Here is a 144,179-nt window from a genome sequence, read left to right as displayed (position 1 = left end):
CCAAAGCAAAAACAATACCCAGCTGTGGATGTGACTGGTGATAAAAGCAAGATCCAATGCTATAAAGAGCAATATTGAATAGGAACCTGGAATGTCAGGTCCATGAATCAAGGCAAATTGGAAGTGGTCAAACAAGGGATGGCAAGGGTGAACATTGACATTCTAGGAATCAGCGAACTAAAATGGACTGGAGTAGGTGAATTTAACTCAGATGACCATTATATCTACTACTGCAGGCCGGAATCCCTCAGAAGAAATGGAGTAGCCATCATGGGCAACAAAAGAGTCCGAAATGCAGTACTTGGATGCAATCTCAAAAACGACAGAATGATCTCTGTTCACCTCCAAGGCAAACCATTCAATATCATAGTAATCCAAGTCTATGCCCCAACCAGTAATTCTGAAAAAACTGAAGTTGAACTGTTTTATGAAGACCTACAAGACCTTTTAGAACTAACACTCAAAAAAGATGTCCTTTTCATTCTAGGCGACTGGAATGCAAAAGTCGGAAGTCAAGAAATACCTGGAGTGACAGGCAAATTTGGCCTAGGAATGCAGAATGAAGCAGGGCAAAGACTAATAGAGTTTTGCCAAGAAAATGCACTGGTCATAGCAAACACCCTCTTCCAACAACACAAGAGAAGACTCTCTACACATGGACCTCACCAGATGGTCAACACCGAAATCATATTGATTATATTCTTTGCAGCCAAAGATGGAGAAGCTCTATACAGTTAACAAAAACAAGACCAGGAGCTGACTGTGGCTCAGATCGTGAACTCCTTATTACCAAATTCAGACTCAAATTGAAGAAAGTAGGGAAAACCGCTAGACCATTCAGGTATGACCTAAATCAAATCCCTTATGATTATACAGTGGAAGTGAGAAATAGATTTAAGGGCCTAGATCTGATAGATAGAGTGCCTGATGAACTATGGAATGAGGTTTGTGACATTGTACGGGAGACAGGGATCAAGACCATCGCCATGGAAAAGAAATGCAAAAAAGCAAAATGGCTGTCTGGGGAGGCCTTACAAATAGCTGTGAAAAGAAGAGAAGCAAAAAACAAAGGAGAACAGGAAAGATATAAGCATCTGAATGCAGAGTTCCAAAGAATAGCAAGAAGAGATAAGAAAGCCTTCCTCAGCGATCAATGCAAAGAAATAGAGGAAAACAACGGAATGGGAAAGACTAGAAATCTCTTCAAGAAAACTAGAGATACCAAGGGAACATTTCATGCACAGATGGGCTTGATAAAGGACAGAAATGGTCTGGACCTAACAGAAGCAGAAGATATTAAGAAGAGGTGGCAAGAATACATGGAAGAACTGTACAAAAAAGATCTTCATGACCCAGATGATCATGATGATGTGATTACTAATCTAGAGCCAGACATCTTGGAATGTGAAGTCAAGTGGGCCTTAGAAAGCATCACTATGAACAAAGCTAGTGGAGGTGATGGAATTCCAGTTGAGCTGTTTCAAATCTTGAAAGATGATGCTGTGAAAGTGCTGCACTCAATATGCCAGCAAGTTTGGAAAACTCAGCAGTGGCCACAGGACTGGAAAAGGTCAGTTTTCATTCCAATTCCAAAGAAAAGCAATGCTAAAGAATGCTCAGACTACCACACAATTGCACTCATCTCACATGATAGTAAAGTAATGCTCAAAATTCTCCAAGCCAGACTTCAGCAATACGTGAACCGTGAACTCCCTGATGTTCAAGCTGGTTTTTGAAAAGGCAGAGGAACCAGAGATCAAATTGCCAACATCCGCTGGATCATCGAAAAAGCAAGAGAGTTCCAGAAAAACATCTATTTCTGCTTTCTTGACTATGCCAAAGCCTTTGACTGTGTGGATCACAATAAACTGTGGAAAATTCTGAAAGAGATGGGAAGACCAGACCACCTAACCTGCCTCTTGAGAAATCTGTATGCAGGTCAGGAAGCAACAGTTAGAACTGGACATGGAACAACAGACTAGTTCCAAATAGGAAAAGGAGTACGTCAAGGCTGTATATTGTCATCCTGCTTATTTAACTTATATGCAGAGTCCATCATGAGAAACGCTGGACTGGAAGAAGCACAAGCTGGAATCAAGATTGCCAGGAGAAATATCAATCACCTCAGGTATGCAGATGACACCACCCTTATGGCAGAAAGTGAAGAGGAGCTAAAAAGCCTCTTGATGAAAGTGAAAGAGGAGAGTGAAAAAGTTGGCTTAAAGCTCAACATTCAGAAAACGAAGATCATGGCATCCGGTCCCATCACTTCATGGGAAATAGATGGGGAAACAGTAGAAACAGTGTCAGACTTTATTGTTTTGGGCTCCAAAATCAGTGCAGATGGTGACTTCAGCCATGAAATTAAAAGACACTTACTCCTTGAAAGAAAAGTTGTGACCAACCTAGATAGCATATTCAAAAGCAGGGACATTATTTTGCTGACTAAGGTCCGTCTAGTCAAGGCTATGGTTTTTCCAGTGGTCATGTATGGATGTGAGAGTTGGACTGTGAAGAAGGCTGAGCACCGAAGAATTGATGCTTTTGAACTGTGGTGTTGGAGAAGACTCTTGCGAGTCCCTTGGACTGCAACGAGATCCAATCAGGCCATTCTGAAGGAGATCAGCCCTGAGATTTCTTTGGAAGGAATGATGCTAAAGCTGAAACTCCAGTCCTTTGGCCACCTCATGCGAAGAGTTGACTCATTGGAAAAGACTCTGATGCTGGGAAGGATTGGGGGCAAGAGGAGAAGGGGACGACCGAGGATGAGATGGCTGGATGGCATCATGGACTCGATGGACATGAGTCTGAGTGAACTCCGGGAGTTGGTGATGGACAGGGAGGCCTGGCGTGCTGGGATTCATGGGGTCTCAAAGAGTCGGACACGACTGAGTGACTGAACTGACTGAAGGATGAGTCACTTCATTGTACAATAGAAACTAACACAAAATTGTAAAGCAAATATGTTCTAATTACATATATATATGATATATATATATATATGTTTAAAAACCTGGATAGGATTTGTTTTCTCTTCAATTGCCACATTTTTCTGATCACTCCTATCCTCTGAAGTCAAATTTCATGAATACAGAATACCTGAATATAGGATGGGTTGTCCCTAATTTGATGTCTTCGAAAGGCATTTCCTGAACATCTAACCTATTATAGGAGAAAGAAATGGCAACCCACTCCAGTATTCTTGCCTGGAGAATCCCAGGGACAGAGGAGCCTGGTGGGCTTCCATCTATGGGGTTGCACAGAGTCAGACATGACTGAAGCGATTTAGCAGCAGCAGCAACCTATTATAAACCAGGCAATGACAAAAAACAAATGGATACAAATCAAAAATAATTTTGTAATTTCAGGGTTTCTAAATATTAAAATATAAATAATTAGAACTGGCATATATATGTGTACATACGAACACACGTGTGCTATACACATGTGTTTCCAGCATGTGTATGTGTATTCTCATTAAATCACTGATGATGCACCAAGAAGTATCCAGAGAAGTATATTTGCCTGGAGATCTGTCTGCCTCCCAGAGCGGCAGATTAACCAGCATATTTACTTTTGTAAATTCTTTTAAGTTTTTTGAAAGGTCAATTATGAGGACACGTACATGAAATTTTAAAAACCAGAACTGAATTTTTGAATAACAAATGTAGATAATGAGAATAGAGAAATTCCTTTCAGTTTAAGGATGAAGCTCAAGTATTGGTTGTTACATTCAACCCTTAACCAGCTGGATTTTATAGACTGATCCCTGGAACAGAAAGTGTAGCTTCTCAGGTGGGCTGTGCGCAAGTAAAGGAAGTATCTCCACTCTTATTTCTTAAATAAGCAGAAGATGAACAATGCCTTGAGCTCAATTAATCATTATAAACATAAACATGATAGAAATCATTTGAAGTAGTTTCCAAGGTAAATTTCAAAAGTATAAATGCCAGTTTAAAAGTGTTTTCTATATAAGAAAGAAGAATGAGGAAAACTCAAAGCCAAGTAGATTTAAACGTTTTTTAATTAAAAAAATTTTTATTTTAAATTGGAGTATAGTTGATTTACAATGTTATGTTAATTTCAGATGTACAGCAAAGTGATTCAGCCATACAAATACACATATTAATTCCTTTTCAGATTATTTTCCCATGTAGGTTAATTCAGAATATTAAGTAGAGCTTTATGTACTATATAGTTCCTTGTTGATGATCTATTTTATATATAATTGTGAGTATATCCTAACCCCAGACTCCTAATTTATCTCTTTCCTCTTAAGTTTCTTTTCTAAGTCTGTGGGTCTGATTCTGTTTAATAAATAAGTTTATTTATATATCATTTATATATATTTCTCAGATCCCACATATAAGTGTATCATATATGTCTTTGTCTGATTTATTTCCGTTAGTATGATAATATCTAGATCCATCCATGTAACTGCAAATGGCATTGCTTTATTCCTTTTATGGCTGAGTAATATTCATTTTGTATACTTATACCACATCTTCTTTATCCATTCCTCTGTTGATGGACATTTAGGTTGCTCCCTTGTCTTGGCTATTGCAGATAGTGCTTCTGTGAGCATTGGGGTGCATATATATTTCTGAATTAAGACTTTCTCTGGGTATATAACTAGGAGTGGGATTGCTGGATAACACGGTAGCTCTATTTTTAGTTTTTCAAGGAACTTTCCTACTGTTCTCCATAGTGGATGTACCAATTTACATTGCCACCTACAGTATAGGAGGGTTCACTTTTATCAATATCCACACTAAGATTTATTGTTGGTAGACATTTTGATGACAGACATTCTGCCAGTGTGAAGTGATACCTCATTTGCAATTGTGATTTGCATTTCTCTTTTAATTAGCAATGGTGAACATATTTTCATGTGCCTTTAGGTCCTTTGTATGTCTTCATTTGAGAAATATCTATTTACATCTGCCCATTTTTTGATCAGGCTTTTTTTTTCTTTTTTTTTTTTTTTTTTTTTGCTTTTTGTTTGTTTGTTTTTGATATTGAGCTGCATGAGCTCTTTCAATATTTTAGAGATAAATCCCTTATCCAGTGTATCATTTGCAAATATTCTGTACCATTCTGTGGGGTGTGCTTTTGTTTTATGGTTTTCTTTGCTGTGCAAAAGTTTTTAATTAAGTTCCATTTCTTTATTCTTGTTTTCATTTTAATTACTCTAAGTTGTTGTCATTGTTCAGTCACTAAGTCATGTATGACATTTTACAACTCCATAGACTGCTGCATACCAGGCTCCTCTGTCCTTCACTATCTCCCAGAGTTTGCTCAAATTCATGTCTATTGAGTTGGTGATATTATCTAATCATCTTATCCTCTGCTGCCCCTTCTCTTTTTATCTTTCCCAGTATCAGAATCTTTTCCAATGAGTTGAATCTTTGCCTCCGGTTGCAAAAATATTGGAGCTTCAATGTGAGTCCTTCCAATGCATATTCAGGGTTGATTTCCTTTGGGACTGACTAGATTGATCTCCTTGCAGTCCAAGGGACTATTAAGAGTATTCTTCAGCATCACAATTCAAAAACATCAGTTCTTCAACACTTCTGCGTGTGCTTGCCACTTCTTAATCTATTCTGCATCTGTTAGATCCTTACTGCTCCTGTCATTTATTGTGACCATTCTTGCATGAAATTTTCCCTTGATAGCTACAATTTTCTTGACACTTCAAGAAAGTGTCAAGAAAAAATTATCCTGCCTTTCCCATTCTATTGTTATCCTGTATTTATTTGCATTGTTCATTTAAGAAAGCCTTCCTAGCTCTCCTTACTATTCCCTAGAACTCTGCATACAGTTGAGTATATCTTTTACTTTCTCCCTTGATATTTGCTTGTCCTCTTTCCTCAGCTATTTGTAAAGCCTCCTCAGACGACCATTTTGCCTTCTTGAATTTCTTTTTCTTTGAGATAGTTTTGGTCAGTTTTTCCTCTACAGTGTTATGAACCTCAATCCATAGTTTTCCAGGAACTCTCTATACAAGATCTAATCCCTTGAATCTATCTGTCACTTTCACTGTATAATTGTAAGGGATTTGATATAAGTCATACCTGAATGGCCCAGTGATGTTCCCTACTTTCTTCAATATAAGCCTGAATTTTGTAACAAGGAGCTCAAAATCTAAGCCGCAGTGCGTCCCAGGTGTTATTTTTGCTGACTATATAGAGCTACTCCACCATCAGCTGCAAGGAATATAATCAATCTGATTTCAGTATTGACCCTCTGGTGATGTCCATGTGTAGAATCATCACTTTTGTTGTTGGAAAATGGTGTTTGCTATGATCAACATGTTCTCTTGGCAAGACTCTGTTAGCCTTTGCCCTGTTTCATTTTGTATTCCAAGGCCAAACTTACCTGTTACTCCAGGTATCTCTTGACTTCCTACTTTTGCAGTCTAATCCCTTATGTTGAAATAGACATCTTTTTTTGGTGTTAGTTCTAGAAGGCCTTGTAGGTCTTCACAGAACCAGTCAACTTCAGCTTCTTCAGTATTTTTGGTTGGGGCATAGACTTAGATTACTGTGATGTTGAATGCTTTGCCTTGGAAACCAGTCAAAATTGTGTCATTTTTTTTAGGTTGCACCCAAATACAGCATTTCAAACTCTTTTGTTGACTATGAGGGCTACCCCACTTCTTCTAAGGGATTATTCCCCACAGTCCAGTTCAGTTCAGTTCAGTCACTCAGTTGTGTCTGACTCTTTGCAACCCCATGAATAGCAGCACGCCAGGCCTCCCTGTCCATCACCAACTCCCGGAGTTCACTCAGACTCACGTCCAGTGAGTCAGTGATGCCATCCAGCCATCTCATCCTCTGTCATCCCCTCCTCCTCCTGCCCCCAGTCCCTCCCAGAATCAGAGTCTTTCCAATGAGTCAACTCTTCGCCATCTTGTCCTGGCATTCTGTTTGGTTGGGGGCCTTTGGTACTGGCTCAATCACATCATTTCAATAGCTTCTTTTCTGTCTGGTATGAGAGGATGTTGCAGAATCTTCTTGTACATTTTCTAAAACAAACTTTCAGTCAGTCATCCCCTAAGTTATATTTGGAGACACCACCATTTTTCAAAGGGATGTTCATTGAAACTTAAATGGCATTTTCAGGTGATATAGCTAGTCATATGCTTTAACACACAATATAACATGATTAAACTCAGGATCAGAGTGTGTTACTTATCATTTTCTATTATAATCTTAATTTCCCTTTTCTCATTCCTTAACCTGACTCCAAGAAAAACTACGGATAAGAGATACATGAGATAACAGAGTTTCTGGTTTGTTTTATTGTATATTACATATACAATAACCTGAGAATAAAAATATTAAAGTTACAACAATATGATTAATGATAAGCATTTCCTTTGCATGTGTATTCAGTTAGAAATATGAGATTAAATAATCTTTGGAATGACTTGTAAATTTTATGTGATATACATATATATGATATGTTTATGTTTATATACGATATGCTGCTACTGCTACTGCTAAGTCACTTCAGTCATGTCCGACTCTGTGCAACCCCATAGACAGCAGCCCACCAGGCTTCACCATCCCTGGGACTCTCCAGGCAAGAACACCGGAGTGGGTTGCCATTTCCTTCTCCAATGCATGACACTGAAAAGTGAAAGTGAAGTCACTGAGTCGTGTCCAACTCTCAGCGACCCCATGGACTGAAGCCCACCAGGCTCCTCCATCTATGGGATTTTCCAGGCAAGAGTACTGGAGTGGGGTGCCATTGCCTTCTCTGATATATGATATATATGATATGATATATATATATGATATTATATGGATACATATGTATATCTGTCAACTTTTATTTTTACTTAAAATATGTAACTAGAGATCTGTATCTGTTAAGAGCAGAGCAAGTTAGTTCATATTTAACTGACTCTCTCAAAAGTGAAAACTATAAATGTTCAATAAATGAATAAAATTATCTGAAAGAAATAAAAGGTAAATAAATGAAGCCATTCTATAACGGAAAACTGATTATTGATAGACAAGAACGGTGAGTTTGGTTTTCTAAGTGTTTTGGCCTTTAGTCTGAGAATGGGTTACATTTGGCACTTTGGCTAGAGACAGATATTATTTCTCATGTGAAGGAAAGAAGGTATATTTACAGATAACCTCAACACTGAACAATAAGAGGGTACTTTTGTAAAGGAATAAGCTAAGATAAATTGTCCCAAATTCTACTTATAAATTATTTCAAAATTTTCCTTTAGGAGAAAAAAGAAAACTGCTATATTGGTGTCATCCCCCAAATGTCAGCAATATTCACAATGTTCAGAATAAAAACCAGCATTTCTTGACAAACAAATATACAGAAAAACATAACACACTGTGAAAAGAAAAAATAATCAAGGGAGAACACATCTGAGATGAGGCAAATTAAGCACTGCTTAATTAGTTATTATAGCACTGCTTAGTGATAACATGGAAAAACTGCTAATAACAAATGAAAATATAAGAAATAAGCCTAGAAACATAAACTATAGAAGGAACCAAATGGAAATTACAATATTAAAGAAAAAATATATTTTAAGAATAATGGAATTAATTAACTGTCTAATTGTGATAAAAAGGAAAATCAATAAACTTGGAGAGATATATCAATAGATATTATACAATATAAACAGTGAAAATGCTTTAAAAGAAATAAATAAAAATTAGGAACTGGTGGGAAAATCTTAGAACATTTAGTGCATATATGATGAGGGTCACAAAAGCGAATTCAGAAAAAATATTTGAAAAAATAATGACATAATTTTTCAAATTTGTTGACAGGTATAAAAGTACTGATTCAAGAAGTACTAAAAAAGAAAAAGAAAAAAGAAGTACTTGCTTCATGAACAGCAAGAAAGAATATGAAGAAAAGGCTAAGGCACATTAGTGTCAAACAGTTGAAAATCAACATATAACTATCTTATAAGAAACCACTGAAAAAGCATATTTTGCATACAGTCAAAAACTATTCAAATGATCACTCACCCACTCACCATGCTAACGGGAATTATGAAACTCAGAAATGCAGTGGAACAACATCTTTAAATGCTGGAAACAGAAAGGCAAGTGAGAATTCTAAACTGAACAAAAATATCTTTCAAAATGCTGAAGGCAAAATACATTTTCAGATAATAAAATCTAAGATAATTGGGTGACAGAAATGCTGAAGAAAGTTATGATCATTTTACTTGTAGTTATATTACTGTGATTTTATTTTCACAGTTGCTGTTTTCTGTGAAAAATTGTTTATCTTTTATTACTTATTTTTATTATTTATTATATTATTATTCTCTTTATCTGTTATTTATCTTTTATTATTTTTAGATATTTTTCTTGGGTAAAACATTCTATGATTGGTGGAATTCTTAGCAATCTCTGAGCAATATGAATGCTATGGCATGTAAGGCAATTTGTATATTACATCTAATACCAATGGTGAAGTGCTCAGCCCACTCAGCCCCTGAGTGTTAACTCAATAATCTCACCTCAGAGTATGGATCCCTGAACCACACTTGGTAATAAAATAAGATTAGATTTCTTATAAGCAGTACATTTATTTTGTGAGTGCTCTCAGAAGACCAGTGAGGGAAATAAAGAAAGGTGAGAGGAGAAAAGCAAGGCAAAAAATGGGATTTCAGTTGGAGACTTTGTTTCCACTTCAAGACTCTGGGGCACAAAATGCACCACTTATTCAGTCTCACCTTGAGGCAAGGGAGTTGGCTTACTACACCATGCCAGTTATTCATTGACTGAGGTTAAAGATGTGATGTTGCGTCTGGTGTGAATACGATGGGGAAGAACCTCTAGGGAGGATTAGTCAACTATGGATGAAGCATCTGGCTCTTGTATAAAAAAATACAAGCACAATTTTTTAAGCCTGACTATAAGAAATTATACAGCCTTTCCCTTACAGGCCTCATGGGAGAAAATTGCCCTCCAAATACCACTTTCATATTATCGTGGTAAAAGATTAAGTTGACTGTTATTCCATTCTGGTTTATCAGTTTAATGGCCTATTCTGACAGTTGTCAGCTCAGTGCTTTCTACAGTTCAGCTGAGTTTCTGCCAATGAGTACATCCACCAGCTAAATGGAATCTGGGTGAGATGTCTAGAGTGTCTACATAGCCATTTTCTGCTGTGTTTATTCACTCTGGTTAATGCATCACTTTTGAAATGACTGTTTCTTTTGTCTTCTTAAGTTCTACCACCTCAAATTTACCTGTTAAATAAAGCTAACGTATGTGATTTTCTTTTCTGAAATCATTATTTCTGTGCTACTCCAGGTGAATTCTGCTCTCCACTCTTTCTACCCGGCAGGAGTTTCCCCCAGGAAAAGACCTTCGATGGTTTGTTACAAAAGGTTATGTGATGAAAGGGCTTCCCAGATGGCTCAAGGAGATGTGGTTGAACCCCTGGGTTGGGAAGATCCCTTGGAGCAGGAAATGGCAACCCATTCCAGTATTCTTGCCTGGGTAATCCCACGGACAGAGGGGACTGGCAGTCTACAGTCCATGGGGTCACAAAGAGTCGGACATGACTTAGCATGTGGTGAAGGCTTCTCAACACTCTTCAAAACATTATCAGAACCTCCTACCGACCTGTGAATTCATGTGTGCAAACTCCTCCCGCTTTTACAGTCTATAGACAGATTGTCTTCCCACAATTCCAGTGAAAGCTTGTTGGCTATTTTTTAGCTTTACTGTTTTCAGATTCCCTGTTCCTTATTTCAGCTTCCAAATGAATTTTTACATTATGCAAATTTTGTAGCTGTCAGTAATTTGTCTTCACTTTGGAGCTTCTGTGAAACCATATCACTTATCTTTACTGTACATGTCCATAAAGTTTTAGCTTCACTACCTTAGTAATTCCATCAGCTTTAAAGGAGAGATTTTAAAACATTGTATTTTCCCCCAGAATTTCCCTTGTCTTCTGTTTTGGTCCCTGAGGTTTAAAAAAAATTTTTTTATTATTTTGGAGGCCAGTGTTCATAAGCGAATTATCTAAAATTAAAAATCAGTATTTACCACCGACATAATCCTGGGATTGTATGAATATAATAAGTGCAAATACTCCTAAATAAGATTAATATATGGACTTGAATTATCTGTACCTATTCAGTGGAATATATTCTTTATGAAAATGCAATTATTATCTAGTTTTTAATCCCAATTCTAGTCCTTGCCCATACACCTAATTTTTAAGAACTAATAATTTTCTTTCTATTCTCCAAACGTTATCCCAATATCTCTTATCTTCAGACCTCAGCTAAAGGAGAATTAGATTCTCCCTCTGTCTGAAAAATCCTATCCTAGTCTCCCTTTTCCTAAGCTTTCCAATCTTAGTAGGATCTCAGTTACATTTGAATTTCAAACAAATAAATATATTTTAGTATAAAAATGTTCCATGCGATATTTCACATAAATACATTCTAAAATTTTATTTGTATTTTTTCTGAAATTCTAATTTAATAGGGCATCTGGTATTGTTACTTGCTGAATCTGGCAAGCTTTACCTTTTTTTTAACCATTGAAAATGCATTAAAGACTCAGCTTAGAAGTCACCCACTCAAAAAGACCTGGTCTGAATTTCAAAGTTGAGTTACAGGTCTCTTTTGTGTGTAACTCTAAATATATATGCAAATATTCAGACAGTGTCTACTGGATGAATCACCAATACATGTTTACACATAATTTTTTTAAAACTTAAGATTCTGAATATATGGCCATAATTTAATAAAAAGATAGTACAGTGAGGTTACATATAATATTTTATAAACATGGGATTTAATCTAAATTCAGAGTTTTAAAAATAACCATATTTATTCTTTTATTAAATTAAAAGCATAATATTTTCTTGTCCTACAGTTGAACATACTCAAAAAAAGGCAATTCTCCTCAGTAAGAAAACCAGGATTTTCCAGCCACTGACACATTTTAATATATCCAATACTGATACCACCCATACTGTGTTTTCACGAGTATAAATTCTCATTCACAAGCAGAAAATAGTCATAAACTTCATAACAAGTGGTCTAGGAGCTAAAGCAATGAGAACAGAGGAGTACCACAAATAATCGTTATTGGCAATCTAATTCAATTCCATATTTCTTTAAGTCATCACTGATTTAAGTTTGTTTTCATTTGAATTGGACAACATTTTTCTACCACAGGAGAAAATTTTCAAGGTTCAATGATTCCTTGAAAAGCAAAACATAGCCAATTTTCCCTGAAACCTGATTTTCCACAAGCATACTTTCAGTTGTGCACCTTTTATTGTCAATATATTTATACACAGATGAAGACAAATGAAGTCATATGTATTTTATGTTAAAAAAAAAAACAAACAAACAAACAAAAATCAAGCTCCTTCATATATTGAGAAGAAAAGCAATGATTACTGCAATGTCACTTTTAAATTTTGTTTTCCAATCACCTTTTCTGAGTGAATAAAGCCCTGAGCTGAGTAGTGTTATAAGTTGTTATATTATATTGTCTGTGGGATTGCCATTGTTCAGTCCCTCAGTCCTCTCAGACACTTTGCAATGCTATGGACTGAAGCGTGCCAAACTTCCATGTCCTTCACCATCTCCAGGAACTTGCTCAAACTCATGTCCATTGAGTAGGTGATGCCATCCAACCATCTTGACCTCCTCTCCTCCTGCCTTCAATCTTTCCCAGAATCAGGGTCTTTTCAAATGAGTCAGTTCTTTTTATCAGGTGGCCAAAGTATTGGAGCTTCAGCTTCAGCATCAGTCCTTCCAGTGAATATTCAGGGTTGATTTCCTTTAGGACTGACTGGTGGGATAAAGTTTCTTAATTGTATTGAAGCTACAATGATATGCTTAGGGGGAAAACAGTAATTTAAATTCTGCTAAAGTGTTTCTGAGTTTGATTTCCACTTAATCTTGAATACTGAAAAAGTATTTCTTGGATTAAGGGGAAGGTGGATCTAAAAGGAATTCCAGAATAAGGTATGTTACCATACATCCCGCCATGGGAAAAATGATACTGTCAAATGCTGAGGAAACCACCACCAAGAGACAAGTGCAATGAACAGGAACATCCTCTCTCAGAGAACAAGCTGCTGCCTTTAGGTAGGAATTTTTGGAAGCATGGGAGGTCAAAGATTGATGGCCTTTCAAAAACTTGAGTGAGACAACATTAGGTGTCAAATTTTGATAAGATTGCTGCTGGGTTGGAACTTTGAAGGTGTGTTATGGGACTGGGCCCATTTCTAATTACTCTACTGTTTAAAGTAAAAGGTTGTCACTGATTGGTTTGCTTGTAAAAAAAAAAAAAAAACTTGTCATCAATTGGATTAAAATCCAATATGGGTGACTGCATGATAAATAGTTATAGAATAATTAGTCTTTCCTTAGGGCTGTGGTAATATTTTATTCTCAGTTTCTTTTTTCAGTTTTGCACAGCCAAAGTCAAAGGAGTCAAGGATTGCCCATGACTTCACTACTATTGTTAAAAGGAGGTTTCAACAACTGCTGACAAATAGTTTTCAGTTTGAGCATTAGTCAGCATGATTTCATTCCAATTTTTTCTTTAGATCACTTTTTAAATTTTATTTTTATTTTGGACTATAATTGATTTACAATGTTGTGTTAGTTTTAGGTGTACAACAAAGTGTTTCAGTTATATATATATATTCAGATTCTGTTCCCATATGGGTTACTTTTTGAATTATCTATTGAGAAAATACCCAGAAGCATTTAAGATTCTGGACAACAAATTTCAAAGCTCTAAGGCAACCATAATAGAATTATAAGAATATACCATGTTCATGGATTGGAAGAATCAATATAGTGAAAATGAGTATACTACCCAAAGCAATTTACAAATTCAATGCAATCCCTATCAAGCTACCAGCCACATTTTTCACAGAACTAGAACAAATAATTTCAAGATTTGTATGGAAATACAAAAAACCTCGAATAGCCAAAGCAATCTTGAGAAAGAAGAATGGAACTGGAGGAATCAACTTGCCTGACTTCAGGCTCTACTACAAAGCCACAGTCATCAAGACAGTATGGTACTGGCACAAAGACAGACATATAGATCAATGGAACAAAATAGAAAGCCCAGAGATAAATCCACATACATATGGACACCTTATCTTTGACAAAGGAGGCAAGAATATACAATGGAGTAAAGACAATCTCTTTAACAAGTGGTGCTGGGAAAACTGGTCAACCACTTGTAAAAGAATGAAACTAGATCACTTTCTAACACCGCACACAAAAATAAACTCAAAATGGATTAAAGATCTAAATGTAAGATCAGAAACTATAAAACTCCTAGAGGAGAACATAGGCAAAACACTCTCAGACATAAATCACAGCAGGATCCTCTATGATCCACCTCCCAGAATGCTGGAAATAAAAGCAAAAATAAACAAATGGGATCTAATTAAAATTAAAAGCTTCTGCACAACAAAGGAAAATATAAGCAAGGTGAAAAGACAGCCTTCTGAATGGGAGAAAATAATAGCAAATGAAGCAACTGACAAACAACTAATCTCAAAAATATACAAGCAACTTATGCAGCTCAACTCCAGAAAAATAAACGACCCAATCAAAAAATGGGCCAAAGAACTAAATAGACATTTCTCCAAAGAAGACATCCGGATGGCTAACAAACACATGAAAAGATGCTCAACATCACTCATTATTAGAGAAATGCAAATCAAAACCACAATGAGGTACCACTTCACACCAGTCAGAATGGCTGCGATCCAAAAATCTGCAAGCAATAAATGCTGGAGAGGGTGTGGAGAAAAGGGAACCCTCCTACACTGTTGGTGGGAATGCAAACTAGTACAGCCACTATGGAGAACAGTGTGGAGATTCCTTAAAAAATTGCAAATAGAACTACCTTATGACCCAGCAATCCCACTGCTGGGCATACACACCGAGGAAACCAGAATTGAAAGAGACACATGTACCCCAATGTTCATCGCAGCACTGTTTATAATAGCCAGGACATGGAAACAACCTAGATGTCCATCAGCAGATGAATGGATAAGAAAGCTGTGGTACATATACACAATGGAGTATTACTCAGCCGTTAAAAAGAATTCATTTGAATCAGTTCTGTTGAGATGGATGAAACTGGAGCCGATTATACAGAGTGAAGTAAGCCAGAAAGAAAAACACCAATACAGTATACTAACACATATATATGGAATTTAGGAAGATGGCAATGACGACCCTGTACGCAAGACAGGGAAAGAGACACAGATGTGTATAACGGACTTTTGGACTCAGAGGGAGAGGGAGAGGGTGGGATGATTTGGGAGAATGACATTCTAACATGTATACTATCATGTGAATTGAATCGCCAGTCTATGTCTGACGCAGGATGCAGCATGCTTGGGGCTGGTGCATGGGGATGACCCAGAAAGATGTTATGGGGAGGGAGGTGGGAGGGGGGTTCATGTTTGAGAATGCATGTAAGAATTAAAGATTTTAAAATTTAAAATAAATAAATAAATAAATAAATAAAAGGGAAAAAAATAAATTAAAAAAAAAAAAGCAATGAAAACTCTAAAAAAAAAAAAAAAAAGAAAATAATAAAAGATTCTGGGACTATGACCCAAGACTTTGTTTGCCTGACAGAAAGCGAGACCCAAAGGCATCCTGTCTAATATAACTGGGTTTCCATTTCTCTAAATTGACATGTAGACTATTTCACATTACTGGTTCACATGAATTATTACCAATAGAATAGACTCTCCTTTGAACAAAAGAATGAAAATCCAAGAAGAATCTATTGTTCATAGGAACTTTAATGAATAAATTCAAATGGTTTGTGCTGCCCTAAAACTTGGGCTGGGCTGTTTGTTCACTATGTCAGCCAAGAGATGGACACATTCTAAATGACCACTCTCATTAACAAAATTAATACCATTAAATGTTTGTTCCACTAGTGGTAACTTGTATCCCTAGAAAGAGTGATATTAATTTAGATTCTTAATGAAGCATCATCTTCTTAGGGTACTGGAACGACATTCACTTTAAACTGTCTATTTGCCAGACCAGTATACAATCAGTCATGAGTCTAAGTTTGTCACTGAAAAGTCTGATTTCTGTACAGAGAAGAGAATCCAAAAGGTGGAATGGTTATCTTTTCAGCCACAGTGATCTTATTCCTAGTTGTTGACATGACAAGCATTATTATATCTTTCTTCATTAGTATATCAACTACCACAAATATTATTATCACTAATGTTAGTATAACTTTCTGACAATTTAGAGAAACACCCACAGATTTCAAAAGGCTAAGTCTTTGGGGGGAATTCGTCTACTTTAACAAAGACATCATACTGCTGCTGCTGCTGCTGCTAAGTCACTTCAGTCGTGTGACTCTGTGCAACCCCATAGATGGCAGCCCACCAGGCTCCCCCGTCCCTGGGATTCTCCAGGCAAGAACACTGGAGTGAGTTTCCATTTCCTTCTCCAAGGCATGAAAGTGAAAAGTGACAGTGAAGTCACTCAGTCATGTCCAACTCTTCGCGACCGCATGGACTGTAGCCCACTAGGCTCCTCCATCCATGGGATTTTCCAGGCAAGAGTACTGGAGAGGGGTGCTATCGCCTTCTCCGAAGACATCATGGACAACATTAATAAAGGCATCTATTTATTATTCATTAGTATATTTATTATTTAAATTTTCTGGGGTTTATATTATTGAATAAAATCTTGCAAACTCCATTTTCTAAAGAAAAAATGGGAGTTATAAATCTGGATCCAACCAGGTTATACAGCCACTGAGTAGTTTAAACATAGAATAGTGAGAGTGAAGTCACTCAGTCGAGTCTGACTCTTTGCGACCCCATGGACTGTAGCCTACCAGGCTCCTCCCACCGTGGGATTCTCCAGGCAAGAGTACTGGAGTGGGTTGCCATTTCCTTCTCCAGGGGATCTTCCCGACCCAGGGATCGAACTCAGGTATCCCACATTCCAGGCAGACGCTTTAACCTCTGAGCCACCAGGGAAGCAAAGTTTAATATAAATAATTATTCATCTGTAGAATAGAAGAGTAACTGAAAAGACAGACAGATGTTACAAAATATGGTAGGGCTGAAGGAGATTATCAGAATACTGTAACACAGGCCTGTATTACAAGGCATCTGAACTGGAAGTGGTCATTATAATTGACAAGTAATTGTAACTGGCAGTGTTGTTGGAAACATGGTCATTGTAATTAGGCAGAAATGTAACATCACCAAGTGCCTGCACACACACCACCACTGTGTCCCACAGGTGCACTGCTCATGGACTTGTGCGGCAGGACCAAGGTAAACAAAACAGGAATTGAGGCCAGAAACACTTTCACCTGTAATGTCCTTTCAGCGCCCTCTACTGGACGCAGCCTAACATCAGGCTCACTCTATGGAGGAAATGCCTAGCCAAGTCCATTTTCATAGAGCAGATGATGAAGGGAGAATTGGAGCTGAGAGACAATAAACAGATGGCTACCAGGGAAAAACATATAAAATCTATTCATGTAAATTAGAGTTAAAGACATTGTCAGTTAACGGAGAAAATCATTTTAGAAACCACCTTTCTAGTGAAATACAATAACTAGTTGATCAAAAAGTTTTAAGAATTTCAAATACATAAAAGAAAACTAAATTTTAAAAATAGAAAAACTACGCATGGTTTTATAGTTATAAAAATGGAGAATGCAAGAAAATTATTACAATTAGAGAGAGTACAGCAAGTTGTCTAAATTTAAGGTCAATATACACAAAATCTATTGTCTTTCAAAACGTCAGCAAAGAGCATCTAGAATTTTACAAAATACAATTTTAAAAAGCAATCAAAAATGTCCCATGTAAACATCGCTCTGAAATAGCTGTGAAATTCTTCTATAACAAAAATCATACAACATAAGGAAGTGTAATTAAATGGAAACCTATATCACAGTCACACAGAAACATTCTGTATCACTGAAAAGCAGGACTCCTTTCAAATATTTCATAATTTAAATTCATTTCCAATAAACATTACCAAGTGTTTTTCAGAGATCCAGATTCTAAAATATGTGCATATATACATGCACACATTTATGGATGTGCTCTGCTGTGCTGTGCTTCGTCACTCAGTTGTGTCCAGCTCTTTGTGACCCCATGGAAACTGTAACACACCAGGCTCTTCTGCTGCGGGAATTGTCCAGCAAGAATGCTGGAGTGGGTTTCCATGCCCTCCTCCACAGGATCTTCCCAACCCAGGGATTGACCCCAGGTCTTCTGCATTGCAGGCGGATTCTTGACTGTCTATCATCTGAGCCACCAGGAAAGCCCATGGATACTGGAGTAGGTAGCCTATCCCTGCTACCAGGGAAGTTCTATATGTGTGTGTGTGTGTGTGTGTGTGTGTGTGTGTGTGTGTGTGTATAATTGCTTAGGATAGCCAAGGGAATTATAAAGAGAAACAAGGTAGAAAACTGATGAATCAAATATCAAAACACGAAAATTATTATAACTTAGACACTGTGAGGAATTCACAGAGTTATTTGTACAATGATTTTAAAAAATAGGCCATTGAAACATAGCAATTAGCCCAGATCAGAACTCACACGCACATTTGCAGTGTGGTATTTGGCATGTGCAGCATTACTTGTCAATTAGAAAAGTGAATGTCTTCAATGCATGGTCCATATGGGACAAAAAAAATGAAACTTAATGGTTCATTGCCCTCTACCATGTTATGCTGCTAACAAAAAGTCTGATACTTCTTCATTGATGGCTGCATTCTTCTGTCAATATTTATTTTCAGTTTTTTCCTTTAGATACTTCCTTTGGATACTTTCTAAGGCTTACATTGGTGAAAACTCACAAGTATACCTGTAATTGTGATTATTCTAGTTTATCACTGGTTGAGGCTTTTTCTGACAAGTTATAGTTTCCTTGGCTCTGACAATTTGACAGCACTGTGACTTTGATTCTTTTTCCCACTCCATTTTTTCTGTTGCCCTCTTTGGGACCTTTACTAGATAATCATTAAACTTTCCTTTAAGATTAGTCTTCCACTTTTTGATATGTCCTCTTTCTTGTTCTTTTATTTATGTTTTGTAGATCCCTTAAAATGTCATATACAGCCTTTCCACTGATGGTCTCTTTAAAATTATTTCAATTTCTTCCTTGTTCTCTAGATATTCAATTCTCTATCATTTTGGGATGAATAATCATTTAAACCTCTGATAAAAATATGGAATTTAATTTTCTATTCTACTGTCTTTATTCATTAAGCAAATATCTATGTAGTGACTGCAATTGTCCAGACATTTTTCTGGGACCTCAGGATATGTTAGTACAATATGACATGGTCATTCTCTTCATAAAAGTTAAAAATCTAAACTCCTTAATAATACTGCTACCTCCAGGTTTAATTCCTCAACTTTTTAACTTTGTCTTTCTCTTCTATTCTTTTTGGTTTATTCAGTTTTAAACTTGTTACCAAACCAAACTTGAGTCATTTGCCAGATGCACAGCAAAGCCAGTCTACTGACACCAGCCTGCTGTGCAGAGAAGTGCAGCATTCACTGCGGCGTTTATTGACAAGCAAGGAGAATAGGCAGCTCACGCTCAAAAGACCCGAACTCCAAAATGGCTTCCAGGGAAGGGGTTTTAATGTGAGGGAGAGTGCGGTGGAGTGCATGATCAGCTACTGCTCAGTTCTCTGGTTGATGTTGAGGGTGATGTTTCAGAAATCTCAATCATCAACCTTCTGATTCTAACTAGTCTAGGGTCTACATGCTGGTGGGAAGCATGCAGTTAGCTTCTTCCATCTTGTGGGAGCTGGGCCTTTTTCAAATAACTCAAAGATATGGCTCAGGACATTATCTGTAGCCCTGAAAGAGGGACTGAAAGTTCTTCACTGTTTTATGGTTTAACTATTATTATTTTGTCTTGCTTGACTGTTTTTCATTGTTTCTGTGGTTGCTCACTTCTCTGACTAAATTTTTTTTCTTTGAAACTTAGGGAAGGTCTAGGAAGCTAAAACTTTTCTATTAATACAAACAAGATGGGGGAGGGGAGGGCAAAAGGCAGGGTTCTGTCTCTGCGAATATCATTCAGGGTCCTGCTCAGTTTCAAACTAAACATTGGATTTTTGTCATATTTAAGATGAAAGAAATTGACTGATTTCCTAGGTGTTGAGTAGATCCATTTCCTGAATCTAACTCATTTTAAAGAAAGAATACAAAATAAGACTCCATGTATGCAGGTAGTAGGAGAGGGCAGTGGCACCCCACTCCAGCACTCTTGCCTGGAAAATCCCATGGATGGAGGAGCCTGGTAGGCTGCAGTCCATAGGGTCACGAAGAGTCAGACACGACTGAGCGACTTCACTTTCACTTTTCACTTTCATAAATTGGAGAAGGAAATGGCAACCCACTCCAGTGGTCTTGCCTGGAGAATCCCAGGGACGGGGGAGCCTGGTGGGCTGCCGTCTATGGGGTCGCATGGAGTCGGACACGACTGAAGCGACTTAGCAGCAGCAGCAGCATGCAGGTAGTGCACATCACCTGGTGGGCTTACATTTAGGATTCAAAGACAGAAAATGAAAAGGTAGACTATGTACAGTTTGTAATATCAAGTATGGAGGTCTTATTCTGGGTCACCAAAACCAGCACTAAAATCTATCATTTCCCTCCAAACAACTGGTTTCATGTTTTAGATAGGACATGCAGGAAGATTATGCAACTATAAAATGAAATATTGCCATTTGCATCAATATGGATAGACATAGAGAATATCATACTAAGTGAAGTGACAGAGAATGACAAATATCATGATATTACTTATATGTGAATCTAAACAGTAATGCAAATGAATTTATCTACAAAACAGAAACATATTCTCGGGTATAGAAAACATAGCTGTGAGTTTATCATGAATGACTATTATGTTGAGGTATATTTCCTCTATCACCTCTTTGTTGAGAATTACGATGAGGGTATGCTCATAAGATGCTTCTTCTGCATCTATTAAGATGATCCTATGATTTTTATCCTTCATTTTGTCAATGTGGAGTATCACATTGATTGATTTTCTGATGTTGATCCTTGCATTTCTGGAAAAAATTCTATTGACCAGGGAATATGATCCTTCTAATGCATTATTGAGTTCAGTTTGCTAAAATTTTGTTGAGAATTTTGCATCCATGTTCATCAGGGATATTAACCAGTAAGTTTCTTCTTTGTAGTATCTTTGTCTAGTTTTTGTATCAGGGTGATGGTGGTCTCATAGAATGAGTTTGAAGTGCTCCCTCTTCATTTTGGGGGGAATCACTTAGGAAGTAAAATGGCAACCCACTCCAGTACCCTTGCCTGGAAAATCCCATGGATGGAGGAGCCTGGTAGGCTATAATGCATGGGATCACAAAGAGTTGGACACGACTGAGTGACTTCACTTTCAGGAAGTAAAAATGTTAGCTCTTCTTTAAATGTTCTGCATACTTCACCTATGAAGCCATTTAGTTGTGAACTTTGATGCTGGTCATAGCAAACACCCTTTTCCAACAAACAGAGATGGCTCTACACATGGCTATCAACAGGTAGTCATGACAAAAAATAATCATAATAATAATTTTGTTCTTTGCAGCCAGAGCAGGAGAAGCACTATACAGCCAGTAAAAACAAGACCCAGAGTTGCCTGTGGCTCAGATCATGAGCTCCTTATTATAAATTTAGGCTTAAATTGAAGAAAGTAGGAGAAACCACTGGGCCATTCAAGTATGACCTAAAAAAAAAAAAAAATCCCTTATGATAATTCAGTGGAGGTGATGAATACATTCAAGGGATTAGATCTGATGGACAGATTGCCTGAAGAGCTATGGATGGATGTTCATAACATTGTACAGGAGGCAATGACCAAAATTGTCTCAAAGAAAAAGAAATACAAGAAGGGGAAGTGGTTATCTGAGGAGGCTTTACAAATAGCTGAGGAAAGAAGATAAGTGAAACGTAAGGGAGATATACCAAATTGAACCCAGGGATCCAGAGATCAAAAAGAGATAAGAAGCCCTTCTAAACAATGTAAAGAAATGGAAGAAAATAATAGAATGAGAAAGACTAGGGATCTCTTCAAGAAAATTGGAGATGTCACGGCAACACTTCAGGCAAGAATAAGCATCATCAAGGACAGAAAAGAACTAAAAGAAGCATAAAGGATTAAGGTGGCAAGAATATTCAGAAGAACTATACAATAATGATCTTAACAACCAAGATAATCACAATGGTGTGGTCACTCACCAAGAGCTGGACATCCTGGAGGGTGAAGTCAAGCGGATCATAGGAAGCATCAGCATCAACAAAGGTAGTGAAGGTGACAGAATTCTAGCTGAGCTACTTAAAATCCTAAAGGATGATGCTGTTAAAGTGCTGCACTCAATATGCCAGCAAATTTGAGAAACTCAGTAGTGGCCATAAGACTAGAGAAGGTCAGTTTTCATTTCAACCCAAAAGAAGAGCAATGCCAAATGATGTTCAAACTACCATATGACTGCACTCATTTCACATGTTAGCAAAGTTATGCTCAAAATTCTTCAAGCTAAACTTCAGCAGTATATGAACCAAGAACTTCCAGATGTACATGCTAGGTTTCACAGAGCCAGAGGAACAAAAGTTTAGTTGCCAACATTCGTTGCATCAGGGAGAAAGCACAGGAATTCCAGGAAATCATCTATTTCTACTTCATTGACTATGCTAAAGCTTTTGACTGTGTGGATCACAACAAACTGTGGGAAAATTTTCAAGGTACCAGACCACCTGACCTGCCTCCTGAGAAACCTGTTCGCAGGTCAAGAAGCAACAGTCAGGACCGGACGTGGAACAATTGACTGGTCAAAACTGAGAAAGGAGTACAACAAGGCTTCATATAGTCACCCTGCTTATTTAACTTATATGCAGAGTAGCATATGAAAAATGATGGGCTGGATGAATCATAAGCTGGAAACAAGATTGCTGGGAGAAATATCAACAACCTCAGATATGCAGATGATACCACTCTAATGACAGAAAGTGAAGCGGAACCAAAGAGCATCTTGATGAAGGAGAAAGAGGAGAGTGGAAAAACTGGCTTGAAAGTCAACATTAAAAAAAAAAAAAAAACTGAAAGAAAAACACCAATACAGTATACTAACACATATACGTGGAATTTAGAAAGATGGCAATGACGACCCTGTATGCAAGACAGCAAAAAAGACACAGATGTGTATAACGGACTTTTGGACTCAGAGGGAGAGGGAGAGGGTGGGATGATTTGGGAGAATGGCATTCTAACATGTATACTATCATGTAAGAATCGAATCGCCAGTCTATGTCTGACGCAGGATACAGCATGCTTGGGGCTGGTGCATGGGGATGACCCAGAGAGATGTTATGGGGAGGGAGGTGGGAGGGGGGTTCATGTTTGGGAAAGCATGTAAGAGTTAAAGATTTTAAAATTAAAAAAATAAATTAATTAATTTAAAAAAATAATAAAAAATAAAAAAAATTTTTAAATAAATAAATAAATAAATAAACTGAGATTTTGGTGTCCGGTCCCATCACTTCATGGTAAATAGAAGGGGGAAAAGTGGAGACAGTGATAGATTTATTTTCTTGCGCTCTGAAATCACTGTGGATGATGACTGCAGCCATGAAATGAAAAGAAGCTTGCTCCTTAGAAAGAAAGCTATGATCAACCTATGCAGCATATTAAAAAGCAGAGATATCACTTTGCTGACAAAAGTCTGTACAGTCAAAACTCTGGTTTTTCCTTTAGTCATGCACTACTGATGTGAGAATCGGTCCATAAAGAAGGCTGAATGCGAAAGAATCAATGCTTCCAAATTCTTGCGCTGGAGAAGTCTCTTGAGAGTCCCTGAGACTGCAAGAAGATAAAATCAGTCAACCCTAAAGCAAATAAACTCAGAATATTCATTGGAAGGACCATTGCTGAAGCTGAAGCTTTAATGTTTTGGCCTCCTGATGCAAAGAGCTGATTCACTGGAAAAGATCCTGATCCTGGGAAATATTGAAGGCAAAAGGAGAAGGGGGTAGCAGATGATGGGATGACTAGACAGCATCACTGAATCAATGGGCATGGATTTGAGCAAATTCCAAGAGATAGTGGAGGACAAAGGAGCTTTGTGTTCTACAGTTCATGAGTCACAAATAGTTGGACATGACTTAACAATGAAACAACAACAAACATTTCAGCTATGAAGCCATCTGGGTTTGAACTTTAATTTTGGGGGGAGTTTGTTTTATATTTTTCTGATTCTATTTCATTCCTATTAATTGGTTTGTCAAGATTTTCTATTTCTCACTCATTCAGTCATGGGAGAGTGTATGTTTCTAAGAATTCATCCATTTCTTTTGTATTTTCCAATTTGTTGGTTTATAACTCTTTATAGCAGTTTTTTATTACACTTATGTGGTTTCAGCTGTAACTTCTATTTTATTTCTAATTTTATTTATTTGGGTCCTCTCTTTTCCTTATGAGTCTTGTCAAAGGTTCATCAGTTTTGTTTCCTTTTTGAAAAAAAGCTCTTAGTTTTGTTGATCTTTTTGATTGTGTTTTTAGTCTCTATATCACAAAATCTATGGCACACAGAAAAAGCTATTCTAAAAGAAGCTATTCTAAGGGAAGCTATTCTGTTCTAATTAAGTTTATAGAAATACAGGATTACACCAAGAAATGAGGAACATCTCAAGTAAACAGCCTGACTTTCCATCTAAAGGAGTTAGAAAATAAAAGCAAACTAAGTGGCTTACAAAACAGAAAGTTATTTTCCGACAAGATCTCACAGGCTAGGAGAACAAAATCAAGGTTTCAGCAGGGAGCCGAAGCAGTCCTTGGAGCATGTCTCCGTGGAGCAGCACACTGGTGCCTTCCCCATGTCATCACGCAGTCTTCCCTCTGTGTTCTTCTCTGTTCCAATCTCCTCCTCCAATAAGGACACCAGTCATGAAGGATAAAGACTCAACCTAGTGACCTAATTTTAACTTAATTATCTCTTTAAAGGTCCTTTCTCCAAAAAGAGTCACATTCTGAAGTACTAGGGGTTAGAACTTCAACAGATGGATCTGGAGATAAGGAGGGGGCATGCACAATTCATCCCATAACAGAAAGAAATCTGTCTCATCTTAAAAGGAATAGAATGTCCCCCAGCCTGCAGGGGGTAGTCTGTGGGAGGTCAATGGCGGCCTCTTGGAGGACATGTGGGAGAAGGGGGTGGGAGGGGGAAGCAGGGGCTTGGTGGTTGGAGGGCAACCACCAGATGTCGAAGAAAAAAACATTATAATAACAACAACAACAAAAGGAATAGAAGAAGGCACAAAGGAGAAAACAGATATAAAAAAAAAAGATTAGACATTTCAGCATGTCACAAAATTTTGAAATACAAAAAAAATGGGATAAATGTGTGAAGCTGGTATCCTTATAAACTATTCATACAAATATTTTAAAAAGAAATACAATATTTCTAGTAAGAAAAACATGGACAATTCACAAAGAAGGTGGCAGCTGAACAACCATGTAAAAATTTGTTACCTTCACTCGTAATCAATAATATTAAAGATACTTTTTTTTGGCCTTTCAAATGAGAAAAACATTTAAATGATACCACTATATGCTGCAGAGAGAGCATGAGCTCAACTATGATGCTTTAAACTAGTTATAAAACTATTTTCAAAAGCAGCTTAGTAGTATGTATCCAAATCTATAAATTATGAAGCTATATTTTTAACTCATAACCCCAATTTTGGATATTTAGTCTATGAAAACCACAAAAAATAGGTTAGAAGCCATACTCAACGCATTATTTAAAACAAAGTCTTCAGTTCAGTTCAGTCGCTCAGTTGTGTCCGACTCTTTGCAACCCCATGAATCACAGCACGCCAGGCCTCCCTGTCCATCACCATCTCCTGGAGTTCACTTAGACTCACGTTCATCGAGTCAGTGATGCCATCCAGCCATCTCATCCTCGGTTGTCCCCTTCTCCTCCTGCCCCCAATCCCTCCCAGCATCAGAGTCTTTTCCAATGAGTCAACTCTTCGCATGAGGTGGCCAAAGTACTGGAGTTTCAGCTTTAGCATCATTCCTTCCAAAGAAATCCCAGGGCTGATCTCCTTCAGAATGGACTGGTTGGATCTCCCTGCAGTCCAAGGGACTCTCAAGAGTCTTCTCCAACACCACAGTTCAAAAGCATCAATTCTTCGACGCTCAGCCTTCTTTACAGTCCAACTCTCACATCCATACATGACCACAGGAAAAACCATAGCCTTGACTAGACGGACCTTAGTGGGCAAAGGAATGTCTCTGCTTTTGAATATACTATCTAGGTTGGTCATAACTTTTCTTCCAAGGAGTAAGCATCTTTTAATTTCATGGCTTAACTATCCACTAATAGGGAAATAGAGCATCTGCTTTGTAGGCCATTATGCAACCATTGAAAGTGATAACAGGGAAGAAGCAGGACAGAAAATGGTAACAGGGAAGAACGTAAACAAAGATTTGGTCTCAGCTGGAGTCTGTGCGGTGCTGAGTGCTGTTCTCTTTGTGACTCCATGGACTGGAGCCCACCAGACACCTCTGTCCATGCAGATTCTCCAGGCAATAAAACTGGAGTGGGTTGCCATGCCCTCCTCCAGGGGATCTTCCCAACCCAGGGATCAAACCCAGGTCTCCCACGTCGCAGGTGGATTCTTTACTCTCTGAGCCACCAGGGAAGCCCTGCTGGAATCTAGCTGTAGCCTAATGCTTTCCAGAGTTCTGAAGTACAACTCACACCAAAAGAGTTGGCCCCACCTTGACACAAGAAAACAGCTTTTCATGTCTTCACAGAAGCTGGTTGGCTACTACCAGACCAGGACAAGGCTGCTTTCTTTCAGCCAATGGCAATTCCCTGGGGAACAGGATAGTTGGGCAGTATTAAGGAGCTGACACTCAGGATCTCAGAGACACATGCACTGGTCCATGAAAAGGGACATGGGCAGGGCATCCATGGTACCAATAGCTAGCATCTACCATGCCTTGGCATCACATCCTTCGCTTAACTCTCACCAAGGAAGTATAAAGAGAGGGCAAATGTGAAATATCAATAACATACTAATCTTACACACAATGTGGGGACCAGAGCCCCTGGGAAGATGACCCAAGAAGAGACCCAAAGGTAACAGACCACCAACATGGACACTTTTGCTTCCGTGTGACATAAATGTTTGTTACATATTATTTTCATGTTAGACTGTGATTATAATATAAGCTCCAGGAGGATGGGGATTTTTGTCTGCTATTTACACTTTCTCCCCCTTAAACATTATTATAACACCTATTAACAATCAATAAATACTGATTGAATAAATTAATTCTTAAACACTGAAAAAAATGCTAGTTTTACAGAAACACAGTAAATAAAGGAAAAACAACCTATGTTGAGAGTTCTAGAATTGTAAAACGCATGTATTAAAATATTAGATGTATGGACTCACGTGGCATAGATGACATGAGTTTTATCCTCACTCAAGACTCTAAGAATCCTAAACTAGCTGAATTTGACACTTTTACATTCAACATCTTTCCACCCTCAGTAAAAAACATTACTTAATATTCCACTCTGTAACTGTAGTCAAAAATATTCACAGTTGGAATTCTAAACAATTCTATATGTAAGACTGAAAGTGTTGCCTACAATGGAAACTTGATATCTTTACTGTTTTCATATAAAGTATAGTAACATATAGCAATGAAAAAATTCAGTATTTTATTCAGTTGAGGCATAACATAAAATACATAAAGTTTTTAAAATGTTTAAGACAAAATACTATTATCATAGCACAAAAGTTAATGAAATATCCTGCAATGGTAGCAAAAATGTATAAAGTTCTTTTCTTAATTTAATTAAGTCTCCAAAAGCAGAAATTAAAAAATAATCTTTAAAGAGCTTTATGTAGTTCCGTATAATGTTCATTTTTGTCTTCACATCTAGAAAGCCTTCCTGTGTGATGAGGTGACTGTTAAAATATTATATATTTATTTGGCTTTTAGAACCTATAAAACAATCTTTGAGCTATGACCATAATTTGTATTCTGGTATGATTTGATAGGAACAGATGGAAGAGAATCAGGACAGTAATGAGAGATTTAAACCTAGCTGGTAAAAAAAAAAAAAATACTTTGAGTATTTTATTGTCTATGAAGAGATGAGGGAGCTTACCAGCCTGTATCCCCTTTCCTAGTAGTCAAGAGGCCTCAATATTACCAGTGTTCAGCCCACTTATAAGTAAGTCAGATACCGATATATCACAATCTATTCAGTGTAGCAAGTGAATTGAAATGCCTTGATTAAAACAAAACAAAACAAAATGTCAATCAGCATAAGCAATAATGGCAAGAGATGTCTCAAAGGGAAATGAAACACACCTCGTGATTCTCGGCCATGCCTTTCCAGGTACACGACCATTGCTCCATTTCTTCCCATAGCATATCCTCCAAAACTCAGAGTGGAGCTATCAGGCAAGATATGAAGTCAGTTGTTTAGCATTAAATCATCAGAGCCAGGAATTAGGAGGTTATAACTAACAGCCCTGTATAACCCCCAACTTTAAAAAAAATTCACCTCTGCTGACTAAATTCACATTACTGAAAAACAACAAATGAAAATCTAAGACAGTAAGCAAACAGTATAGTAGATAACTTTAGAAAAACCTTTAATGTGTTGCTTTGAACAATTCTATGAAACAAATATGTACTGCAATTATATTTTCTATTAACCCATTATTTCATTATGAAATTCTTCATTCAGGGTTCAAAGGTTCTAGGAGTATCAGTGATGCCAAAAATCTAAGAAAATCTGACCAAGTCATAGCTGCTTGCAAAATTTTTTCAGTTTTTTTCAAAAAAAAAAAAAAAAGAATCTCTTCAGCATTTGGACAAGGGAAGGTATGCTACATAGTGATGGCCTTTTAATTTTTATTTTTATTTTATTGGCAGTTCAGTTGGTTTTGACAACATTTATTGAGCACCTACTATGTACCAGGCACAGTACTAGATGCTGGAAACATGAAGATGAATAAGACATGGTCCCTGTCCCCAAGGAGCCTACAGTCTCTTGGAGGCAAACCAGTAGTGCAAAGACAGAGTTTATTCTAAAACAGACCAAAAAAATGTCAGTAATGTAGTTCATTTGGGACCTTTAAATACAAGGGCATATCATCGTTTGTAATGTCAAGGCAAACAATTAAAATGATGACCATTTTCATGTGATAAAACAGTAAAATCATTAAGACCTAACTCTGAAAGATTCACATGATAAAGGTAGTTAATACTTAAAATTTACACCATAGGTTTTCAAGTATTTCATACTAAGAAATATTATTGCCCACAGTTGTGCTATAGTCAAAGCCATAATTCCAGGTTGCTGACTCATTCACATCTCAGCATGCTGGGGCTCAGTTTCTCACTGAGCTTATGAATTAGAATGGCTAATTCTTCAGTTGCTTGGCTCTTGTCCTCCAAAAGTTCATAACGAAGGCTGGAGATATCTTGCTTGATTTCCTTTAATTCACCTATAGTGTTTGTATTAAAAAGCATATGATTGGTCATTTGCTCTTTGGATTTAGGAAGAAAAAAAAAAAGGAGTGAAATTCATACAACATGAATACATTCATCTCATAATGTCTCCAACATAGTTATTTTGGATTTTTTTTCCTTTAAAATGTTTAAGAAATGCTTTGCCTTTAAAAATGCACTGACTTTGGAAAAAGCTATAACAGTAGTCCAACTGTGTTTTAAAAGTTTTTTGTCCTGGTTCAACCAATTTTTAACACAAGGTGATTTATCTGTTGGGGCTTCCCAGGTAGCAGATTTATCTGTTAACTAGTAATCTATAATCAGGATATAATCTATAATCAGGGTATCCCCTTTCTGTCTTCAGGGAGTTCCTTTGGTTCCCTGAGTGTTAAGAGTTGACACTTTTATAGATCATCTCCCATTGCTAGGCTCGAATGGAATCCTATTAAATTGAAACTTTACTAAAAATGAATCAATCTATTTATTAGGCAAATACTCACATGGAAGCAGTATATTTGAGGTCAAGTTTGAAGTAAGGGAAAGGAAGGAAAAAGAGTAAGTGTTTTTCTTAGGGAAGCCGATGGTAATGACTATGGAGTCAAGGACACAGTTTGTGTGGTACAAGCAATGGTGAAATTAAGAAGCTTAGATGTGATACCACTGGCAAGGTTTACACACACAGAAGACTATAGGAAACTTCTGGCTATTAAAACACAACTTTCCCCATAATTTAGCTTGGCAATATTTTGAGAATGTGTAGATTACAATTAAAAACTGGATTCTCTTGCAAAGAACTGAAATGTAGATAAGTCATTGACCTTGAAAAGTAACCTTTGGGGCATGAACTTATCTTGAATCCCAGAAATGATTCTTCAAATCATTGGCACTTTAACAGCATTTTATAATAGAATCACATGTAAAATATACCTTTCATGATATTTCCTGGTATCTTTATGATGCTTTAAAGTGTAATCCATACTCTTTGATTATATTTAAAAGACAGAACTTTTTAAGTAATCCTAACTCTTCTTCAAGAATACACACAAAATTTATTGATTCTTTTCATGGCAAAAAAAAAAAAGTGGAGGTGCTTTTCCTTTCACATATGGCAACAGAGAGGAAATAAACTGATCAAATTTGAAACCAAAAGTCTTCCGTGAAAGAAATGGATTCTCACACCATTTACTATCATAATTGGACCATAAGCTAGTGAGCTTCCTCTTGCCTTCCTACTACCATATCCTTCTTCCTTGTTTTTGAGTTATGGGAAGCCTACACACCAAGTGCTATATTTACCAATACAGGAAACATATTTATTAAATAAGGAGGTTACGTTATATGACACACTCTTTTAGTTAGAACTTCGCCCAAAACTCTAAATTCCCTTTAATTCATTAATTCTCATTAATTCATTTTCCTCTTTTGTGTAAAAGGACTTAGAAGATGAGTGCTTTTTTCTGAAGTTGTCATGGTGTTCCAATTCCCCACTTCACTTAATTTTTTTGTTGTTGTTGTTTTCAGGGAGGTTATGGCACAACTGATAAGGTTTCTGCTTTCTAAACTAAAACTCAATTTCAGTTCTGTCTCTGAGACTGTTTCTGGTGACCATGATTGGATTTTTTGCTGATTCCCAAACATACATTCTTAGATTTCTGTGCTACAAACACATATGGTATTGACTCAGATTTGCAAGGGATTTCTTGCATTAATCAAGTAATGGCTTCAGAGTTCATCAACAGTTTAGTTTAGCCCTTTCTTAAAAGTATAAATAGATCTAACAGCATCTCATTGGTGTTGAAAGTTGTAGCTTTCATTACTTTTTTTTTTTTTTAATTTTTGGCTGTGCTGGAAGGCATGCAGGATCTTAGTTCCTCAGCTATGATTGGAACACTTGCCCCCTTCAGGGAAGCAAGAAGTCCCAACCACAGAACCACCAGGGAATTCCCTGTAGTTTCCATTTTTAGGGTAACTTATTTTTCCCTGACTGATTTCTTTCCAACCATGGCCCTGTGGTTTGGCTTACATCCTAGCACTTGATGAAAGGTTTTATAGTCCAGACAGATGCGAAGCCTAGGATATACCTGGAAAATAGGTACGTTTAAGTAAGATGCCAAGAAGAAAAGTGAAAAGCAAAAGAGAAACACCATATGACAAAAATGGGTTACAGATTTCTTTCTGGACAACAAGTGAAAATTTTTCTGCAAAAATGTTTGAGCTAACTCTTATTTTACCTGCATCACTGGAAAAATGGTAACACTCAGCTCACTGAAACAGAACTGAAACTACAGACTACTCATGTTACAGGGAATAAAAACTCCCAGCAAGATGATACACTTTACACTCTAAGAATCAGTTAGAGCACTCTGTAGTGACAAATTGTCTCTGACTGACATTTTAAATAACTGTTTATTTTAAAAGATAGAACTTTAGAAATGAAACATAAGATTTTCCTATCAATCCTGGAAGAACTCAGTTAACCGAGACTGGATTTTTAAAAGTATCCTTCAATATGAAGTTTTCCACTGTTCATTAAATTAGTTGTAAAACGATGTTTTTTAAGTTTAAGATGCTTACCTTCATTAACTTCATCATTTTCTTTGTCTACTTGTGCTTTCAAAACATATCGCTTTATAAGTCTTTTCATTATTTGCTGTTGGGCCAAAAAAAAATTATATCACCAATGACACATATAAGTAATCTGAAATCTTATTTTCCAAAGAGCTTTACATACCAGTAAAGAATTCAGGGAAGAGAAACTGTACTAATGAAAGACTCACCCAGATTTCAGAACTTAATCCCTTTTCACCTGTACTGAGTTTTTCTGCATAATCCACAACACTCCCTTGTCCCACCCTTCACCTCCACCCCCTCACCACCAGCCACCCTACTGCAGGAATGCAAGAAGCTTTACAAGAAAAGCTGAGTTGAAAGACTTCAATTCATGATTTTCTTTCATCTAATGATTTGTCTATACAATATTATCATCTATAGACACTACCGTATTGTTTTAAAAATCTATAAACATATGCTCAATACAGAGAATTTGGAGAGTAAAGAGAACAAAAAATAAACAAAACTCATCAATTATTCCACCATCCAAAGATAATCACTGTTGTTATTTTAGTGCATGTTTTTCCAACATCTTTTTTTAATTTTGTATATAAACTAATTACTATATGTATTATGTTTTCTAAATACCACATATTGTTATGTTTTCCTTTCACAGCAATATATACTGCGAATATATTTCAAATTCAATAAATGCTCTTACAAGATAATTTCTTATGCATATGGAAAAAATTAAATTGGAGCCCTACTTCACAGAAGCACACAAAAGTGAATCCCATGTGCATCTTAAATATGAAAAGCAAAGCTTTTAAATCATTTAAAAGAAAGCACAGAAGAACATATTTATAAATTCAGTGCACAACTGGATGTTTCCAAACAAGATTAAAAATTCTAATGGAGTAGAAAAGATTGATAAACTCAACTTCATTACAATGAAAACTTCAGTTTATAAAGATACCAGAAAGAAAGAAAGCTACACACTGGGAGAAAATATTGATAATACTTACAACCTGTAAAGAATTTGGATCCAAGTTATACGAAGAGCTTTAATAAGAAAAACTCAAATAATCCAACAGGGAAATGGGCAAAAAACAAACAGGCACTTCACTGAAATGGAATTGTGAATGGTCAACAAGCACATGAAAACAATCTCAAAATGTCTTCTTTAGGGAAATACAAATTACAATTAAAAGAGATACAGGGGCGTGGGGGAAAGGAGAGTTGGATGAAGCAGTCAAATGGCACAAACTTCCAGTTATAACGTAAGTAAGTACTAGGTATGTATGCACATCACAATAATTAATGCTGCAGTACATTATATATGAAAGTTGGTAAGGGAGTAAATCTGAAGAGTTCTCATCCCAAGAAAAGACACTTTTTTTCTATTTCTTTAATTTTATATCTATCTGAGATCGTGGATGTTCACTGAACTTACTATGATAATCATTTGATTATGTACATAAGCCAAATCATTATGCTGCATACCTTAACCTTATACAGTGCTGTATGTCAATTATATCTCAATAAAGCCAGAAAAAGGAAAAACATGATACAATTTTATATCTAAAAAGGGAAAAATTAATAGATCTTACAATGCCAAGTGTTGGAAAGGATGTGGATCAATGGAACTTTTGTACTTTACTGGTATGAGTATAAGTAGGTCATTTTGAAAAAAAATTCAGCATTCTTTTTTTTGAAATACAGTTGATGTACAATATGCTACTAGCTTCAGGTGTACAATAAAGTGATTTAATATTGGTTATTAAAAAATGGTTCTCTTTCCCTGTGCCATACAACATATCTTGGCAGCTTATTTTATACATGATAGTTTGTACCTCTTAATCCCCTACCGATTTGTTATTATCTTTAAAAACTGAACACTTGCATATCCTTTTACCCAGAAAGTCCACTTCTTGGTACAGGGCCTAGAGAAACTCTGCACATGTGGACCAAGAGACAGACATAGACAAGGTTTATAGAAACCTTATCTGAGACACAGAAACCTGGAAACAATCCAAACAAATACCCAATAGACAAATCATGGTATATTACACAATGTAATGCCATTGTGCTCACCAATGAAATTAGTTAGTGAGATTAATGAACCAGAGCCACACACAACAGTACAGATGAATCTTAGAAGCATAAATGCTGAATACAAAATTTAAGTTACAGACTTCATTAAGTATGAAATTATTCTCATAAAGTTTACTCAATAACAAATCCACATAACGCATTTTTCACATAATAGGGCTTCCCTGGCGGCTCAGTGGCAAAGAGTTAAAGAATCCACCTGCTAATGCAGAGACTCGAGTTCGATCACTGGGTCACGAAGATTCCCCTGGAGAAGGAAATGGCAACTGACTCCAGTATTCTTACCTGGAAAATCCCATGGACAGAGGAGCCTGGCGGGCTACAGTCCATGGGGTCGCAAAGAATCAGACACAACTTAGCAACTAAACAACATATATGCAGTAAGCCTATATTTGAAAAGAAAACCAAAGCAAGAGGGTGAGAAACCCAAATTTCAGGATACTGATTACACCTTAGGTAGAGGCAAGGGTGTGGCCTCGGGAGGAGCAGCCGAGCCGATTCGGTTCTCTCTCTCTGGGAGGTGGTGGCTTCCTAGGTAAATGTATAGTTATACGTCATAACTGACTCTGTGTTGCACACGTTCTTGTGCATATCTCATAAATCACATTAAAAAGGTAATAAAGGAAAAATGTCTGAACTGAAATGCAGATATAGTGAGGGTGGCAAATATACCTCAGTTTTAAGACAGTAAAAATCATAAACTGATGTGCCCACTAGATGCCAAGGTCATGTTAAAAGGAGACATGCCGGATAATTCAAAATGTCTGTCTCAAACTGAGAAGGAATCCACGCTATCAAGAAGGAAAAGCCCATTTCATCAGTCATAAAATATACATAAAATGAGTTGAGTTGTGTGGAATCGGAACCTCAGGACAGACTCACGGCTGGGTGGATCTCAGCCAGGACTCATTCATTCACTCACCAAATATTTAGCTCTGTGCCAGGTACCAGGTGGCAAGAATACACAGAAGAACTATACAAAAAAGATCATCATGACCACATAACTACGATGGTGTGATCACACTCACCGAGAGCCAGACAGCTCATCCTGGAGTATGAAGTCAATTGGGCCTTTGTTCATCACTACAAACAAAGCTAGTGGAGATGATGGAATTCCAGTTGAGACATTTCAAATCCTAAAAGATGATGCTGTGAAACTGTTGCACTCAATATGCCAGCAAATTTGGAAAACTCAGCAGTGGCCACAGGACTGCAAAATGTCAGTTTTCATTCCAATCCCAAAGAAAGGCAATGCCAAAGAATGTCCAAACTACTGCACAACTGCACTCACCTCACACACTAGCAAAGTAATGCTCAAAATTTTCCAAGCCAGGCTTCAACAGTACGTGAACCATGAACTTCCAGATTTCAAGCAGGATTTAGAAAAGGCAGAGGAATCAGAGATTAAATTGCCAACATCCATTGCATCATCAAAAAAGCAAGAGAGTTACAGAAAAAACATCTACTTCTGCTTTATTGACTATGCCAAAGCCTTTCACTGTGTATCACAAAAAACTGTAGAAAATTCTTAAAGAAATGGGAATACCAGACCACCTGACCTGCCTCCTGAGAAATCTGTACTCAGGTCAAGAAGAAACAATGAGAACTGGACATGGAACAAGAGACTGGTTCCAAATTGGGAAAGGAGTACGTCAAGGCTGTATGTTGTCACCCTACTTATTTAACTTATATGCAGGATATATCATGCAAAATGCCAGGCTGGATGGAGCACAAGCTGAAATCAAGATTGCCAGGAAAAGTATCAATAACCTCAGGTACACAGATGACCCCATCCTTATGGCAGAAAGTGAAGAAGCACTAAAAAGTCTCTTGATGAAAGTGAAAGAGGAGAGTGAAAAAGTTGGCTTAAACTCAACATTCAGAAAACTAAGATCAAGGCATCCGGTCCCATCACTTCATGGCAAATAGATGGGGAAACAATGAAAACAGTGACAGACTTTATTTTGGGGGGCTCCAAAACTGCTGCAGATTGTGACTGCAGCCATGAAATGAAAAGACACTTGCTCCTTGGAAGAAAAGCTATGACCTACCTAGACAGCATATTAATAAACAGAGACATTACTTTGCCAACAAAGGTCCATCTAATCGAAGATACAGTTTTTACAGTAGTCATGTACAGATGTGAGAGTTGGACTATAAAGAAAGCTGAGTGCCGAAGAATTGATGCTTTTGAACTGTGGTGTTGGAGAAGATTCTTGAGAGTCCCTTGGACTGTAAGGAGACCCAATCAGTCCATTCTAAAGGAGGTCAGTCCTGAATATTCATTGGAAGGATTGATGTTGAAGCTGAAACTACAATATTTTGGCCACCTGATGCAAAGAACTGGCTCATTTGAAAAGACCCTGATGTTGGGAAAGACTGAAGGCAGGAGAAGGGGACAACAGAGGATGAGATGGTTGGATGGCATCACTGACTCAATGGAGGTGAGTTTGATTAAGCTCCAGGAGTTTGTGATGGCCAGGGAAGCCTGGCATGCTGCATTCCATGGGGTTGCAAAGAGTTGGACATGACTGTGCAAATGAACTGAACTGTGTTTGGTGCCATACTAGACACTGCAGCTGCAACAGGGAACATAATCACTGCTCCAATGAAACTTCACCAGAATTCACTATGATGCCTCAACGTATCAGGGATGTGATTCAGTTTAGGGGACAATGTAGGCATAGACTTATAAAAAGAAAAAACAAATGTTTATCAGTTCAAAGCAGCTTCAAAGGCAGTAATACAAATCAGTGGGAAAGAAAAGACTACTCAGCAAATAGCTCTGGGACAATAGATCATCCTTACAGGGAAGTTAAAAAGATAAGCCATAAGGAAAAGGTTGATAAATCTAACCATATCAAGACAGTTTATAATTTTCATACAAGGAAGGATACCAGATAACATGTCATCTTATGTCAAATGGGATTTTTCCTGTTGTTCTAGAATTGCTGATAAACCCAAAACTGATGACAAAGGATGATAAGTACCCCACGGTCTAAGACCATGTTGCCACCTGCAGTTGGAGCCAGCTACCTCCCCTCAGAGAATCTCTAGACCAGTTCCAAACCTACCAACTTGCCTGGACTTGAATGTGTTTGAATTATTTACAAGCTACGGAATCTTGGTGACAATCTGTGTAGTGGAAATGTTAGAATATCTTATAAAAGGCAATAAAAGTAAATTACATAGAAGGTGCTCAATTAATATAACTATTATTCCTTATTAGCATTTATGCTTCTTTTACAAAGTCTTTATTAACCAATAAATAATGCTGGGACTGCAGGCAAGGATCATGAAACTTCTGAGCAATATGTAAAAGTATCATTTAAAATATTATCTCTACTAGATTTCCAATGGAGCCTTTAATCAAAGCTAGTATCAAAAATTAAATTGGTCATTAACTGAATCATCTTCTTTCCCTTTTGGTTAAATTGCTAACTAATGCAAGGGAAGTCTATAAATTAACTTCCATATTCCACAGGCCTCCTGGAATTACCCATATATCGCTGTATGAGGCTGTGAGTCACTCTTTAAGGGAGACATTGTAACTTTATTCAGTGGACCATGGATATTCTCTGTCCAGGGTATGGAAAGTTTGGTGGTAGTTACCTCAAACATTATCTCCTGCAAACAAATTTAAGTTCATTTCTCAGACCTCCATTAAGACTGGAAGAAGGAATGAGATTTGGATGGTTGGATATTTGCTATGCCTTGCCTTTCCAAAAGGCATCAAAGCTTTTCCTTTTATTTGCTTATTTTTTTACTAATTCAAGTTCAATTACAATTGGTGGGACTTTCCTGGTGCTCCTGTGGTTTGGAATTCACCTTCCAATACTGGGACATGGGTCTGATCCCTGGTTGGGGAACTAAGATCCCACACACCTTGGAGCAACTGAGTCCACGTGCCGCAACTACTGAGCCTGTGTGCCACAACTAGAGAGTCTGTGTGCCACAACGAAAGATCCCATATGCTGAAACTAAGACCTGATGCAGCCAAATAAATATTTAAAAAGTCAACTAACAATTGTTAAGTACTCTATCAGACATCTTTACGTTCATCTTCTCATTTACTCCTAGAGAGAAGCCAAAATTGATTGGTATCAGCCAAAACTGATTGACATCCATGCATGTGTCTGTATGCATAGATCCATACATGTATAAAGTATGAATATAAAGTAACAAGACAGGTTTGGACAAACACAAAGAACCTGGAAGTAGAGAGCAGCATTTAGGGGAGGGAAGTGAAGTGAAGTCACTCAGTTGTGTTCAACTCTTTGCGACCCCATAGACTGTCGCCTACCAGGTTCCTCTGTCCATGGGATTTTCCAGGCAAGAGTACTGGAGTGGGTTGCCATTTCCTTCTCCAGAGGATCTTCCCGACCCAGGGATCGAACCCGGGTCTCCCACATTGTAGGCAGACGCTTTACCGTCTGAGCCACCAGGGAAGGGGGAGGGAAAGGACCTTGTAAATCATGTGTTTTTCATTTGTCATACCACTTATTGTGACATACCCTGACATACCATTGTGCAGCCTCTGAATAAATCACAGCGTCTGTGATTCAGACCCTGCTACTTTTTCCAGACAGCTGGTTTAGTCTATTTTGGGACAACTGTAGCTGTTAAAAAATTCCTTTGTATTGAGCCAAAAATCTGCTTCACTGTACTTTCTTAACTACTGGTCCAAGTTTTGTTCTTTGGAGAAACGGAGAGCAGATCTGCGTCTTCTTCTACTTAATCAACTGTCACTTCCTCTGCATTTCCCTGGGTCCCCATACCATTTTATTTATGTCTCACCTATACCATGTGGCCATATCCCAGGGCTGTGTGAAGGTCCATCTACTTTTTTCTTTCCTTCCCTTCCTCTCCATCTCTGTGCTGCCCTTCCATTCCAGTGGAGAGATCGCTGAAGCCATGGTTCATATATCTCTATAGTCTTAAAACTTAGGACCATGCATAACAGAGGATATCTTGAATGTGCCATGAAGCTTAAAATGAGTGCCCCTTTGTGCCATGTGCTTCCAGTAAAAATCAAGCCCTCATGGATCAGACCGTAGACAAGCATGCAGAGTAAAAACAGCCTAACACTCTCTGGGCCAAGGCTGTTCCCAAGCCAAAGAGGGCTGGGAAAGCAGAACTGCCACAGAAGAGAGTGGAGAGAAGTCACAAGAGCCTACAGCCCAGCTCTTGCGGCAGAGTCTTAAAATATACTCCCATTTCTCAAAGTCAAATTAGAATAGCTAAGTACTTTTAACTTGAATAGCACAGGTATTCATGAGAAGAATTTAATTATAGCTCTCTCTCTAAATCTTTATGTTCTGGAGCTGGAGCTGAAGCTAAAGCTCCAATACTTGGGCCACCTGATGTGAAGAGCCAACTCATTGGAAAAGACCCTGACGCTAGGAAAGATTGAAGGCAGGAGGAGAGGGGGGCAACAGAGGATGAGATGGTTGGATGGTACCACTGACTCACTGGACATGAGTTTGAGCAAGCTCAAGGAGATGGTGAAGGACAGGGAAGCCTGGTGTGGCGCAGTCCATGGGGGTCACAAGGAGTTGGACATGACTTAGTGACTGAACAACAACAAGCCCTCCAAGTCTCTATGCTCTCCAGAAAAATCATTCCCAGTTTCACAAAAAATTGCTTTATATACATAAAAAATTCCAGCAGGCTATTAATAATTAATGTTAATATAAATAATACTGTCCTTGATCAGGGCATTTTTAAACATTTCCTTTGCTGCCCCTTGAGACACATCTGAATGTGAATGCGTTTTTGTAGTAATTGTCTTGGAGAAGAAACATTCATTCGAATGTAAAACATGTAAGGTGATGACCTGACTGGTGATGGTCACATGTTTTTTTGAGGGTGGCTGTGACTATTTTTATTTGTTTATTCTTGGTTACACTGTCTTTGCTGCTGCCTGCAGGCTTTCTCTCCTTCTGGTGAGTGGGCTTCTCATTGCAGTGGCTTCTCGTTATGAAGCACGGCCTTAGGGGCATGGGTCTCAGAAGTTGTGGCACACAGGCTAAGCTGCTCCATGGAATCTTCCCGGACCTGGGGTTGAACCCACGTCCCCTTCATTGGCAGGCGGATTCTTATCTGGCTGTGACTATTTTTTAAAAAATGTGAAGTCAGATGGCACTGAGCTTTGTTAATACGGTGCGATTAGCTGAGTTCCGTAATGAGAAAGTAACAAAGCATTTCTGTGTATCTTATAAACTAATTATAAAAATAAATTTTAGAGGTATTTCAAAAATATTCTAATCTGTGATAGAATGACTAGAATTCAGTTCAGTTCAGTCACTCAGTCGTGTCCGACTCTTTGAGACCCCATGAATCACAGCACGCCAGGCCTCCCTGTCCCTCACCAACTCCCAGAGTTCACCCAAACCCAAGTCCATCGAGTTGGTGATGCCATCCAGCCATCTCATCCTCGGTTGTCCCCTTCTCCTCCTGCCCCCAATCCCTCCCAGCATCAGAGTCTTTTCCAATGAGTCAACTCTTCGCATGAGGTGGCCAAAGTACTGGAGTTTCAGCTTTAGCATCATTCCTTCCAAAGAAATCCCAGGACTGATCTCCTTTAGAATGGACTGGTTGGATCTCCTTGCAGTCCAAGGGACTCTCAAGAGTCTTCTCCAACACCACAGTTCAAAAGCATCAATTGTTTGGCACTCAGCCTTGAACAATATGACTAGAATTAGTGTATTCTAAAAGTCACCCTTTTGAAGGAAAACTCCCCATTTAGCAGATTAAGATCTGGAATTTCCTTAAGGTGAGTCGTATAATCACACTACATGAAACAAAAATTCCTGGTGAAACAAATACACTAGTTATTATCACTCAAGGAGTTCTTAACAGGTAGACTTTATTCTAAATATAGTCAAGACATTTATATGAAGCTTGGTATGTATATAGCTAAGTGAGATCTCTTCCCTTAGTTTCTCTTTTTTCTACTATCACTTTTGGGGAGCTACAGAAGATTATACCACAGGCAGAGGGAATTCACCTCCGTAGAAAATACAAAAGGTACAGGATTCTGGAGTCTCCAGGGATTTAGCAAGAATCATTTCCCATAAAAGCACAGCAATTTTCAATGTGACAATAAACTCAGACATTTCTCCACTTATAATCACTCAAAAGCTATAAGCAAAACAGGAAACAGAAACACTAACTCCTTCATTAATGAGACTCAGAGGAACCCATTTTTTTTTAGAAAGGTTATGTAAAGGTCAAATGGGGATGTGGAGGCATGCCAAGAGCAGACATTCGTGGCTGAAGACTTCCCCTGACCTTTGATACCAAGTCTTCCAGAAGCTTAGAATATAGGGCTAAAAGGAAAACTGTAAAGAAAAGTTGTATTTGCTAGAAGTACTTTGTCAGTGAGGTGGAGAGTCTGCCATGTGAACAATCATTCAGTGCTATTCTCGACAAGGGAAAATAAAGAATAAATTGAACTCACATACACAACCGTGTGTGTCCATGTGTGCTAAGTTGCATCTGACTCTTTGCAACCACATGAACTGTAAGCCCATCAGGCTCCTCTGTTCATGGGATTCACCAGGCAAGAATAATGGAGTGGGTTGCCATGCTCTTCTCCAGAGGATCCTCCTGACCCAGGGATCAAACCCGCGTCTCTTATGTCTACCTGCATTGGCAGGTGGGTTCTTCACCATCAGCACCACCTGGGAAGCCCCACACGATCCTGTACCTAAAGGCAAATGCCTATTAGCTTGGGATGGGGTCCTGGAATTCTCTGACCCCACTCCAACTTCCTGAAAGCAGTTGGTCTGGGAGGAACTTACTTCATTCAAGACTGAGTAATAGTAAGAAATCTACAGAATCTCTGTACTAAGACAGTCCAAGAAAAAGGATAAAACAAACAGCAAATAAAGAACACACACTAGAAAGTGTGAAAGAAGAGATGAAAACATATAATGTCCTTACTAACATATAATCTTTTAAAACTAGGAGCTGATCCTGTCTTGAACCAAGAGCACAAGGAAAATACAGTCAGCCAAAGGAGGAAATGATATTTTTAAGTTTGAAAATCTCAGGAAGAAGAGGAAGAAAACATTAAAATCATCACAGAAATAAAAGACATATTTGAAGCAGTGCATATGAAGATAGACAGGAATAAAAGACAGGATGAGAAAAAAGGAGCCAAAGGGAGAAATGGATAAAAAAAATTTCAAAAGGCATAGAGGAAAAGAGATGCTGCAGGCTTCTGATTGGTCTCTTTGAAGAGACTCAAATAATGGAATGTAAAAAATATTTCAAAATATAGTTCAAGGAAATTATTTAGAAATAAAAGGCATGTACTTGAATGTACAGACTAAAAAGACATACTCCATGCCAGAAAAAATGCATACAGATCCAATCTACGGAACAATCAAGTTGTTGGATTTAAAAGGTAAAGAAAATGTGGGCATTCATATCAAAATCTCAGGTCAAAGGAAGAAGCATATGAGAAAAACCATCAGGTTGCCTTCAGATTTTCCATACCAACATTCCATTCTCAGAGCAGCAGAGCAACGTAGATAAATACATAGAGAAAATAAAGTCATTATCAAAGAACTTCACAGCTGGTCAATACGAATATACAGAAAGTAGAAAATAGTTTAGGACATGAAATAACTCGGAGAACATAGTTCCCATGAGTTCTTTTTGAAGAAACTGGTGGAAGACAAATGACCTGACAAAGAGATGAACGGAAAATTAAGGCTAAAAGACAACTGGGGAGTACTGACTCTGTTTAACTAAAGGACTAAAACTTAGGCAAATGGGGATTACAATCCTACAAGGTAGTGGAAAGGATCAGAAAATATCCACCTCCCCCCTCCAGGTATATCACTGGAACATAAGAACTTTTTGAGCTGAAGGCAATTAAGAAGCAAAAACACAGAAAGAGCTCTCTGCCTTCCTCCCATCTGCTCAAGCTGCTGCTGCTGCTAAGTCGATTCAGTCGTGTCCGATTCTGTGCGACCCCATAGACAGCAGCCCACCAGGCTCCTCTGTCCCTGGGATTCTCCAGGCAAGAATACTGGAGTGGGCTGCCAAAGAGCAGGACATAAATTTCCCTTCATGAAGGTCTTCCCCATCCCGCCTCTTTCCCATACCAAGAGGAAGAGAACAACCATCATCACTAGCAACAGACAGGTAGCTCAGAGATGGGTCTGCACAAACACAAACCTCACTCTTCCGTTAATCTCCCCACATATTTACCTTCCCATAATTTACCACCCCTGGGAGCACAAATCTCTCTTCGTCTCGTCACCTCTCCACAAATTCATTGCCCCTTTTAGGATGGTATCTAAGTCCCAAATTCTAACTACCCCTTTGAGTTATTCAAAACTGAGTTCTCCCATGTGTTGGCATTTTGAACACATAAATAAAACTATCTTTTTTTCTCCTGTAAACCTGCCTTTTGTCAGTTTAATTCACAGGCCCCAACTACTGAATCTAATGGGGAGAGGAAAGATTTTATGCCCTACCCGTGCAATTCTAATATTTAAGTAGCAAAAGCTGGGAGGAGGAGGGGGGAAATGGTGAAAGATAAACACACTGATTTTTTTCATATTTTACCTTGAAATTTATAAACCAAGCAAACAGATACAGGTATGTGCACAGCACCAAGACAAATAATATAATTCATTTCAGCAGAGACTGCCAATTCTCTTCCCTTGATTTTTAGCTCAGTACATGGAGACTAGGAATTAAGACTCATTTCCCAGCTTCTACTGCAGATATGTTGTTTGAGTAACTTTACTGAATCTCCTTAGAGGATCGAGGCATCTTTCTTCTCTATCATTGTCTGACTATATTTTGAAATGCAGAAATAATAGTCAGAGCTCTGGTAGCTTTCTTGGACCACAGATCATGTTCAACTGAAAGCCAATCATGACAGGGTAACATGACAGAAACAGCCTGGGTCTGTGACAGTGGCAGACAGATAGCAGCCCTGGAAGGGCCACCTCCGGAGTTCTTGAATAGAAGAGGGAAACACATTTCTATGTTCTTTTAGCTTATGCAGTGGTCGGTATTTGGTGGTTTTCTGTGATTTGCACCAGCTAAAATTGCACTCATCTCACATGCTAGCAAAGTAATACTCAAAATAGGCTTCAGCAATACGTGAACCGTGAACTTCCTGATGTTCAAGCTGGTTTTCGAAAAGGCAGAGGAACCAGAGATCAAATTGCCAACATCCACTGGATCGTGGAAAAAGCAAGAGAGTTCCAGGAAAACATCTATGTCTGCTTTATCGACTATGCCAAAGCCTTTGACTGTGTGGATCACAATCAACTGCGGAAAATTCTGAAAGAGATGGCAATACCAGACCACCTAACCTGCCTCTTGAGAAATCTGTATGCAGGTCAGGAAGCAACAGTTAGAACTGGACATGGAACAACAGACTGGTTCCAAATAGGAAAAGGAGTACATCAAGGCTGTATATTGTCACCCTGCTTATTTAACTTACATGCAGAGTACATCATGAGAAACGCTGGACTGGAAGAAACACAAGCTGGAATCAAGATTGCCGGGAGAAATATCAATAACCTCAGGTATGCAGATGACACCACACTTATGGCAGAAAGTGAAGAGGAGCTAAAAAGCCTCTTGATGAAAGTGAAAGAGGAGAGTGAAAAAGTTGGCTTAAAGCTCAACATTCAGAAAACGAAGATCATGGCATCCGGTCCCATCACTCCATGGGAAATAGATGGGGAAACAGTGGAAACAGTGTCAGACTTTATTTTGGGGGGCTCCAAAATCACTGCAGATGGTGACTGCAGCCATGAAATTAAAAGACGCTCACTCCTTGGAAGAAAAGTTATGACCAACCTAGATAGTATATTCCAAAGCAGAGACATTACTTTCCGACTAAGGTCCATCTAGTCAAGGCTATGTTTTTTCCAGCAGTCACGTATGGATGTGAGAGTTGGACTGTGAAGAAGGCTGAGCGCTGAAGAATTGATGCTTTTGAACTGTGGTGTTGGAGAAGACTCTTGAGAGTCTCTTGGACTGCAAGGAGATCCAACCAGTCCATTCTGAAGGAAATCAACCCTGGGATTTCTTTGGAAGGAATGATGCTAAAGCTGAAACTCCAGTACTTTGGCCACCTCATGCGAAGAGTTGACTCATTGGAAAAGACTTTGATGCTGGGAGGGATTGGGGGCAGAAGAAGGGGATGACAGAGGATGAGATGGCTGGATGGCATCACTGACTCGACGGACGTGAATCTGAGTGAACTCTGGGAGTTGGTGATGGACAGGGAGGCCTGGTGTGCTGCAATTCATGGGGTTGCAAACAGTCGGACAGACTGAGCGACTGAACTGACTGAACTGAATCGTAATTAATATAACACTCTGAGGAGTACTTTAAAATGATACTGGGCACAGGAATGAAAATCTGAACAAATGGAAAGGTAAAAATATTCTTAAAAAGTAAGACACAACATTATAAAGGAGTCAATTCTTCCTAAGTGAACACCATCCCAATAAAAATATCGATGAATATTTTGCAAACTAGACAATCTGACTCTAAAGTTTAAATAGAAAAATAAGAATAATCAGGAAAATTATGTAAAATAAAAATCTTAAAGTAAGGATATATGTATGTGTTTCTCTATATTCTGTTTTATTCTGTTTTAAACTATAATAATTAAAACAATGTGGTCCTATAGAATACTGAAGTCTGAGAAATAAATCTAAGTATACAAAGGAATTTAGTAAATTATTAAAGTGATATTTCAAATCAATAGAAAATATAGATTATTCAACACACCCAGCTGTATGATCATCTGGGAAAAAAATATATCGGGGTCCCCACCCACACACTGCATAAAAATGTATTCTACACAGGTTAAATGTTATGATTTAAAAACTGAAACAGGAGAGTACCAAGGAAAATGTAGGTAAAAATATCCCCATATGGGAGCAGAGCATTTGAAACAGGACACAAAATCTGAAGCCATAAAAATTTTGTAAAGTTGACCACACATAATTTTCAAAATCTGGGGGGGAAAAAAATATATATGTGTGTGTGTGTGTGTGTGTGTGTGTGTGTGTATGTGTGTGTGTGTGTGTGTAGTAAAAAGACACACACAAAAAAAACTGGGGAGGTTACTTACTACAGTATTGCTTGTAATGGTTACATTATATTCCATTAAGTGATGTATTTATCAGTCTTCTACTGATAGAATTAGAGCAAATACTGGCAATATGATACAAAGAGAGCAAACATTTCTATCAATAGAAGGCTGATAAATTAAATACATCCATATAATGGAATATATTGTAACATTACAAAAGGCTTCCCTCATAGCTCAGTCAGTAAAATCTGCCTGCAATGCAGGAGACCCAGGTTCAATTCCTGGGTGGGGAAGATCCCCTGGAGAAGGAAATGGCAACTCACTTCAGTGTTTTTGCCTGGAGAATCCCACCGACAGAGGAACCTGGCGGGCTACAGTCCATAGTGTCACAAGAGTCAGAGACAATTTAGCGACTAAACCACCACCATTTACCCAAGTGAGGCTTTGGCAGTCAGTGTGCTAAGCAATTCTGTAGAATATGCCGCTTCCAAGAAAATCTTATGAAGAGGACCATACCCTTTAACTGATATTATCATTTATTATAAACTCTTTGATCCTCATTCTTGTGATCTTGTACTCAGCAGCAATCTAAGGCTTTGGTAGTCAAAATGTCAACCAGATGAGAAGGACTATACCCTCTTCTGAGTTAGAAACCAGTGCTGAAATGTCACATTCAATATCACAGTGCAATAAATATTTGGTTAAGTAGTACTGATGCAACAGTGTAGCCTAAGATTCCATTTGAAAAACAGATTACGTGCAGAAATCTACCAGGTTTTTGCACTGTGAGAACATTATTTTCCTAATATGCCGAATCTCCCACTGCTTTCTCCAGCTCAAGGTACATGAAAGTGACCTTTGGAAAATTGTGGCAACACTTTGCTTTCAATATCACAAACGTAGTCTTCTTCTAAAGAAAAGAAAGAAGAAGAACTTGGACTCTGATTTCTAAAGTGCTCTCCAAATAGCATACCATTTTCTCTGTTCCATTTTGACCTCATAGTACATAGGAAGTGTACACAATTCTACTCACTATTCACACACACACAAGTACATGCAAGCACACACACAGATAACCAGCACAGAGACATGTGTGGAACTATGTTCAGATAAAGATAAATGTCGGTGAATGCTTACCTGATAACGTGTTGGCTGATTGAGAATGCTGTTAAAACTGTGTGATTCAAAAACTCTTGAGTTAGACTGAGTGAAGAGGTTTAACTAGGAAAAAATACAATTAACCTAGTAAATTAGAATACATTTATTTGGAAATCATAAATACAATCTACTTTATTCTCCTTGATAACATTTCTGCAGTCAACATTTCCGAGGGACATTTTGTGGAAGCTGAGTTGATTTCCAAAGGCAAAAATTAATGTGAATAACGTGCTCACATTTATCAAAATACTGGCAGAATGTCCTGTAAGAAAACTATTGAAAAAATATATTATTTAAAATTTTTTCTTGAAAAAACTTTTTTTTTTTTAAGTTGGCTGGTGTTAAACAATAGTTCCTGGGGTCCTTGTATACTTTGTCAAAACGCCTTCATGGATTTGGGAACAAGGTACATGAACCAACTCTGTCTGCTTGAGCCTGATTCCTCTTCCACATCTGAACAGAAACACACTACATGTTCAGATGGTATCATCTGGCAAAACAGGACCAGAACAACATGTCTCGCTAAGTGTCTTGGTCTTAGGCTGTGTCAGTTTCACCACTTTGAACAGAACTGGACTCAAGTATTTGGTTTTCCTTTCTAAGGTTTAACTTTTGAGTGGGTAGAAACAGCAAGCAAGAAGAGAAGCTCCTTACTGTCTACCCTTCATGTACGTGAACAGGGCCTGCATTTTATTTGCAGATATGCTACTACCTATAAGGTGTGATTCAAAGGCAGGTCCCTTTATCCAAAAATACGTACTCACTCAGGAAGAGGCGGGATACTAGAAGGGTAGGAAATGGCACTAATAGGCAATGATTCTCTTGATTTTGTCCTCTTTTCAATAGTGGCAGGAAAAAAACTTCGGGGAACAAAGTTAATTCTATTTTGCCGCTAAAGGTCAGTCTGTCGACTAGCAGGGCTTCCCTGGTGTTAATTCTCCTACTTTGCCACTAGAGGGCAGTCTCTGTTGACACGTAGAGCTTCCCTGGTATTAATTCTCCTATTTTGCCACTAGAGGTCAGTCTCTGATTGTTGACTGCGGTTAGCTATAAAAGATTGATTTCTTGAGTCTCTTCCCTGTCTTCTAAAAAAGAAAAACAGAAACATAATTTCTCCAATTTTTTTTTTAACTAAACTCAGGACACAGAGATTATCTATGATGATTAATAAGATTAAAGAGATAAAGGCAGCTCCATGTACAACTTAAAAAATATAATCAAAATGGCAGTTTTTAACCCGCTATGGGGAAATGGGGAGGCTAAGCAGCATGGCTCCTGAGAAATCTGTGCTCAACCTTCCTTCTGTCTCCAGCAACTGCCCTGAGGAAAGCTATTCTTCCTGCCAGTGGTACCATGCAGGCAGGAGAGGACACTCTGAACAGAGAATATCACCTGTTCCCCTCACATCCCTGCAAGCAAGCTGCTTTAAAGCAAACAAACAAACAGGGGTCTAGGTGGCCACATGCCATCTGAATGTGCTCTCTTCAGCCTCTTCGTGTTTCTCCCCTTCTGCATTATGACAATATGAGGAATGAAGTCAGTGAAAGTCAGAAGTTAGTGAAATCAGTTGCCTACAGAAAGAAAACTTGAAGGTGTGACATGCTAGAGCTGAGTTCCCATGCTTGAACAACTTCCTTTTCAAATAATAAAGCCTCAGAGAATAACAGTCAAATCCCCAGAGTAACAAAATCCATTTCAGCAGTAGCAAGAGTCACCCAGGATGGCAATTAGAGCCCAACTCCTTTAAGAGACCAGCTAAGCTGCAGCCAAAGGCGTGGCCTGTGGGGAGGAAGAAGGGCAGAAACCAAGCCAGAGCCTCAGCTTCTGAGCAGGAGGTAGCCAGGTCCAGCAGAAAGAGCTAGACTTTGATGCTGGAAAACAGGAACTGCACAACTGCCCTACACTGGCAAGCCCCTGTGACCTTGCATGAGTGAGTTATAATGACTTCAGCTGTCTTATCTATAAAATGGGAGTAATAATAATACCTACCTTACAGCGTTGCATGAGGTTCAAATGTACGGCAAAGCACTTTGTAAACTGTGAATGAGGAAGGGCACTGATATTTGTTGAGGATGAAATTCTGTACATCTCATAGCATCGTCACAGTAATGCTATGAAGTTTTCTCTTTCAGGTGAGACTATTACGGTTCAGAGTGATGAAATGAGTTGTCCATGTTACTTTCTAATAAGCCAGAATTCAAACCCAGGTCTAATGCCAAGGCTCTCTTCCTTACATTATGCTGCTTTTCACTGTATATAACGAGGTATTATTTGAAGTCACAGCCAATCACTGTCATGCAACTTAATATCCTTAAGAGCCCATATTCAGGTCAAACAAAGAGGGTTTAAAAGGCTACATTCTTAAAGAGTAAGATGAAGGGTATTACAAACCTCGGAAATGCACATCGCTTTTAAAAAGTAAGACATTAAATTGTGCTAATCCCATCTTTACCCTCAGCATCAACTGAAAAAATATATATACACTTTATGGAGGTAACACTGCTATCTTGAGGGCTCCCAGGCTATTATAGCTACAGACCATTTTCACAACTTTCAGGCGAAATTGTTCTGTAACCCCATACATTTGGTCTTATCTGTTTCACCACCTATTATTTGAGGTTCTGCCCATATCCTTCTGTCTCCTATGCCAATTCTATCTCTGAAAATAAAGTTCATGATAATAAAGTGCTAGTGTGAAACTCATCTTTGTTAAAATTAAAGTATGACTCAACCAGGACAACTCAAATACAAGCCATTCTTGATTATTTATAAAAGGGAGTTTTAATGGTTAATACATGAGGGTGTTCTAAGCCTGCATCAACTTTATGATATTAAAGGAAAAAAAGATTATTTAGCTCAATAATGGATTTCTACAAATAAGAAGAATATGGTGGTGGTGAACTATATATACAACCAACAGAAAAATTTAAGACTAGAAATATGTAACTTAGAATAACAGTTGAGAAGCATGGAAAACACACAGAAACAAATATTTTCTGACAGTAACTTTTAACAAGTTAAAGAAGTTTTTTGTTTGTTTTTATTTTGGTAGTTTACATGAAACTCTGACTGAAAACAGAGCATAGACTAAGTGACTTCTTGGAACGTTATGAATATTTTAAGTATTAGTCTATGAAGGACTATGGAATGGACAGTTACTTTCAACATCTTCTAAGTTCATGCACCAGACAAACATCAAAAGACAAGGAGCATTTATCTTCAGGTCTCAGTAAGCTTTTGATACCTACCCTGGACTTTGAGTTACCAATTCCCATTTCTATATCCTTCTGTAGTCTTCTCCTTCTGCATTTGGAAAAGTTAATGATCCGCATGATGAAATAAACAAATGACTTTGGACTAGGAACCAGACTGAAGGGTGGAGGTAATGTTTTCCCATCATCAAAGTAAGATAACCAAAGTTTCGAGCGAGCAAACTTCCATTCTACATCACTGTCATCCTGTGTCACAAAAATAGAAAAAATATGACAACTGATTTTAAAAACTAAAGATTCTAGTGATTTATTCCAGTAGGGCCTTACAATGAACCTACATTATGCTTTGAAACAGAAAAAGTGGTATATGTACATTTATCTGCATATAATCTCTATTGGGCTATATAATATTCCAAGCATCGCTCTCACGATACTTTTTTTTAAATTTTTCTCTTCCATATTCCTGTCTGTACCCACTGAAATTTAACCAGAATTTTCTGTCTCCCATTCAAAAATAAAAATAAAACAAAGCAAAAAGCACAAGAAAAATTCAGGGTCAAGGAAGGATGAAAAGATTAATTTTTCTCCCCCCACCCAATTCTGCATATTCAACAATATTTCCCCACTTTCCCTCCTCATCCACACCCATCCAAGCCAGACTGTAGATATATCATACTACACTCCAAGAGCAAAGAAGATAAATGGCAGTATTCAAATGAACTGCACTTTGGAGTTATGTGTCTTCAAAGGTCACATAAGGCCCTCAGTGGCCTATTCCTGTCTTACAGGGCCTTTCGTTCTCAGTGCTGCCCCCTGGTGGTGGGCATAACCATTCTAACCGGTAGACAGGTGGAGAGAAGAAATAAAGAGCTGGTCCATGGGTGGAAGAAGTTGGCTCAGCCATTTCATCCTGCCCAGTCTACCATTACCACACTGAAGCAGGTGTTCAGAGCACCACAGTTTTCATCTCTGGAGGATCTAACTTCTTCTTTGAGAACACTAACTTACATATTTCTGAAACACAGAGGCTCAGTGGACTTAACAAACAGCAAAGTACTAAAAAGATACAGTACGCTAAACTGGAGGAGATCAGAAAACATACACAGTGATGAAGAAAGGTACCAAATCAAGCGCAATCCAAAGCAAAAATAGATTTCTAGAATACTAAAAAGTCTGACTGCACCAAGACCATCATTAACGTTTGACAGACATCTACTAAGTCCTCTACCATGATCTTTCAGATGGTTCTGAGAGAAGGCAGCATAAGGGTAAACTCCGCTGTGCTCCTAGAAGACACTGGAAGGTGCATTACCACCTATCCAGACGGAAACCACAGAGAAGGGTCCTGCTTGGTGTTAAGCCTCTTTGTAGACAAGGGCAGGATGTCCACCACAGGACACAAAAGCAGACGCGGTGTGCTAGTAGAATGAATTGGTAAGGACAGACACTGTGGGTAGAAAGCAGGCTTACCTCAATCTCTTGATATGAGCTATTAATCATAGCAATGAGCATGTTGAGTAAAACAACGACCATAGTTACATTATATATTCCATATAGAACATATCCTATATTCTCTATGAATTTGTGATCATACTTGAGCACAACAGAAGTGACTTCAGACAATCCAAATATTGACCAAAACAAAGTCTTGAAACTTTCTTCTACACTGTTGAAAGAATAAGGTACACGGTAAATAAATGAACAGTTTTCAGTGTGAAAAAGTCAAAAGTAAAAATAAGTTATGGTCTGAATATTGAACAGATATAAAATGCTATTGTAAATATTATCATAATATCCCAAGTATAATTATTTGGGGTTTCCCTGGTGGCTCAGTGATAAAGAATCCGCCTGCCAATGCATAAGACATGAGTTTGATCCCTGGGTCAGGAAGATCCTCTGGAGGCAGAAATGGCAACCCACTCTGGTATTCTTGCCTGGAAAATCCCACAGACAGAGGAACTTGGTGGGCTACAGTCCATGGGGTCACAAAAGAGTCAAAAATGACTTAGTGACTGAACAATAACACAGTTATTTTATTATGATACTTAATAGAAATTTTTCTCACAACTTTTTAGAAACTGGTGATTAAATGATGCTGATATCTAGTTTTTCCAGGAGTTATTATCAAGAGAAAATTTTCTGAGCTTGGCAGGTGAAAACAGAAGTAATGCCCTGATACCCATTCCTTTCTCCTAAAAGGATGGAAGTTTGGGGTTTGATTTTGCAGGTGATTTGGAATTTCAAATCAGGTTTTCTGGAACAGACCAAAACAGGGATTAAAATTATATATCCACTTCAAAAAAATTATGTACAAACGTATTCCTTGCAACATGGCAGTAGGGAAGAATGAAAACTACCAAAATATCCATCAACAGGAAAGTGGATAAAGAATTCTGGTACATCCACAAACAGCTATGCAGCCACTGGGGGAAAAACAGATCTAGCTTCATGTGTTTATACAAAATGATATCCAAGATATATTATTAGTGAAAAAATGACATTCAGCAAGTCTGAAATAGTTCACCATTTAAATAAAAAGAAGGGTATACAAATACTTATATTCTTGTTTATATAAAAAATACCTCTGAAAGCATTCGAAAGAAATCATTGCCTCTGGACCTAAAGTGAAAGTGTTAGTTGCTCAGTTGTGTCCGATTCTTTGCAACCCCATGGACTGTAGCCCATCAGGCTCCTCTGTCCATGGATTTCTCTAGGCAAGAATACTGGAGTGGGTTGCCATTTCCTTCTCCAGTGGATCTTCCTGACTCAGGGATGAAACCTGGGTCTCCTGCTTTGCAGGTAGATTCTTTACCATCTGAGCCACCAATTACTCCTCTGGACCTAAGGAGAACTAAGAAACCAGGATCCAAGGCTGAGGAAGGGAACAGGCTGTAGATACTGCTCTACATAGATTTTTCACCACAAGAATATATCATCTACCTAAAAACTATACTTCAGTAGAAGTGAAGAGATGGCAACAAAATTAAGGGTTCTGATTCTTTTCTCTTAATTTATATAATCTACTTCCTGATTCTTCCAACACAGCAATTAGCAAGTAAGCCCTCACAGACTAATTTGCATGCTTGGATCCCTTAAATGAACCTTGCCTGAATTTGGTTGGTTTTGTCATATACCCAAGCAGTAATCACTGATCTGTGAACTATAAGAATCATCCTTAAACAGCTATACATGTAGAATTTCATTAAAAAGGAGAGTTCAAAAGTAAGTCCCCCTTTTTTTGAAGAAATATGTATGGAAATAAATTTTAAAATTTACAAATTTTAAAATTTGTTAGATTCTAAATAACAATTTTATAGTTTTGTGGGTTTTAATGCTACCTTATTGATTCATTCATTCAACAAACATTGATGGAGCGTCTGATATGTTTCAGTAATCGTATTAGACCCTGGGGGCAGAGGGTTGAGCAGAAAGTTTTCTATTCCTGTAGAGTTACTCTCGATTATGAAACATTTGATGGTGAAAACTAAGAAAAGCTATAGTCTCTTTTTCCCTGCCATGAACTTAACAACATCACAACATGCCCCCACCCCTTCTCTTGGTCCTTTGCAAACCTTCTCGCCTCTGACACTGGGAATATAGATTCCCAAGAATCCATACATGTGCGGAGAGGGGTAGCGTGAAAAGGAGAGGACACAGGCAGCTCCTGGCTCCTACTATGGGCAAGAGCCTTTGTACAAATCATCTTCCATGTCCTCCCAAAGGCCTGACTCAAACCTTATTGTGCTCATTTTAAAAACAAGGAAACTAACACCGAGAAACGTGAAGATAATTAATCAAAAGACCACAGCTAGAAAAGAGCAGGCGCTGCATTCGCATCCAGGTCTGCCTGATTTCCAGCCCGTTCCTTCCACTCTACCGTGCGGCCAGGCCCTCACACGGAGCGGTGACGCCAAGTGTTGTGTATAGAGTGAGTCCTCCCACAGGCCCAAGGGGTGCCACTTGTGCGGGACCTCTCTGGTCCTTTCCCGTATGGGTTCAAACGGAACTTGTTTTTCATTACAATAAAGTGAGTGTCAGTTCTCTTTCACCCCTATTATCAGCTCTATAATAACTACTTGGAAAAATTAATTCCAAAACCATTTAGATGCCTGGAAGGGCTTGATACTCTCTCTTAGTTTACAGGAAAGTCAATGAAGGTCTAGTTCATTTCCCGCTGTGGCACTCCAGGGGACGGAGGGTACAAAGGCAGGCAGGGGAGATTTCTGGTCTCCTCACCTGGAAGGACCACAGTGCAGACAGACGGCCTGCCTTCCTGACCACTGCACAGCAACAGGTGAGGCAGGGTCTGGCAATGTGGACGTCTCCATGCTGAGGGAACTTACAGGGACAATACCTAAGAGGAGTGAGTGCAGGGTGACTTCATGGAAAAGGGGAGCCTGCAGTGCGGCCGCTGCAGGACCAAAGGAAGGAGGCGGTGCTACTCTACAGCGGGCTGCACAGCATCAGCTGTAACTTCCTCTTCTTCCTCAACTCCCTGCACTGATTAATGACACATGAAAATAAAAGCCAACGCTCCTTGTTTTTGAAATAACAGGAATGGGTACAAAATGATGAAACTAAATTTAATGTCATAAATAATGTAAGAAATATCCAGTATTAAACATTTGCTACCCAATTCTCTTAAAATAGAGAGTTTCATCTAGGATTTTACCAAATTTTGATCTAGTCTGTGATCAAACATTCTCTAAACTCAAAGAAATGTAATCTCACACAAGCACTGTTTCTGCTTTTGTTTTGTTTTTTTCTCCCCATCCCCCTTTTTTTTTTTTTTTTTTGAGGTAGAGTTGATGTACAACATTATATAAGTTTCAGGTGTACAGCACAGTGATTCATGATTTTTAAAGGATATGTTCCATTTATAGTTATGATGGAATATTGGCTATGTTCTCTGTGTTGGTCAGTACATCCTTAAGCCTATCTTACTCCCAGCAGTTAGGCCTTCCTACTCTCGCGCCCCTACACTGCCCCCTAACCGGTTTGTTGTTATATTCACTAGTTTGCTCTATTTTTTAGATTCCACATATAAGTGCTATCATACAGTTTGTCTTTCTCTGTCTGACTTATTTTACTTAATGACTCCAAGTCCACCCACATTGTTGCAAATGACAAAATTTCATTCTTTCTTACGCCTGAGTAGTATTTTTTAATATAAATTTATTTATTTTAATTGGAGGTTAATTACTTTATACTATTGTATTGGTTTTGCCACACATCAACATGAATCCGCCACAGGTAGACACGTGTTCCCCATCCTGAACCCCCCTCCCTCCTCCCTCCCCGTACCATCCCTCTGGGTCGTCTCAGTGCACCAGCCACACACACACACCCCACCTCTCTATCCATTCATCTGTGGATGGAGACTTAGGTTGCTTCTGTATCTTGGAAATTGTAAATAATGACTCTATGAACACTGGGATGCACGTATCTTTCTGAATTAGTGTTTTTGTTTTTTTCAGCAATATACCCAGGAGTGGCACTGCTGAGTCATACGGCAATTCCACTTTTTTAAAGAAACCTCTATATTGTTTTCCATAGTGGCTGCACCAATTTACGTTCCCACCAACAGTGCATGAGGGTTCCCCTTATTCCATATACTGGCCAGCATTTGCTATTTGAGGCACTAACTGTTTTTAATGGATTTGTCATACTCTTAAAAGCATCTTCATTACAATTATTGAAAACAATTTTTTTTACTTCATCTAAACTTGTTAGCATTTCTGTTAATCATACTTTTTTTAGTAAAATGTTTTACTTACGTGGTAAAAGCAGCATTGACTTTAGCCCCAAGGTAGTAAGAATACAATATGAACATGCCAATCATAAAGGCAAGAAACACCATAATAAAGAGGACCATGAACTTGAATATGTCCTTTACAGTCCTTCCCAGAGAGATCTGCAAGGGGCCGAAGCTCTCATTCGCCGGGAGGATATAGGCGATTCGAGAAAAGCTGAGCACAACAGCTATGGCATAGAGGCCTTCAGATATGATCTGAGGGTCAGAAGGGAGCCATTTATCTCTGGCTACAAGAAGAAAGAGAGAGATTAAAAATGGAACTTTCTATTCACGGCTAACTACACAAAATACCTTAAACAGGATCTGACTTGTAGGTAGGTGGTTATTATCTCAGTTGAAACTGCTCCACGTTTAATTAACTGTCCAGACACTATTTTTCATATTAAACTAGAAACACATGAATTGTACATTCATGTGGTTTCTTTTAATGGAAGAAACACTATTAGAAAGATACAAAACAGACTTCACATTGAGCAGAAACAGAATGAAGTACAAAAGAAAAAAAGAGCTGAAAATGCTTCATTAAGTTCACATTGTGTCCATGATGACAAAACAACTGATTTGATTGGTTTGTCCCCCCAGTTACCAGGTTTATCGACCAGGCATTTTATCATGCTATAGGCTCAGTTGGCACACATGTTCTTTTCCACATTTCATGGGGAAACTAGTTCATCTAACAGCTTATGCAAGTAAAATGTCATATTACAAAAAGTGAGAATGTCACTGAATCACAATAGTGCTGTCAGCATCATGTCTAAGCAACATAGCTGGTCCCTGGAAAGTATAAAATGCTACTGAAGTGCAAAAATCTTGGAGACAGATTCTAAATGAGGACCCCCAACATGCTTTTCAAGGTCACTTCCATAAGTTCACAGCAGACAACTGGATACTCATTTCTCTGGAAGATCACCTAAACACTGTGTGGTTAATTCTGTGCAAACTGGGTCACTCCCAGAAGGAAGGTGCATTGCACAAACTTCTGACAACAACAAAAATGAACACTTATTGGATGTTTAATACGTAGCAGACACTATGCTTTCAATGACCTTATGGATTTGAGGTAGTCACTCTCTTCTTAAAGATACAGAAATCAAGGTTTAGGTTAAAAACTTGATGAAAATCATCATAAGGAGTGAAGCCTAATTCACAGATTCCCCTTCACAGTCATAAACACACATGAGTAAATTTAAATAAAGAGGTACTGAACTAGTCATGATATCTGTTACGCACAAATGCAATCCAAACTAATTCCTTAATTATAAATGGTATTCATTTATTCATTTGATCTGGCTTCACTGGTATATAAAAACCTTTGCTTGGTGACAATAAGAGATAATGTGTTTACATTTCACAGTCTGTAAAACATTAATATCTTCATTTATTTATTTATGTATTTAAAACCTTTTAATTTTATACTGGAGTATAAAAATCAAGTGTTGTGACAGTTCCAGGAGTTCAGCAAAGGGATGCAGTCATACATCTACATGCATCCATTCTCCCCACAACTCCCCTCCCCTCTAGGCTGCCACATAACATTGAACAGAGTTCCCTGTGCTATACAGAATGTCCTTGGTGGTCATGCATACACCTTCATCTTAGAGCAGGCACCCAGTCTTCTTCAACAATGTTAACATGCTGCTGGTATGCATCACGATGTACTTATAAAGAGTCATTCCTCACAGTCAGAATGCATTTAAACTCTACGCCTAACTTTCCTTATCTGTAAAATGAGGCTTATATACTAACTGCTAAAGTCTTTTCCAGGTTTAAGATTTTGCAGCTATATGAAAATTAGCTCATCGCAGCTCCCGTTAGGCCTTAAGGGAAGGGAGGCTAACACTGTTTTACATCGGTGTGCAGTGGGCAGGGATGGCATCAGTGTCTGTGCAAACTGAAGGTCCCTGGTATCTCCCTGCTCTCATAACCTAGAGAAGGCTGGCAGGAACTCCACCCCATGGTGTCCTGAGAAGCACAACATCCTCCCCAGCAATTCTGCTGGTTCTGTGAAGCTTACATGCTCATCATCACTTTAGCTCCTATTTCCTGCCTCTGCTGAATTTTTGCGCATTTCTGTTACAGCAGTTTTTAGCACTTTTTATTATTTTATCTCCTCTAACCCAAGCTCTCAGGGACTCATCTTTCACATTAAGCAGTTTATCAAGCTATTTTCTCCCCCTCATTACGACAATTCCATGTCCTAAGAATATTTAAGAGTAACTATGTTCTTTGCTTTAAAGGTGATTTTCTTCCACCTTGAAATACCTCCTTTTTCTAGATGTGAAAACTGAGGCACAGAGAAGTAAATTAATTTGAACAAGGTCACACAGCAAGGGAGGGTCAGTGTCTTGATATGAATCCAGTTTTATACAGCTCTAAAGTTCATGCTGTCTCCACTCTCTATATACTTTCAACATGCATTTCATATTAAACATACCCTTCAGGGGCATTTCCTTCCAAGATGTGGTTCCAATACCTTCTCCTGAGACATAAGAGGACTCTGCGCCTGATAACTTACCGTAAGTGAAATACTGTATCTCTGGTGGTAGTGTAACTTCACTGAGGTCACTCTCTTGAACATAACTGTCCACATACTGTTGTGCCTTTGTTGCCTGAAGGAAAGCCAGGAATCTGGCCGTGAAAGCAGCAATGAAGATGGAGAGCATGCCAAAGTCCAGGACGTTCCACAACTGCAAAATGTACTCCCTGGGTCCTTCCAGCCAGAGCTCCTTGCACTCAGACCACATCATTCCTGCCAGAACACACACATGTTACAGACAAGAGTTTATATCTTGGACTGAGAAGCTAAGAGTCCCCACCTATAAAATGCCCCGTGTGTAAAGCACGCCATTAAGTACCATAACGCACTGACCTGACTATAGCCCATAGAAGTGCTGGGCAGAGTTACATGAAAGAAGCTTTGACTAAAGCAATGATTCACTCCACCAAGTTAGATTTTGGTGAAATATAGTTATAAATGTGGCACCAGAAACGGTGCTACGCTTATGGGGGTAGGGAAGGAGGGAGGGAGGGAAATAAGAAAGGCTCTTCAAGTCAAATGATTTTGCCCCATGAAACACATGGAGGAAAGGAGAAAATTCATCTTTATAAAATGGTTAATTATCAAATAATGGTGATTACTGGAGAAATAAGCCCTTAATTGAGAAACCTACTATACACTTTTAACAAGAACAGTTTTCCAGTCATCCAGGAACACTTCCCTCATTCCTCTACCCTCTTGTCTCATCTCAGCTTCATGATGAAAAGGTGAGGAATTCTTGGAAAATTAAGCAGGAGGCCCTATGGCATTATGAAGACACTGAAAGCAGAAAATATTCTGGGGAAAGAGGACAAAATATTTCAATTTAACAACTGTTTCCAGATGGTGCCAGTGGTAAAGAACCTGCCTACCAATGCAGGAGGCGTAAGAGATGAGGGTTTGATCCTTGGGTCGGGAAGATCCCCTGGAGAAAGGTATTATCCTTGCCTGGAGAATCCCATGGACAGAGGAGCCTACCAGTCCACAGGGTGGCACAGAGTCGGACAGGACTGAAGCAACTTAGCACACACACATGCCTGGCTACGTAAGGGGAAAATACTATAGAGTTTTCAAAAGAAATGTAGTGGCTCAAAATAAAATTCATAAAACAATTACTTGACCCAGGTGAAGACCATAGGAGTTAATGAGAGGAGAAGCAACCTGTTAATTCAGGAATTGAGATGATACCAAGAAGCATGCTGGGTGAAATAATACACAAAACTGACTTTGGATTCGTGATCAATCAATAATATGGTTTCAATCTCCATTTTTTTAATCATATTGCTTAAAATGTTTACTTTAACATAGCTGCTGTTCAAAATGAGCTATTGTGGGACTTTTCTGGAGGTACAGTGGTTAAGATTCTGTTCTTCCAATGCTGGAGGCACAGCTTTGATCTCTGGTCAGGAAAGTAAGATCCCACATGCCTCACAGTTCAGCCAACAAAAAACAAAGAAAAAAAAAATCCCCAAATGGGCTATTGTGAGGTGAAGTAACAAACATTCCTAAAATGGAAACTCTCCTTAAAAAAACCTCTGAAACTAAAGCAATAAATGTTCTTTAATCATGAGTTAATGGCCACTAAGTTATTGCAGAACTACTTCAATTAAATGCTTGATTATCACAGTGAGTCACATTTTAAAAATTGCATTTTATTCAATAATTGAAGTTGGATTTCTGAAACATGATATTAATATTAATGCATTTATAATTAAGCTCATGTTACTCATAAAATTTGTGTTTAGTGGTAAGGGATATCCGTCAGCATCATCAAGCTGCCAAATTATTCCATTACTTGCTATTCTCTTTATCGTACAATGGTGATGTTGTCACCATATAACATACCATAGAATTTTAAATAGAAAATGGCAATCATGATATAGATGCTATTTTTGGTAGAAATTAGAATACTCAAAATAAAAGGCTTACCAAGAACCCAGACCATAATGAGCATTTCAGTCCAAGTGAACTGTGTGGTTTTCACCCTGAAGATCTGTTTGGGATAGTCAATAACAGTGATGTTTGGCAATGTGGTGATTCCTTCAAATCTGTCTGAGGCGTTGAAAACAAGCAGGCCCAGGAAGATGATGAAAGAAGCAGCGTGTGCTACAAACTTCATAAAAGGACTTCGCAGAACCTTCCCCAGCTGTAATGAGGCCAAAAACAAAACAATCCAAAACCTTTAACTTTAGAAAATCTGGCTTCCACTTATGAAAGCTACCATATACATAGGATTTTTTTTTAAAAAGTGAAGTGAGAACACTCAAAATTCTGCTTTTGTTCTGAAGAGCTAGCTAAACATTGTGAAGATTACTCCTTTTAGGGGATGTTTCCTTTAAGAATAATTTAAGAAGTCTTCAAACTGCATTGTTTCTAAATATCCAATTTGTCTTAGGATGTACTTCAGTCACAGATGCATTTCTGGAAATTACAAGGCATATACTTGTTATTCTTATTTTTATGTGAAAGACTATGCAGTGTCAAGGTTTTTAGAATCTAGGAAAAGAAACTGCAAATTTGTAATGTGTGTATTTTTTTATAACTGAAATGTTATGAAGAGTTTGTAGACTCATTCATTTATAATTGAAATGCCATGATGTGTTTGTAGCACATTACAAACCCTTTGAAGATAAAAAATACTTATTACCATGAAAGTAAACTTTTGTTCTCACTTCTAAATATTCCAAAATCAATTTGTACTCTGTACAATATAAAAAGGCAAAAAATATTATAACCAACATAAACACTTTATCTGTTACTATCCAATAAAACAGAGAGATACCCAGTAATTAAAACCTCTAAGTAGGTTAACTTAATTAAAAGTCATCCCTGGTTTCGGAAAATCATATAACCAGTGAAATAGCATTTTTAAAACTCACTTTATAATGATTTTAAGGTAACTCTTTTAAAATCCCCTGTGACATAATGTCCTTAAGAGCTCCGTGTTCTAGTGGAAGTAAAAAACAATTCCTCTGTTCCAAGGGTTTCTGCAGTCTAAGGATTAGGCACATTTGGTAGATTCATCAAATAAGTTCTCTATTCTCAGACCCTACTTTCCAACTCAGTGTGTGACCTTAAAAAGCACCAAGGTTCACACTTAAAAGGCTGTAACTTCAAACAAATGTTTTTGTATATCCAGAACCTTAATTTGATGTCAACAAATAACCAAAGAATGTCAAGCATTTCTGGGGTTGGACATGAATGCACACAGACAAATGTCACATTTTCCATATTAGACATAAAAAAATAAACCGCACATTTACATATCACTGTGCTGTTCCACAGCTGCAGAGAGGGCATGTCCGGGTAGTTTATCCACAGCACAAAGTGATTTGCAGGGAGCTGCCAAGTCTCTTTTCCTCTAAAGGCTGATCTTTGAAAATGTTAAGTAACATGGAAAAAAAAAGCAGTCTGCCTATCTTAAAAATGGGATACATGTGGAGAATTCTTACTATACCATCTTTTCACCACAGGATAAGTGGTGTATGGCAGGTATAAATGCGGGCTCCAGGAACAACTCAATTCCCTCCTTTCCTTTCTCTGTTGGGCAGAGTCCACACATCCTTAGCTGTGCTAAGAGAAAAAAGAATGGACTTCAAGATACCTACATCAAACCCAGTACGTTTTAACTGAGTGAGTGGCCCTAAGAGACACATACAAATAAACCCGACCTTTCCAATTCATTTCCCCCAGAAAGGGGACGTTATTTGAATGGGATACGATTTTTGCTTTAAATGCACGCTCTCTCCTTATCTATAAAGTTTTTAGTCTTTCATGATTTTGTATTATCAGAATCATGATTCAAAACAAAGGAACTTAGTTGAGTGATCAAAACTGATCAAAATTACAACCTTTCTGCCTTAAACTACATGGGCAGCTCAATGATGAAGTGAGATGGATGAATATTCTCACATATATGGGCCTGAAGCAGGACTCTGTGGGGGAAGACCGTTAGAGAGATGACGGATTTCCAGGGTCACTCTTAAGTGGCCTTGATTCATTTGGCCTGAAACTGCCTCCATTTAAACAAAACCAGATTTGGGAATATAAAAACAGGATTAAAGGATCTCAGAACTGCTGCCTCTCCCTGGCAGTGCCCTTCATTAACGGAACACGAATTCTGTTAGCGTGACTCCTATTCCTGTCCACATCTTATTTAAGAGATCTCTTAGGCACAATTAAATGGACTGTATACTGGCCAAGTTGAGAGGGGGATAAAGGTCGTGAACAAAAATGATTCAAACAAAACTAAGAAGATAAAGAATCTAAAAAAATCCCAAAGCCCCCAGACCCCAATTCTACATTTTTGTTTTTAATCTCCTAGAGGAACAAAGGGCTTGGGGAACCTGGCATGCACTCTCTTGAAGACTTTAGATGATACCACTGTTCACAACCATGTTTCACACACTCAGTCTCAGATCTTTTTCACAGGTTCAACCAAGCAGCCTTTTCAGTTTTCAAGTTAACTGTCTCTTGGAACCACCGCAGTAGGGCTGTTCCTCTTCCATAGGCCAGCCTGGTGGACTATTTATTAAGCCGGCAAATAGGACACGATTGCTCCTTCACAGAAGCAGCTTTTCCTCCTCCCTATCATTGTGGTCGGAGATTTTTATCTTAAAAGCCTAAGTATTATATGCCTGTGAATAGGACCTATCCCACCAGGACCAAATCCTTTTTCATCCCTTATTAGAACTAATCCAGTCATTAAAAAGCAGAATTGATGCTCTTGAGTCAATTAACATTCAGCTGCAAAACTGATAAGAGCCTTAAGCAGGAAGCTTTTTCCTTTTTCATCCTCAAAGGACATGGTACACCAACCACAGAGGAAACAGGGGTGGAAAAGCCGGTACCCTGCTGCAAGGTGCGATCCAGTAGCCGATGGCAAGAAACGGAAGGCCCAAGGCCACAACCAGCACCACCAGACACTTGATAGCTACCGTCTGTTCCCGCAGGCCTGAGAGGTTCTCGTACCAGATTGTCAAGAGCTGCTGCTGGCAGTTGGGGTGAGCCACGAACTGTTGGTCGGGACAGGGAGAGAGGAAGAGAGAGAGGTAGGTTACCATGTCATTGTCAACAGTCCAGCTACTCTAAAGCAGGTGCATCCTAGAGATATTAGTGCATATCTTTCCAGAATATAGGCATTGGAAGGTTCTGGCAATATTCTTTACCTTCCCTCTGTTTTTCAAACTTGCTTCAGAACTATTACATGAACTAGAGTGGAAACACAAATGATGTTGTTCTTCATCATAATTCTTTCTGATAGAAACTCTCCATATTCACTGGAATATGGGTGACATGTGCTTTTCTTTGGGGAAACATGTCCCATCTTGCTGTCTGCCAGCTTACTTGTATTCAGCTCAAAATGGAAAAGAAATCGTTATTTGGTTTATTGGACCCTATGGCTAAACGAGAAACGTGTTTTTGTTTTGTGCGTGCACACGTGCGTGCTCAGTCCTGTCTGACTCTTTGCGACCCCATGGATCATAGCCTGCCAGGCTCCTCTGTCCATGTGATTTTCCAGGCAAGAATACTGAAGTGGGCTGCCATTTCCTCCTGCAGGGGGTCTTCCCACCCAGAGATGGAACTTTTGTCTCCTGCATCCCCTGCATTGGCAGGCAGGTCCTTTACCACTGTGCCACCTGGGAAGCTGGATTTATTGTTTCATGAGCAACTCCTCAACTGCTACATCTATGAAAAATGTAGACATGATGTGTCCTATGTGTATGTATGTTCCACCATAGCAAATATGCAAAAGATCTGCAAAAAGCCAATGAATTTCTGAATATTATGCTTAATCCACATTTGCTGTGCTTTATTCAAGGAGCAGAATGTATCTGTAAAAAGGTCCCTATGTCAAAAGGTGCCCATTTGTTGGATATGCCTTTCTTTGAAAGGCCAGGTGTACTCTGCCCAAGCTTCAGGGTCACTCACAATCCAACTATGAGTGTTGATATATTTTTTAAAAAGAGTGCTTAGCAACAAAAAATGAAGGAATCACTATCTTCTATATAAATGCAATAAATAACAAAGAACCTGTTAGGAAGTACTCGTGAAATGTGAAATGTTTTTTCAAATTCTGAGATGCAAAGAAAGCAGCTGCAGTTCCTCCTAGGCATAGCATTCAACTCTAATCAAGTTCCAGGAAATTATCTGAATGCTTTTTACTGACTCTAGGCAATTCTTCTAGTTACTTGGGTATTTTTCAATAGCATACCTACAAGGAAATAAACAGGTCTTCACTCAGCGGTGTATAGTTTCCAATCAGCTGTTCTAATTTTAAAACAAGAAGAGAAAAAAAATAATAAAACCTCTTCCCCTAGGGTGGGCGGTAAAGGTACAATTTTCCCCAAATCCCCACTCTTTCTCCCAGTGTGCACCCGCCCTCTGGGAGATCCACTGACTTTGCTATGACAGCTGCCAACACTGTGCAGAGGTGGTGAGGATGAATTTACAAGTATCAGGTTTGACATTCATAACTGAATTTTTTCCCCAATAACACAAACTAGTAGGACTGGGGAGATTGAAACTACTAAGAATAAGGTCCAGTTTTTTCCTTTATTGTTTGATGAGTTCAATGCAAAGGGGCATATTTTATCTTGTAAGTTCCTTTCAATTCAGTTATAGAAATCCCAGATCCAGAGGCTCACAGGTTATTGCCAGCTTCTAAGCATATATTAGATCTTCTTCCCAAATTCAAGATTCAAGAATTCTCAAAGTTCTAATTTTTGAAAACAGTATTTCAAGACCAGTGCAGCCATTATTTAAACTCATGATGAAATATAATCAAAGTTGAAAGCTTCCTGGGGGTCTATGTAACAATTTCCTGGGATTCTTGCTGAGAATTTCTCCAGATTTCTACCTGTGCTCTGTACTCTACTGGACCATTATATTCCTGCTTTACCCTCTCCTTCTCTGTTAAAAATCCTCATCTCCTCCATGGTTCTTAAATGCCTGTCTCATTCATTAATTCATTTTATTCTTTACAATGTCATAAATCCTTCATAGGTGCCAGGCGGGTGTTCAGTATTTGGTACAAGATGAAAAGGGAACATCTGTGTTTCAGTAAGTCATAAATGGTCCCTGCTCTAGGGTACACAGTAAGCTCTACATAAATGTGAAAAAGTTATTAGAACAGAGACTTGGAGTCCATGTACTTGCCAAGATAAACAATCAGCATTTAAAACAGTCTTAATTTTGAATGTTGGTCCAAATGTCTTGGGGTCTGGATGATCCCAAGCGGGATAGATGTAAATAAAAGGCAGTCCCGTGACTCCAGCCAGGCAGCTTAGAAATGGGATGGTATGTTCAGAGAAATCTACAGGTGGAGAATACAATGTCATCAAACCAGATTAACACTTGGGAAGTCAACATGCATTTTTTTTCTTTTTTTAATAGGTCAAGGTTTCTATAAAACAGAAAATCCACATGAAGTTAAAAGACACTTGCACATGTGTTCGTATGAAACTGATGGACACATTTCCCTTTTGTGATTTTCCAGCTTTTCTTTCTTAGCTTTCAAACTCCTGAGTACAGAAATATTAATGTTATAGCATGGCTCCCTCTTCTTGCTCTCCATCCTTGAGCTAATCTTTTACATTTAAATCTGTAAATGCTTTATGGCATTAATTATACTGTACAAGGTTTACAAAGCTCTAAAGACTTGTTGGAAATCAATCGTTTACACATGGCCTTATGGAAAGATCAATCTTTGACCTGGTGTGACTTGTACATTACAATGCAAACACTTAATATATGTTAAATACTAGCAAAAATCATGGTGTTTGTACTTCATTTATTATACTTTAAAATTCAGCTTAAAATTAACCTTTAAAATTCAGCTTAATTCAGGTGTATCTCATAGTACTAACTCTACCTTTTTATTTCTTTTTAAAAAATTTTATTGGAGTATAGTTGACTTACAATGCTGCATACATTTCAGGTGTACAGCAAAGTTAATCAGTTATACACATACCAATTTTTTCTTTTAGAGTCTTTTAAAAAATAATCTTATTTAGTTATTTATTTTTTGGCTGTGCTGGGTCTTTGTCGCTATGTGGGCCTTTCATTAATTGTGGTGAGTAGGGGTACTCTTTAGTTGCAATGCATGGGTTACTCATTGCATGTGGCTTCTCTTGTTGCGGAGCACAGGCTCCAGGACTTCAGGCCGGCCCATTAGTTGTGGCTCCTGGGCTCCAGAACACAGACTCGTTAGTTGTGGCACACAGACTTAGTTGCTCCGCATCATGTGGGATTTTCCAGACCAGGAATCAAACCCATGTCTCCTGCATTGGCAGGCAGATTCTTTACCACTGAGGCACCAGGGAAGCCTTTTCTTAGGTTCATTTCCCATATAGGCCATTACAGAGTACTGAGTAGAGTTCCCTGTGCAGCAGTTTCTTATTAGTTATTAATATCTATTTAATATATAGTAGTATGTATATGTCAGTCCCAGTCTCCCGATTTATCCCTTCCCCCTCTTATCCCTGTTAACCATAATCTTGTTTTCTACACTGGTGATTGAGATCATAATACAGCACCATATGGCATCTGTTGTTTCCTTTTAATCCACGGAAAGAAGTCACAGTTTCCTTCGATGATTTAAAATCCTAATACAAGCACACAAGGAACAGTTTTTAAAAGAAAATAAAACCAATATAATAGTAGTAAGTGAGGGCAAAGAAGCTAATCCCCTTAGGAGATGAGTTTTGCTGTTTTCAATGACTTCAAAATAGAGCAGCAACCTTTATCTCTTAAAACTGTTTTACCTCCTAAAAAACCTCTTTGTGCTGCCACACCAGTCATAGCAAGCTGAATAAAATTTGTATGCAGTTTCCTAACTTCAGTGGACCAATAAATTGAAACCATTACAGAAATAATACCTTTATTTGAGGTTTTCTGATTTAAAGGGAAAATGCCTGACATACAAGAAAAATCTGTCTTTCAGTGGAATAAAACTACTGGAGCATAGAGAACAAACTTTATTCCCTGCCAAATAACTGATAGATTATAAACTGAGCCACCAATAGGGGCAGCTGATAAATTTCAACTTAAATAAAATTCACATTACACTGTCTTCTTTATCAAATTAGCTTTTCCAAGAACTATATTCACGGGAATACTGTTGTACAGAAACATGGTAGGAACACTCTGTTTTTGTTTTTATTGCTGAAGCCACAGTTTATAATATTTAAAAGCAAATATTCTTGTGAACAGAAACTAGGTCATTCAGCTTTTTAAAGTTCTTTGAATTGTGAAGAACTCTGCTGTACAGTAGAGACTGGCACAACATTGCAAATCAACCATGCTTCAAAAATATAAAAATTTTAAAAATCCTGAAAACTTATACTGTACATGTTTTCTATATTTCAAACCTACTAAGTGCAAAATGCTGCTACCAGAAGCTAACCGCTGTTACCTCTCCGTGCCTGGGCACACACCTGGCAGAGGTCTTACATGCAGAACCCATTCCCGCTCTGGCCAGCACATTCAGCCCAAAGTCTCTGCAGCGGGTTTACCACTCTTTCATTGCATTGCTCAATTTCTGGACTTTCTTTGCACATTTTCTGCAAATACAGTGGATAATTGTAGGTGTCTATATTGCTGCATATCTCTTTTCTAGATGATCTTGCCATAGTTAAACCTAACCTCACTGTTGGAGGAAATAGAGGAAGGAGGAAGAACTCAGGAAAGTTCTCCTCTTCCTCAAGAGCTTGATTTTCCAGATTCAATGATCCATCAAGTTCTGGTATCCTTTATCTTTGTCACAGGCTTCCTTACAGTAGACAAGGCTCACCTGAGGTAGGTAGGACTCCTGTTATTTCTATGGGTGGGTATGGATTGATATTAATCCACAAGTCAGAGGACAGAGGTACAGTCATAATTAGAGTTTGGGACTTCTGGGGGGCAAACAATCCATTACTCTAACTGGAAAACAACGAATGCTTTTGCTTAAAAGTTACTTTTCTTGTACTTATTTTCAAAAGAGCAAATTTCACCCGCCACTCTGTTCCATTCTCTTTTGTAGAATAATGTGTGTAACTACAAACAGTAACAACATTTACTATCTTTTAGTTGTATGATTTACCTTAGAGACCCCTCAGAAGTAACTCAGAGATGAATAATCTCCAACATCTACTCCCTCATAGAGAATGTCTTATTGTTTGTCCCCCATCAGTACTATAATTGCTCATTTCATTAAAAGCACTGAGAATTGCAATTTTTTATAATTTTTAATTTTTTAATAATGTTTGTGAGGGCAGATGGTATTTATATGATAATATGCATCTCATATTACTAGAGGGTTTGAAATTTTTAAATACATTTGTTAGCCATTTGAATTTTCATTTCTGTGAATTACCTACCTATACAAGCTTTTGCTTATTTTTCTACAGACCTCTGGAAACTTTCCCTATAAATTTGTTTGTGCACTTTGGTTATTAAGAGTATCATTCCCGGGATTTCCCTGCTGGTCCACTGGTTAAGAATCTGCCTGCCAATGCAGGGGACATGAGCTCAATCCCTGATCTGGGAAGATCCCCCATGCCTCAGAGCAACTAAGCCCCCATGTTACAGCTACTGAACTCATGCCTTCCAGGGCTGATGCTCTGCAAAAAGGGAGGCCTGAGCACCACAACTAGAGAGTAGCCCCTGCTTGTGGCAATTAGAAAAAGCCTACATGCAGCAATGAAGACCCAGTGTGGCCAAAAATAAATAAACGATTTTTTTAAAGGGAAAGGAATGACCTGTTTAAAAAAAAAAAAAAAAGAATATCAATCCTGTCTCTCTAAGTTATAGTATAGGAAAAAATTTTCCTAGTTTGCCCTTTACCTTTTTTAATGATCTTTTTGATGTACAGAGGTTTTAAGTTACATATGGTCAAATAATTTATATTTTTGTTTTCTATTTTTTCTACTGCTTTTATACTGAAAAAAATCTTTTCTCACATAAACGTTAAACTCATGTTCAGACTTCAATTCAGATCTTTTGTGTTTTCATTTTCTTGATTAACTGTCATTGAGTCTCTAAGGCCTGGGTGAACTCATAGTGATTCCTAGGGAAGACCTAAGCCCTGGGAACTCTGAGCTTAGAAAGAACTCAATAGACCTAGAATCACAATTAGAAGCAGATATTGAAAGATGGTAGAAGAGACATCTTGAGTTTCTTGCTGCTGCTGCTGCTAAGTTGCTCCAGTCGTGTCCGACTCTGTGCAACCCCATAGACGGCAGCCCACCAGGCTCCGCCGTCCCCGGGATTCTCCAGGCAAGAACACTGGAGTGGGTTGCCATTTCCTTCTCCAATGCATGGAAGTGAAAAGTGAAAGTGAAGTCACTCAATCGTGCCCGACTCTTAGCGACCCCATGGCCTGCAGCCTACCAGGCTCCTCCATCCATGGGATTTTCCAGGCAAGAGTACTGGAGTGGGTTGTCATTGCCTTCTCTGTGAGTTTCTTAGGGGAATCTAAATAATTTAGCATTATATAAAACTGGTTTTGTTGATGAAATTATGGACTGATTTGAATAATTTGAATAATTATGGACTGATGTTTATTAAATTACAAGGGGAAAAAATTCACAACAAAGTATTTTGAAATCCCAATGCCATGCATGTAGCTATGCTCTATTTCAGTGCCATAATCTGTAGGGTTCATGAATATTACAACCCAAGAGGTTATTTCACTAGGGGACTAGAAAGGAGATGATGGGAAAAGGAAGTAGCCAAAGTGGATGGAAGTATTTTTGTTCCTTGCTAAATGGAGATGGGTGAGTGTTGAGTGAAGAATGAAGGAAGCTTCAGGGAGAAAGAAAGAGGATCTAGGGCTTTGGGGGGCATTCCAGAATAAAGTTCTTATATACATTTATTGGGTGAAGATTCCAAATAAAAGATTTTAACTAATACTCATTTTATAGCATAAAATAGACAAAACCAGAAGTACGTGCAAAGTCCTAAATCTCCTTTCAGTTCCAGATACATTTTGCTGTTGTTTTCTGGTGGTTAACTGACAGGAAATTTATTATTAACTGACACCTCATACATTGTAACCCTACACATCAATTCATTTAAAATTAACATGCAAGAAGACATTCACTCTGGAAGACAGCTTGGTTAACAGAAGCACATCTGTAGATGAGCTGTCTCTGCTAATATGACACTTTGAAAGCAATGACAAAGAACCAGTGACAACTGAAATCAATTCTCTCCTCTCAGGAGCTAAAGGCAAGAGATGCCTGTTGCAACGTCTGCGAATAAATGTCTAGTTTTCTAAAAACAGTTTAATATCATCTTATTCAAAGCTATCTTTTTCTTCCAGTACAGCAAAATGTCAACTAGCATGCTTGCTCTGAGAGGGGCCAGTTAAGCCAATTCAATTACCTTGTTACTGACAATTTCTTGAAGTTATTTTACACCAACATTTAATGAGAATCTTCACATTTCACTTCTTATTTAGTAGAGGGGAGATCTGTCATTAATCGATGACTATAATTTTGTGAACACAATGTGGAAGTTCTCTACATTATGGTAGAACTGTGTACACACACACACACACACACACACACAGATTCCCCCATGCTCACCTGCTGCTAGGGTGCAAACACTGCCCTAGGTCCCCCTGGTCAGAGGCGTATGTACATACCTTTGATTTGGAAGGAGCCTTTTACAACAGGCAGGACTCAGGAAGTCATTTCTGTTGGTAGGGAGCTGACCCTCTGCAGCAGAGGCAGAATTGTTCTGTTTGGGTCATAGAAACCTCCTTACCAAGTCAGTTCTGGGCCTGGCTCTGAGCAAGGTTTCTGCAAACACAGCTTAGATAATCTTGCTCTTCCACCTCTCAAAGATTCTGTGAGCTTGCTAATATTTCTTACTCAATTCTTTTCTGTTTAAATTGGCTATAACCTACCACTAAGGACCAAACCAGCACAATAAACATGAAATGTCTTTGGTAACTAAGAACTGAACTTAAGCATCATCATTCTTATTTATTTATTTTGACTGCGACAGGTTTTAGTTGTGGATCTAGTTCCAAAACCACGGATTGAACTTGAGTCCCCTGAATTGGGAGCACAAAGTTTTAGCCGCTGCACCATCAGGGAAGTCTCAAGAGTCATCATTCTGAGAATGAATTTTCAAATGCAGAAATGTGATTAGCTAATAATTCCTGAGCAATCACCAGGTATTAACACTATGTCTGTGCTAATTACTTGACTTGCATTAGCTCACGTAATCCTTAAAACAACTGAAATAGTAGTTGTCTCCACTACCAATAAGCAGAATGAGGTTTAGATTGATCAAGAGGTTTGTCCTGTCACACAGAGAAGACAAGTCAAGACTTGAACTCTTGCAAGTTAGCTCCAGGGTCTGCCCTCTTAAACAGCACCCTACACTGCAGGAACAAGAGAAGATTCCACTATACACAGATTGACCAGTTCATGAAACTAGATCTGCTCCTGACAATAACTTACTTTTTCATGATTTAAAGTACAAAAATTAAGTTATGTAAAATATGCATAAATGATTAGATTCTGAATGGCTGAGATTTTTATTATAAGTAGAACAACATAACTATAATTGATATGAATTATTTAAAGCCCCACACAACTAGCAAATACACATATGTAACAGTTCTATCTGAAATACCCAGAATAAAAAAAGTAAGTATAATTTTTATTTTTTTGGCAACTGCGTAAAATTCCATGTATGATCTTAGACATGTCATTTAAGTCTGATGAACCTCAGTGTCCTTATAGAATAGAAGTCTCATCATCAAACACCTATTTTATAGATGAGATGGATAATCACAAAGGCTTGTCACAAGGTTAGCATTAGAACCCATGTAACAGTGCCTTACAAAAATGTATACAAGTAACAGATTTTATTATCATTAACCACATTGCTATGAGCAGTTTACAAAGTTCTTTTGCATATTTTAATCCACTGAAATCCCACCAAAACCCTGATATAGGTAAGTGGTATTATTCTCCTTTTATATGAGGAAAATGAAATTTAAAGAAGTTTTATGATTTATCCAAGATCCGACAATGGATAAAAAGTGGAAAAGACTGGAGCTAGGTACTTGACTCACAAGTTCACGATGATACCATTTAATCTATTTCATAAAGGAAAACAATCTTTTTGTCAATAACATCTATTTTTATTATTTACAAACCTCTCCTAGGATTATGGCATAGTTTTGGGTCGCAAAGAGTCAGACACGACTGAGCGACTGAACTGAACTGAACGGAACTGATATTACATGTTTATTCCAGTATGGAGCTGGATGAAAGTAGGCCACTCACCTTTTTGACTTCATACTTAATGGCAAGTTTGACCCGACTCAGTGAAGCTTTATGCCTGTGCATCTCCAGAGGATCTGCCGATTCCAGGTCTCCATTCAGAATGGCTTCTACCTCTTCTGAGTCTCTGCAAAGATCCAGCACACCCACCACAAAGTCTTTGCATTGCATGGAGAGCTTCCGATAGTCATTCTAAGAACAAGATGGTTAGAGTTTAATGCAGAGAATGTGCTTTAGTTCAGTGGAAAGTGTTCAGGGGTTTTGTAAATTAGAAAAAGTCTACCTAACTCTGGGCAGGAAGTTTTAGCCCCCAGGTAGACGCAAGGTTTGTTGAGTTAGATACCAGCTGGATTTGCTTCCACCTCCCTGCTTAGCGAGGACCTAATACACATAAGACAGTTCTGAAAATGGTGTGCAAGTAAGTGACTGGTTTTCATTAGGAAATAGTGGCTAAATGCTTAATGCTGAAAGGCCAAAGTATCAAAGAGAGTTGTGTCTCTCTTGTAGAAACAAACAGTAGTTTTCTTAAAGCCAAAACAAAGCCATTTCTATGATGAAAATTCCTTAAGTGGCAATCTGACACAGAAAATTGACTATACATCAAAATAACCCGTCTGGTTTACTATCCATTGCCTTTTTGGAGACAGCACTTTTCAAACTGTAGTCCTCAGGCAAGCAGCCTCAGTGGCACCTGGACATGTGCTGCTGCTGCTGCTAAGTCGCTTCAGTCGTGTCCGACTCTGTGCGACCCCATAGATGGCAGCCCACCAGGCTCCCCCGTCCCTGGGATTCTCCAGGCAAGAACACTGGAGTGGGTGGCCATTTCCTTTAGAAACATAAATTCTCAGACCCCACCAAAGACATCCTGATTAGAAACTGACATTGAGGGGCAGCAATGTGTTAACACACTCTGCCAGTGTTTCTGACACACATTGGTGTTTGAGAATGACAGTTTACAGTGAAAGCAAAGAGGAGGGTAGGTGCCAACACAGAGGGTATTTTTTTCTTGTTTGTCTGAAGGGCACATTATCATGTCCTGTAGAACTAGAAGGAGAGAAATGTCTGATTATATATAATTGAATTCTCAAGGGTTGCAGAATATCAATACCTGAGAGAAAATTTTTCAGGCCACTGGAACTAACACCTTGCTAAAAATAATCTGTGAATCTTTAATTTCATTAGCATATTTATATAGTGCCATGGACTGGTAGAAGGCATTTGTCAGAATTCCTTGCTACCTTCTGAATGGAGCTCTATTTCCAGTCCACTGGTTCCAATCCAGGCATTAATGACCATCTCTCAGGAAAATACCTAACTTCTGCAACCTCCAGCTCCACTTCTACAACTTTCACTAAAATCAGGGAAATGAATCAGATGATCTAGTTTGGTACACTTGAGGAAAATAGAATTCCTCATTTCAACATGTCCTGAGATACTGTACATGTCTGATAACTGGGTAACATTTAGGATGGCAGAATTTCTAGGTTTCCAAATATCATACTTTAAATATTTAAATCATCTTCATACAACCTGAAAAATTTCCATTTTTCCCCTTAAGTAATTAACTTGATTTGATGTGCAAAAATCACTGCACCAATTAAAATAAACAAGAAGAGGAAAGACTGTTTAAAGGCTACACAGACTAGAATAGTTTCCATTTCAGATATCAGAAATTCAGATAAAGAAGAGTTGCAGTTAATCCTTTTCCCCTCTAAAGGGAACAAATAAAATGAATAAAAACTTCAGTCTTTGGTTTCCATTCAAGTTTGGTACCATGCAACTGATAAAATTAATAAAATGTTCAATCTCTGGTTTCTATGCAGAGTGTCAGTTAAATATCCATCTGCCTTCCATTCCTGGAAGACTAATGAAATATTTTATTATAGCACCCAGAAGTATTAAATCCATGTCTGTTTCCATATAAAGCTCCCCTTTTAGTACATTTTTTAAATGAAATTTCCTTCTGTTACTCGTCAGTTCAGACTGTTCTATAAGATTTGATACGACACAGGATGGCCAATTCTCCATTGATCAGAAGTAAAAAAAGACTTTTTTCTCTTCTCGAATAAAACATAGAAACAACTTCTGCAGTAATACCCAAATAATAACTCATTATCTTTAAAATTATAACCTGTAAATTTTCTGATATTAAAGAAAGCTTTGTGTTTTTTTCACATCCACTAAAAGATCAGTCAGGAAGCAAAAAACAAGTAAGCAAGTTGCAACGACAACACTTTATTTTCATAACAATTTAATCATTTCCTCCTGGAAGAAGTCTGCTATCCAAGTACAGAAAATAATCAGAGCTGGAGGTAATGGCGATTTCTTCTATTGGGCCTAAGGAATACCATTTCGCCATATGCAGGGCTCTCAGGGAACTCTGGCAGCTGACTCCGTCAGTTCTTCCATGAGGTCCTGTCTCTCACTACTTCACAACTCAGACCTTTTGTCTGGTTCAAATTTTCTAATGATTTTCTCTAAAATTAGTTTTGCTTGATTATCTTTATTGTGTGACTTTTCCATTACCACGGTCCTCCTCAAATTTACCAGATGGGTCTGCAGCCCACTTTACAGAGCAGGAGGCCTGCTCTAGCCAGAGGAAGAACAATGAAGCCTGGGCCTCGTCACAACCTGTCTACAGGTCTCAGCAGGTTTTTAACGTTCATGGTTTAATCCCTTTTTATTCTTAACAGGAAAACTGAAATTCAACTCTCAGCAGGTTTGCTCCTGTCAGATCCTTTCCCTAATAATAAAAGAGGCAGAACAGTGTAGTGGTTTAAAGGATAAATCTAAAACCAGACTTCCTGGATTTGAATACTGGTTCTGTCACTTCCCGAGTTCCCTGGTGGCTCAGACGGTAAAGCATCTGCCTATGATGCGGGAGACCCGGGTTCAATCCCTGGGTCGGAAAGATCTCCTGGAGAAAGAAATGGCAACCCACTCTGGTATTCTTGCCTGGAGAATCCCATGGACGGAGAAGCTTGGTAGGCTACAGTCCATGGGGTCGCAAAGAGTTGGACACAGCTGAGCGACTTCACTTCACTTCCTTCACTTCACTTCTACCACTTCCTAGCTGTGTGACCTTACAGAAGGTGAGAACTCTCTGATGAGAATAAGCCTATCTATTATTGCTGTTGGGCTTCCCTACTGGCTCAGGTAAAGACTCTGCCTGCAGTGTGGGAGACATAGGTTCAATCCCTGGGTTGGGAAAATCCACTAGAGCAGGGCACAGCAACCCACTCCAGTATTCTTGCCTAGAAAATCCCATGAACAGAGGAGCCTGGAGGGCTACAGTCAATGGGGTCGCAAAGAGTCAGACATGACTGAGCAACTTAGCACAGCACAGCAAATTATTGCTGCTATGAGGATTAAATGCTTTGAGTGTGCTTGGTACACATCAACTACAGAATTGCTTCCATGTACAGCATGTTACATAGAAGAGCTAGAACTGGGACTCAAGGCACCCAAATCTAGGCTTAGCAGATGGTATGTTGGCTATTGTCTTTGTTTTCTCCCTTGTAAAATGAGAGGTCTGTATAGGTGGATGATTCCTAGAGTATTTTCCTGCTATCAAATGCTACCTTGCTTTTGGACTACATCCATTTTCCTCTTCCTTACTGTCCTACTGTGATATAACTTGAAATTGTTTTTCTACTTTACAAAAGGAAAATCTGAGGCACAGGGAAAGCACAATGCCTTTTTTTTTTAAGTGCATCATTGATTCAGAATTAGGAAATTTCAGCTTAATAAATGGCTAGCTTCCTAGCCACTGACATTTGGAAGATGAGACATGGAGCTCAGCCTCTCCAATACTCTGTTTCTCAGAATAGCTTCAGACAGCATTTGCACATTGAAAATACTTCTTTAATAACCTGTCACCAAGCTGTCCTCCATTCATCTATCTAAATCTATATCCTAGAATGTCCAAACTTGGGATAATGACCTTCATATGTTTTTGGCATCATGCTGCCTGTACTCTTCCAGGACCTTTGAGGACTGCACGATAGCTGAGAACCTTTTCTGAAGCACCTAAGTGACGGCAGTCTGAGGGATGAGATACTGGGTCTTAGAGGCCACTGATAAGATGAATACTCATATGCATTTGAAATGGAAACAAAAAATCATGTCTTTCTCACTAGGGAATGTATTTTTTTTTTCAGGGCTAGTACTTTAAGCTCAAAGTCTTTACGGAAAGAATATAATGAACACCATGGAATAGGGCAGATTAAGTGACCCTGACTTAGAAGCTTCACTTTCTGCACTTTCAAGGGAGGCAGTCTCTGGGTCAGTGCTGTGAAAGCACTATTTTTTCTATCTAAAGTCCTGACAGATGGACATGAGTGTGGGATGAGATGGCAAAGTGATGAAAAGCAGACAGATAAGAAAAGTAAAGCATAAAATATAAGAGAAGGATAACAAGGACAAGTGAATATGTGAATGAAAAGGAACATTTAGTCAGGGGAGAGAGACTTGTAGTACTTTGAGATCATAACTTACAAAGACCTGGCTGTATTTTGCCTCTGAAATGGTTACACTACACAAACACCTTCCATATAATTCAGTAAAAAGGAACCATGAGATTTTGATGAGTTTTGCATATCCTTAGATAGCTGGCAGCTTTATAGATGCTTTCCTGAACTCAGTTGTGCTTTCTCCTCTTTTTGCCTCTTCATTTGTAATCATTTCCCACCTTTGAAAGGTTATCAGAGGTGACTTTTTATGTTAGGGTAAAGGAGATTTCATGTATTATTAATATGGGTTTTAGCTGGTATCAAGGGGAGAACTATGAATAACAAATTTTCTTAATATTATTTCACTGAGGCTACTTCTCTGGGCAGAATTACATATGTCACCATCTTCTGTTAATTATTGAAACATAATCTAGGAAAATATTTTCAGAATTTCTTATACAGACTTTCAGTACATACCAAGCAAAATGCATAAAAACAAGGTTTGAGTGACCCTTGGAATAGTAAAATAATAAATTTAGAATTACACTTTTTATGATAAGAAAGTGTTAATCACTTAGTCCTGTCTGACTGTTTGCAACCCCATGGGCTGTAGCCCACCAGCCTCCTCTAATCATGGGATTCTCCAGGCAAGAATACTGGAGTGGGTAGCCATTCCCTTCTCCAGGGGATCTTCCCCACTCAGGGATCAAAGTCGGGTCTTCTGCATTTCAAGCGAATTCTTTACCATCTGAGCCACCAGGGAAGCCCATATTTTTTATTACTATGATGAAATAAAGTGACATTTAGACTTTTATCTGAATGTGCTTCTATTCTTTTCAAACAGAATTGGAAGTTAGGAATTTGCTCTACCTGAGTTCTGTGAAAAATAAAAATAAAAATTCATTTTAGGTATAAGGAAATAAATCTTTTCAAATACCACATAAGGAATCTTTTCAAAGGGAGTAGATAGATACTGGTGATACTTATTTTCTTCTTTGTATTTTCCCACATTTTCCAAATTTTTACAATAAATATGCACAGCCTTCATATTAGAAACAATTTAATGGAATAACAAATAAAATTATACTAAGGCCAGATCTCCACCAGCACAAGATTAGTGTTAATGGATGTCGAGGAAATCTGGTATATATGGAAGGGAAAATCCCCACAAAACTTTCCTACCATTTTCTTTCAACTAGTTAACTTGAATTATATTGCTAGTTGCATTTGCGTGACTCTCAATAAGTATGAAAAACTTCAGTAAAACCTAAGAAACAGAATAGTCACTTTTTCTGTGATCTGACACCACAACATTAAAAAAAAAAAAAAGATTAACTCAGCATCAAAAAAATAATTCAAGGAAGTGATGCCGAGAATCATCCTCTTTGGTGGATAAGAGGAATCGAGAGCCTGCTAGAAGACAGTCTTACTTTCACCAGATCTACAAAGTCTCCTCCTGCCCTAGATTTAATAGGCAGAACCATCTGAAATGCATAGGAAAATGTAACAATTAAAAAACGTTCCACTATTAATATATAGTTTTTAATAAAAATAAATAATACTGTTGACTGGAGATGATGTCCAGAAAACAGTTCACTCATAAAAAAAATCTACTAAAGCAAACCACTTATCTGTCTTTACATTTCTGGGTTGACCTAATGGCCACAGCTCACCATTCTGAATATTGTGGATTTCATTTGTGGATTTCAGTTGCAGCCACTTTTGTCATAAATAAAATGACTTTAGTCATTCATTTAAAATTTTATATTAGTCATTTGACTTTTAACTAAAGGGATATACAAATGTTTCTGCCAATAAACAGTGCATACAAAACTATTTCTATATTGGGTGACACCATACAACTAACTACAAAAGAGGAAAAACTGGAAAGGAAGATCATAACCAAATCCCTCCTTCAACAAAAGAGAAGTCTCGTGTACTATTTAACACCTATCCAGAACGCAGAGCAGCACAATCATTTCAGCTCTCTGATCCAGTATATACCCACTTCGAAAACAAATGTATCACAGCACTGGGCTGAGAAGACAAAAATGATCAGATCATTTCTGAACGACGCTCCCAATCCCTTGAGATTTTAGATCCACTGGACAAAACTAATTTGGGAGCAGACTGCAGAAGGCACCTCGCCGCCGGGAAGTGAAAGAGCTCGCGGAGCAGCCGCGGTGGAGAGCACAGCTTACCTTGAACTCCTTCTCTATGTTGGCCAGTTTGGCCAGCTCGTTGCTGAGCTCCAGGGCAGTGAGCACAGGGTCCTCGCTAGACAAGGACAGATAAGCTGGACTGGCCAGCCCCTTGTAGGCATTGATCCTTGAGCGCGAGTGGCTGAAAGAGTCGTGCCTCTGCTTCTCCGTGCAGTCCCCGCACTTGCAGAAATAGTCATGCGGCCGCTCGATCCTGGCGCCCTTCATCAGCAGCATATGCACCACCTCGTACTTTTGGCAATGCGCCGCCAGGATGATGGGGGTGATGTCCGGGGAGAAGCGTGTGCCGTCCTCGTCGTAAGCGTAAAAGTCGTCGTCCTGCAGCTCCTGCTCGCAGGGGCTCAGGGTTAGGCGCTTGCTGGCCGCGAACCCAGGGTGGTTGAGGATGGCCTCCACGATGCGCACGTAGCCCTTGCTGATGGCGAGCAGCAGGGCGTCGCCGATGCGTGCCAAGTTCTCCTTCTTGAGCAGCAGCTCGGTCACCTCCAGGTGCTCATTGCCCACAGCCAGCTGCAGCGCGTTCTGGCCCATGTAGTCCACGCAGTTGACGTTCAGCGTCTTGGACTCCTCCAGCATCTTGCGCACCACCGGGATGTTGCCATACTCGGCGGCGTCGAGGAAGCGCTCCTCCTCCGCAGTGAGGCTGGTACCCCGGTCGTTGAACATGAAGGCCGGTCCCCGGACGGCTTGGCGCCGGCCCTTCTCCCGCATCACCGTCTTGCGCCTCAGGGATGGGCTTTCCTCCATTGACCTAATCAGCAGCAGCAACAACAAAACCCCAGCTGTTGAATATTAGGGCATATTGCTTCTTCCCACATATCGCGCCATTTCTGGAGTACAGGTCACACACACGGCAGATCTGTGGCCTGAGGACAGCCAGGTCAGATGCTAAGCCTGAAGTTTACACCTGAACCTAATAAGGGCTGCTAGAACCCAGAAAGCAGAAACCCTTCAGAACAAGAGCTCTTGTTCCGCAGAGCAGCCATCACCAACCTCTTTGGCACCAGGGACCCGTTTTGTGGAAGGCAATTTTTCCACCAGGGTGGAGGGGATGGTTTCTGGATGATTCAAGCACATTACATCTATTGTGCACTTTACGGCTCACCTAATGCCCTGGCTGATCTGACCCGAGGTTGGGGACCCCTGCCACAGAGAATGACATTCATAAGGAATAATAGCATAAACGATTTCCAGGTCTCCCTTTGTGACCCTGGTAAAGACAGGACTCATCATACCTGTGGGAATAAAGTTAACTGCTGCTTTAAAAAGTCTTGAAAATAGGGGCAAACAGGTACTTGGCACCAAAGCACTAAGCTTGAAGGCTAAAGATATTAAATTTTTCAAGAATTAGGCCAGAACAATCCTCTCAAGTCATTGCATATTTTTAACTAAATAAGATCATTGACACACACGCACAAAGTCCAGTATTTAGGCCAAGTACTATCTTTCAGGATCTTAAGATTTTCTATCTTTTCTATTACGGGTATCCCAACCTACTCCCCCACCCTCCAAAAAACTTAACAAAATTCTTTTTTTTTTTTTTTTAATGACACAGACAAGATGTAGCAATTATAAAATGAGAATTCAGTCGATTTATTTTTTGAAAATTATTGTGCCTTTGTAACAGGAGTTGTTTAATGACCTATATTATGTAGGTCTCTTTGAACTAAAAGGATATATAGTATGATTTATGGTTTAAAAAATCACAAGTAGTACTTTATGAATAAGGCAGTGTTAGTCACTCAGTTGTATCCAACTCTTCGCTACCCCATGGACGTAGCCCACCAGGCTCCTCTGTCCATGAAATTCTCCAGGCAAGAATACCGGAGTGGGTAGCCATCCCTTTCTCCAGGGGATCTTCCCCAATCCAGGGACTGAACCCCAGTCTTCTGCATTGCAGGCAGATTCTTTACCATCTGAGCCACCAGGAATAAAGCAACAGGGCACCAACTGTGTATCCAGAACAACGTGCACTGAGATCCTAACACCTACCATGTTAGTTAAGATTCAGCTGCATTATAAAAGCCATGTCATTAATTGATGTGTACAGCAATTTGAGTTCATTTTTTAATTTCTGTGATGCTGGGTAAATAATTTCATTTCCTTGTGCTCCCTTACCCCAGATGTAAAATGGAAATTTATAAAAGGCTCCCAATTTTCATCAAGAGCTCATGAATACAAAGCATATGGGGAAGTTTTGACTCTCTAAAAATGATGCTAAACAAGCAATATAATTTTTAACATTGTGATTATTTTTAATATTTCAACGGCTATTGTTATAAGTACACATCTGCACCTTAATCCAGTTCTAACATTCTTACTGTTTGAAATGACTAAGGTAACTTCATTTAAAAAAATCTGTGATTTTTGTCTTTTGTATGAATTAACGGTACCAGTTAAATTCTTTTCACATTACTGACCTTTGAATAAGAATAAATAAGAGTTACAAGTTAAAAGTGAACAGCTGGGGGGAAAATGCTTTCCTTGTGTAATGCATATTCCAGAAATACCTTCTGCCCATTAGCATTCACATAGTCAGGGGTTGAAGACTAATTGGAGAAGACATTGGCCTCCCTAGGGGTCTGGAAATGGACGTTAAGGAGCATCTCTAGCTGGTGAATTCAGAGGTGGGTTCTAGCATTCACTCAGTTCTTAGCTCTGTGGGCCTCAAACTAAGAAACGAGCACTGGAGCTGCTGGCAGAGACTTCCCAGATAGAGACCAAAGAAATGTGGCCAGGCAAACCTACAGAAGTAAGGAAACCAAAGATGTTCCTGGATAAGCTTGTAAACTTGTCCAAGGGCAGGGGTGCTGTGACTGACCCCTCGTTCTAACTGCTCAACTAGTGTCAGGTGGTTAACTTTAGAAAACTAAATATATACACAATCATATATATACACATACACATGCACCCATACACACACCTGTTTGTGGGAGTTTCTAGAAAGCAATACAAGAAGCCTTTCATTGTATTTATACCTGGGGCTCTGGGGAGTAGAACTAAGGAGACACAGGAGAAGGGGGAGTTTACTTTTAACTTATACCCTTTTACACATTTTGAATAGTTTTAACCATAGTTGAATATTTTTATTAAAAATAAAATTTATGTTTAAATTTAAAAATATCGTCATCCCTTACTCGACAAAAGTTTAAAAAATATAAGTACATACCAGCAATCATTATATTATAATGCTTCGGAAGCTAAATAAATGCCATAAGTTTTTGTTGTTCAGTCCCTAAGTCGACAGTGTCTTGACTCTTTGTGACCCCTTGGGCTGCAGCACACCAGGCTCCTCTGTCCGTGGGATTTCCCAGGCAATAATACTGGAGTGGGTTGACATTTCCTTCTCCAGGAGATCCTCCAGACCTAGGGACCGAACCCTCATCTCCTGCATTGGCAGGTGGGCTTTTTACCACTGAGCCACGAGGGTAGCCGAAATGCTATATGTTTGACCACTATTAATAGGTGTGATGTATAAGCATAGTGGAGTGAGGTATGTAAACTATTCGGTGTGTGTGGGAAATCAATATTTTACTATTAAACTGGCACTCTTCAAATGGCTAGAATTTCCATCTTGTATAAATGATGAGTTTTGTGCTTACCATTGATAATATATTGACATTATTCATGACTACAGAATACATGTGTAGAATATGTTAAGTCTGTGGAATTCCAATCTGTCCCAGATGGGTTATCTTTGGGGAAATAAACTCATTATTCAAGTGTCACATCTGACTAGAATGGGGTTTTTTACCTAATGATTGCTACCCACAAAAAGAATCACTCATAAAACCCTACCTTTTCTCCCCAAAGACAGTGATCTGAAAATACCAGAAAATTGTCTTTCAAAATTTTTTTATTTGCATTTCTTAGCGAAGTTTTTTTCCTAGTATCTCTTCTTCTTTTGGAACCTAAACCTCCGTTTTGTGCATTTAAGCCAAAATGTGGGGTTTTAATACTATACAACACAAGTCACATGAGTCATTTTGATTTTGTCTTTAAAAGATTCTAACACTGAGTTAAGTGTGAAGTAAAATTTTTCAGCTGGAACAAATTATACTGCTATTTCAAAATAAAAGTACTGACAATGCTACTTGTTTTCATTTGTGAATCCACCTAAGAAGTGTCTTTTTAAAACCTTTCCTTACAGTATTAAGATATGCTTCATTAATCCGGACTAATAAAACGATATGAGTCACAATCAATTCCCCCACAATGTATAAACGTGGCCCAAATCTCAGATGGTCTTGACAAAGCATCTCCTCCAGGATGAGAAGTAAAGAAGGGGTAAGAGTGAATGGGAGAGGATGTCTAATTTTAGTAATGCTAACAATAAAATCATTTTGCCAGACATATTTTTACCTTTAAATCCCCATGCAATGGATCGATTCATCTAGCACTGCAAGGGTACATCAGATAGGGCCTTCCTTCTGGTAAGAGCTTTGGAGAACCACTGACCTAAATCAATTGCCCTACAAGCACCAGGTGCAATTTCCTTCATAGCTGATACAGATGGCTGGTAACATTAGATTGCTATGGACTGAACTGTGTGCCCCTACACATCCACATGTTGAAGATGTAACCCCCAGTGCAGGCTTCCCTGGTGGCTCAGTGTCTGAACCTTCCTGCCAATACAGGAGATGATTCCTGAGGTGAGAAGATCCCCTGAAGAAGGAAATGTCAACCCACTCCAGTATTCTTGCCTGGGAAATCCCATGGACAGAGGGGCCTGGCAGGCTACTGTCCATGGAGTTGCAAAGAGTTGGACACAACTTAGCGACTGCTGCTGCTAAGTCGCTTCAGTCTTGTCTGACTCTGTGCAACCCCATAGATAGCAGCCTACCAGGCTCCGTCGTCCCTGGGATTCTCCAGGCAAGAACACTGGAGTGGGTTGCCATTTCTTTCTCCAAAGCATGAAAGTGAAAAGTGAAAGTGAAGGCATTCAGTCATGTCCGACTCTTCGCGACCCCATGGACTGCAGCCTACCAGGCTCCTCCGTCCATGGGATTTTCCAGGCAAGAGTACTGGAGTGGGGTGCCACTGCCTTCTCCGCAACTTAGCGACTAAACAACAAAACCCCCAATATGGTATCTGGAGATTAGGTCTTTGGGAGGTGATCTGGGATAAGGCTTTGAACATAGAACCCTCACGATGGAATCAGTGCCCTAAGGAATTAGAGAGTTTGTTTCCGGCTTCACCCTCTCCTTGTGAGGACATGTGAGATGGCAGCCATCTGCAAGAACCTGACCATACTGGTACCATGATCTCAGACTTCTGGCTTCCAGAACTGTGAGAAAATACGTTTGTGCTGTTTAAGCCGCCCACTCTGTGGTACTTAGTTATGACAGCCTAAGCTGAGTAAGACACTGACCATGTATCTTAAGGCAAAAAGATTTTTTTTCATGGTTTATGAAACAAACTTTGGGTCCTTAGTAATTGTCCAAACACTCAAGCAGATAAAAAGTTCTTCCTAAGAAGTATTTTTCCACACCCAAAGACAATCTTTTGCTCCATTCTATTTAGCGGCAAAAATACAGGCAACACTCAGTTTTCATAACTTTGTCATCCACTCCTCTGATTTATAATGGCACGACATGAAGCCCACCTGCCTAAGATTACTTGGAGAACCTATTAAAATGCAGATTTCTGGATCCCATTCAAGATGAACTAAATCAGAATCTCTCAGGGGTGGGGCCCGGCAATATGGGTGGAGGCTGGAATATGTATATTAAATGAGCATCCTTTGCAATTCCTATACACACTGAAGGTTGGAAACTTCCAGTATGAAAACAACATAGCTATCCTGGATCAGTGATCCCAGATGAGGAGGCCTGTAAACACTTGTCACACTAGTCCTGCCAAAAGCTAAGTTGGAATAACATGTTTGAGCAGTGCCAGGTAAGGGACAACAGCCTTACATTCATTTAGATTCTCTGTCCTTTATTACCACTTAAAACCTGATCTCCTGTACCAGATCCTTCCTTCCAGTTCTCACTGACAACACTATCCTCCAGATCTTAAATGCATCATGGCTGGATAATTACAACAGCTTTCCAGCAGAGATGGCATGAGAGAAGGCGACTAAACTTGACTGAGTACCTGGTGTATGTGCTTGTCTGTCATGCACTATCATCTTTACTTCTCCTAACGTTGCTATGAAGCAGCTATTATTTTTCCCCATTTCATAAATAAGAAAACTTATTAAAGAGTTCAAAAGAAATTGGGCTCAAAAAAAAAAAAAAAAAGAAAGAAAGAAAGAAATTGGGCTCAAAAGAAATTGGCCAAGATAATACAGAGAGTAACACCCAAGACTGGGATCCAACCTAGGGCCCAGTCTGACTCCTGTTCTCTCCTGCTGCTTTTGATTTCCTCTTTGTACCCCACAGTCACACCCAGTAGCTGGTGCTGCTTCAATTCTGCTTTTACCATCACACTTCTCTTAAAAACAAAACATAAAAACAAATGAGGTCCTCCACCTGGTTTTCCAGGATGTTGACAGCCTGCCTCACTCTCCCTAACCGACCTTCTTTTCCTTGCTCCTCAGAGTCATTCTTCACTGTTCTACAAACATATTATATTGCTTATTTCTGTACTATCAAAGGTAGTAAGTGTATTATTCTGCTTATTTTGGTTCTATCAATGGTATTTCTATACCATCAAGGATATTCTTTGAAAAATTAGCAAAGTGTTTTTCTCTTTTGTAAGATCTTTTTACAAGATCTTGGCCCTGGTTAACTCGGGACATCTTGCTTCAGCCTTGGAGGTAAAATGTGGAGTATAGAGTTGGGTGGGTTTAGGGGAAAATAAGATAAACATAGGAGGAGTGCACAGAGAGAAAGGTTATTATTTTTTTTTTTCAAGAAAAATGGGATTTTGCAAGCAGAATCTGGGAAAAAGGAAATTGTCTTGAGTAAGGATTTGCTTAGTTCCTTTATGTCTCTAATTAATTCTGACAGAACCTGATCCCTGACGGCTCTCATCACGTAGACAGGATAGTTCTCCCACTTTTATCAGTAAAGCCACGATGCTTACTGTCCTGGGAGAAGAAAGAAATAACAGAAAGGAAGTCAGAGCCAAGATGTGGTCCAATAAAGTGAGGAACCACTGAGGTGGCGGGGCGAGGGGTGATTCGTGACCCGCTTGTTTGATCTGGAGATCAGAACAGTCCTGCCTGGTTACGTAGGGCATGGTTTGGGCTTTCTCAAGCCACCCTCAGCTCCCATGTAGTCTGGACCCTGCACTGCGGGCCAGGGAGCCTGCACCAAGACTAGAGATGACCGCTGGTGCTGTAAGACAATGTTGCAGCTGTTATGAGAGCTCTGTACCCCCAGGAGCTGAGCTGAAACCACATACGCCAGAGAGAGCACGTTCAGGTGGCAAAGGTGAGTCAGCCAAGATCAAGTCACTGCCACTGATAAAGCAGCACCCAAACAGATAATGAACACTGCCTAGAAACCAAAAGAGTCAGAGAATCCCACCCTTTCGCCCCTCCAAGGGACACATAAACTCCCCTCTGCCAAAGGCCAGATGCTCCTGAGAAGAGCAGGGGAAGGAGTGGCTTTCCAAGAACATGAGCAATCTTACCCAAGTAAACAAACTTACTTTATAGAATCAAACTAAGATGAATGAAACTGGCCTCACAGCATCTCTCCTGAGTGCCCTGAACCAGGGATGGTCATGCTGACCAGAAAAAGACTGCAAGGAGACTGCAGGGAGGAATCCATAGGCAAAGGTCCCTTAGAAACCAGCTCACAGCCAGGAAGACACTGTCCTAGTTGACTACATCCCTGTGATAATGTAGGGCATGCCCTCCCTTTTTATTAACTTACATAATTGCTTAATTAACTGCTTAATTTATTGATTGCTTAATTTACTTGTTGAATGAGAATACATGTCTGTTTAGCAAGCAAAAAACAAAATAGAATTTGAAAAACTAATTTAACCCATAGAGTGAACATTTGGTCACCTTTCTCCCCTCGTCAGCAGGTGGGACGCTCGGGAAAGGCCTGTTCGGCGAGCTACGTGTTGCTGCCCATCCAAGTTGTTCTGCTGTCTTGTTCCTGCTACACTTGCCTCTGGGATGGTCCTTTTCTTTCCATCCTGGGCATACTCTTATTTTGGCCCTTCACCAGTTCAAATCTCTCCTATCTTCTGTGGTCCAGCTTGCATCACACCTCTGAAAACAGAGGGTAAAACTTCACAGGATTAATAACTAGAAGACCTGCAAGGTTCTGTCCACTTTGGAACCTTCCTGAAACTATTCTGGACCATTTTAGCCTGACCATTTGTACTACGGCTAATCTGCCCATAAACCTATACATTTTTTCCCCCTCTCCTTGATTTTGTCTCCTGTGATATTCATGTCCCCTAAGTTTGATTGAGAATAAATACCCTATACTTCCTAATTTTTCACACTTCTTAGCTACCTCTATAGTGCCTGATATAGCACATTATATGTTCAAAAATACTTGTCAGCAGATGCTAATTCTACAGATAAAATGACTCACTCAGAATGTTAGCTTCCTTAAGGTCACTGAAAGAAAGACAAATGAGAGTTCAGAGGTTCTCTCAGTAGTGTTTCTCTACTTTACCATGGTATCTCTAGGGAACAAGAAAAATGAATAACAAGTTGCAAATCAAAATAGCTCTATTAAAACACATGCTTAGGATCTTCCCTGGTGGTCCAGTGGTTAAGACTTTGCCTTCCAAAGCAAGGGGTGTGGGTTTGATCCCTGGTTATGGAGTTAAGATCCCATGTGCATTGTGGCCTAACCCTCTGCACCCCGCAAACCCATAAAAACCAGAAACAATATTGTAACAAATTCAATAAAGATTTAAAAAACGGTCTACATCCCCCCCAAAAAATTCTTAGAAAAGTATGTGCTTAGCTTATGTGTTGGAAAACTTTGGTTCTATGAAAACAGTTTCTAAAATGGCTCTTCAGATTTAATCACAAATTCTTTAGCACTCAGCAACAAATGACTACCAGTAAAGACGTCACTTCAAACCTTTTCTTTAAATGATGTTAAGAATTCACCAGCTACTCAATCCATCTAGCAAAGTAAACACCATCACCAATGTGAGCTAAAGCAGTAAGAGTAACGGTCAAATTGCTTTAACTATTTAGTTCACCACAATGAAGAAGCAGAAGGTGCCCACAGGCTAGGTTCCAGTCTGTCCTTCTGTGAAGGGCAAAAAAAAAAAAAAAAAGGGGGGGGGGCAGAAGGAGCCTTGGAAGATAAGTAATGAGAAAAGCACAGAGGAGGGGGGACAAGTGTTAGAGAGCAAGCACCATGTTAGTTCTCGTATTGGGGATGGTGATAATTGCCAGTAGTAATGAAGGTGGGAAGCAGCAGGCACTGACAAAGGACAAGACAGTCAGGGATGAAAAGTCAAAAAATAGACAAACCCCACAGTCCCCCTGGCACACGGCACCTGTCAGTCAACGCAGCTGCCCCTGGAGACACCTGACAGCTACACTCTATGCCTACATGTGAGTGTGTCTGGAAAAAGGAAAGGGCATCTGACAGCCTCGATAATGTCATCAAAAACAAAGCGTTTTGAAAATCTCTTACTCTGTGTATTGAGGAGGCAAAGAAGTAGAGGAGGGGACGCTCTGAACTTGAGTCGCCCCAAGGGCACCAGCATGCAAGGCTGGAGGAAAGGGGCCCAATCAGCTCGACTGTCTCGTGCAGGGGGACAGCGCTGTGGGTGCTGCCATGCTTGCACCACCTCCTGCTCAGCCTGCATCTACCGGCACCAAGTGCGGCTCAACAGCTCGTTGTCCCGGAAGCAACCAAACCAGCAAGATGAGGCACTCCACTTCAGAAACAGGAAAGCATCACTTCCATGTCTAAAGGTTCCCACCCCAGAGAACAGTTAACATGTAGAGATTCCAGCACTTACAAGTCGGGAGAGATATTTGAGTCTCCACAGTAATTAATCCCTGAGAGTTTCTGTTGGCCAATGTTATCTTCAGAATTCTCCATGTATCATTTTAATAAATCTATTAGACATCTGACTAATTTTGGTACATGTCCTAGGGATTAAGTCAGAGACAAGAAGCTTTGTTGCAGGGAAGCTCCCATCTCTGCTCTTTATCACTTTCCCTGTCCTCTCAGGAAAGCTCCCTGTCCTCTCAAGGGCCACTGACCCTTGAGCAGCCGAGACCAGAAAAGAGAAAAACCATTTAAGAGTGTGCTCCTCCCTCTAATGGTCCACTGGGAGCAGGGGTAAGGACCCCTAACCACTACCTGCAGGAGTTCTTGGTGATTCTTCTTAAACATATGTGCCCCCCAAAACATTCAAATAAATGCCTTCTAGAAATTAGATGTTTCTATTTCCGGGAACCACATTTTGTGTGTAACTCCACTGACTATTGAGTTGCTTTATGACTGTCTGCTTTCATGCCGGTCTCCTCAACAATAACTGTAACATATTAATGATCCAGGAGAAAAACTGTCTCTGTATTCCTGTAGGCCTGACTGTTAGTACATGATTGATGAATATCTATCTGTTGGAGACATAGATAGAGACTATGACAATATAGAGACATATTTAAGACTGAAGGCTTTGAAAGCGGACATTCTTCAGATTAAAGGATACCCTTGGTCACATGAGATAATGTGTGGAAGCAGTGGTGGAAGGGAATTTGGAGTAATTCTTCTATAAAAAAGAACACTGTGAAAACTTTAACATAAATTAATTATCAGGAATTAAAGTAATATAAACAATCATTCTTCTTTAAAAGCAGATTTCTGCTTAATCACACTTAATTCTTAATTACACTGCAAAAAGTAACTGATGAATCTTATAGTTCTTAATTTTAATCTTACATAAAGTTATGTTTTGTCAGGATAATCTGAGGGCAAACAGAGGATGCATCTTAGAATTAATGAGCTCTTATAGTTAATAATTAAGCTTATCTTCAAAACCAAACTCATTAATTAAACTCAATATTTTCTAAGACAAATTTTTATTATTTCAGGAAGATTAGTGACAATGAAATTAGACGTGAAATACAAATTCAGTCTATAACTGAACAAGAATTGAGACAATAATGAACTCAATAATAAAATAAAAAACCTCTACTGACCCGAGAAGTTTATATTTGTCTATTTATATTAGTCACTATCAGTTATATATATATAAACCTCTAATGTTATTATAAACAAAAAGATCTTGTTTTCTACCATTATCATCCATATCTGAAGTCAAAAGTCTGAGGGTTTTAGATTTCGCTCCCATCTCATCACCCTGAGATCTAGTTTTCAACAGAGAATCCATATACATCACTCCTATTTGACAAAATATATGCAGAAATGCAAAACTGGTGTAAAATATTTTGTACTGTCATGCACTTTCCTCAACAGGTCATGTACCTGTGGACATTTAATTCTCATTTTTTAAAAAAGGTTTATCCTAGGGCTAAATTCATACTGTCACCTATTATTTGAATAGTGCAAAGAAAAGGGAGTTTTCTTTTGAACAGGGACATTTTTTTTGACTAGAAAAGTATAGACAAATATCCCCAACATAGATGTTAATTTTTTTTTAATGCTATAACAATCCTAATTAATCTCACAAAGTCACTTCTGAGCCCTTATGCATAAGTGTGAAGCTGGCAGCCATAATTCCCAACTCCGGACCTTCTGTCTCGGGCCAGATTCCTCTGTGTACACCCTCCACAGGCCACTCATCTGGCTCCCCTGCCAGGCTGACTCTGTAGTGTTGACTGCCTGATGAGGGCAATCTCAACCCTGAGCCAGGAAGTTGAAAGCATACCTTCCTATCTAGAGCAGAGAGCTCTGCAAAAACAAGCGTTTTCCTCCCATTACATTTCCTATGAAGTTTTATAAGGATAAAACATGAACAGACAGACATTTGCTACCCTAGCACAGTAATGAACAATTCCTAAAGTTCTAACCTAGTGTTCAGATGATGTCCAGGATCCTTTCACCTCCTTGATATTAAGAAAAGAGAACACTATCAGTGATATTTGGCAGGGGGTCAACTGTTCCCCGAGATATTCTTACCTCCTCTCTCCCTGCCCCTGCCCCATTCTAAATTCTCCTACTCAGCTTACAAACTTTCTCCAGTTGATCTGCCATCAGTAGTCAAATTGGAATGATGAATTAATTGAATCTCATAAATGAGTTAATACTTAATTTCCTGTGTCGCTCCTCCTAGGAGTAAATGCATCTCAAATTTCTCTGAGGAAGAGAAAAATGCTTAACCCAAACAAGCCCACAGTGTCAACAATACAGGAAAGGGAACTGGGGATTTCAAAAGGCCGGGGACTGCTGGAATTCAATGTTAACCTTCAGTTTCAGTTTTTTAACTTGTTTAAGAAGATGCCGGACTAGATGAAATCCTTTTTGACTCAGACACTCTTTTCTTCTTCAAAACACTGTACACCCAGTTAAATTTGGGGAAGTGTGGTTCTAAGATGATTTCAGGTAGAGCGCTTCAGATGATTGACAAATCACACTATAAAGGTTACTGTCTACTCCATTTGTCTAACAAGATCAGTCATAATTAGTCTTAAAAATTAATTAATCTTCCTTCTTCCATCTTGGTCCTGTTAATAATTTTGTCTTCACTTAGGCTTAAAATGAACACCTGAAACACAATTGTAGGGATATTTGCTTTCAAGATGATGGAATAAAGGCCTTTCTCATCCCTTCACCTCTTGAAAATTACCCCCCTAAACAACACAGATAACAAAAAACACAAATTTCATCTTCCATGAGATCAGAAGTACTACAATATATGAAAAAGATATAAGTCAGAAAAATGGTGAGTGATTTGACAGAGAGAAGGAAGGTCCAACCAGAGTGCTTGTAACAAAAAGCAAGCTGGTCCACCCAATACCAGAAAAGTATTGGGAATTAAAGGCAAAAGAAATCTCACAAGAGACAAGGCAGGAGCCTAAAATGGAGGAATGAGTTAAAATTTTGTATAAGTGGTACATAGTAACCCTGCCCCTAGATTGCTGACCTCCAACTGATATGATTAAGTGACAATCCTCCCACATCCCCATAAGAAATATAAGATATCAAATCTCTGGAGAAATAGTAACAGAGATTCTCTAAATGTGGAGATACCAGGCCCACGGGAGGCTAGGACCCAAGAACAGGGGGATCCCTGGCCAGTTCAAGAATACTAACAGCCAGGTTTATTATCTCCTAATCAATAACCTCAGATATGTACTCTTGCCTGGAAAATCCCATGGACGGAGGAGCCTGGTAGGCTGCAGACCACGGGGTCGCTAAGAGTCAGACATGACTGAGCGATTTCACTTTCACTTTCATGCATTGGAGAAGGAAATGGCAACCCACTCCAGTACTCTTACCTAGAGAATTCCAGGGATGGGAGAGCCCAGTGGGCTGCCGTCTATGGCGTCACACAGAGTCAGACACGACTGACGTGACTTAGCAGCAGCAGCAGCATGCAGATGACACCACCCTTATGGCAGAAAGTGAAGAGGAACTAAAAAGCCTCTTGAGGAAAGTGAAAGTGGAGAGTGAAAAAGTTGGCTTAAAGCTCAACATTCAGAAAATGATGATCATGGCATCCAGTCCCATCAATTCATGGGAAATAGATGGGAAAACAGTGGAAACAGTGTCAGACTTTATTTTTTGGGGCTCCAAAATCACTGCAGATGGTGACTGCAGCCATGAAATTAAAAGACGTTTACTCTTTGGAAGAAAAGTTATGACCAACCTAGATAGCATATTCAAAAGCAGAGACATTACTTTGCCAACTAAGGTCCGTCTAGTCAAGGCTATGGTTTTTCCTGTGGTCATGTATGGATGTGAGAGTTGGACTGTGAAGAAGGCTGAGCGCTGAAGAATTGATGCATTTGAACTGTGGTGTTGGAGAAGACTCTTGAGAATCCCTTGGACTGCAAGGAGATCCAACCAGCCCATTCTAAAGGAGATCAGTCCTGGGATTTCTTTGGAAGGAATGATGCTAAAGCTGAAACTCCAGTACTTTGGCCACCTCATCTGAAGAGTTGACTCACTGGAAAAGACTCTGATGCTGGGAGGGTTTGGGGGCAGGAGAAGAAGGGGACGACAGAGGATGAGATGGCTGGATGGCATCACGGACTCGATGGACGTGAGTCTGAGTGAACTCTGGGAGTTGGTGATGGACAGGGAGGCCTGGCGTGCTGCGATTCATGGGGTCGCAAAGAGTCGGACACGACTGAGTGATTGAACTGAACTGAATCCTTTTTGCCTTGAGAAATTTTTTTAAAAAGAAATATTTCATCTCTGAAATAAAGACAGAATGCTATAACAAAGAAATACTCATTAGACAAAAAGAGCTCTTAGAGATTAAAAATATGATAGATAAAACTGAAAAAAAAACAGTGAAAGTTGGGAAATATAGTCAAGGAAATATCTCACAAAGAACAGAAAAGATAATCACTGGAAAATATGGTAGAAGAGCTACAAAAACTAGGGGATCAGTCTAGGAGATCCAAAGTCCAAATAACAGAAATTCCAGAAAGAAAGAAAAAATATGAAAATAGTGCATAGGAATAATAAAAGGAATAATACAAGAAAACCTCTCCAAACCAAAGGGCATAATATCCAAATACTGAAAGGGTTCATCAATGAAGCATTCACTGAATTAAAAAAGACTCGTATCAAGGCATCGTTTAGACATTTCAGAACAACACTAATGAAGAGCTCAATCTAAAAGCTTCCTGACGGGAAAAAAAAAAAAAAAAGGATTAAAAACGACAAACAAACCAAGTCAGAGGCTTTTAGAAGGGATGTCTCCAGAAAAAACACACAGAGACTAAAGGATTTAGCTGAAGAGGAAAGAACAAGATAGAGAAAATACGCCAAGAAAAACAACTAATTATAAAAGAAAAGAAATGTAATTATACTGTACTACTTGACTCTGCAGTGAATAATAATTACATGATCATAATAATGAATTATTAACCACAGATTGTGATAAATCATGTGATGGAGGATGGGGGAGAATTAAAGTTATAAGTGAGTGAAATTTTCACCTGAGAATACTGATGCTATCTAAAACACATGAATAACAAGAATGCGATTCTTAAAGGAGCTGTAAGTGTATGAAACGGAGGGGACAGGAAGAAAAAAGGAAAAAAACAGGGAACTGTCACGGGCTTGCTGTTGATCTTATAAGCTTTTTTTTTTAGCATTAAGTTTTAAAACTGTATTCATGCATTACTTTGATACTATACAAAAATAATTTTGGACTTCCCAGGTGGCGCTAGTGGAGATACAAGAGAGGGGACTTTGATCCCTGGGTCAGGAAGATACCCTGGAGACGGAAATGGCAACCACTCCAGTTTTTTTGCCTGCAGAATCCCACGAACAGAGGAGCCTGGCTAGCAGTCCATAGGGTCACAAAGAGTCTGACACGTCTAAAGTGAAGTAAGCAAGCAAGCAAGAATAATTTACAAAAAAAACAGCAAAATGACTCTATCTTATACACAGTGAAATTACTACTCTATGGGATAAACTAAAAATACAACTCAAAATTTCAGATTATTAAAGGTCTCAAGTCTAATATTCATTGGAAGGACTGATGCTTGAAGCTGAAGCTCCAATACTTTGGCTAGCTGATACAAAGAGCCAACTCACTGGAAAAGACGCTGATGCTGGGAAAGATTAAAGGCTGGAGATGGGGACCACAGAGAATCTGAGATGGTTGGATGGCATCACTGACTCAATGGACATTAGTCTGAGCAAGCTCCAAGAGATGGTGAAGGACAGAGAAGCCTGGCATGCTACAGCCCATGGGGACACAAAGAGTCGGACATGACTGATCGACTGAACAACGAATCTAATGTTGTGCTGTGCTGTTCTTGAATATCATAACTGAAGAGAAACCTGCCTCTTCCTTAACAATGCTAGTCCAACTTTGGTCCTTAAAGTCCAAATTTCTCTCTCTAGAGATTCTACAGTGACTTGGCAAATCTCTGATTTCCACTGCAGTGGTGGGAAGGACATTCTACTTCCAGTCAGGAACCCAAGCCAACAGGTACAACATTGTTCTCAATCCCACAGCAAAGCTAAGCCTAGGTTTAAAGATTGTCATGGGCCAGCACCACAGAAACTAACATTCAAGTAGATAATCTGAGTTACAAGGCACTGTGTGATCATCTTCAAATCTCCTATCAGACAAAGTTGAGCATCAGACACTCTGGTATTTTTTAAATCTCCTAATCACCCTGTGGTTTTATTTTATATAATTTTCAAAATAAAAATTGCATATATTTATGGTATATAATAATAGAATTTGATATACATACACAGTGGGCCCTTGAACAACATGGATTTGAACTGCGCAGGTCCGTTTGTACACATTTTTTAAAAAAGTATATTGGAAAACGATTTGGAGATTTGTGACAATGTGAAAAAAAAAAAACTCTGCTGAACTCTGTAGCTTGGAAATACTGAAAAAACTAAGAAAAAGTTAGGTATGTCATGAAAGCATAAGATGTATATAAATACTAGTCTATCCCTTAAGTGGGCATAAGATGAGTGATATTTAATTACAATATGCTTAAATAATTAAATAATATACTTTCAATATGTTTAATAAAAATAATTTTAATTTTGTTACTGCCTTATAACTCTGCTTTCAAAGAATTACATTATCATATAGTATGCCCCTGTCTCTCTCCCTTCCTCTCTTCCAACTGGAGAAACTGCAACAACTTATCACCACAGGTAAGTGGTTTTTTAAAAAAAAATTATGTTTCCAATACTGTATTATGAAGATGGCACAGTAATATTGTATGCCATAAAAATTTTGCAATGGTTCATTCTTTAGCCAATAGGCAGGGCTACTGTGAAACAGCCGTATCAATTATATCAGGCTACCCTAAAAGCAATCACACTGCTGCTTCTTTGCTATCAATACAGGAATCATTACACCTGCAAATAAATATGAATTTTTTTCACATTATTTTTTCACTTTTGATATCCAGTGTTAGTAATACATAGAACGTCTACAGTATTTTGTATCATATAAGACAACACTGTTGTAGGTACTGATAGATGGTTAATTTTGTAAACAGATGACATAAGCATGGTGTCAATACATACAGTGCAATACTGTAAATATAAATTTTCCTTATGATTTAAAAAAATAATTTATTTTTAATTGAAGTATAATTGCTTTATAATTTTGTGTTTGTTTCTACCATATAACAACATGAATCAGCCACAGATACACATAAGTCCCCTTCCTCTTGAACCTCCCTCCCACCTCCAACCCCATCACAACTCTCTAGGTTACCACAAAGTGTAACCCTGGATCATACAGTAAATTTCCACTGGCTATCTAATTTTACACATGGTAATGTATATGTTTCAATGCTACTCTCTCAATTCGTCCCACCCTTTTCTTCCCCACCTGTGTCCACAAGTCTGTTCCCTATGTCTGTGGTTCCATTGCTGCCCTGCAAGTAGGTTTATTGGTACCACCTTTCTATTAACAGATTCCATATATTTGCATTAATATACAATATTTGTCTTTCTCTGATTTATTTCACTCTGCATAATAGGCTCTTTCTTGATAACATCTTCTTGCTCTAACTCACGCTACTGAAGAATGCGTGCATGTGTGTGTACTCAGTGACTCAGTCATGTCCAACTTTGGTGACCCCAGGGGCTGTAGCCCTCCAGACTCCTCTGTCCATGGAATTTTTCAGGCAAGAAATCTAGAGCGGGTTACGCATTTCCTTCTCCAGGGGATCTTCCTGACCCAGGGATTGAACTAGCATCTCCTGCATTGTCAGGCAGATTCTTTACCACTGCAGCATCTATTGAAGAATACAATTATATAATAAAAAAAACATACAAAATATGTATATTTTGTACACATAAACAAGGTCTATGTTATCTGCAAGGCTCTGGTCAACAGTAGGCTATACTAAGTTTCAGGGGGAGTCAAAAGTTATACATGGATTTTAGACTGGGCAGGGCAGGAGGTTAGTGCTCCTAACCTCTGTGTTATTCAAGAGTCAACTGTACAATAGAGAAATGATTACTACAGGCAAGGTAATTAACACATCTAGCTCCTCACATAGTTATCTTTGGGGTGTGTATTAATGAGAAACCCTGAAACCTACCCTCTTAGCAAATAGCCAAAATACGGAAACAAAGTGTCATAGACTATGAATGGAAAAAGAAACAGTGGTATATATGCATGTAATGCAGTATTATTTTGCCTCAACAAAGGAGATACTGCTATTTATGATATGGGTGAACCTGGAAGACATTAGGCTAAGTGAAATAAGCCAGGCACAGAAAAAAAAAAAAAACTGGCATGACCCCATTTATATGTGGAATCTTAAAAGTCAAATACATAGAAGCAGAGAGTAGAACCATAGTTACCAAGGGCTGGAAGGTGGGAAAATTGGGGAGATGTTGGTCAAAGGGTACAAAGTTGCAGTTATGCAGGACGAATAAGCCTGGAGATCTTATGCAGAGTGTGGGGACTATAGTTAATAATACTCTATAGAATACAGATGCTCTGTAATTGATTTACTAATTAATCTTTAGAAACTGACTTGACTTCACTATGTATCAATTTCCTCATTTGCCAAATGATAAACCCTGCTTTAAAGAGGTGTGATTCAAGTTAATTCATATAAATGACAGCATGAGGTATTACATAAATACAAATTATGGCTTTTATTATGACAAATTTTTGGCAGCACGTCTTCAAGAAAAACTAAACAGAATCTTTTCTTCTTTTTTTTTAAAAGTATGTTCATTGCTTTTTTTTTTTTTTTTTTGGTCTAGCTGCTTGCAAGTCTTAGTTCTCAGACCAGGAATTTAACTAGGGCCACAGCAGTGAAAGCACTGAGTCCTAACCACTGGACCACCAAGGAATTCCCCAAAATCTTTTCTTGCAGAAGCCTTTTCTCTTAAAGATAACGATGCTGAGAAATCTAATGGTTTTGTGCATGTACAAAAAAGTGTAAAGTATAAGGGATGAGTCTTCTTACTAAACGTAGACTCACAAAGTTTCTCTCTCTCTCTCTCTTTTTTTTTTTAATTGGCCAAGCTATTCAGCTTGTTCCCCAACTAGGTACCGAACCCTGGCCCTTGACAGTAAATCCTAACCACTGGGCCACTAGGTAATTCCCACAAAGTTTCTCTCTTGATTTACCAAGTGTTCACCAACTGTGGGTCAATTCTTCCCTTTTCATTTTACTTTTAAACTTTTTATTTTATATTGGAGGATAGCTGATTAACAATAGCTGTGATAGTTTCAGGTGGACAACAAAGGACCTTAACCTTACTATTCTTCCCTTTTCCTGAAACTCTCTCTCGGCAGCCTTGCTTTTGTACCACCTGCTGCTTCATCTTTTTCTGTGTCTTTTGCTTGCTACTCTTTCTTTTTGCCCCTCTAAACAAAGAAATTTCCCTCAGAAAACTAACTCAGGCTTCCTTTGTTTTTCTCTTCGCACTCCTTCCTTGGGCAATATCATGAATTTACACAACTTGAAACCAAATCCCATCAGACAGCAGACCCTCAAATTCTCTCAAGCTTTAAACTTGCATTCCTTTCTTCCTGTTTGATATGTATTTGAAAATTATCTGAAAAGTCAGATCATTTAGTTTCTTTTTTTTCAACAATGACATCATGATCTTATTCATCCACATCAAAATCACAAAGTCACCTCTGACCCTGCTTTCTCTTTAAATGCCTCATGGATAGGCAAATTCCCATAGATTCTTTCTGGGTATCCCCACTTCCTATCTCTCCCCATTCCATCCCACCAGTCCTACACTATCACAGATCCTAATCTCAGCCTGGAAAGCTACAGTAGTTTTTTAAGGTATTTACTTACATTCTGCCAATTGCCACTTCAATCCATCCCCTTCTCAGAGTGACTTGGATCAAACCTTTGCTGCTCTGAAACAATCAATGACTCCCTATTGCCTCTCCTTGACATACAAGATCCTGTACATGAATGCCCCAAACTAACACATCCAGCTAAATCTCACTGCTCTCTTTCACACAATCTATGTTTCAATAAAACTTAATATTCCCTGGACATCCGGGGCACTTTGGAATAGGGGTGGAGTGGGGTGGAGTGCTTGAATTAACTGCCCACTCTCTTTCTGCCTCTGATCTTATTTACCTTTTCAGGCTCATAAAAGGTTTTCTTGATTTCTCCATAATCTTATGTTGTCCATTTCCTCTTGGCACTTGACTCTGCAGAGCTCTCTCCTTGTATGTATGTATTTATGCGCTCATTCTACTCTAATAGCATAATTATTTATCCCGGCTTCATTTACACCTCTCCCTTACGAGATTTTAAACTCCTTGAGTGCAGTAAAGTTGTCATACTCATCTTTGTGGCTTGCTGTACCTAGTCTGAACTTTGCACATGTAAATGTTTAAGGAATGTCTTCAGATTAAAACTCACAAGAACTGACTTCAAATGCTTTTGGAGTTCATTAAATATTTTTTAAAACTTTCAGACTGAATTAATCATGCAAACAGTATACTCCTTGATCCTAGGTTTGCAAACAATTGGGAAAAGGGAAGTCTTGGCTTGAATCAATGGCTCTATCAAGAATTTTATCAAAGGATAATTTTAAAAAAAAACTCTTGCTAGTGATATAGCAGATGACACTATTCCCCCTGATTCAGTCTATTTAAAATTCCCAAATGGAATACTGGAGCATGGAGCAGTGAAATGAGCAAAAGGGTTATGTCAAGGAATCTTTTTGGTAAAAGTGGGAGTCTACCCTCAGCATCCCTCTGACTGTTAAATTTGGCTGTTCTATTCTGCCTACTGAAAATGACCCTGGGGCTTTGACAGACTGGATATCCGTCTCCAATTCCGTCCTGGGGCTGTGTTCACTGTCTGAGCTATTAAACTGTGGCCACATTCCACTCAAAGTTGGAATAAACAGATAATCTCTGCTACAAATATCAAGTTAGTCTCTGCTATTACCAAGTTACAGGCCTGGAAAAAACATGAAGAGCTTGCGGCTCTACCTTCAGAAGGAACGTTTATTAATACGTATCTCCGTCACATGACAGTCTTTTCAGCCGCTTTACAAAGTAAATATACAACATTTACCTGTTGAGTTATGTAAAGTCAGCAGATAGCCAAGAAAGATGTTCTATTATCAGTTAGACCGCAAGTCTACATTAGAATTTGTCCTAGCGCTTTGTGTGATTGACCTCAAGCTTCAGAAAGCAAAGTGTATAATCTTTGCTTCGCCCTACTTTCTCAGATAAGCGCGCTCTGGTGTCCCATTTAGTGTCGATTTAAGACAAAAGAAAAATAATTAAAGAATCAAGAAACTGAGTTGGGTTCTAAAAACCAGACTGGCAAAAGGGAATATGGACAATGTCTTAAAACCTTAGGGAGGCGGGGAAGCGAGCTGGCCGGGGCTTTAATCTCAAAGGACCTACCTTCCCTCCATTTCCTGGGCCATTTCCACTCCAGGCTAATCTTCAGCAATAACTGAACCACGTTGGGATGCGTCGCTCATTTAAAATCAGAAACCTTTCCCAGCCACTGAGTTCTCCTTTTAATTAGGCCGGTCCAGCCGAGTTAGGAGCGGACACTGACCAGCTCAGCCTTGCACACTATCCTGCCGGGTCGAGGTCGCCCCACAGGCTTCACACCGTAGCTGTGTGCAGCTCGCGGGCAGCAGGGGGCGCTGCGGAACCTCCGTCCCTTGCCCGGAGAACCCCTTCCCCGGCCCAAGTGGTTAGTGCCGCCCGCAAAGACTGGCCCCAAGGTCTCTACCTATCTGTGCGCTCTTCCTAAAAAGACAGTAAACCCTGCTAAACGTCCAAGGTACGTGACAAAAGAAACAGAGAGCATGCACCCTATAAAACTAACCAGTCTCTTCATCCTCTCTGTGTCTCAGAGAGGCTGTTTCCAAGATTTGGAAATTAAGAAAAGTTGTTCTTGCTCAGGCATTAAAGCGCGGACCTCTACCTTCCTTCCTTTAAAAAAGGAACAGTTACTGACCCTGAGCCTCCTGGGAACTCCAACCAAGTAGCTCTAAGGCGGTTCCCGCGGCGCCCCGCGCTCACTCTCCCCCGGGAGACCCGCCGGCTTCGGCTCCAGGTTAGCCCCGACTGTGAATGGACGGTCGGGAAAAAAGGCGTCCGGGCAGACCTTCCACCCACACACTCTGTACCACACACCGTCCGCTCCCTTCTCCCCACGGCCGGAAGCGTCGGAAGAGACTCAGGTTCCTGGGGTGGCTCCACGCTGAACGCCGGGGCCTAAGCACACCGTCCCCTTCTCTGACCTGCCGGGGGCAGTTCGGGGACCCCGGGGAACATTTTCCGCGAGGCCCCCAGCCCACTGGCGGCTGTGCGCGCATCCTCGCTTGGAGGAGAGCGGGCGTCTGCTTACTGGACAGCGTGTCTGGCGTCCGTTGTTTCCATCCGCGGGGCTGGTCCGTGCGCTGGAGCCGGGACAGAGACCCCAGCCACGCCTTCGGGCGTCCCCGGAGTCCCTCCACAGAGCAGGACCAAGAGAGGCGAGACCCCAGCTTAGGTCTACCGCCCACCCGAGTTGCCCCGAATAGGACTGCCACGGAGGGTGGACTTTGGCGGTCCGGGGCACAGCGCGGGGCTGCCGGGGCGCGCCTGCCCGCCCCCCCCGCCCGAGGCACGGGCCGCGGGCCAGCCGGGTACTCACATGTCGGGCCCCGGCGAGAAGGGCGGCGGGCAGTAGGCGCGCGGTCCCCGCTGCGGGGGCGCCGAGCGCGGCTCTAGTCCCCCGTTGACGCCCCTCCAGCCCCGCCGGCGGCGCTGCGGCTCCGCGCCTTCGTCCTCGCCCTCCTCCTCCTCCTCCTCCGGCGCGGGGAAGGTCACCCTCGCTTGCTCCTTGCACTTCCTGACCTTGCTGGACATCGCGCCGGCCGCGGTCCGAGCGCGAGGATGCCGGCCGCCGGCCTCGGTCTCCACCGCCGCCGAGGCGCGTTCTCCCCGCGGCGCCTTTTCCCCACCTCCAGCGGGCCCCGGGCGGCCCCGGGCGGGGAGGCAGGAAGAGAGACCCGCGCAGCCGAAGACCGAGCAGTTAGAGGCGGGAACCAAAGCCGGGTCGCCGGCGCGCACCTTCAAACCGCGGGGGCAGCAGCCGCGCCCGTGGCCGCGAGAAGGAAGCTCTGGGCCGAGCGGGGCGCGAGTGCTGGGAAACGCTCTCCTGCCCCGCGGCGCCTGCGGCTGCGGTGCCTCCTCCGCGCCCGTCTCCTGTCTCCGACAGCATCACTTGCTAGGACAGTACCGCGGCTGAGGGCGAAGGAAGAGAGGGGGAGGGAGGAAGGGAGGGAGGGAGAGGAGGGGAAGAATCAATTCCTTATCAGACAGCGAGAACTGGAGAGGAAAGCCGACATCAGCAGGCAGGGCATAAAGAAATCAGAGAAACTTCCCTCCCTAATCTCTCCTTTCTCTCCCAAAAGAGCCCTGTTCCCTTTAGACATACAGGTTTCCCAAGGAAGGGGGAAAGGAAATCGTCTGGCTTGTTAATTTTCCTGCAATTGTATTTACCCTAGTCAGCTTTATATTTCTTTGAAGAGGCACATTGGTTCGTTGTGTTATTCACTCTAAAACTTAGTTGAACCTACTGAGGTTTTAGTACATTCCCCTGAGTGCTAAGAATGGTAATGTTTTAATCGTGCAGAATGCTTCAGGTAAGTTTTTTGTTTGTTTGTTTTTTAATGAATCTCAAAACATCTAACAAGATTTATATACTTTCCAAGAAATATTTTCTGAAAAAATTAAAAGTATCCTTTTTAAAACGTAAAAATTGCCTTTAAAAAGATTCAAGAACAGTATTTCTTCTGGGAGAAAAAGCCTCGTGGGATTTTAGGCAGAAGGAATTTTAAGGATCAAGAAATTTATCCCTTTAGAAATAAGAAATATTATTTTAGAATATCATTAGAATTATATAAATTAATATTACTAATTATTATATATAATTAATATTATTAAATAATATAGAAGAGTATTATTTTAGAAATAAGAAAACTGAGCCCTAGTGAGACTGAGTAAACTACTCAAGATAGGTAATAGAAAACTCAGAGCTAGGCAAGTGTATTTTCCAAAGCTTTCTAGTGCCTCAAATAAACACTTTCCAGCAAGTCCAACTTAGAAGAATCACAAATGTACCAGATATGCTATGATGAAATAAGATACTCATTTTTACCTGTATCCAATTACACTATATTTTTTAAAGAAAGCTTATTCTCAAATTTAAACAAAATACAAGGAAATTTAGCTCTTTTGAATTATAGTCTTAAAAAGTAAATAATATATTGTGTGTTTTATTAAGATGATAACGTCTGTATGTTTAAGGAAGCAATGGTATTTATATTTATTTATACATCTGGTACAGAAAAAATAAATACTGTGTAGTGTCTTACAGTTGGAAGCACCTTTCCCATACTAGCACATATAGAAGTAGAAGTGTTAAAATCGTCATAGTGCAAGTTTTTAGACCCCTGCAGTATTTCTAAAGCAGGACTGCTTTCTGCACCGCCAAACCACTGCTTCAGTTAAGGCTTTATCATCCTCCCTGCCATCCAGTATTTCTGCAGCCCACCTTTTCCCAAAACCATTTCATTCTCCAGGCTACTAGAGAGATCATGCTCAGAACAAGTCTGATCATGACTTTTCACTGTAAAAATCTCTGGTGGCTTCCCACTGCTTTCAGGTTAAAATCCAAATTTGGCATACCCAACTCTTTGTTCAGTTCAGTTCAGTTCAGTTCAGTCGCTCAGTCGTGTCCGACTCTTTGCAACCCCATGAATTGCAGCTCGCCAGGCCTCCCTGTCCATCACCAACTTCCAGAGTTCACTCAGACTCACGTCCAGCGAGTCAGTGATGCCATCCAGCCATCTCATCCTCTGTCGTCCCCCTCTCCTCCTGCCCCCAATCCCTCCCAGCATCAGAGTCTTTTCCAGTGAGTCAACTCTTCGCATGAGGTGGCCAAAGTATTGGAGTTTCAGCTTTAGCATCAGCCCTTCCACAGAAATCCCAGGGCTGATTTCCTTCAGAATGGACTGGTTGGATCTCCTTGCCATCCAAGGGATTCTCAAGAGTCTTCTCCAACACCACAGTTCAAAAGCATCAATTCTTCAGCGCTCATCTTTCTTCATAGTCCAACTCTCACATCCATACATGACCACTGGAAAAACCATAGCCTTGGCTAGACGGACTTTTGTAGGCAAAGTGATGTTTCTGCTTTTGAATATGCTATCTAGGTTGGTCCTAACAAGGAGTAAGCGTCTTTTAATTTCATGGCTGCAGTCACCATCTGCAGTGATTTTGGAGCCCCCAAAAATAAAGTCTGACACTGTTTCCACTGTTACCCCAACTATTTCCCATGAAGTGATGGGACTGGATGCCATGATCTTCGTTTTCTGAATGTTGAGCTTTAAGCCAACTTTTTCGTTCTCCTCTTTCACTTTCATCAAGAGGCTTTTTAGTTCCTCTTCACTTTCTGCCATAAGGGTGGTGTCATCTGCGTATCAGGTTATTGATATTTCTCCCTGGTCTGACCCTAATCTTTCAGTCTCTCCTCCCAGCCTCCTTCATATCATCCTAACTTCAATTATCCTGACCTTCTCACTCATCACCTGACATTCTAGCCACTTTCCTATTTCCTACCTTTGTCTGTGGTATTGCTGTGATTGAAACGTCTCTCTCCCTTCATCTACTTGGCACACTTTTACTTTTTACTAAAGACTTAGACTAGGTATGGCATCCTATTTGATACCCCTCCTGCCTTCCAGTGAAGTTCCCATAGCCCTTGGCACACTGTCATACTACAGTCTTACCAACAGTGATAGCACATTGAAATTAACTCCTTATATGCCTGTCTACTCTTAAGACTGTGAATTCTGGAGGATCGTTTGGGGTCTTATTTACCCTTGAGCTTCTTGAGAGTTCCTCTTTTTTCCCTTGCATTTAGCTCAGTACCTGATGCACAGAACAAGCTCAAAAATGTTTGTTGAATGAATTCAGAAAGTCTATAGGTTCTTTATAATTATGTTAGCAAGTGTCTGAACTGCTTTTAAGAGGCTCTGGATTGAAACACTGTGGGAGTGCTAGAGCCACAAGGGTTTACTCTTAGTGTGGTATTAGTTTGCCAGGGCTGTCACAGACTGTAAGAGTGGCTTAAACAACATAAATGTGTTTTCTGACAGTTCTGTCACCTGGAAGTCTGAGATCAAGATGTTGACAGCGTTGGTTTCTTCTGAGACCTCTCTCCTTGACTGTCTTCTTCCCGAGTATTCATTTGGCCTTACTCTGTCTGTGTCCTGATCTCCTCTTCTTAAAAGTACACAAGTCAGACTGCATTAGGCCCCATTGTAATGACCTTATTTTTAGCTTAGTTACCTCTTTAAAGATTTGTAATCAATTATAGTCAAACTCTGAGGTATGGTAGTTAGGATTTCAACATATAAATGAGGGACGGGGACACAAGTCAGCATATAAGAAAAACCATCTCTCCTGGGCTGAGGGAATTGTTCCATCCAGAGTCTGCCAACATTTTTATTCTTAAGAAGTACATTCATGAGATTAATGAAAACCCAGGGGAGAGGAAATCTAAAAGAAAGTAGGTTCTTAGAAGAGAGAGAAAATATGGACCTCCTTGGCATAAACCAGCTTTGTCTTTTTCATTTGCTTCTGTAAAAGAGGATCTGCCACTGTATATAAGTTGTTGGCTGTCTGTGTACTCATGAAATCAGTGTTTACCTAACATACATTTGAAATCCATTACTCCTTTGGAAAACAACAATGACAAAATCAGTATTCAATATTCATGAAATCAACTGTTGAGGCAAGTTATTTTCAAGTAGAGATGGTCACTAAGGCAGAGAAGCAGCTAAGAAATGCTATACCTTCTATAAAATCTGTTTTGCACTTGATGGCAGGCTTTGTTCTCTGTTTCTCTATCTCCTCTCTCTCCCTCGGTCTTCTTCCAGGGTTGTCTGTAACACACCTACTAAGAAGGCCCTGTTGAGCAGTAATTCTTGCATCTTGGGATTAAGGTTAGACTTAGCAATTTTCTCAAGGGAGGAAGAGCATGGACAAAGTGATAATATTCCAAACAGTGTACATTTTTTCCCTCCTTAAGGATAGACATTCTCTTATAAGTGGATTTTGCTTTGCTTTAAAGAAAAATAGACTTTTTTTTTCAAAGAAGTTTTAGATTCACAGCAAAAAGGAGTGCAAAGTATAAAAAGTTCTCTTATACCTCCCACCCTGACACTTGCATCTTTCTGTGTTAGTTGCTTAGTCATGTCCGACTCTACAACCCCATGGACTGTAGCCCACCAGTCTCCTTTGTCCATGGAATTTCCAGGCAAGAATACTGGAGTGGGTAGCCATTTCCTCCTCCAGGGGATCTTCCTGACCCAGGGATTGAACCCAGGTCCCCTGCGTTGCAGGCAGATTCTTTACCATCTGGGCCACCAGGGAAGCCTTGACACTTGCATAGCCTCCCCCAATATTAACACTGTTCACCAGAGTATTACAGTTGCTACAACTGATGAACCTACAGTTACACATTTTTATCATCCAGAGTCCATAGTTTGCATTAGAGTTCACTTTTTGTATTGTATATTCTATAGATTTAGACAAATTTATGATGACATATTGATATATCCATCACACAGAGTATTTTCACTGCCCTAAAAATCCTCTGTGCTTTACCTGTTCATCCCACCCTTGCACCTAACCCTTGACAACCACTGATTGTTTTATTGTCCCTATCAGTTCAGTTCAGTTCAGTTGCTCAGTCATGTCTGACTCTTTGTGACCCCATGAATCGCAGCACGCCAGGCCTCCCTGTCCATCACCAACTCCCGGAGTTCACTCAGACTCACGTCCATCGAGTCCGTGATGCCATCCAGCTATCTCATCCTCTGTTGTCCCCTTCTCCTCCTGCCCCCAATCCCTCCCAGCATCAGAGTCTTTTCCAATGAGTCAGCTCTTCATATGAGGTGGCCAAAGTACTAGAGTTTCAGTTTTAGCATCATTCCTTCCAAAGAACACCCAGGACTGATCTCCTTCAGAATGGACTGGTTGGATCTCCTTGCAGTCCAAGGGACTCTCAAGAGTCTTCTCCAATAGCACAGTTCAAAAGCATCAATTCTTTGACGCTCGACTTTCTTCATAGTCCAACTCTCACATCCATACGACTACTGGAAAAACCATAGCCTTGACTAGATGGACCTTTGTTGGCAAAGTGATGTCTCTATAGTTTTGCCTTTTCCAGAATACAGTATGGTTGGAATTATACCTTTGTATATGTATGTAGCCTTTTCAGATTGGCTTTTTTTCACTTAGATTAAAATTCTGCCGTGTCCTTTCATGGCTTGAATGTTCATTTATTTTTAGCACTGAGTAATATTTCATTATCTAAATGCACCACAGTTTCTATATCCATTCACCTATTGAAAGACATCTTGGTTGCTTCAAAATTTTGGCACTGATGAACAAAGCTGCTATAAATAAGTATGTGCAGGTTTGTGTATAATAAGTTTTCAACTCCTTTGGGTAAATATCAAGCAGTGCAACTACTGGAAATGTAAAAGTATGTTTAGTTTTGTAAGAAACCTCCAAACTATCTTTAAAAATGACCACATCATTTTGCATTTTCACCAGCAGTAAATGAAAGTTCCTGTTGCTCCACATCCTTGCCAGCGTTTGGTGTTGTCAATGTTTTGGGTTTCGGCCATTCTAAAAGGTAAGTAGTGGTAGATCATTGTTGTTTTCGTTTGAATTTCCCTGATGAGGTATGGTATGCAACATCTTTTCATGTGCTTATTTGCCATCTGTATATCTTCTTTAGTGAGGTGTCTGTTAAGATCTTTGGCCCATTTTTAGTCTTGTTTATTTTCTTATCATTGAATTTTAAGTGTTCTTTGTGTATTATGGATAACAGTCTGTTATCAGATTGTCTTTTGCAAATACAGTAGCCTTCTCTTATTTGCAGTTTCACTTTCCATGATTTGAAAATATTAAATGGAAAATTCCAGAAAACAAAGTTTTGAATCTGAAGCTTTTCTGAGTAGCGTGATGAACTCTTGCACGACCCCACTCAGGACGTGGTCTGTTCCTTCATCCCGCTGATTCTGTTAGTCTATTAAGAGCCATCTCAGTTATCAGATCCACGGTTGTGGTCTCGCAGTGCTTGAGCTCAAGTAATCCTTATTTTACTTGATAAACACCTCAAAACACAAGAGTAGTGGTTCTGGCGATTTGCATATGCCAAAGAGAAGCCATAAAGTGCTTCCTTGAGGTGAAAAAGTGAAAGTTTTCAATCTGAGAAAAAAAATCGTATGCCACATTTGGTAAGATATACGTTAAGACTGAATCTTCTCTTCATGAAATTTTGAGGAAGGAAAAAGAAATCTAGTTTTGCTATCACATTTCAAACTGCAAAAGTTATGGCCACAGTGCATAAGTGCTCAGTTAGGATGGTAAAAGCATTGCATTTGTACAATAAGCTATTTTGAGAAAGCTTCAACAATAATAAAATAGAATGATTATAACAATATTCTGTGATAAAAGTTATGTAAATATTGTACAATAAGCTCCACATTTATATAACTTTTATCACAGAATATTGTTATAATCATTCTATTTTATTAGTTATTGTTGGTAATCTCTTACTGTTCCTCATTTATAAATTAAACTTTACTATAGGTATGCATATGTAAGAAAAGACTTAGGGCTGGGTACTATCCGTGATTTCAAACATCCATATCCCTCAAGGATAAGGGGGAACTACTGTATTTTCTCCCAGTCTGTGGCTTGTCTTTTCAGGCTCTTGATTCTTTGCTTTTTACAGGAAATATAAGTCATTAATTTTTCTTAGCAGCATAAACTTATAATATGAGAATGCTACATATGAAGATAATTGAACCTGAAAAAAGAGTGTCACTGAACGTATGACGCGGTAGTTGGTACTCTCATGACTTTTACACAGAATCAGCAGTGTTCTATTAACAGTGTTTCACTAATGCTTGCAGCCTAGCAGGTCTCAGGGAGTTTCCTATCTTAAAACATTTGTCTTGAAAATTTGTTCATGGGTCACAAGTTTGGAACTCCAAATTTACTTGATCATAAATATAAGGTTTAAGTGATGATTGTATATTTTAAACAGTTCACAAATGCTTACTTAACTTAAACTGGTTTCAATGACAGTATAGAGAGATATCTAAGAACATATACTCTGGGCCAGAGGCCTGGAGTCAAATCCTATGTCTGCTACTCTGTGGCTTTAGGAAAGCTACCTTACCTCTCTGAGCTTCAGTTTCTTCCTCTGTAAAATGAAGATAGAATCATAGTACCTATTTTATAAGCATGCTATAAAGATTCTAATGTTAATTGCATGGAAAACTTACACAAAAGATATTGTGTAAGAATCATATACTATTAGTTCACTATTGGATTGAAGTCTGAAGTCTGGGTCCTAAGGCAAGGAGCTGCCATGTCTGATTTAGATACCTCACTATATAAAAGCATTTACTAAATCGTGTAATTGTACTTAGTAAATAGCATTTACTAAATTGCATAACTGTTGACTTGCTTGTCTGTCTCCCCTACTGCTAAGCTCTGTTGAAGGCAGGGACAGTGTCTTATCTGACACTGTTTCACTGTGTAATCATAAACCTGGAAACAGCAAGTGTTCAATAAGTGCTAACTAGTAATAGCAGCAGAGTGACAGTTGCAGCAGCAGATATTCAGAAAATATTTATGCAATGAAAATCCAAGTATGAGGAGGAGAAGGGGGAGAATGTCCTCTGCTTTGGGCACAGTGCCAACTTCAAATAAAAGCTGAGAATGGGCAAAATTCCTCTTTGGTATCTTCCTCATCTTTTTTTCCTCCAACCTTATGGTGCCTGCCTTCTCTGGCACCTATGGGCTCAGTGATTTTATATGGCTTGAATTATCCCACAATGTTATCTCTCTGGCCTGCTATACCCCAAAAGTGCTTCAACCTTTATAATCATCCTTCTATCCCCTGCCAGTCAAAATTATTCTTGCTTCAGGGCAACCAATCTCAGCTAGCTGTTAAAGGGAAAGTGTCTTATACAAATGCATGCTAATGTGTGTGAACAGTTGAGAATCTTTAATCCTCCAACAAATTTAAGTTTTTCAAAAATTGCAATGAATATCCATTTAGTGGAATTATTAGCTGTGTATTAAAGTGAAGTGAAAGGAATATACTTTTTTAGAGGGATGGGAAGGGGTGAGAAACTGCCAAGGAGTAGGCTGGTGGAGGAGGAAGTTCCCTACAGGGTTTCTGACTTTTATCTTCCCTGTTACTAAAGTTACCATTCCCAAACGTTTTATATTTGCACCCCCCGCCAAAGCCTTTTCCTCAGAATCGTCCCACTGCACTGTCAAAAAAGGGTGAAGTTTGAGGGAAGTGAAAGTGTTAGTCGCTCAGTCATGTCTGACTCTCTGTGATCCCATGGACTGTTAGCCTGCCAGGCTGCTCTGTCCGTGGAGTTTTCCAGGCAATAAGACTGGAGTAGGTTTCCATTTCCTTCTCCAGGGGATCTTCCTGACCCAGGAATCAAACCCAGCTCTCCTGCACTGCAGGTAGGTTCTTTACCGTCTGAGTCACTAGGGAGCAATTTGAGGAGGGAGTGGAAAATGGACTAAGAGGCACAGCTAGAGACTTTGTAGTAGTGGTGGTGGTTCAGTTGCTAAGTCATATCTGACTCTCTGTGATCCCAAGGACTGTATCCTGCCAGGCTTCTCTGTCCATTGTCCTCTCCAGGCAAGAATATTGGAGTAGGCTGCCATTTCTTTCTCCAAGGGATCTTCCCAAGCCAAGGATCAAAGCTGCTTTGGCAGGAGGGTTCTTTACCACTGATCTGCCTGGGAAGCCTCCTAGACTTTATGTATGTATAGCCTCAATCTTGAGAAAATAGGGACAGAAATGTGTTATTGTTGGAAGACAATTCTCCATGAATGCCTCCTATTTCTATACATCTTGCAAGCAGACACAGAGTCTGCCTTTGTTCTGGAATATCTTTGCAAGGGTGTTTGTAAAAGGCCAACAGCTTTGGAAGGCAGAGATAGTGTCCCTTTATGGACAAAGAGTAGGTTTGTTTACTGTCCAGTATAATAAAGATGATGCTCCCACTGGGCAAAGGGCAAACAGGCTTACTGATCAGTATAAAAGATTTGGTTGCCCAGATATGGAGTTCCTCTCAAGTAATGCAACCCATTGCATGTACAGGAATCATCTGGCCCCCTTTCTGTCACTTTGTGGACGTTGACACTCTGGAAACTGGCACAAATGCTGATGCTCCAGCTACTGTTATTGCTGTGAGCAAAAACCATCCTTTGTTTCTGGTCCAAGAGTTTTGTGCCTTCTGCCAGCATCCATGAAACTGTGATTGACCAAATTGTTAGCTTGCAAATAGTATAATATCTCAGAGTTCTTGACAATTATTATATTTTGCAGATAAAAAAATCCACAGTCCTCCCCAGAGCAGTAATCTCCAAGAGTAAATTAGGTTCTGAAAGAGGTTGGAATAACTTTCCCATGGGAACAAATGCATTAACTTATTAATTAATTTTTCAATGTTTGCTGACGATTTTTTATGTGAAATCAGTACTGAAGGAAAGCAATACCCTCTACTTAGTAAGATACAGACTTGATGAGTGCTTACAGTTTTGTGTTGACAGTCTGAGGATTGCCTTGACGCTGCTACTCAGCCAACACTGCTACTCAAGCCTTAGAATGTTGTTGTGTTTGAGACTTGAGGAGAGGTGAGGGTGAATACTTAGCTTTCACTTCCTTGACCTCTGTCTGCATGTACATGCAGAAATCAAATCTGTCCAGCCTCTATTTTTGGCATGGGCAAGAACAACTCTGCTTCATCCTAATCCTAATGATTCCTACCCACCCCCTTCCAAAGCCTATTTAAAGACATGTTCCTCAAAGTTATATTTGTCCTTCCTTGAGGGAAGAAAAAAGTACTGATCACTTACAAATGGGAAACTGGCAGTAACGTGTCTAATTCACCTGTCAGATAGGGAGGTTGAGAACATAGGGTAGTTCAAGTTTTCCAGTCATAGTATTTTCACCATTAGTGAAATGAGCTAAGTAGTCATTTCTTATTCATATTATTCTTTGCAGGGTGAGTCCTTAGAACACAGTAAAAAATGGTGATTAAAACTAATGTGCAGTTTTCTTTCCTTTTCTTACTCATATACTTTTTCATGTCTAATTTATTCTGTGCGACATGCACATCACTTTCAGGCTGCAAATGCAATCCCATTCTAAGGTCAAAATTATTCAGTAACAGAATTAGGATTAAGTTGTCAGTCTCCTTATTACCAGTTAGCTTCCTTTGTTTGGTTTAAAAGCATAAGTATCTACTCACCACCAGTGGAAGACAAGAGACTTGACTTTTGGACACTTAATCAGATCTAACTAGGTATGGATTTAGGGAAGGGGAAGTGGGTCTCACTTAAACATTCTGCATGTGTAAAGGACATGTTTCCCCTTTGCTTTAAACCAGACCCTTACTCCTCTACCCCATTTAGCTGTCCCTAATCTTCAGATGTAATTCCTTTATCTTGTAACTCAACTTAGGCAAAGTTTGCATGCCTGCACGTGTGCCAGATGGCTTCAGTCATGTTTGACTCTTTGCGGCCCCATGAACTGTGGCCTGCCAGTCTCTTCTACCCATGGGATTCTCCAAGCAAGAAAACTGGAGTGGGTTGCCCTCCTCCAGCGGATCTTCCCAACCCAGGGTCTCTTAGGTCTCCTAAATTGGCAAGCGGGTTCTTTACCACTATTGCCACCTGGGAAGCCCAGGCAAAGAGTTAAGAGAATACAAAAAGAAAGAGCAATAGAAGAGAAGACTTATAAACTTTTCTACTTCTTTCTCTTTGTATTCACCTAGAATAATTTATCTTGAAAATATCTGAAATACCCACATTCATGGGATGCTCAGTGAACTCATTTTAATGCAAATTTTGATTAAAAATTAAAGTTACAAGATAGTCACATAGCAACATAAAACATAGCTAAATTATTAATGCTTTTAATATAATATTATATTCAATAGAATGTCTTTAAGTACTTTAGGGATAGAGGAAATAGAGGATATTATACTGTCTAAAAAATCATGAACTATGGATTTGAAATATATCTGAAAGAACATCTAGTCTGATCACCTTATAGTACTTGAATCCCTCTGTGCTATCCTGGCTAAATGTTTGAATATATATATTAATGTCTTTATAATGTCAACAGTTTTATCCACTTACCTCTGTAGAGCAATAGATCCTTTTTTTTTTTTTTTAGTGCAATAAATCCTTTCTTAGAGTTTCAGATGCTGGGGGAAATTGTGTAGCATATGTCATTTAAAAAAAATTAATATATTTTTAATTGGAAGATAATTGCTTTACAATATTGTGTTGGTTTCTGCTGTACAACAATGTGAATCAGTCATGGCTTTATATATATATCCCCTCCCTCCAGAGCCTCCCTCCCAACTCCTTATCCCACCCCTCTATATCGTCACAGATCACCAGCCTGGGCTTCCTGTGTTATATAGCAACTTCCCACTGTTTGTCTATTTTATACATAATAGTGTATATATGTCAATGATACTTTGTCAATTTGTCCCACCCCAGCTTCTGCTATGTGCACAAGTCCACTCTCTACATCTGCGTCTCCATTCCTTCCATGCAATAGGTTGTGTGGTTTACATCTTAATCAATGAGTCAAGGGTGTCCCAGGTGGTGCTAGGGGTAAAGAACCTAGCTACCAATGCAGGAGACTTATAAGAGAGGCAAGTTTAATCCCTGGGTCAGGAAGATCCCCTGGAAAAGGAAATGGCAACCCACTCCAGTGTCTTGCCTGGAGAATCCCGTGGACAGAGGAGCCTTGTGGGCTATAGTCCATGGGATTGCAAGAGTCGGACATGACAGAAGCGACTTAGCACATGCGCACACAATGAATCAAATCTGTGAGTAACTGCCCTTATAAGGAAGGTTGTTGAATCTCTTTGCAACAGAATAAGTGTTCAAAGGGAGAGTTTTAAGTGATGCCTATGAGGGTTCCTGGGAAGAAATGTTGTTCAATACCACCTGCAAGGACTAGAAAAGTCCAACTGGACATGCACAGTCAAATGGGGACAACTGAGTCTCCACTGAAAGTTTGGGCTTTTAAAATGTAAGCGTTGGATACAACGTGATCTGAACTTCTTAGGATTGTGACTTGGAGGTGGAAATGGAGAGCAATTATAGGATCCGTGTGTGTGTGTATGTGTGTGTGCTTAGTCACTCGACGTGTCTGACTCTTTGCAATCCCATGTACTATAGCCCACCAGGTTCCTCTGTCCATGGAATTTTCCAGGGAAGAATACTGGAGCGGGTTGCCATTTCCTACTCCAGGGGATCTTCCAGATTCAGGGATCGAGCCCTGTAAGGATCTACATTATTGTAAACCAAAGAGAAGACAGATTATAGTTTTTGCATACACTAGATTTCAGTTTGACTATAGATCAGGAAAAATAATTGAAAGTGAAAATCAATTGAAAATATAATTGAAAATGAAAGCTTTGAAGCTTGGCTTAAATTTGATTTCTCCTGGAAAGGGAGCTTTGTTGGCAATCCTGTGAAGGTTCCACTTGCTGCAGGGTCCAGGTACAATAACAAAAGAGCTGTTATCTGTATCAAACAATTCCTGCACACTGAAGTGTTCCTCATAAATGTTAGACATTAGTCTCAGCTACTGAACCGCAGAAAGGAGTCACTTCTTTGGGATGTTTTGTTTGTTTCATGTGGACTCTTTTCTCTGCTCAACTGTTTAGCTAGCAGCTTCAAATTCTGAAATCCCAGGGGAGAAGGAGGCTTCTCACACATCCAAAAGAACATGGCAGGCTCCCAGACCGAAAATGGCTTCAATTTTCATGTAAAGCCAGCTTAGTGAATCATAGGTGGATTCTTACCAAAAATGCATTGATGGGCCTATGCCATCAATAACACCTTATTTAAAAATAATCAGCTTATCCTTGGCTAGATATAGTATGTATAGTGTAGCCAAAAACATTAGAACATCAACAGAGACACCTTTGGAGGTAATTCAGGAAAAACCCAATATCCACAACTGAACTGATTTCAGAAGGAATAATAAAAGCTGGTAATATGGGGTGAACCTCAATAGAATGATGAGCTTAAATTAAACCCTCAAGCAAAGAAAAGTGAGAGGTCCACGACTTAAAACCCTTCAAAGTTTCCTCATTGACTCCAGATAATGTCCTTTACTTCACACTTAAGACTCTTGATGATCTGGCCCTTGCCTATCTTTCTGGCCTTATTTTCTACTCTCCTCCCTTTGAGACTTTGTGTATGTGTTCCCTCTGCCTAGATTATATCCATTCAAAAAGGTTAATTAGCATTATTGTCCCCCCAACTATATGTCCCTCCTTGAATGTCTGCCTGGCAAACCCTTCAGCTTTCAGAACTCAAAAGTCCCCTCCTCCTTGAAGTTTTGCTCCTCAAGGCAAGTTAATAACCATATTCTTACCCTTTTAAATTGTGCCACGACTGTACTTTGCACACAATCTGGTGCAGACTTGTACACAACCCTGGTAGAACCATACAGCAACTTCTTTTTGAGAGAGTAAAAAAAATTACACAAGTGAACATATTCTAATTGTTGGAAGTTTTTGCCTTTTCAGAAATAACTATAGTAGACAGTTAGGGACATATTTTTTCCAAATTTTTTTTCTATATACTTATACACTAGATAGGCAATTTAGTGTAGTTAAAAACACAGACCTTGGAGCCAAGGTGTTTAGGAGAAAACTCAAGCTCTACCCCATAACATTTTGGGGTTCTTGTGCAAATTACTTACACTGTCTGTGTCTCAGTTTCCTTATCTACAGAATAGTAATAATGATAATTCATAGATGATTGAGTTAATACATAAAGCACTTAGAATAGTGCCCTGCATGTAGTATACTCTTTAAAGTGTTTGCTGTATATGTTATACAAGTATTGGTTTTTATGATTTTTTAAAATTATATAGAGGAAGTTATAGATCAGGAAGTTATAGATATGCTTACTGTTCTGCAGCTTTTAACTTTGCTTAACTATCTACTCTATATTATAATATGAATTTACTATATACTGATCCTAGGAAAGACATAGGGCAGAAGGAGAAGGGGACAACAGAGGATGAGATGGTTGGATGGCAACACCAACTCAATGGACATGAGTTTGAGCAAACTCCAGGAGATGGTAAAACATAGGGAAACCTGGCGTGCTGCAATCCATGAGGTCACAAAGAGTCAGACATGACTGAGTGACTGAACAACAACAAATTTAACCATTGATTATATGTTTTATTTATTTATTTTTTGCTTTTCTGGGTCTTGGTTACAGTATGTCAGATCTAGTTCCCCTGATCAGGGTTGGAACCTGGGCTCCATGCATTTTGAGTGTGGAGTCCTAGCCACTAAACCACCAGGGAAGTCCCTAAGATAGGGTTTTACCCACACGTAAGTCTACCTGGAGTATTCCTTCTTCATTATGTCCTAAACTTACCATTGATTATTTAATTTGCTTCTAAGTCAATTGCTACATGACAATATTTTGCAGGAAAATTCCTAAAATTTTTGAGTCAAAGTATATATTCACTTTTTGTTTACTTAGATATTATGGAATTTCCCTATAAAGAGTCTGTAGTCAGTTTTTAAATTCCCATTTGCAGTCCTGACAAGCAGGGGTCAAAGGTGAGTCTAGTACACATTCAGTAAGACACATCTCCCAGGTCACACAGCCTCGTCAGTAGGTGTCAAGAAGGCTTGGAAATAGGGTTTCTCTGGTCCCTTATCTCTAGCACTTGAGGTCATAAATGAGCCCTGAATATACTGCAGACCTTCTTTCCCTGCCCCTGACATACACAGCCTTCCTAGGACCCCACTATCTGCCTTGAGTCCACTAGGACTGTCTCCTATGTCTAAGTGTTTATGTCACTCACCATAAGAAACTCCATATTCCAGGTCACCCCTTCTGTCTCACCAACCCTGCTCATTTCTACTTCTAACACCCTGTCTCTCACACACCCTTCACAAAAGTGTTGAATCACATTAAATCAAGACCATAAATATCAAATGGGCTCTTTGGCTGTCTGACCATCGCAGTGTGGAAGACAGTGGGGGATGGAGGTAAGTAGAAATATGTGAAAAGTTATGTCTTACATTGGGGAAGGGTAACTGTATGGATTAACTCTATAAGGTGATGAAAAATAGACATTTAAATATGCATTATTGGGACTTCCCTGGTTGCTCAGTGGTTAACAACCCACCTGCCAACATAGGAGACACCAGTTCAAACCCTGGTCTTGGAGGATCCTACATGCCGTGAACAGCTGGGCCAGTTGGCCACAACTATCTCTCAAGCCTGTGCTCTGGAGCCTGGCAGCTACAACAACTGAAGCCCATGTGCCCAAGAGCACTACTCAGCAACAAGACAAGCCTCTGCAATGGGAAGCCTGTGCATCACACTAGAGTGTAGCCCCCACTCACTGCAGCTAGAGAAAGCCAATATGCAGCAACAAAGACCCAGCACAGCCAAAATAAATAAATAAAACTTAAATATGCATTATTTATGAGCAACCCTAAAGGTTCAGTGGTAAAGAATTTACCTGCAGTGCAGAAGAAGCAGGTTTGATCCCTGGGTTGGGAAGATCCCCTGGAGAAGGAAATGGCACACACTCCAGTATTCTTGTCTGGGAAATCCTATGGAAAGAGTGTCCTGGTGGGCCACAGTTCTTGGGATTGCAAAAGAGTTGGAGACAGCTTAGCGAATAAAGAACAACAACAAAAAACCTGCTGTTTTTACAAATCATTCTCCCTTCCAGGTATTAACTCTTGAGGACTGTATTTATTCATTCTTGAGTTCTAGCAACCTATTGCTCAATAAATGCTTGGGAAATCATTTCTGACCAGAACATTCCTTTGTTATAAGTAATCATATAAATTAATACAGATGGTGGTGGGGATGGGAGTGATGGTGATGATGTGGGTCTAGACACTTTGTAAATGTATTTTATCTAAACATATTCCTCTCAGAACTTTGATAGTTTTTATGTCCTTATTAAGCAACAACTGGTTATAATTACAGGGATAGGTTTACAATTTTAATTCTGAGAATATTGTGAATTCTTTAGTCCTAGATTCTTTGTGAATTTCTTCATCCCATTGCTTAATTCCATTTTGTTTCTTTTCCTCTTGATACTTTTTTTTTTATTTTATTTTACTTTACGATACTATATTGGTTTTGCTATACATCAACGGGTGTGCCTTCTTTTATTACCCTTTTACTTATTGGTCCTTATTTAAGGTATAAAGCTACTTCAGGTGCAACAGATCAAATTGGATAAAAGACTGATAATCTTAGTAATAATACGTTCCCTTAAAGCCTTTTTTATTAATAATTTGATGTTTTATCTACTATTGAAATTTTGGATTAAAAAAAGATCACCAGCTATTAGTAGGGCTAACCAGTGAAAAGAAGTAGAAACAAATAGTCCATGCACTGATTCCTTTAAATGGCATATTCTGAGATATTTTTGAGTTTTTTTCATCCATCTGTATTGATGATAGTTATTTTTTAGAAATCTGACGTTGGCCTGTGATAGATGGTCTCGTTACACTGAGAATTAAATAAGTATGTAATTATAAACTAGAATTTTAGGCTTTAGAAAAGCAATATAGATTTTTACATGTGACACAAGTTAAGACTGAAATTGAGCAATGATCATTTATTAATTCATTCAGCATTTATATAATTTATATAGAATGCATTTATTTTCAAACTTTCCTAAATTAGCTAGAATTCTTCTCATATTTCTTTTTTAGTAACTCACTAAGATACAGAAAATTGTGCAGAAAATAAATGCAGGGCCTTTTGTTTGCTCCATTGTTAAATGATTTAAGGCTTTGATTATCTAAAGTCACTGTGTACCCTAAAAATAGAAATTAGTCACTTTATCAAGGCTTTTTTTTTCTTGAAAAATCTTAGTATTTTATATCTTAGCCACACTTCAAAACTCAAGAGGTTAGTAATTTTCCTACATGAAAATGTAATGTATGTAATACATGATTATACAAACCCATTTTATTTCTTAATTCCATTCCTTGTCTCTTTTAAATTAAATGTCCTGCCTTATCAGAGCTTATCAACCAGTCACTTGATTAATTGTTAATTGCTGTGTGTATTTGATATGATATGAACATGGATAATCACAGTAGAATAATTTATAATGGAAAAAATGAGAGACAATAAGATTTTGGCAAAGTAATTGAGGTGCCCCCATAAAATGGAATACTATATTGGCACAGAAGTCATATTATAAAAGAATGTTTATTGATGGGAAAAAGTTCTATACTATTAAGTAAAAACTGTGGACCATTGAATTTTATGTGTAGCTTTATACAGTTTTTTTTCTCTTACAAACCAATATAGGAAAAAGACTAAGAATTTTCAGTTATTTTCAAGGGCAGAAGAGGTGTAGGGAAAAGACTGAAGATCAGTAAAGTGAAATCGCATTTAAAATAGAGTTGGGAAACCCTGAACGAGCTCTCAGGATCCTCTCACAGCTCACTCTACATTCCTGGGCAGGAAGAAGATTGTTTTACTACCCTAGCAGGAAAAAAATGGAGAAGGCAATGGCAACCCACTCCGGTACTCTTGCCTGGAAAATCCCATGGATGGAGGAGCCTGGTAGGTTGCAGTCCATGATGTCACTAAGAGTCGGACACGACTGAGCAACTTCTCTTTCACTTCTCACTTTCATGCATTGGAGAAGGAAATGGCAACCCACTCCAGTGTTCTTGCCTGGAGAATCCCAGGGACAGGGGAGCCTGGTGGGCTGCCGTCTATGGGGTCGACTGAAGAGACTTAGCAGCAGCAGCAGGAAAAAGGAAGATTTTTTTTTTCCTTGCTCAGCAACAGCCCAGCCAATGAGAACTGCAACTTCTCAGTTAATGGGCAGCTGTTACCACCTGACCTGTCCACCGTTGAATTTCCACCAATGGACTTTCAGGTCAAAGTGGCCTCTCCCAGCTCTCCCCCAGCCCTTTTTTTTCTTTCCTCTATAAAGTAACATTCCCCTCCTTTTTTGTCTGAACTGGCCTACAGTTTGCCATAGTTTGCATGTCCTGAATTATAATTCCTCTGTCATTTCCAAAATCATTTTGCTAGTAAAATAACTGGTTGTTTTATTTTTAAAATTGACAGAGTGTTTAAGATTTGTGATGACTCTTAATTTTTTCCTTAGCTTTTCTGTGTATTTCAAAATTTCTCCAATGACCATGTGTTATTTCTAAGTAGAAAAAAAAAGTTAATCAAATTGCTCAAAATCAATTTTTGTTTAATTTCCATGTTTTTGTTCAGTCACTCAGTCGTGTCCAACTCTTTGTGACCTCTTGGACTGCAGCACGCCAGCCTTCCCTGTCCTTCACTATCTCCTAGAGTTTCCTCAAACTCATATCCCATAGAGTCAGTGATGGCATCCAACCATCTCATCCTCTGTTGTCCCCTTGTCCTGCCTTCAATCTTTCCCAACATCAGGGTATTTTCTAATGAGTCAGCTCTTCACATCAGGTGGCCAAAGTGTTGGAGCTTCAGCTTTACCATCAGTCCTTCCAATGAATATTCAGGATTGATTTCCTTTATGATTGACTGGTTTGATCTCCTTGCAGTCCAGAGGGGAGCCTTATCCAACACCACAATTCAAAAGCATCAATTCTTCAGTGCTCAGCCTTATCCAAACCAGTACTTATTGAATACCCAACCTAGTGCCAGACGTTATAGGAAGATATTTTTAAAAGATATTTTATCTGGCCATCAAGTAGTTACCAGCTATGTTTTAGAAGGATTGGACATAAAAAATTTTAATGTTAAAAAATCAGTATGGTTTAAATAACAAGTCATGCCAGGAATAGAAGGAGAATAAGCACATATGATTAATTATATTGACAGTTATTGCTACAGGAAGAATCATGTCTCTGCTTAACATCTCTGTGTTTAATCTGATACATCATGAATCTAACCAATTCATGCTTTTCTCTTTCCTATTTGTGTATAAACCTAGTTGTGCATCACAGATGACCTCATCATTTGTGAATTACCTCTTCTTGAATTCAATTCCAGGGATGTTTAGCAAAGCACAATTCTGAAACCTCCTAGTTCTTTGACTGCAAGGCACTCAGTGACATGTGAGAACTTTACAAGGTAGAGTTGTCATTTCAATCTCTACCCTTTAGTCTGAGATTTCAATTTGGATATAGCACTTAAAACTTTCTTCCTTCTTATTGTCTGAGTGTATTAAAAGACAATGAGGAAAATAGTCTTTTTTTTTCAGATGAGGTCAGGTTGCAATTTTAGTTTATTTAAAAAAAAATTTTTAACTTTTATTGGAGTATAGTTAATTTACAATGTTGTGTTAGTTTCAGGTGTACAGCAAAGTGAATCAGTATACCCTGGTAACCATTAATTTGATTTCTATGTCTGTGAAAATTCATATATATTTACTCTGGAGCTCTTGACATATTTTCTGGGCTATGGAAGGGAGGGTACAGTAAGTTAATTCATCGTTTAGTCAAAGGCTAGTTCGTGAGAAGGGTGTAGAAATGTACTAGTGCCAAAGCACAATGCTGCATGTTAGTCAGGAAGCGGGAAATAAAGTGAGTTGAACTGAGGACTCTAAATGTATTTCCAATAAGGACCCTAACCTTGTTTATCTCCCTCAGTATTTAACCATGTTTGTTAACTCTTCCAATAGGAAAGATTGGGAATGAATTATTGTCATTCAGATAAGCTAATTCCACTGTAAGTAAATATATTACTTAGTACCAAAAGAAAATTAGTGTTCTTACCTATAATAATGGAAAATATTGGTTTAAATTTCCCTAAATGTTACCTATGGAGTAGGTAAGACAAGTAATTATTAAGTCATATTTTTCTGTTACATTTTATATATGTGTGTGTGTGTGTATATATATATATATATATATATTTTTTTTTCCACAGAATCTCTTCCAGAGTGATTCTCAAAACCCTGCATGAGGGTGTGTATTTTCCCCCAGAGGGGACTTAAGCATAGGATAAATTTAAAAAGTGATACAGTAAAAATGATAGCAGGGTCTTAATGATATTTCTTCATGCCTGGTAAGTGAGAAAAATGCAAGGATAAATAGTTCCCAATAGCACTTGTGAGTTTTATTTACCTAGTGAAAATTTATTTTTTTTCCTCCTTATTATGGATTTCTTATTCCTTCTTTCCATCTTATTTTCTTACAATAATTTACATACACGTTTGAAGTTAGATTTCCATAGCTACCATTGAAGAGTGACTGAGTCTTTTCTCACTGACTTAACAAATGCAAAAGTTTAAAAATCCTGTTGTCTGGGAACAAAGCAAATATGGTAGCCCAAAGAAAAAAAACAGTTGCCTCCTTCTTGAAAGATAACTTTTCAACAGCTCCTTAAAAACCTAAAAATAATTTATTTGAATTTATGTGACCATAACTAAATGAATGCTATTTTTACAAGTAATGTATTTTGTGTAAAATTTTTTGCATAACTACTTCTCCAAAATACTGGAACATTGTTTCTCTGAAATAGAAATCATTTCTAAAGGATGACTTCTGAACATTGCACTCACTCTTGCACAACTACAAGCCTGTTAAAACACATAAATTGCTCATTCAAGTGATTGCTTTATCATTTTCCTAAGATAATATTCACTGAGTATTTTTATATACCTGAAGCTAGAAATTCTGCTTATGCTGATGCTCTGTTCCATACTGATGGAACAGAGATAGAATTTCTTCTGAGTAAGCCATTTATTACCCTCCCCCCAGAAGCTACTGTTTACATTATTAACTTTATATGAAGTAAATTTAGGATTTTTAAAAAAGGAAATGAGAGTTGCTTTTTTTCTGCTGCTTTTGGCCAAGCTCAATATTCTTAATGTTATATTTCACCTGAAAATTTTGAAGTTCTGAATAATTTTTTAGGCTTTAAATTTCCAAAGGACAAAAGAAACTAGAAAGGGGAGACTATGACCCTTCCAAGGGTCCACTCTGCCTCACAGAGATCAGAGCAGTAAACACAATAGTGAGAATTGAAGGGCTTGGGAGGAAAAGCACCCTGCCTCCATACAGGGGAAACACTAGATCTGAGGTCTTCATCTCCTTGCTCAGCACCCTCATTTTGCACATAAAGAGAATGTGATTTAAACGGGCCTGCTGACTTTCTGAAGGTCACTCAGCCGGCCAACTCCCTTAGAAACCTGCACTTCCCTTCATCACCCTCCCAGTCACTTGAATAAGTAGGCCCTAAGTTATTTGTCTTGATTTCCTGTGAGCTGAGCATTTCTCTTAAAAGCACGCTTTTGAAAATGTGTTAAGAAAGTGGCAGTGTGATAGGGAGAGCCATTCAGAGTATCTAGTCTGCCATGGTTTGCCATTCCCTTCTCTAGAAATATATTTCCTCCAGAAATAAAGGAAAACAATGGAATGGGAAAGACTAGAGATCGTTTTAAGAAAATTAGAGATACCAAGGGAACATTTCATGCAAAGATGGGCACAATAAAGGACAGAAATGGTATGGACCTAACAGAAGCAAAAGATATTAAGAAGAGGTGGCAGGAATACACAGAAGAACTGAACAAAAAAAGGTCTTCATGACCCAGATAATCAGAATGGTGTGATCACTCACCTAGAGCCAGACATCCTGGAATGTGAAGTCAAGTGGGCCTTAGGAAGCATCACTACGAACAAAGCTCATGGAGGTGATGGAATTCCCACTGAGCTATTTCAAATCCTGGAAGATGATGATGTGAAAGTGCTGCACTCAATATGCCAGCAAATTAGGAAAACTCAGCAGTGGCCACAGGACTGGAAAAGGTCAGTTTTCATTCTAATCCCAAAGAAAGGCAATGCCAAAGAATGCTCAACTACTGCACAATTGCACTCATCTCACACGCTAAGCAAAGTAATGCTCAAAATTCTCCAAGCCAGGCGTCAGCCATACGTGAACTGTGAAATTCCAGATGTTCAAGCTGGTTTTAGAAAAGGCAGGGAAACCAGAGATCAAGTTCCAGAAAAACATCTCTTTCTGCTTTCTTGACTATGCCAAAGCCTTTGACTGTGTGGATCACAATAAACTGTGGAAAATTCTGAAAGAGATGGGAATACCAGACCACCTGACCTGCCTTTTGAGAAACCTGTATACAGGTCAGGAAGCAACAGTTAGAACTGGACATAGAAAAGACTGGTTCCAAATAGGAAAAGGAGTATGTCAAGGCTGTATATTGTCACCCTGCTTATTTAACTTATATGCACAGTACATCACGAGAAATGCTGGGCTGGAAGAAGCACAGGCTGGAATCAAGATTGCCGGGAGAAATATCAATAACCTCAGATATGCAGAAAGTGAAGAACTAAAGAGCCTGTTGATAAAAGTAAAAGAGGAGAGTGAAAAAGTTGGCTTAAAACTCACCATACAGAAAACTAAGAGCATGGCATCCAGCCCCATCACTTCATGGCAAATAGATGGGGAAACAATGAAAACAGTGACAGACTTTATTTTGGAGGGCTTCAAAATCACTGTAGATGGTGACTGCAGCCATGAAATTAAAAGACACTTACTTCTTGGAAGGAAAGTTATGACCAACCTAGACAGCATATTAAAAAGCAGAGACATTACTTGGTCAACAAAGGTCCGTCTCCTCAAGGCTATGGTTTTTTCCAGTAGTCATTCATGGATGTGAGAGTTGGACATTAAAGAAAGCTGAGTGCCAAAGAATTGATGCTTTTGAACTGTGGTGTTGGAGAAGACTCTTTGAGAGTCCCTTGGACTGCAAGGAGATCCAACCAGTCCATCCTAAAGGAGATCAATCCTGAGTGTTCATTGGAACGACTGATGTTGAAGCTGAAACTCCCAATACTTTGGCCACCTCATGAGAAGAACCGACTTATAGGGAAAGACCCTGATACTGAGAAAGATTGAGGGCAGGAGGAGAAGGGGACAACAGAGGATGAGATGGTTGGATGGCATCACCGACTCAATGGACATGAGTTTGGGTAAACTCTGGGAGCTGGTGATGGACAGGGAGGCCTGGCATGCTGTGGTTCATGGGGTCGCAAAGAGTCAGACATGATTGAGTGACTGAACTGAACTGAACTGAGTCTGCCATGGTGCCAGGACTGAAATCAGCCCAGAGTCACCTTTGCATTTCCCACCCTGCTCCTTTTCACTCATTCAGCATGCCTCCCTCACCACACTAGTTGCTTGGCCTGACCACACCTAATGCCTCAATGCCTTTGTCTGTGCTCCTCTACTCTTGAGAAATGAACTTGCTTATGTATCTTTCTGTCTGGAGAAGTTCTGTTTTTAAGCCTAAATAATGGATCTAGTCAGTAAGTGCTCTTTCCCTTCCCTGTTCCTCCTTGATTAAAGGTACAGATCAAGATTGTAAGAAAACTGGGGTAAGAATTTAGATCATCTGACTTGCAGGCCATTTAGCTTCCCGCTCATTCCTTTCAGCCAAGCTCTAAGGCCTGTCAGCTTCTTCATGGAGCTTACTTCCAGTCTCTTAGTCGCAGAAATAGGGTTCCCTTCATGATGGGTGCTGAGTATGCTCTTGGCTGATGACAGATCAGGGAAGTTCCCTTCTATGATGCTCCTTTGCCCTCAGGATAAGTCCACCTCCTTGACATAACCAGAAAGGCTTCCATTGGCCTCTCCAACCTTTATGTGTGCTCTTCCCTTAAATGTCCAGATCCAGTCATGCTGACTTCATCTCAGGTGGTCTGTTATCTCTGCATTCACAGCAACTCTTCATCCTTCACCAAGCAAATTTGTACCCACAAACACATTGTGTTTGCTTCAGCTGACATATCATCCTTCTTGGCAAGCCTTTCCCAACCTTGGATTTGATGCCTCATATCATAGAAACTATCCTAACACTGTATAATGATGGGCTAAGGACTTATGACCCTGGAGCAGGAAATGGCAACCCACTCCAGTATTCTTGCCTGGAGAATGCCATGGATAGAGGAGCCTGGTGGGCTGCAGTCCATGGGGTCACAAAGAGTCAGACACGACTGAGTGACTAACACATACACACACACGGACTTATGAATCCTCCACTCAGCTATGAAGCCCTTGAATCTGGAGTAGGCTTTGTTTGCCTCAATATGTGTAATACTTGCACAGCACTTCATGCTGTAATTTCATTTTTAAATGTTTACCTTTTTAATTGAAGTAAAACAGGCATCTCAAAAAGCACATAAATCATATATTCACAGCTGGATGGATTTTCACAAATTAAAATCATGCTGTGTAACTAGCAGAAATCAAGAAACAGAACATTATCCCTCGAATTCCTCTTCATGCCCCTTTCCAGTCTCTGCCCCTCTGATTTCTAACACAAAAGAATGTTGCCTGAACTTTATATAAATGGGATCATACAGTACATATCCTTTTGTGTCTGTCTTCTTTCTCTCACTATTGTTTGTAAGATTCTAAAAGCTTTTTTTAAAGAAATAAGTAATATTGCAGTATCTAAGATTTTAATCAATGTGTATGAGATGTTTTCTGTATCACCAGTTCAGAAAGAAAGCAGCTATTAAGAGGCATGCATGAAATTTCTCTCTAGAGGATGCCTGCTCAGCATTCTTTACTGTCATTCCTAACAGAACCCACTTTTCTTCCTGTGCCCCATGCAACCAATATGCATATGGAGGGGTGAGACTGATTGGTTATCTTGTCCGTGATTGGCTGAGGAGTGAGAGCCCCCATTTTGACCAATAAGACCTGAAGGGTGGTTTTCTGGGGCTCCTGGGAAACTTTTTGCCCACTTCTCCAGGAATGTTTGCAGAAGTGACCCAGAAACTCTTTTTGGATGTTGTGTGTAGGTGTGAGACTCAGACTTCTAAGGATACCCATCACCAGGCTTGAGGATGAAGTCAGTATGAAGAGAAAGATAGTACCAAGAATCACTAGGAAACAGGGCTATCTACGGGATTAAGTCATCCTATTCCACCTCTTAAGTTTGCAGATCTGTCAATCAGCAAATCTCATGATAGTTTAATCCAATAGAGGTTTTTCTTGTTTGTTCATTTTGGGGTTTTTTGATACTTAAAACTAAGGGCATTTTAACCAATATATCTCCTAAAGGCTTGGATGCTTACCGCAAGGCACATTTACCTGAATGGAGAGTGATGTGAAGCTTTGTTCATGATAATAAGATGCAAGTCAGGCAGCAAGAGGAGGCTGCCTGACTCGCATGGGATGGAGGCTCTAGCTAGAGCATGGGGCTGAAAAGGAAACCCCTAAGGAACAAGCTGTTCTGGCACTGCCCATGTTACCTTGGGCAAAGACTCTGGGGCTACAATGCTGTAGTCTTGAGGAGTCAAGTAACTAAAGTACAGCAACGTTCTGAGTGGTCAGACAAAGAGGAAGCTGTGTATGCCTGAAGGTAGAGAGGCTTTTCCTTCTGTCCCTCCTGTGGAGGAAACAATGGCAGAGGAATAACAGTCGTGTAATCCTAGGTGGCCCAAGGAGATTTCTTTCTTTCTCTTTTTGAGGGGGAGGGCCCCACACCACGTGTGAGGCATGCAGGATCTAAGTTCTCTGACCAGGGATCGAACCCACACCCACTGCAGTGGAAGCATGGAGTCTTAGCCAGTGGACCTCCAGGGAAGCCTCCAAGGGAGCTTCTTCAGAGGATGGTAGTATGTGTCCAAGAAGGATTCTCAAATAATGGACATGAAGTGTGGCGCAGGTATGACACCACTCTCTTGGCATTTTCCCAACAGTGTAGTTGACAATGAGAGCAAAAAGAGTGAAAGGGCCTCTTGGCTTATAAACACATTTTCTGCTTTTCTGGCCCCCTCCCCTGGAGATGGTCTACTGAAGAAGGGAATGGCAAACCACTTCAGCATTCTTGCCTTGAGAACCCCATGAACAGTATGAAAAGGCAAAAAGATATGACATTGAAAGGTGAACTCCTCAGAAGGACAGGGATGCCTGGCGTGCTGCAGTCCATGGGGTTGCTCAGAGTTGGACACGACTGAGTAACTGAACAATAACAAGCCCTGGAGATGAGAGTAATTGATATTGCCCACGGGGTCTTATACAGCGCGCCTAGGGGTGCTGGAGTCACCAAGGAGGGGCAGCTCTCCCATAGGAAGGATATTCTGTAAAATAGAGCCTCAGAGTGACTTAAGCTGAAAATGAGAACTAGTTCTTCCACTCAGGCTAGGGACGTGGGTTAGATTGGTCCCATTTACATGGAGATATTAGGGAGATGTTGTGAATAAGGTGGCATCAGATTTGACCCAAGAAGGAGAGATAGCATTTACAGTAGAAGTGATAAGGAAGATGTTTCAGTTAAAGGGAACTGAAAGTGCAAAAGCAGAAGGGCAGGAAGAGAAGAGTAGGTACAGGACAGAGTAGATGAATTTGACTTTGCCAGAGTACCTGTGAGAGTGGGGAGGGCTGAGGAGAGTGGGCAAGAGAAATTGTGTCAAGAAGGAGAAGTGTTGTGCACGTCTCAGAAGAACTGTGAATCTTACCCAGTAGGTAATGGAGAACAAGGAAAGAATTTTAAACATGTCAGTATCAAACATAACACTGAAGTGTGTCTCAAGATGATTAAAATCAGAATGGACAGGAAAGGGAAAGACAGGAACTGGGGAGACCCAATTAGAACCTATAGCAAAAGAATAGAGGAAAAGGAAGTCAATTAGGGTGGTGGTTGTAGACTGTAGAGAAATGGGAGGATTTACAGAGGTAAGCTTGACAGAAGTCAATATCTGATTGGCTGTGAGTATTGCAACATTAAGAAGAACTGGATCTTGTCACAAAACCTGACCCCAAAAGTTGATAAGTTTTTCACACCATGTTACATTTTCCCCATGACCATTTTGCTAGTGAAATGATTCCCAATTTACAGGCTATTTGTGACAAAATGAAACAAACGAAAAACAGTGATGAAGTGCTACATGTGAAAAGAATTTGACCAAAACAGATTTTTCTGTCCCATGTGGTTAACAGTTGTACTGCTTTTGAGCAAGCACAATTGTGCGTTCCAGTGATGGTAATGGAAAGAAAAGTGTGTTTAGAGCCCCTTGCTGTCCTCCTGACTCACTGTCCAAACCTGCCAGAGCTCAGCTGCTGATTGCCACTCAATTAAGGATGCATTTTTCATAGTTTTTCAGAATCTAGTTTATTGGCTAGAGTGAATTCATTTTCTAAGCAGGAAAACTGAGCTTGGAATTGATGATAAAGCATAATTGTCTTTATTATTAAAGAGAAGGAATTGTGAATGCATTTTTTAAGGGAAGGATGCCAAAAAGCTTTCTTGATGATGATGGAGGTAACAATACCTTTTAAAGGAGTGTTTTTCAAAGAATGACTTTGATATCTCTCTCCCTGAAGGAAGACCGCAGCTTCTTTATCATAGGGCCTAGTGTCATGATCATACCAGATGCTTGGTAAATATCTATAAGATAAATAGCAGAAAAGACTGCAGCAAAAAGAGAAGGCCTGAGATGGGAGAAATACTAAGCAGTGATGGAGTTCTAAAGCTTTATGCCAGGACAGCCCTCTCACAGTCAAATAATAGACCTTCAGAGAAGAAAATAAAGAGAGAAGGGTATTTGCTCCTGAAAACTATTTGGTTCACTCATAAGATTTGACTTAAGAGTTGGGATTAAGTTTAGAGGGAAATCTCAGTTCTAGAGATTCTAAACAGACTTAAGTTACTTATATCCTTTAATAATGTTAGATTCAAGGGCATCATGGGGACTTATGAAAAATCCTAAAGGCCATTGCTTCTTCCTCAAGAAGAGTCTAGAGCTCACAATGTTTACTTAATCACGACTTTGGATGTTTAATAGACTATTTAGTCTCTCAGATTTACCTTGCTTTGTGTAATCTAGAGATCTAATTTTTATGGCATATAATTGAATGACTAGCTATCCTCAAGAGATAATCTTGAATATCTGAGTTATATTTTACTTTGTAGTCAATCCTGCAGAGCATCAGAAAAGGAAAAGCAGTAGTGTTTAATGAAGAGCAATTAGTAACATGTAATAAACATGAAAGGGCTTCCCTGGTGGCTCAGTGGTAAAGAACCCACATGCAGGAACCTGATGCAGGAAGATATGAGTTCAGTCCCTGGGTGGGGAAGATCCCGTGGAGGAGGGAATGGCCACCCACTCCAGTATTCTTTCCTAGAGAATCCCATGGGCAGAGGAGCCTGGCGGGCTACAGTCCATGGGGTCACAAAAGAGTCAGACACAACTTAGAAACTACACAACAACAACAGCAATAAAAATGAAACGCATTAAGTAGCAAGAAGATAGTATCCCCCAAACAATCCTTCCAATTCTATCAATTGCTGAATATTTTCCAAAAGAAAATGGAAATATAAGGATTCTATTTTAATTGCACAACAAGGGGGAAAGTGCTCAAATGCCAAAGGAACATGTTGTAAAGCAGATGGATTTTGAACCAAAACATGAAGGTAATATCCTGCCTTTGGAAATTCTGTGTCTCCACTGTGATTTAAAGTGTTGTAGCTTACAGTAATCATCTTGGCAAAAAACAAAAAATGAATAAGAAGTCTGAGTAATTATCATGAATCTGCATTTCAAGCTGTAAGGGAAAAAGACATAACCCAGCTAAAATTCTCATCCAAGGCAGTTCTCCTTTAAATGTATCAAGGCATTCTTAGAAGTAATTTTATCTTGAGACAATGAGCCAAGTATCACGATCCTAAGTCTGATCGAAAAATCAATAATAAAAGCTCTTATTCTTATAGATTCATCACTTCATTATGTTTCCCTTTGTCACCATTCAGAAACTTAACGTTGAGTGACGTGGATGTAACTTGAACCCCTTTCTTCTCTCTCCATCCTTTCCTCCTTACCTTCCTCCTTCCATTCTTTTGAATGAAGCAATGAAGTAGCCAGATGTTAACATTTCCAAAACCAAGAAAATCAGTTCAGGATTTTCATGGACTTGCTAGCTGTATCAGCTGCTATTGTCAAACAGATAACCTCAGAACAATGATTTCAAACAACCACTTATTTAGTTCATGATACTGCAAGTCAAATTGGTAATTTAGGCTGGTATCGCCTGGGCTACCTTATGTGTCTGCATGCAACCATTTGATGGTGAGGTAACTCTGCTTCCAAGGCTTGACTTGCACTTCTTGACTCTCCTCTATGTGATTTCTCATTCTGCAGAAGGCTAGCCAGTTAGTGCTCAAGATGGAATCAGAGGTCCAAGAGAGAAGGTAGAAAGAAGCAAGGTTTATTGGGGACCAGGCTTAACACTGATACAAGTTCACTTCTGCCATATTCTGTTTGCCTAAGCAAATAACAAGACCAACTTAAATTCAAGATGTGGGAAGCAGACTTTACCTGTTGATGGGAGGAGAGGCAAAGTTACTTTCAAAACGTGTGAACAGAGGAAGGCTGTTAATGGGGACTGTCAGGTGACCAGTCTACCATACTAGCTAGTTTTCTTCTAACACTTTAAATCATTTATTTAAGAAGCATATTTTTATTTCTGATTTTATCAAGACTTTTTATTCAGGATTAAATATTCCATGTTACTAAATGATATCCCCCCCCTTTTTGCATATGTGAAGATGATCATGGATTGGAGTTTTTATTCTTTGAAACATAGGATTGATTATCTTAATAAATTTTCTAATATTGAACCTTCTTTTCCTGCCTGGAAAGAACTGCAATTGATTAAGTTATAGATTTTTTTGTTGTTGTTATACTGATTAATCTCTTTGCTAGTATTAAGACTTCAGTTCAGTTTGGTTCAGTCGCTCAGTCACGTCTGACTCTTTGTGACCCTATGAATCGCAGCATGCCAGGCCTCCCTGTCCATCACCAGCTCCCAGAGTTCACTCAAACTCATCGAGTCAGTGATGCCATCCAGCCATCTCATCCTCTGTCATCCCCTTCTCCTCCTGCCCCCAATCCCTCTCAGCATCAGGGTCTTTTCCAATGAGTCAACCCTTTGCATGAGGTGGCCAAAGTATTGGAGTTTATCAGTCCTTCCAATAAACACCCAGGACTGATCTCCTTTAGGATGGACTGGTTGGATCTCCTTGCAGTCCAAGGGACTCTCAAGAGTCTTTTCCAACACCACAGTTCAAAAGCATCAATTCTTCGGTGCTCAGCCTTCTTCACAGTCCAACTCTCACATCCATGTGTGACATTGGAAAAACCATAGCCTTGACTAGACAGACCTTTGCTGGCAAAGTAATGTCTCTGCTTTTCAATATGCTGTCTAGGTTGGTCATAACTTTCCTTCCAAGGAATAAGCATTTTTTAATTTCATGGCTGCAATCACCATCTGCAGTGATTTTCGAGCCCCTCCCAAAAAAGTCTGACACTGTTTCCACAGTTTACCCATCTATTTCCATGGATTGATGGGACTGGATGCCATGATCTATTAAGACTTCACATGTTTATAAATGAAGTGTAGTTTTCTTTTTCTTGTGATACATTTGTTAGATTTTGGTATTAGTTACAACTCTTCTGCCAGAGCAAAGTTTCTAACTTCACAGACTTTGTCCTAAAGAACATTGTATCATAGATTGCTAAATTCTGGATGAATTTTTACTTCCCTTTCTCAATCCCTTTTACTTTTTACTAGATAACCAACTCTCTGATTCTCCCAAATTTCCCCTATCTCCTCAAATCTCTAAATGCACCTCTTTTATTGATTTATAATGTGACAAGGGTAGTTTCTGACCTGGCCTCCAGAGAGTCCCACTTCCTGGGAATCATGCCTTCTTGTAATCCCTTCATCTTGAATGGAGAAGGACCTGTGACTTGTTTCTAACCAAGAGAATAGGGCAAAATGCTCAAATGTCACATCCATGGCTAGGTTACACAAGGTAGTCACTCCTGTCTTGTTAACAGACTGCTTACATACTGATAACACAAGTTCCCATATTGGAGAGGCCCACATGCTAAGAAAATGAGGGTGACCTATGGTGACCTATGGCCCTCAGTACAATACCCTTTGAAGAACTGAAACAACCAGATCCTTCCCCAGTCAAATCTTCACATGAGACCTTGGCCCTGGCCAGAGCTTAATTGCAGCCTTGGGAGAGACTAGGAATCAGAGAACTCAGCTGAACCATCCCTAGATTCCTGACTTACAGAAACAAATAATGTGTGTTGTTTTAAGCTACTAAACTTGTAGTAATTTGTTAGTCAGTAATGGATAACTAATACACATCAAATAATAAATTCTCATGTTGGGAAAAACTTTTTTTTAAAATCACACAGTCCAGTGTTTTTTAAAAATTAATTGTAACTGAAATATAGTTGATTTACAGTGTTGTGTTGTTGTATACAGCAAGTTGAATCAGTTCTATGTGTACATGTATCCACTTTTTTTTATTCTATTCCTTTGTAACTCATTACAGAGCATTGAGGAGAGTTCCCTGTGCTATACAGTAGGTTCTTATTAGTTATCTCTTCTATATATAGTAGTGTGTATATGCACACAGTCCAACCTTATATTCTAATGTGACTCTCCACCTATTGCATATCTAACTTACGTTTAAATAGCACAGGTGACATAAAAGTTACTACTATAAAAAGTAGTTCATTCCATCTTGAGGAAATTATAACTTTTAGAAACTGTTCACTTTAATAAGTTCAATATTTTATTCACAGATCCTGAATCTTACCTCGGTGTTATATCCATTTTTTTAAACATGATAAGCCTTAAATTATTCCCAGTTCTTCCAAAATTCCTAACATGATGTGGTTTCTTTGCCCTCTTTCATCATCTTTGTCCCCTTTGTCTTAGCAAGGTGCCCATAAATGACCGTAACATTAAGGTTTGGTTTATGTAGTACAGAGGAACGGGGCACTATCATTTAGAGTAACTAATGAACCCATTGTTGAAATTGTTCATTCATGTTGGACTCACTGTCCAAGAAAATCTTTGTTTTTATCTTATGGGAGCTGTACTAAGTCCTGTCATTACTATGTTATGTTTACCCTGCTTAATTTCAGTTTATTTGTTCACACCAAGAAGTTGAGGTCTTCTTCGGTACTAATTTATCACCTAATATAGTTTCCTTTGATCCTAATTGCACATTATCCACAGATTGTTAGACATTTTTATAACTTTATCTACACTTTGAATATAGTGTTAAGGTGTGGCTAACCATTTTTATGATTGATACCTATTTATTCATTAGTAGTTCTTAAATAATTTTCCTTGTGCAAACTATTACAATAGCTTTTTAATTGTTGTCCCTATCATTTATCCATGTGCTTCCCTGGTGGTTCAGTGATAAAGAATCTGCTTGCCAGTGCAGGAGGTGTGGGTTAAATCCCTGAGTCAGGAAGATCCCCTGGAGAAGGAAATGGCAAACCACTCCAGTATTCTTACCTGGGAAATCCCATGGACAGTGGAACCTAGTGGGCTACAGTCCACAGGGTCGCAAAGAGTAGGACACGACTTAGCGACTAAAACAGCAACAATCATTATCTTTCTTAAATTCCTCCTTTACAAAGCAACCACTTTATAGTTTTCTATTTTCTAATGTCTTCAAGTTTATCTTTTATTTGTTTCAACAAAGTCAGCACAGTTCTTTTACTATCTGCCACTGAAGTCTTTTGGGGTGGCAAATCTAGTTTCCTTATATTCCTGGTTTTCTCTGTGTATAGAATATTATATTTGAAAATTATTTGTGGAAATAATTTGAGGCCCATAGATGAAGGTACTTAACTCCAGAGAGAATTTTTTTCTGTTTTTGCTAGGCTTCTGGGGGATATACCATCCTAAGCTGTGAGTATAAGTCTTGAGATAACAATTAAATCAGAGGCTTTAAGTTTTCTTCTGGGCTGTCTCCCTTCTGATTCATGCCTATCCTGAATGTGCAGCCCTTTGGAGGAGGGTTCTCAGTTTATTGGAAGGAGGGTCTTCTACTAGATTCTCCACTGAGTCATCTCCCGTGCCCAACAAGGCCATCAAAACAAAGCTTCTGATTTACCCAGAAATGCCTTCAAGTCAAAAACAGTTTCAATGTCCACTTCCCTTCTGTATCCATTACCTTCCAGAGCTCTCATTTTCCTTCAATTTTGGTCTCTTTAAAAACTGTCTTATCTCTTTAATGATTTTAAGATGAGGTTCTCTGAGGTATTTTGGTTATTTTCAGCAGGACAGTTGATTCAAATATCATAGCCCATCATTACACAGGAATCTGCTTCACTTCAAATCCTCACTCTATTGCTTTGTATCTGTATGCCTTTGGATAAATCATTTAAGCTACATGAACTTCAGTTTCCTCATCTGTAAAATAAGGATAATAACAGTGCCTATATTACAGTATTACATGTGAAGACTGTAGTATTCAGGCACATAATAAGTGTTCGATAAATGTTAGCTATTATTAATGTATATTTTCATATCATCTTATTTATTTCCTTTAGGGCACTTACCACTCTCAAAGACTGCCTTGTTTATTTCTTACTTTGTTATTTTTTCTTTCAATAAAATATAAGCTCCATATTTTACTATTTAGCACTATAAATTGAGCCATATCATTTAAAATGAATTAATGAATATATTCAAGTTTTTCACCAAAACAGTAACTTTGATTCAATCCTGATAACCCACAAATGAAAAACAGGCCATTTTATGTGAAAAAATAAGGTCTATTCTATAGTACATTCTTTTCAAAAAATAGAAAATTAAAAGCCCACCTTAGTCCAAGAAGAGTAAAAGAATAATTAGACTAGATTTTACAATTTAATTGCCAAAATCACATGGATATATCAGTACATTACTTATGCGTGTGAACAAACAATGCTCCTCTTCAAATTTTAAGAACCACAATCCCTTAGTTCAAGCAACCTTTAAAACTTACATGTGTTCTCATTTATAGAGTATATGTTTTTCACCACTTATTACAATTCTTGAGAAGGAATTGAGAAGTATTCAGCATTAATTTCTTACATGAGAAACTTTTGTTAAAAAACCACTGCATTATGCATGCTATTCTATGCCAGTGAATGGAATGGAATGAACTGTAAATATGTCTGATTGTGTGAGTGCCTCTCTATGGGTGGAGACGCCACTTGGATTATAGTTCAACGGGTGAAAACTTCCCTATCATCTCTGTCTTCTCCTCATTCAGAGTCTCAAAAGGATGTGGATCATTTTAGATGTGATATTGGGCTTGTCTCAAGAAATGCTCCTCCCTCTCTGACTTGGACACAGATGTCTCTGTTCCACTATCCATGGGGAGAACAGGCAAAGATTTCCTCTGCAAAGAGAGCCCAGGAAATCCCATTCTTCACGGAGTCCTCAAGCTCTCTTTAGTTGCTTTCCACTGGGCAACTTTATTGGCTCTAATTTTTTTTGTTTGTTTAGTTAGTATAGTGGGCTATCTAAAGAGCCTCTTGATGAAAGTGAAAGAGGAGAGTGAAAAAGTTGGCTTATAACTCAACATTCAGAAAACTAAGATCATGGCATCCAGTCCCATCACTTCATGGCAAATGGATGGGGAAACAACAGAAACAGTGACAGACTTTGTTTGGGGGGGGCTCCAAAATCGCTGCAGATAGTGACTGCAGCCATGAAATTAAAAGACACTTGCTCCTTGGAAGAAAAGTTATGAACAACCTAGACAGCATATTAAAAAGCAGAGACATTACTTTGCCAACAAAGGTCCATCTAATCGAAGATACGGTTTTTACAGTAGTCATGTACAGATGTGAGTTGGACTATGAAGAAAGCTGAGTGACGAAGAATTGATGCTTTTGAACTGTGGTGTTGGAGAAGACTCTTGAGAGTCTCTCAGACTGCAAGGAGACCCAATCAGTCCATCCTAAAGGAGATCAATCCTGAATATTCATTGGAAGGACTGATGCTGAAGTTGAAACTCCAATATTTTGGCCACCTGATGCTAAAAACTGACTCACTGGGAAAGACCCTGATGCTGGGAAAGATTGAAGGCAGGAGGAGAAGCAGACAACAGAGGATGAGATGGTTGGATGGCATCACCAACTCGATGGACATGAGTTTGAGGAGTTGATGATGGACAGGGAAGCCTGGCGTGCCACAGTCCATGGGGTTGCAGAGTTGGACACGACTGAGCAACTGAACTGACTGATAGTGGGCTAATTTTAAACACACAACTTTTATGTTCTTTCTGCTTGCAGAACATATAGTCCTCTGCAAAGAAATATCTAAAAAATAATACACATTTGTGTAGTATATTCAACTTTATGCAAATATTCCCCCAAAAGTTATGAATGTATTAGATTTTTGTAAATTAAATCACAATCAATTATACTAAAGGGTCTTTACATTAAAAAAAAAAAAACAACAGGTGGGGGCTTCCCTAGTGGTCTAGTGATTGAGAATATGCCTGCTAGCGCAGAGGTCACGGATTTGATCCCTGGTCTGGGAAATTCCCACATGCCACAGAGGAACTAAGCTCTGAGTGCCACAAGTTACTGAGCCAGTGCTCTGGAGGCCATGAGTCACAATCCCTGAGCCCCAGGAGCTGCAGCTACTGAAGCCCATGTGCCTACAGCGTATGTTCTGCAACAAGAGAAGCCACTACAATCAGAAGCCTGTGCACTGCAAGGAAGAGTAGCCCCCCCCACTCCCTCCCCCAATCACAATGAAAGTCTGTGTGCAGCAATGAAGACCCACCAAAGCCGACAATAAATAAATAAATAAATCTTAAAAAATAAGCAAACAGGTGAATTTTTTTTTAAAGCATAGAGAGAAGGGGAGGAGTAAAAGGAGATGAAGTTCTATAGGTAGGAAGGGCCAAATTCTGAAGATAGTTATATTTTATTACTTGTATGAAATAAGTTACATGCTAACCATTGCCTGACCAGCACTGTTGTAATACAGGGTCATACTAGAGGTAATCTGTGGGATATCTTTTTATCCCTCATGCCACAACATATAGTGATGTACAAAGGAAAGCATGCAGTAATCTACAGAAGGGAATGAAGTGGCAATATTGGGATATCAAACACAAATTAATTTCTTTTAGGGTATGTAGTCTTAAAGTCTTGAGTAAAGGGAGAGAACTAGAGAAAAATAATCTCTATGACTAACTGTGTCTAAGTGAGAAGATTTTTAAGAAGAAATGGCAGAAAGATGATGCAGAACTTTCCTATTAAATTTTTTTTTTCTTGTGGGTGATAAAGTATCATCAAATGGCCTGCAGGAAGAAATAATGTGATAAAAATTTTGTTTTATTAAGATAACACTGAGAGCCAGCAGGTGAAGAATTAGAAGGACAAGTGACTAGAGACATAGAATCCCACTGCAGAGTAATTATAGTACTTACGGCAAGAAAAGTGAAAGCCTAATGTGTTCCCAGGTGGTGCAGTGGTAAAGAATCAGCATGCTAATACAGGGGACACAAGTTCAATCCCTGGGTCAGGAAGATCCCCTGGAGGAGAAAATGTTAAACTCCTCTAGAATTCTTGCCTGGGAAATCCCATGGACAGAGGAGCCTGGTGGACTGCAGCCCATGGGGTTGCAAAGAGTCAGACACAACTTAGTGACTAAACAGAAACAACAAGTGTGGGAGAAGAGATGGAGAGTTATTTGGGGGTTGAGTTGATCGAACATGGATTTTAGTGAGACTCAGTTTCCTGTTTTGGACTCATGATAAATTGTGGTGCCTTTACTAAAACAGGGAATGCAGGATGAAGGGTACCTTGGCTACGTAGGAAGTGGAGTGAAATTAAGGAGTAAAGGGGATGAGTTCTGTCTTTGACATCCTGGAGCTATCCATGAATACCTAGATAGAGTTTTTCAGTATAGGCATTGGATACAAAGGACTAGAATTCAGGACAGAGATAAAGGTTTGAACATCACTGGCATGTAGGTTGTAGGTCAAAGCCATGGAAATGGATAAGCTGACTCCTGAAGATCAGTGAAATGAGAAGAGGAGTATGAAAAGGAAAGAATGGCTGGGGTAAAAAAAAAGAAAGATAAGCAAAAAAGGTGTGTCTTAGAGGCCTAAGGGGGGAAAGTGCCAAAGGAGAAGAATGTTTTAGGAAGGAAGGATTGTTAACAATATCAGAAGGTCCAGAGAAATCTAGTATGATTAAATTCTGAAAAGGTTTCACTGGATTTGACAAGTGGAAGGCCTTGTTGCTCTGCCAGAGTGCTAGAAAAGTGAAACTCAAATCCTGCTCAGTGCTGATTGGCTGAATCCACCGGGCCTGATTGGACCTGGCCAGTCAGAGGGTAGGTGTGCAAAGGCAGGTCACACTTACTGTTCCTTATTTTTCTAAGTAGATATTAAACAGTTGGAAAGGTAGCAAATGAAATTTCCTTCAAAACACATCTGTTCCTTAAAAATGGCTGAAAATACTTACAAGTTACATTAGCCAAGTATATACCTAGCAATATATGTCAGTCAGATCTCTTTAGATTAAAAAGGACTGGATTAAGCCAAACTGATTTAAACCAAAAAGAGTATTTGTTGGTCCTCCTAACTGAAAGTCTTGGTGAGAGTTCATCTGAACCGAAATGCTCAAATACTGTCATTAGGAATGTGCCTCCCTCCATTTCTTAGTGCTGCTTATCTCTATGCTAATAACTTCACTCCCAGTTTCTAACCAAGTCATTTGAAAAAGTGGTCACCAGCAGCTGTAAACTTACATCCTGTCAGTCCATGAACTCCAGCAAACAAGGGACAACTCTCTCCTGATTGTTCCAGCAGATATCCTGGAGCTACATTTTGTTTAATGCAATGGTGAAATAAAGTGTCCATTCCTGAAATAACCTCTGAGTCCAGGGGACTGGACTTTACATATAGGCCAGGCTTACACCATGGCCCGCTTCCAAAAGTGGGGCTGAGAGTGGGGGTCAACCACACAAACAGCTGCATGGATACATGTGCTGCATTCCTGTGTTAGGTCTTTTATTAGGTCTTATTGGAGAAGGAAATGGCAACCCACTCCAGTGTTCTTGCCTGGAGAATTCCAAGGACAGAGGAGCCTGGTGGGCTTCCGTCTATGGGGTCACACAGAGTCGGACACGACTGATGTGACTTAACTTAACTTAGGGTTTTATTAGGGTTCTGCTCAAGTCCCACATTCCCACCAGGCCTTTGCACATGTAGGTGAGGTAGGCCCCCCTTTACCTAACAGCAGAAACTGCTCTTGAAAAGAGGAGACTATAATTGATGTGAGGGAAGCAGCCCTCTAACAAAAGATATGAGAGACAGTAAGGAAAAAAAAAAGGGGGAACAGCATGTAAAAGAAAGCAAGCGTTAACAAGGCAATTTAAAATAAACAAAAATAACTGTAAACAAATATAAAGATCATTAAAAAGCTATAAAGTTAATCACAGCACTTGCCTTGACCAAATCCTACAGAAGACACCCTTCCTTGGTAATAAGCCCCCTGAGAATGAGCTGTGTTGACCTGTTCTGGTACATCCCCAGGGTGTATTTCTTTCTTGTCTTTCCCTTGTTTTCTACTTTTCATCTTCTGTCCCTATATATATAAATTTTTCACTTATTTATTTTTGGCTGTGCTGGGTCTTCACTGCTGCATGGTCTTCTTCTCAGCGAGCCAGGGCTACTCTCTAGTTGCCCAGTGCCCAGGCTTCTCATTGTGGTGGCTTCTCCTACGGACCACCGGCTCTAGGTACACAGGCTTCAGCAGCATGCGGGCTCAGTAGTTGCAGCTCCTGGATCCTAGAGCATAGGCTCAGCAGTGTGGCACACAGGCTTAGTTTCTCCGAGGCATGTGAGACCTACCTGGGTCAGGGATTGAACCCGAGTCTCCTGCATTGGCAGGCAGATTCTTTACCACTGAGCCACCACGGAAGCCCCTGGCCCTTCTTTACTCTTTCTGATGGCTCACATCTCTGCTGAGAGCTTTCTCCTTACATTCGTAGCTGCTGACTCCCATCTTCTTTTTGTTACACCTCTCCACAGAGAAGTTTTATTTCACATTCCCTCAAGGAGAGAAGGAAAAGAAAAATATGAAGAAGACACTCATAATTTTCAGAGCCACTAGCATAGTTATTTAATTTGCCACAGATGCTACATAATTTTCAGAGCCCTGTGTTCAAAATGCATTAAGAATTTCATAACAGCAGAGCATTGAACTAAGATAGAACTTCCCTGGCGGCTCAGACGATAAAGCATCTGTCTAGAATGCAGGAAACCTGGGTTTGAGCCCTGGGTTGGGAAGATCCCCTGGAGAAGGAAATGGCAATCCACTCCAGTACTATTGCCTGGGAAATCCCATGAACAGAGGAGCCTGGTAGGCTACAGTCTTTGGGGTCACAAAGAGTCCGACACGACTGAGCGATTTCACTTTCAGGGTCCTTCTAGGGCTGGCTCTGTGCTGTTGTCAAGGATGTACATTCATGATGCTGATCGAGGGTGGAACTCTTTGCTTACTTCCCAGTTGCCTTCTCAGATATTCCTTTGCATTCACATGGCCATCCTTTTAGGTAGCTTGTCCCATCCTCAAATTCAGGAGAGTGGAGTAAGTCAATAGTATATCTCCATTTCCTTTGTGAGAAATTGGTTTAGGCATGACTTATGAGACACTTCCAGCCAATGAGATCTGATTTCATTTTTGATGAAAAGAGACACAGGAGAAGAAACAGCTCCCCTTTCCCTGCTGCTGCTGCTAGGTTGTTTCAGTCATGTCCGACACTGTGCGACCCCATAGACAGCAGCCCACCAGGCTCCCCTGTCCCTGGGATTCTCCAGGCAAGAACACTGGAGTGGGTTGCCATTTCCTTCTCCAGTGCATGAAAGTGAAAAGTGAAAGTGAAGTCACTCAGTCGTGTCTGACTCCTAGCAACCCCATAGACTGTAGTCTTCCAGGCTCCTCCGTCCATGGGATTTGCCAGGCAACAGTACCAGAGTGGGTTGCCATTGCCTTCTCCTCCATTTCCCTAGACTTTACCATCTGTGCAATTATGCCCCACATTGCCATAGCCATCTTGCTGAATGAGGAACACTTTGCCACTGAAGACGGCAAAATGAGAAAAAGGAAGCCACCAATTGGCTGTTGAATTAACTAGCCATGAAGCCATTTCCACTTAGGCTTCTTGCTATATAAAATAATACACATTTTTATATTAAGTCATTTGAATCATAATAGCAGCTCAGTTGGTATGTCTTAGTAATCAAAGAAATTCTTACATGAAAGTAAATTCTTAGATATAAAGAACAGAGAAAGTAGAAATGTAAATTGTGGTGCAGCAAGGAGAAGGTTTCTGGAAAGCATTGCTTTCCCACTAAAGAGACCCGTTTCATACTGTCCAGTTTCTCTTTCTCTCTCTCCTGAGATGGTGAAGCAATTCATAGAAAGTTTAGAAACAGCAAGCAAAGTCACACACACACACAAAAAAAAGAAATGCAAACCCAGGTTTCAGAAACAGTTTTGGTAATAGAAACTTATATTTATGCATAAGATTTCCTGAGGGCAACATGTGAGTAAAAGCTGCCCACCATTCCAGAAGCAGAAACAATAAATCTTTGAATGTGCTTTTTTATGTCACCTTTGAAATTACTTCTATAAGCGACTTATATCTAGCCTCAAAATTTACTTATTGGCAAAATAAAGGTAAACTAAAGGGACATCTTTCTCGCGCGTGTGTGTGTGTGTGTGTGTGTGTGTGCATGAGCGTGCAGTCAGTTGCTCATTTGAGTCTAATTCTTTGTGACTTCATGGACTTTATCCCACCAGTGTCCTCTGTCCATGTAATTTTCTAGGCAAGAGTCCTAGAACAAGTTGCCATTTCCTACTTCAGGATATCTTTCCGAGTTAGGGATTGAACCGGTGTCTCCTGCACTTTCTGGCGGATTCTTTACCACTGCGTCACATGGGAAACCTAGGCCATCTTTCTTGCTGCTGCTGCTGCTGCTGCTGCTGCTAAGTCGCTTCAGTGGTGTCCGACTCTGTGCGACCCCATAGACGGCAGCCCACCAGGCTCCGCCGTCCCTGGGATTTCTCCAGGCAAGAACACTGGAGTGGGTTGCCATTTCCTTCTCTA

The 144,179-nt window shown here is 39.3% G+C and overlaps 1 protein-coding gene across 3 annotated transcripts; it reads right to left on the bottom strand.

Annotated features, from left to right (window-relative positions):
- Positions 1 to 28,725: 28,725 nt before the first annotated feature.
- On the bottom strand, positions 28,726 to 103,483 carry TRPC3 (transient receptor potential cation channel subfamily C member 3). 3 transcript variants are annotated; one of them, XM_069557477.1, is made up of 12 exons: positions 102,730 to 103,483; positions 80,016 to 80,787; positions 73,367 to 73,555; positions 63,926 to 64,090; positions 61,005 to 61,221; positions 59,055 to 59,288; positions 56,502 to 56,766; positions 52,195 to 52,390; positions 50,761 to 50,970; positions 47,492 to 47,575; positions 32,179 to 32,254; positions 28,726 to 29,600 (listed from the first exon to the last, which is right to left on the bottom strand). In XM_069557477.1, exons 1-12 carry the CDS (start codon positions 102,942 to 102,944, stop codon positions 29,458 to 29,460), a joined length of 2,766 nt encoding a protein of 921 aa, XP_069413578.1. In that variant the 5' UTR covers positions 102,945 to 103,483; the 3' UTR covers positions 28,726 to 29,457. The 3 variants fall into 3 exon arrangements, with proteins under 3 accessions (XP_069413578.1, XP_069413579.1, XP_069413580.1); XM_069557478.1 differs by having other exon boundaries at positions 64,013 to 64,090; positions 102,730 to 103,095; XM_069557479.1 differs by lacking the exon at positions 102,730 to 103,483 and adding an exon at positions 102,442 to 102,629.
- Positions 103,484 to 144,179: the final 40,696 nt, after the last annotated feature.

The sequence above is a fragment of the Ovis canadensis genome, chromosome 17 (assembly GCF_042477335.2).
Source record: "Ovis canadensis isolate MfBH-ARS-UI-01 breed Bighorn chromosome 17, ARS-UI_OviCan_v2, whole genome shotgun sequence".
Taxonomy (NCBI): domain Eukaryota; kingdom Metazoa; phylum Chordata; class Mammalia; order Artiodactyla; family Bovidae; genus Ovis; species Ovis canadensis.
The sequence above is the reverse complement of the archived record's forward strand: the minus strand, read 5'-3'. Positions and strand labels throughout refer to the sequence as shown.

Bases quoted from the DNA above. Each gene is read 5' to 3' on its own strand.
- TRPC3 (XM_069557477.1), bottom strand. From the start codon at position 102,944: ATGTCCAGCAAGGTCAGGAAGTGCAAGGAGCAAGCGAGGGTGACCTTC. The intron at 61,222-63,925 runs GTACCGGCTTTT...GCCTCATTACAG, and splicing joins GGATCGCACCTTGCAGCAGG to CTGGGGAAGGTTCTGCGAAG. The intron at 59,289-61,004 runs GTAAGCCTTTTA...GTGTTCTGGCAG, and splicing joins CATTATGGTCTGGGTTCTTG to GAATGATGTGGTCTGAGTGC.